This window comes from Diadema antillarum, unplaced genomic scaffold, assembly GCF_040938485.1.
Source record: "Diadema antillarum isolate AM-2024a unplaced genomic scaffold, OU_Dant_1.0 seq00000315_RagTag, whole genome shotgun sequence".
NCBI classification, from domain to species: domain Eukaryota; kingdom Metazoa; phylum Echinodermata; class Echinoidea; order Diadematoida; family Diadematidae; genus Diadema; species Diadema antillarum.
Window position 1 is genome coordinate 75,142 of NW_027271335.1, and position 144,179 is coordinate 219,320.

Genomic DNA, 144,179 nt, shown 5'->3' on the forward strand with positions numbered 1-144,179 from the left:
GGCAGTCATCACCTTAACAACCAAAGTCTCCTCCAGAATGACACATTTCCTACCAGGGACAAAGACATCTCTCTCCAGGCAGGTGGTGCGGCATCCAGCCAGGGCTGCGGCGCTGATTCGATTCCGCCCCAATCGCAGAAAACGTCATTCACGCCCATGAAAGCTGTGATGTGTATTCCTTTGACAACCACTGGATATGACTCTAACGACGCTCTGTGCCATCTATTTAACTTCGCGTTCTACGGATCTAATTCAAGACTTAATTAACTGGTTTGATTTTCCCAATGTTTCACTTCAATCCCTTCAAGAGTTTATTGTGCTGTGACCCATTAATTCTCCTTTTTTATGTTCGCAATGTCTCACGGGAATTCAACGTTCAAGGGCGGTACGCCAATTTGCGGAATGGCAGGTGAAACTTTCCTTTCTGATTTTGTTACAAGAAACTGCAATCGTCTACGTCCATCTTATGAGATCTTGGCAACTTTCTTGCTTCATGTCAATACAGATTGAATCCACAAGTGCTTGCGAATGAAATTATTGTGAGTTTACTTAGTGCTATTCATGTCATAAGGAGTCTGTGCTATGTGGCTTTTGCCTAGGTCCTGTACCACGGGTATGATGAGTCTGACATCACGTTAAGATGCAGTCAGCGGAGCATGAGGTACTCTACATTAAGGTATTTGTGCTGCAGCCGGGACCCAATGACATGATGGAACATGATGAAACCTGATTATGATCTCCCTATATCGTTCTCTTTGTGAGCAGCGGCACGGCAGGATCATCCTGCGGAAAGTTATGGCGTATCGTTGCCATGATACCATCGAGAATATACAGATAGTCGTAATCTGACCTAGGAAGAAGTATTCCTCTCAGCAGTGGGGACAGGGAGAAGAGAAATGTGTTTTTGATAGCAACATTCCTGTGGCGTTCTTTCAAACATACGGAATACAGTGGAAATATATCAAATCATGCAATCCTTAGGTACTATTGGACTTATCATTCGAACCTTGGATAGCCAATATTCTGTGAATTCTTTTACAGCCGTTTATGATACCAAGTGCTCAATCACATGATTAACATTTTGAAAAATGGCCAGTACAAGACTTGAATTTTATTTCTACTTGCTCGTTGTTTGCCACGTATTTTCAGGTAAGACTCTAAAAATGTCAGTGTTCTTAGCAACTCTTTAATTGCCCACACACAATGCCATGTGCGAACGTTTACATTGCATTTCATAGATTATAAAAGACAGACAGAAGGATAGATAGATAATATAGATAGATAGATAGATAGATAGAGAGAGAGAGAGAGAGAGAGAGAGAGAGAGTGTGTGTGTGTGTGTGTGTGTGTGTGTGTGTGCATGGTGTGTGTGGGTGAGTGTGAATGAAATCATTTTATAACTGATTTCATTCTAGATTTGTATAATGTATTTCTTGTTTCTTTTTTGTGTATATCTTATAAGTGGAGTATGAGTTATATGATCTCATATATCTTATAAGTGGAGTATGAGTTGTATGATCTCATATATTCTAGGGATATATGTTTGGCATTATGTTTGGCATACATGTCAACATTTCCTCTTGAAGAACTTATCAGTGGGATTTTATTGAGTTATGCATGTTAAAGAGAAATTATTTGCAGTATAAATTGAAAAATGGATTGTTTCTGTTTTGAATTGTATTTGTATTTTTTTTCACGTTACACCCAGATAGAGTTTTTTTTCGTGAATGATTTGAATGAAATCATCAGGTAAAACAAAAGTGTATGTGTGTGTGTATGTATGTGTGTGTGTGTGCATGTATGATCTGTGGTGTGAATGACAATGTCTGGAAAGGAAATTATGAGAAACCTGAAGGAGAAAGAGAGAAACAGGAATGTGGGAAAGGATTAGAAAAAGGTGCCGTCAATAATTATCAAACATTTCATGAAGCAGAAGTCACATCATTATTAATCACCGTATGGATGTCTCACATCAAAACACTTCTCCAGGTTACATCAACCAAGCGAATGGGTCAGAGATATGTCCACTAAACTGGCTTGAATTCAACTCACACTGCTACTACTTTGAACATGATACCGACCTGAACTTTCAGGATGCTCGAGTACAGTGCGGGCATGATGCTGATGGAGCAGACTTGGTCGTCATAGAAACTGAGGGTGAAATAAGGTATCACTTTATCCGTCTAAATAACAAAAGACATTATTTGTGACTGGTCACTCTCATAACTTTGTGATTCCACCGTTTGCACTCTTTTGAGTGCCAAGAGAGATAAAGGAAAGCGCTGCCACATAATCATCTAATGTATGGTGTACGAGTTTGTCATAAATATTCAGTGTGACGCATATGAACATTCTTATCCTTTAAGAGACGGCATATCTATATTATATATCTAGTCATTATGATACTTTTTAATGACCATTTACTATCTGGGGAATTCACTTCCTGACTGCAATCTTCTTAAGATGAGACATGTGAGCCGTACTATTGGCAACCAATATGTATTTTGTATACCGAGAGTAAACAAACAAAACGATTTAGACCAAGTGAAGACCATGTACTTTACATAAGCATTTCATTTGGTGTTGGCATATGTGAGAGAACCGTATTTTGGCTGATCGTTTTCTTTTTACTAGAAAAACAGATCTTTTTACTAGCATGATATTTGCCGCTATATACGTCAGACGCGTATAGTTTCATAAAGGACATTTTTAAAATTGGAGGGACCCCTACAATTTTGACGCCAGTGGTGTCAAAAAGAAATTGTTTATGGGTTTAATTATTAATCATGCATGGCTTGACAAAACAAAATACAGTGCAGTTTTAAGTTATCCCGTGATGTTATCCTCATATCTCCTTTGCCGCAATCATCCATCAGAAAAATAAAAATGTACCTCCAATCTCACAAAACTTCTGAACATCAGTAAGTGTGATTAACATACAAATTCGAGGAATCCCTATTCAGTTTCATCAACAGAATTATCGCCCCTCCTTTCCCCTCGGGGTATATGTGGATTGGTCTAAGTGGAAATTGGAACTTGGATGGACGCTACTATTGGATAACAGGAGACGAGCTGGTGGAAAATTTGTCTAATTGGGAACACGGCCAGCCAAATAATTACTTCGGTGAGTCCCAATCAGGGTCCTACAGGTTCAGTAATAAAGTTGTGACAACGTACATGTATCTATTTTGAGAGTTATTCATGAATACATAAAACTTGGGTTGTTGTTGTTGTTGTTGTTGTTGTTGTTGTTGTTGTTGTAGTTGTTGTTGTTGTTGTTGTTTTCACGCATTTATTCACGCGCGCGTTCCACGTGGCGTACCCATGACCATGTCCGCCCTCGCTAAAGTTTTATGTTGTATTCTTATCGTCGTTACCTAATCCATGGCGGATTTTTTTTTTCTCTCTCACCTTCTCAAATCAGCTCGGCGATGGAAAGAGTTCGTTGTGTAGAACGTACGATTGTTGGTGCTTTGATTGTTGAAACCGAAATTAGTTTTTAACTTTAATCGACAAAGGAACCCATTTTCCTCTTCATGGCCACAAATTTATCAGTACATTCATCTTTGCAGTGTTTCGAGCATACCAAAGAATGTTTGGTAAGATTAAAATCAGACCCGCAGTGGCATTCCGCACGAAACGAACCCGGCCACGCTCGTCGAGTGCAGTGTCATTGGACAAGAAGACAGCCAAAACACGTTTGAATAATTTTTCTCCTTGTTCCAAGTTTATCCACCAACAACATATGAAACTGGCACGGTGGTACCTTTCCAAAACTATAATTTCCTAAACCTACTGTAGAAATCGGAACATGCCACACTAAAACTGCATTAATTTGCAAATATTAATCCTCCCATCTTTCATGTGCGATTTTGACGATTTCGCATAGATAGCTGTACACATTTAGCTTGGTCGATGCATGCAAGCTCTGCTGTTTCCTAGTTATGACATCTGCATATCATTATCATAAATTAGATTGGAAACGATTTTGCGAGGGCATGTGCAGGAAGCGCTCTCAAACTGCTATGTTTGTCATGTTATTTCATCTTAACTATACGTGTATATAGTGGAAGACGAATGTTTTACACTATATATAAGAGGGTAAGAGTTTATCTTTCGGAAAATTTAAAAAGTTTGGAATTTCATTTGTGCTTACGATCCCTCTTAAATTCTAAAGTTGTTTGTTTTCTTTTATTGATGGAGCGCGGTTAGGACTTTCAAGGTGATAAACTAGTTTCATAATGGTTTAAATTTAGGGATTTTCTGCTGTTTATTGTTGATGCCTAGAGCTGTGATTTCATTCATCTTTATCAATTCATTTTCTATGGGTGGAATTTACCTTGCACACATAAGCTACTTATATATTGCTCGGTAGGGTAAACCACCGACAACTTTCAGGGCCATGGTGAGCAACCTTGGACAGGTGTAGTACAAGGTATGAATAAAATATGGAACTCCCATATCCAAAATGAGTTATTAAAGTGGAGGAGTGGATGTGAGCGGTAACCCTATAGGACTGCTTGAGGGGAGGTAAGGAGAGTATTTCTCTGTGTTTGTAAGTTTGTGTATAAATCTAAGATATGTGTTATGATCTTCGGGTCACCCTATACCTATTCTTTTTTGTTTCGATTATTGTTGATTGCATATTGATCACATACATTCAAGGTGAACATTTTCGTTTATAAAGATTATAGAAATCAAATGAAGATGATTGAAAAAAAAGGTGTGTCTATGTGTTTCTATATGTGTGTGTGTATGTTTATTTACATACACACAGTACTGCATGCTGTCGCCATGGGATGTAAACTAATACAGGCTGGCTGTGCATGAAAAGAAGTGAATACAACCACTGCAGGTGTTCAACAGAAGCCACATCCGGAGACGCACTATGCGATTAATCTGCGTTAATTATTAAGAGTTACTTTCCGTCCCTGCTGTAAATTCGAAACGACAAACGAATTATTATACTCTCTCCCCCCCCCCTCTCTCTCTCTCTCTCTCTCTCTCTCTCGCTCTCTCTCTCTCTCTCTCTGTGATTGTGTATTGGTTGACTGTTAAAGTAGTTTTTCGAACGAGTTTGTTATTTGATGTTTATTTATTTCTGCAATTTTATGACAAACGTAATAGACAAATACATTTTTCTTTTGTACAAATCATAGGATTTTTAAAGAAGAATGAATAAACTTGATGAATACAAATTAAACAGTTCATTTATAATAAAGAAAAATAATTTAAAAGTACAATCTAAGGGGAGTAATTGCAGAAAAAGGCTGTATCCTATAAGCTTACGCTTGAGAGCGGAAACAGCCAAGTTGACAAAATATAGATGATGTTTATCTAGGGCGAGTATTGGGGATGGACGGAGCGTGGGATCGGGGGGGGGGGGTGCGAAATGGATTGCATGTCCTGAGTTGTGAGTGTATGAAAGTGGTGAGGTCTTCAGTGTGTTTTGGAGATTTAAAAGTGATTTAATGATTATACAACGACATAAGCTTTTTCTTATCTAAATGGTATGTTCTGACCGACTTCGACTGTTTGATGTGATCCGATATAGGGGATTCCATATCTAGTCCGTAGTGACTTATTGATCAGTGATTTATGGAAATTCTTGGATTAGTAACATGAAAATTGTCAGAAATTCGTGTCGGATATTTATGTAAGCCCTACATTTCTATTATAAGAGAATATATTATTAAAAATGGGGGGTAACAAATTAGAAACAAATTTGAACATAAAAGATGCCGTTTGTAGAGTGTTTATATCACAGGGATCCGTGTTGAATTGCATGTGATTTCTGTGCTACAGAACTTGTTTGGAGTTTTGTCTTTTAACTTCTAATGTTTTCGAATGTTCGAATGTTTTCTATAATATTGCTGGAAATTCGATTCATTATGTTGAAGGAAACGAAATCAAATAAACAGACTCACAAATGAACGCTATTGATAAACAAATGATAACTAAACATAACATATGAATTAATATTCCGTCTTAGTAGTTCTCATTATCAATCATACATGTTCTACACTACCACTGATAGACGCTGTAGACTGATAGCATGCTATACATTTATCATAATGTCAAAATCATCTCCTTCTCCAGTCAGTTTAATAGGATTTGTTCACGGAGAGTATACTTCGAGTCAGGGAGTTCTTGAAGGTATATAGCAACTGTAACGGCTTCATGCAATGGCGAGTGTGTCTACCTAAAACACAATTTTTGTGGTCGCGCTATATTCATCAGAAAGTAAAAAGTGTCGTCCAGTAATGATATCATTCACTCATTAGCTGGTTTGCATTTCACTATTCAGTAAAAATACGACAAAATTCAAGATTCTATAAAACTCGTTTTTCGCATATCTACGAAACTTTTACCATTCATTTTCCCCCAATCGTGCCAATGATATAGTAACATCAATAATATTAATTTTATAAACATGATAAAGCGCAGAAGCTTTGTACATTCTTCTGCACTGTAAGAGCTCCTGAAAGTCAATTTGACAAAATGATGAGAATTGCACCATTCGCAGAGTGTCATAGAAATAATTCTGTCATGTCTATTGTGGCTGCTATGACGCATGGAATGACAATATTGACACATTTTCATCATAATAATCTGTCTAGCCAATTCTCTTGTGCTTGTTGTAGAAAACTCAAAAATTAGTGTAAGCCTATGCTGTTGCTAAACGTCAAATTGTTTGCCTTCTGAACAAGATAGACGTGGTGCAAAATTGTGTTCAAAGATGGGACATTATCTTTATCAAGTTTCATCGTTTTGTGGTACAGCATTATTTCCAGGTTATGTTTTGTCAAAGTTTTTTTTTAATGTAAGGTAAGCTTTATCAAAGTCAGAAGTCGTGAAAAGAGATGGGGTATGGAAGGACAGTACTCTTTTGTTCTTTTTTAATCAATTCTTCCAGGACAGGAAAACTGTGTAGACCTCCTGGCCGGGGATTACAAGGCCCCGGGAGTTTGGCGAGACATTTGGTGTGACACCAAGAAAGGTTTTATCTGCGAAAAGAAACAAGGTAAGATCACTGTCAGATTTCCAGCATTTACGGGGCGGTGAGACATGGCAAATGTGATGGCCATTAACATAGATAACTTTTTGTCTTTTGAAAGCTGCCCCACTAATCTTAAAGTTTCAATATTATCTAGACTTACTGTCAAAATATCGATAAATTACCATTCCGTTGACGTAGTCGTCATTCTGAATATTCCTATTAAATCGAAGAATCATTTAGATCTACAGCGAACAAGCCTGCGTCGACAGCGCTTTAAAATTGTCTGTATAATGGATTTTGCTTACAACATGCCAAAAGAAACAGTCGCTGATAAATCCAGCATTCGGCATGTTCGGTTTACGTTCTTCTTTTACTCTTTTGCACAATTTCGCTATGATAAGCAACACGTCTATAGCCAACCATGCCAACAATATCTAGAAAAAAATCTTCATTCTTTAATACCGTCGTTTTAGGAAGTTCTAACAAAATTAGAAAGGGCGAGAGAAAGAGAATAAATTTGTTGATGTTGTCAACATTGGTGGTACCAGCATTTAGTAGCTTACATGCCACAGAAATAACTTCTTTCGATCAATCTATCTACATTAAACACGGGTCACAGAGATTTTGACGCCAAGCACCCACGTCCCTCACGCCACATCCACTGTGCACACTGTAGTGAGCCTTACATCACATAGTGCGAGCAAGTTACCATCTGTGGTAGACGGAACCACTGAGCACTTTGATATCACGTCAGGTATGGCACATACACAATAAAGCCTCCTTAACATTTGCACGAGAAGGTATTCGTTATTGGTACGGTATTCAACAGCCCTTTTCTCTCTGTGTGTGTGTGAGAGAGAGAGAGAGAGAGAGAGCTGTACACATTTATTTATATGTGTGTGTGTGTTTTTGTGTGTGCGTGTTGAGATGTATGTGTGATATGTATCACAGGTATAGAAAAAGCTGCCAGCTTTACCTTATATGTTTTAAAATCGGAAAATTACACTTGCACGCATACTTCGGCATAGATAACTCGCACACAGCGCCATACAAATAATCTATTGTTAAAAATTTGCTCACTTAGCATGCTCACTTAGCAGTGCTTAGTATAATAGCAGTCCGTGTGAGTCATGTCGAATGAAAAGAAATATTTGAAAGCAACCTATGAAGATGTAGAGACTCCTCTCATTGTTATATATTCACTTATTATTCTCAGGAAAAGATCATGGTATTTCATATGAGTGCAGACAATCTTGGCCTGATATCACGCTTTTCTCCAAGTTAGCCACAGCTAGACACAAAAGCCCCAAATTTCTTGTCACTAATGTTGTTGCAAATTATCTCATCTCAAATAAGTCTTGATTATGCCTCTAACGAATCGTTAATGAGTCGCTTTACTGTAACAAGCGCTTCAGGCTGTAGTAGTCCTACATAATTATAGTTGGTTTTTTTTTTTCTGCTGTAGTTCACAACTTTAAATTTGTGGCGTGTAAAATATAGATTTCAAGAGAATGATGGGAAACACAGTCTCTAATAGTGCCGTTTCGTGAATCAATGAAATGAATAGAGAAGGTCTAAGCCCACATTGCCTTTCACTCTTGTTCTCACTGCAGATATTTCACTTGCATTGATGACGTCACATCATGCATTCAGCCATGTGTCTTCCTTTCCTGTCGTCACCCTGACGGATTTATCAAATGACGTAGGTATAGAAACTTTGGGAAGGCAACGATTTCTCACCTCTGGAATACAGATTTCTGTTGATTTATCATTCTGGACTTCTCTTACACTACCGGGAGTGTCCACCAGTAGGATAGATGAGCGAAACATATTTGACGCCTCCGCCAGAACATCTGTACTAACACTCTTTGACGTGCAGAGCAAACATTCGACTTTGTTCCCGAATGGACTCTACCAATCATTGGTGGTGTACGAAACGTCATACTTGTATAATTCGCGGTTTTTTACCCTTTTTTACAGTGATGAAGCAAGTGATAAATCTGTGAAAAGACAAAACGGTCAGTTCCATATGCCGCTGACGTCATACAGTACACTTGAATTTTCGAGAGGATACATGTCTGTCGAAGCTCTTATGACTCTGACATCCATTGTCTACAGCTGGCAGTCACCATCCTTGAGCGCTGTACCACGTGACATCATGAAGACACATTCCAGCAACATCGGAATATCTCGGAGCTCGAGATTGTCTCCGATGAAGACGTGGCGCCATACGTCAACTTTAGAGTACCTTATGTCCTCAGCACTCCAGACAATGATTCTAACCTCACAAACAGTGGTTTCTTTTTTACCCTCAACAATGGCTGTGCGAACATCTGAAACACCATCTCAGATATCGATATCCCTATCGAATATGATATTTCCCACTACTCCAAGCTGGTCACCGGTTACCCATAACACAACGGCAAGCAAAAATATGAATGTCACGCATTGGCCTCTATCGACTAGTGTCGTCAATGCGTCGTCAAATCTGTCCATGACCAATTCTCACAAACAGAACCGACTCCCAAGTTCCAAAGTGACGCCTCAAGATTTTACAGATTCGCAGGTGCAATCTTTCACATTGCTACCATCTCAGTCAGCGACCTCAGGAAGGCAAACAGTGTTGTCTCTTTCCTCGGGTTTTTCGTCATCTTTACCGGCATCGCCGACACTGTCTGCAACAAAAACAACAAATATTCTGCTGTCGTCAACGATGGCGGCACCGATGTTGTCGCCATCCTATCCACTGCCTGTGTCATCGACATGGTCTCCAACTCCAGGCATGGATTTCTCCTCTTACCACGCGGCAGCTACAGACGGTACGTTAATATAATCTACTGCCAGAGAATCCTCTTCAGTTCCCATCATTCACCGTCATTCGTGTAAACGGGGGCACACGAAGTCAGCGATGTTAGAATCAAGTTTAGTATACTCACACCATCACTTTGTACTCACACCAAATATGACCCACGGATACAAGAAGAAAGCTTAAAGTGCACGTACACGCATTTCTGTTGTCAGTTACTGGTTCAGATTCCAATCTGCATAGTAGCTTACCTGTACATAATGGCGTCAGCAGCAGAATGTAAAAGATTAAATCTTGCTCTGGTATGATTCTTTGCCTTATCAAGGTAGCAAGGGGATTACAGTGAAATTCTCTCGGGCCATTGCACGCGACACACATTAAAAAACACAAAAAGGTACTTCTCACAATGCAGTCCTTCTGCATAGCACCGTACACTTGTCAACCCACAGAGTCGCCACTTCTCCTTAAATAATGCACTTTTTTTCTGCTGAATTGATAATCTTAACTGAGTATAACTGGCAGGCCTTTCAAAGCAATACCAGCGAACAAAAACACACGTCACTACACACACACACACACACACACACACACACACATGATTTTATATTGAATATATTATAGGCAGATTGTTAACCCTCTTCCTGATATCCATGTGTCTTTCCAAACAGCGTCGACAGAAGATGAAAGGTCAGTTAACCCAGTCTATCCCGCAAAATCTGTCACCTACGATGAAGTTTGGGTAACACAAGGAGGAAATCTTCCCGAAACTAGTTTTCCCGAAACACATCAATTCGTAACATGGATCACATTAACGCAAAAATTACAGTCGTCCAGAAGAAAAGAGGGAAATCAAGACAGACTAAGTCAAACGCATCTAAGTGGATTTACAACGTTGCAACCATATATGGGTTCGCAGCCATTCACTGAGTCATATAGAAACATAAAAAGAATGATTACAGATACTCCTAGAGGAACCAACACGCCCGGCGTAACCACGGTAGATCCCCATGGTACCATGTTTACCTTTGTTGAAAAAATTATCAATTCTTCAAGAAGCGTGCCTTCAGAAACTATGGAAACGGCAGCTACTGCACCTATCTCCACTGACATTAGCCATGCATACACGACGACATCTCACATTGTTGCTACTCCTCCCGGAGAAACAATCGTCAGTAGATGGAGCACATCCTTGCATACGATACATCCTGTAACCACTCGCATTGGGGGCGCTTCCACCATGTCCACCACTCCCCGTATCACGCTTGCACCATGGCCATCGCATAGCACACTTCCCACCACCCACGTTAGCGTAGCTTCCACCCCACAGGGGGACTTTACACGTAGAGATGAGCTCTTGTCCGGTAAGATCTCTTGTAGAATTACGACAATGGGGTGTACTATCATGATGGATGGGTGATAATACTGTATTTAGCCAGTCTGCATTCCACAAAGTTGGCTGTTTCTTGTTAAACAAACACCATACAATTTACTTTGCCGCCAATGGGGTAATGAAGATGATGGCAACAATCACATGTTTAAGTTGACAATGTATTTACTCAAACAAATTGATTGATTCGTAAATTCTTTGTACACTATATCACGTTCAGTATTTGTCATTAATGACAACATTGTCCGATCTTCATTTCTATTCACATACTCTTTCTTTCTAAAGTAAATGATTGACGCGTCACTTTAATGAGCATGTGGTGTGACGCCAGTCACCCTTCGCTGGCCTCTATTCCAATCGTAAAATGTACATACGTAGTGTAGATTAGAATGAAACATCAACTTTGCAAGAGTTCGTCAGTTATTGTAGTTTTCATTTCTCAGTTTTTCAAACAGTGTATATTATCTTTCTGAAAAGAAAAGATTTCAATTAGCGTTCGTAATGTATTTCTTGGTATCATAAGAAATTACGCCTGCAACCAATGTTTGACGGTCATGGTCGCATTTCGTGAAACGTCCTAGGATTGCGGGTCTTAGATACAAGCTTTCCTTTTTTCATCATTTTAAAATCAATCAGCAACGGAAGTTTGTGAGGCTGAGATTTTGGCGGGCTTGCAGTGGGACCAAACTAAGGTCGGCTCATCGGCAAAAATCGTGTGCCCTAATAACCCATACGGTAAGTTTATCACTACGCAGTTACCTAATAACAAGCACAGTTTCCTTTTGTATTTGTTTTGTGATGATTATAATTCAACAATATGAGAGACAGATTGTCGAGAGACTTACCATCCTAGAAAACACCAACCACGACAGTTTATACTTAAGCATGAAACCCCAAAATATATCACAATATAATAAATACACACACGCACACACACACACACACATGGCACAAATTTGTATGTTTATTTGTATGTATGTATATATATATATATATACAATGCATTGCATTATTGATATACAATGCATATTTGACATTTATCTGAATTTATGTAAAGGTCATTGTTTTAAGCTATATATATCACTGTGTCGAATTACTTAATATCTGCCTTTCAGTTATTAGTTAGCATTTGTTAGGGTGCATTTGTATCTTGTTGCCTTTGTAATTTAGATTTAGGACAGATTGTGAATGATCCATTTCTGCTACTCTGTATGAACACATTGTTTTTGATTTTTTGTGTTACAGAGACAATACAGCGGATGTGTAAATCAAACAGTTTATGGGGAAACCCCGATTCCACGGCATGTCTGATACCACCAATAGGACAACAACTGGATGATGTAAGCACAACTCGTTCATCAAATTGTCATAATAACATGAATGATCCCTTGGTCTTATGTTATCAATCTGTAGCATTCTTTTTATATCTAATGCACTTATTTTCTTCAGTATTCTTTGCTGATGAATGGATTCGAAAAAAAATCATCTCGATGAATGTAATATAATGTGTTGTTTTCCGTTTTAAAGAAGATTTGGACAAGGAGTGCCATAAAATTTCGCGTAACATAAACCTACTTATCATCGCATGGGATGTTGTTTTTCATTTCGCATTTCTGGCAGCTTATTTCTGTGTCCTTTCAACCACTGATTCTGTCACGTGATCTTCCTCGCTTGGCATATCGTTTGTCACGCTCCGCTGAAAGCGACTTCCTCTCAGATGACGTCATAAACAGCGACGACCTGTTGGCTTCATACACGGAAGCGCTGAAGATACTCTCCGAGCTACCGGCCCGTGTTGAGGCGTGCGACGTAGGCTCCCAACAAGCCTACGGAAATGTAAGACTGATGTGAATACGTTTACTCTCATTTAATATGCTCTGAGCATTGAATCGTAGGATAGCTTGATTATCTGCTCTTCCTTTCACTTATGAAATCAAAGTTATGTTTAAATATTTATTTCTTAACATGGTAGAAAATTCCAAGAATATCATTAGTCAAAAATATTAATTTCAATGGTTCTGAATAACTGCTACCAAAATTGGATTTCTCAAAAGCCTGTCCTTTCATTCGCCATCACGGCTTGATTGTTAATACGCATGTCATATTCATAAAACCATTGGTTTTGATACGTAGTAATGTATGGGAATGCAACATGAATAGCGGAATCTTCAATTCGTTGCCAGGTCATTCCTTGCATTAAAAAGAAAAGAAATATATTTCATTGCAGTTATTCCTGCAGACTGTCAACGCTCTTCTCCGTCAAGCAAATGTGGCAAGATGGACTCACTTAGAACAGGTACATACATGACTGTGATTATAATGCTCGCCTATCTTTATATGCAATTTTCGAATCATGCAACAACAACTTACTCAAGTCAAGCAACCTAGACCTGTCATGTGCATTTTAAGATAAATAAAAGAGGGATTTCAATTTGTATTATGTAAATTCCAGTTTTTAAATTTACGCAGGCTATAGAGCATGAATAATTGGTGACTGCATCAAGAACTAACACATTAAGGTCACCATTTAGGCATGCAATAATCCCGCCCCCCCCCCCCCCAAAAAAAAGAAGCAAAACAAAACAAAACAAAAGCAAACAATAAAACAAACAAAAACCGCTTGTTAAATACATGTCGACCAGATATCCTGCTGGTAACATCTCAATGGAATAAACTATTTAGAAACGGCTGTACTTTTGCATTAATTTTGATCTACGATTTCATATTGTGTTGAGCTTTATCGAAATTCCTGTCATTTATAGGCTGGAGAGGAGGCAGTAAAACTGATCGAGGCGGTAGAGAACTTTGCAGCCAGGACTTCAGGCAGCCAGTGCACGCTGAGTCTGAACCCAGGACAAGCATCAGCGACATTCGAAGGAATCTTCGAAAACATTCGTAAATACTTATTGATCAACTCTATCATTTGATTTCACAGCAGTCATACACAAAATTAGAATCATATTTAAGAAGACTGTATTCATCTCTCTTCTTCAAATGTGCACTCTTGAGTTTACAGTATTGTTTGAAGAGTCCCAATTAAAGTGGCACATTGTATATAAAACACGTCACAAATATTAGGGGCTTGTGTACTACTGCGTACAAAGATGACATAGCTATTAATTTTGGTGTGTCGTAATACCACTAAGCCATTGTTAAACTGAATCTCTTGGAAAGATTGAACGTCGAGATGCATTCTTTCCTTTAGGAAGACAAATTCAGAATAGAGTAAGCCGCATTTGACCGCTAATAATATGCATTCCCACAATCCAAACAACATAATGCCGTAATATAGTTACAAATTTACATAAAAGGTTTTTCTATTTGTGACAGTGACTGCCTCACTGCCCTGTTTGTTTGTTTGTTTGTTTGCTTGTTTGTTTGTGTGCTTGTTTTTTTAAATAGTTCCTCATTAGGAACATTTAGGTCGACATCCTTCTGTAAACTCGAATGGATTTGTCTACATCGACTTCCTCGTCAGACTAAAACTGTTAAGACACTGCACTTCATGTATCACTATAAAAAAAACACAGGCATCTTAGAAGTATACTTTGAAAAAAAAAAGTTAAATCATATGCTTCAATTTTCAATATCTCTGGATGACAATATTAACCTTCTCTCAGTTTTCAGAAAAATGCAGTTCAACACCGACCAGTTCACTGGGAAGGTCTTTCTCGGGAGAGCTGCTAACATAACCTTTGAACCCGATTTCTTCGTTGAGAATGGACTCACCAATTCTACGGGTATATTATGATGCTCCATTGTCTACACCTTGATAATTGATCCGTGCAACCGTTACACAGCCTGCAGCATGTCGCACATACAACATCGAATTTCTTAAGACTTGGCAGTTGCTGTGGAAATATGTGACGTGATTATGATGCTGAAATGATAGAGATGAAAAACGAAAAGACGGAGCAAATTAAGGAGTCATACATTATATCATATCTTTGAAATCCTCGAAGTCATCATTTCTTCCTCTGAAAATGTAAAAGAAGAAGAGAATTGGGGTAAGCAAACGTAGAAATCTCCCATACCGTCTATAATATTTTATATTCGATGTTACGTCCGTTTCGTTTTCATACTGCATTTCATTTTTCATGTCATTTCTGGTCCAGTGACGCTGGTCATTGTATTCTATGCCACCATTGCGGAGCTGGTAAAAAGCTTGGAAACAGCTTATACAGACAGGTAATGGTAGTATCCAGTACAGTCAGATACTTTGAGATGATAAACCCGTTTTACTGCATGCAGTAAAACATCCAACTGTAAAAGTGCACTATGTATACAATATGGAGTACTTATATCAGGGATAAACCGCTTTTCATACATTGTGCCACTTACACTCTGGTCTTAGTGTCATAATGTACTAAAACAAACAAGAAACAAACAAACTCAATAGTGCATTTCTGTTTTTTTTTACAACTAAACTCATTTGTGCGCACGTCACCATGTTGATATTGAAAGTTATATAGTGCTTTTAATTCCGGAAACCTATGGAAGCTCTTAAGCCAAAATCTGGGCTCATTTGGGCTATTGTGATATTTACTGTCATGTTTTACTCAAAAATTAGCACGACATGCGAAATCTGTATACCGAAAAAGATATATTTTATCTATTTTATTTTTCCTAGAATATCAAATGCAGGGACAGAAGTTGTCACTACGTCTATAATCCAACAGAGAGCACGTACCCAAGGAAACGAATACCAGACTCCGTTTTGTCTAACTTTCCAAGCAAAGGTACCGATGAAATTAAGGGAATATACCAGCGTTGCATTGTGAAAGACGAAGCTGACGTATACGCATCACAGTTGATAATGATAATACATTATTTTAGTCATAATGTATTTTACAACGCATTTTCCATGCACATGTTCAAATGTTCTTTGCAATGAAATCGTCAATGGAAAAAATCATTTTTTAGAGATTCTTTTGTAGAAATTAAGGGCTTGCTGGTTGGGAAGAATTTGGGGTAGTTGATTCCACAGTTTGGGCGCAGCAGATATAAAAGCATTATCACCAAGATTGATACAACATCTTGGAAGTGGGATGGTTCAGCGTCATACCTTGTGAGGGTGTACCGGGATGGTTGACTGATAGTTGTATGAGTCCAGATAAGTAAGGAGTGATACCCCATGGATGCATTTGAAAGTAGTGGAATTCGGACAAAGTAACTATATTTTACACATTATTCATAGATCAACTATTATAAACGAGAACGGGGTTAAAAGGTTTACCTTTTCAACAACAAAAAACAACAAAATCTCCCCCTTTCTCTCCTTTATCCTTCTTCGGTAAACACAATGAGGCAACATTTTCCCATTAACTACATAATAATGCAATAATGGTTTCGTACAATACGTGTATATTGATTGTCGCGGTACCGCGTCGAGTCAAACTAACGGCTCGTTCGAATTTTTCAGAGCCCGCTCTGCTCTGGTACGAAACCATTATTGCATGATTACTAAGACATGAGAGCACTTTGGGGCGAGTAAGTCTCACAGTGTTAGTTATATGAAAGGTACTTTAACCTGAAACACAAACTAAGACAAGGAAACTCAGGGAAATTTTTGAGGTACCAAAACTTTATATTATCTTTAACATGATACATCTCTCAACAGGGATAATTGATGTACATTTAGCATTATCAAATGAATTAGGTAAAAGGGTGAGAATAACAAACAGTTAAGTTTAATTTAGCTTAATATACTAGGAGAGTATATAGGGCAGTTTGAATATTTCATACACACTGTGCGCCATCCCATCTCTCTTCCACAGGAACAAACGAACTCCAGTCGCAAATGTGCTTACATAGGAAGGGCCGACAGGTAATGTATATACATTTTAGATATCTCTCACAACACGTATACATAAACAATTATTCTAAGAACATATACGGATTATTTTTTTCTGTTTAGACATATTCATATAAACATCGAATTCAAGAGACATGAGATTTTTTATGGATATAACTTCAAGTTTTGCACTTGTGCAATATACAAACTTAGGACATAAGAAACGTCTCCCTGAAAAAAAAAAGGAAGAATGTAAACCAAAGTATAAAGCAGTAAATAAGTTTAAAACGATTTGCAAGAGACCAGTCAGAGTCATAAAGGCGCCTATAAATCCAAATGGGTCAAATCTGTCATCTCTTTCGACAACATTTTTTTAGAATTTGATATCAGTGCCATACATTTCCAGTGTTATAGTTCTAAATTGGTGGAATGAACGAAAAAGATTGATAGCAAAGATTTGATAATGAACAGCCTTTAAATGATAGGGCCATTTGTCTGTAAAGAGTAGATTCAAAGAAATATTGAATCACCGTAATAACCGACGTGACGATGAAGAGTTGATAATTCCGGTCAATAAAAATATAAGCACATGGCGCAGTATGATTGCAAGTAGAGTTATACCTGAAATATTACTAGAGGAGAAACACAGAAAGAAACTCGACAAATTCGCATCTTACTCTTCGCCATCTCTAGAATGCCATTCGCAAGTTGCTTCTGTCTATACACTTGTATTACCCCAAACCTATCCAACCGGCCTAACCGCCTCCCCCCCCCCCCCCTCCCCCACACACACACACTTTTCTATTTACCGTCTACATTTTCAACTGTGTTTGTTGCTATCATAGCGGTGAATCTCAGTTTCTCTACGACGGGTGCTGGTTGAATCGGTCGGACACGGAATCTATGACATGCTGTTGTGTTCACATGTCAGCGTTTGCACTGCTGGAACTTGAAGAGGTGAAGTCATGCATAGAACATTTTAGATGGTGGTACAAAGATGTTCATTCTCAAAATTGGTCAGTGGGGTGTTCAGTTCAGTTCAATTGATATTTATTTTCATCATTGCAACACTACAATAAAAACACAAAACATACAGCACACAACTATTTTTTCATCATCTTTACGTCCTCTATCACCCTACAAATCGGGTAGATGATTCTTACTAACGCTCTGTGTAAACGTGCACTATTTGTATTTTATAAAATGGGTTGAAGAATGTAGCCAATTGGAAGCGCTGAAATGAGTCACGTGTGCGTGCATTAATTTTTACTATCATGCACGGCCTTGCAAAAAAGCGTAAAGTCACTGACGTCACAATGTTTACACTAGCAGTGCGCACTTAATCAGTTGTTACAAGTGCGTCGCGCGCTACCATACGCGCTGTCAAACCTGTAAACAACTTCTCGTTCGGGCTGCCAGCCGGCCTTTCTTGTGCACAACAATCATGTGGCGTACGTATACGCTTATACGTACAGTACTTACATGTGCGGGATTTCCGAGTGCGACGTGCGTAAATGTTTGGGACGAACATCCTCGGACGTCTTGACCCACAAAGGTACGTGAAAAACGCTGACAGATGCTGTTAGTTTTCGAATTTTCGACCCATTTTATAAAACAAATGATGCACAGGATTATTTCGTGGCGTTAGTGGAGGCGTAGCTCACTCTCAGGTATTTACAATGTAGTGCATGTTTCACAATTGTAAATACCATCGAGTGCACTATACGCCTACACTAACGCACTCTATCCTGTGCATCATTTGTATATTATCTACTCGCGTAACATGAGGTCATGGGTTCGCGCCGATACGGAATGCATTTATACTTTTGACAAAATATTGAAATCAAGCGACGCTCCTTGTACAAGCAAGTGCTATCTATATATATATATATATATATATATATATATATATATATATATATATATTTGTCTCTCAACAGCGTGACATGTGTCACGATATGTGGCAATGGAGTGACCATAGTTGATTGCGAGAACGCAACGATAATCTACCAGTAGGGTTACAAACTTTGATGTCTTAAATCTTTTTATCCGTCAGGTGACAACGAACGGAAACATCTCACTGATTCCAACGATCCTAGTCTCTGTGGCTTGTTTCATCCTAACCTTCGATGTGTTCTTGCACTTCGCATTCAGGTTTGTACCGAACTCTCAAAGGTACGTTATTTACCCGTAAGGAATTTGCCTTGCTCTATTTCTTGATCACGTGATGCATAAATGTTTTCCTTTGAAGCAATGAGAAAGAGTAACTGAACTGTACTGTCACCCTATCAACTATTGAGCATTTGTTAAATTTTGTTCGTCGCTAACCTAAGATTTGACAATTTCCAACGCCTGCTGCGATGTCTGTATAACATCAGGAGATCAATGTTTCGATCCAACCAGAGTATGTATACCCATTATTACTTTTTTTAAACGGCTGCTCGACCGATACACTTAATTATCGCTGCTTACTTACGTCGATGAAAGGCAATTTGTCAGTCCATCTCCAACGACTTTCCTATTTCATGACAAATTGGACACATATTTTTTGAAGCATCTAGCCCTCTTTCTCAAGCTCTTTTACTCAGTCATGCCAATTCACGCTCATTGATTTTCAATCTTTTCAATCAATTGTATCACTCATATACTTAATTCAAGAAATTAATTAGACTCACTATTCCTCAGAACAAATTCATATTGATTCGTATGATGTCGTTGACGTTTTGGACCAATCTTGTTTATCACTGGTGCTGAATATGAGTTTTTACCGACGTTCATCATTATTGTTACCTCTCTCTCTCTTTTCAGGTATATTGAGGTTGGTGTAGTTTGTTCTCACGTATCACAAGACGTAGCAAGTATCATGGCTTTCATCGCAACCGTACTGGCATCCAGTAAATTCTATCCTGGGGTAAGCGCCTTGGAAATCGAGAGTCAAAACAAAAATCAGTTGTGCTCCCCGCTTTTGGACACAGTTCAAGGGGTCAAACTTTCGACTTGTTTTCGTTTTCGCTTTAAATCAGCACTACCTCTTCTAAATCTAGGTAGTCTTCTGTACTCCATTTTGCTTCTTTTATGCATTGTGAATTTCCCCGATTGTCTTCTGTCTGTATGGAAAGTATTTAATTACATCTTCATTCTCCTTTTATCAATTAGAATTAGGTCTCTCTCTACTCCTTCTTGATCTACATCTTTATTGACTTGTCTTTAGTTATTGTATTGTTACTGCAGTTTATTTGATCTTTGTTTTCTCCCTGAAGGTCCCATGTACGGTGATTGGCGGAGTGGCATACTACACCATTGTGACGCAATTTATGAAGTCCTTGGAGGGGGTCTGCTACCTTTATATCAAGGGCTCGAGTCGGGGTGGACACATGGCAGTGCGCTACTGGCTGTGGCAGTTACTCGGATGGCGTGAGTGTATAACAAACTTATCCCACAAAACATCCTACGAAGTCGTGGGTTTTGTGTTTGTTTTTGAATGGGTCTTATATGATTTATTAGGTAATCATGAAGGTTCAACGACAGGAAGAATCTACGAGAAAATCCACGTTTAAATTTACTTGAATACGAATAAAAAAAAAACAGTACACAACAGTGATTGTTTCATCACAGTCGTACCAAAGATGAGGAAATCAACGGATTTTAGTGTTTCGCATGATACCTTTTTGTTCCCCATGAACATGTAAGAGAATCGTCCGAAGATATGAATACATTTAAAAGAGACAGAGAGGAGGCGTGTCAAAGCGAACATACCTGACACTGATTGTCGAAATGACTGTCAAAATTATTTGCATATTGTTTACCGAGGGATCCACGTCTACAAGCTGTGCTTTTTAGTGGTTCACTCTTTTCCATCGCTTTATTTGCTTCTTAATGTAATTTCTGCGAAGTATGCATTGTTTGTTTTGTACTATCATACATTCATTCGAATTTACATTAAGTTCTTTACTTTTTACTTGTATACTTTGTACCATGTATCGTTTTTTGTTCGGTGGAATTAAAGAAATTGAATTGAAATTCTTTGTTTTTTAATATCGCTAAGAAGTCATAATTCCTGTAATATTAACCCAGGATGTGTTACAACCCAGCAAAGAAAAGCGATGTAAGGTAAGATTGTCTGATATTGAGAGCATGCGTAGTCTCGAAATAGTTTGGCGGCGGATATGGCAAGCTTAACGGCAAATTATTATTGGCACTGAATTAAGATCATAATATATATCAATTTCTTGCATGGCTCATGATCATGTGAAATTTAATCGAAATGTTGAGTGCACTCTTTAAGTTAACAACTTTTAATTCTACCAAGTAATGGTATATACTATACGAAATCGATCAAAACTTGATAGAAAGGATAGTAATTATCAAACACACACACACACACACACACACAGGGGTCCGACTTTCTTTCAATGGGGAGGGTGCGAGTCCTGTGGGCTGATAGGGGTTAGTGGAACCGACCCCCTTCCTCCTCTTGGGGTTTTGTTGTGTGTTTTTTTCCCCTTTCGGTCTTTTTTGTTTTGTTTTGTTTGTTCGTTTTTTCTTTTTTCGAAGAGCCAGAAGCGTGGGGGCTGCAGCAGGTTACATTGACCAACATATACAATGTGATTTTACCTTGTCTTCTTTACAGTGTTTCCCTTGCTTCCATGTGGTGTAACTTTGGCAGTTCGTCGCACTGATTTTGGTACAAACGACAGGTACAGACAACATTCCCCAAAAGTAAACACTATTGAATATAGAATTAGTTAATACAGCTGTATAAGCATATTTTTCTTAATTGTCACTTTTTATGAGAAGCAAGAGGCCAAGAGTCAATAACTTTATCGGTGTCAACAAGTAGTTGGGAACACTGCTAAGGTCGCAAACTTGTTCTTTCACTGCAGTTGAGGTGATGAGGAAAAGCATCCACGAATGTTTCGTAAATACATCGCAAATATTCTGCTGAAGAGTCAGTACCAATTGTTTTGTTCTTTATCAATCAACATTAGATGAGATCTTTCATCTCAAATGAATATTTCCTCAAATTATATGAAACATAAGGCCTGAAGAAACAGATAAAAATGATATTAAAAGAGATAATTGTAAAGCTGCTTTAATCTTTATAACAAAATATTTGATTTTATATTGCCTACTTTTCCTGTGATCTGAATAGTGACTGCTGGCTACAGCACGATGCAGAGATATCAGCAATGTGTGCATCGGCCATATTGATTGTGGTAAGTGTAAAATGCATTGAACATGTCTAAATCTGTAAAAACATAAAATTCGCATTACACTGTACTTGTGATTTCAGTGGTGGTCGCGGAGTGATCGCGGAGACGTCTCCAGTTTCCTGGAGACTAGCCTGGTCTCCGGGGAGTCGCGAGAGAACCGAACATGTTTGATTTTTTTCAGAGACTTTATCCAGTCTCCAGTTGGTCTCGCATACCTCTCCGTGATGTCTCCTTAGACGCGGTTAAGTTGTTCAGAAACTAATTTTGTCCGCGAGGTCTCCGAGACGTCGCCGCTACGACGCGGAGACATATTGGCGACCTACCGGAGACGTCCTGGAAACGTCTCCGCGACTTCCAGGCGAATAAGTTGTCACCTTGTTTGGAGACCTTTTCGACATCGCCCTGGAGTTCCATTTTGATGAGAGCGCTAGCCACTTGTATGTAGGCCTTAAGAGTAGCAAGAGTCGCGGCAGTGAGATATGCCCCTTAGTCAGTTTGTAGTAAAGAGAAATAAGATACAAAATATATTTGCGACGGATGCATTGTCAATGCTACAACTATGTCAGGGCCCCATTTCATAACAAGTTGATATGATACCAACTCTTGTCGGAATGGCAATTGTCGTGGCAATGACAAGAATCAAACTTCCATTCCAGGAAGAGTTGCTATCCTCTAACATCTTTTACGAAATGGGGCCCAGATGTTTATGTACTAATTTGAATGCTGCAATGTTACATAAACTGAATGTAGATATAACTTTTATTTCATAATTCTAGTTTTCGTTCAGTTTGAAGTTGATACCACACTAGCTATTCGTGACCTTTTTCTCTCTTCTTCCGGTAGGTCAATGTATGTATTTTCATCGGTTTGCTTCCAGCTGTGAGAAAAACGAGAAAGACAGCTCCAAGGGGATACTTTCGAAGAAAAACACAGAAAAGGCAGCTAAGGTATCATGTAAAACCTCGACATTATACAAAGTTTTGAAGTAGTACATTGCTTTCTACATTCATTAAGGAAAGATTGAACCTTGTCTAATCAACTTGACTATTGTTTTAAATTGGCCATATAACATGGAATAACGTAGGCCTACATTTGCCTGTGACAAACCTATCTTGGTGCAACCATGGCTGAAAAATCAATATTTCTTTTCATGGCCTGAATGCATTCTATCATGATTCGAACATGATTTGAAAAGTTTGCACTGACATCATTACTAAATTAAGTAATGATGTTATTTTGCGAAAAGAAACAAAAAAAAAAAAACAACAAACGAACAGCTTAGCATATTTGAAACAAGGATTAGTGAACGATCTAATTTCACCATATGTCTTTTCCCTTCACGTTATTGCAATATTCTGTGGAGTCAAACATAGCACACCCGTTTCCCATTTAGGAATGTTTCCCAATTATGGTGATAGGATAGAACACACATGTAAACGTTTGATTGCCAATACAGTTGATATATTTCTTTCATTATCTGATCAAAAAACTTCGCATGATGTTATGCACAGTCGTTTGACAGTGGCGATGACATGCATGATATACTGGAATATTCGTTGGTGTGTAACTTTGTGTTCGTCATTACTCAATGATATTCCTCAGATCAGAAATGGCTTGCAACGGGGTTTGTCTCACTGCGTTGACATTGTGTTGGACTCTTGGTTTCGTTCATCTGCACTGGAGAACACATCAAGTGTTTGCTATCATCTTCTGTACTTTGGCAGTTTTACAGGCAAGTTCCTCATTATCAAGATTTACCAGATTCTTATTCACCAGGTAAACCATATTTTCTTTAAAGAGGGTGGAGTAGAACACCTTGCTCTCTCACTAGAATGCATGTGATTTTGAAGCTTTGAGCTATCTTGATTGTAGGCCTACTTTTACCCCGAGTTTTACATGTCAGTACGAAACAAGAATAGAGAAAAAGTGTATACAGATATTAGCATATTTAGAAAAGCGTGTGAAGTGTAGTTTTTAATGAATATCGTCCAAACACGCATATTATCAAATACAGTGTACTGCTTATTTATGTGTCATATGCCACTGCATCTTAGAATTCATGTTACATTTCACTGTAATTAATTAGGAAGTTAAAATTGAGTTCTTCTCTCACGCTATTTTGCATTCACTGGTCGTAAAGAAAAATTTCATTCCGACATTTATCTTCAGAGTATCGGCTTTTTCGTTGCCCACAATGTCATCTGTGTTCACGTGAGGATGGCCCTGAAACATGCTTCGCGTAATGCCAGCTGGGTATGTCGCCCTTACAATCAATATCTTCCTCGGCTTTCAAAGACCATTAGTTCCTTTGAATAATAAACACACAATCCTGTAGAAACAAGAGAACGACTTGAATGAAAATGTTGAGTCAATTAAACGTCTATGGGCGAGTTCGAGATAATTAAAAAGAGGGACCACTAGCTATGTTATTTAACTTTGAATGGTGATGACTTTGAATATCATTTTGTAAAGCTATTTTTAGAGTTAAATTTAAGGTTATACCGTGGTTTACGCTTGCGCTTCCTGATACACGTCAGTGTACATGTCATGCTATGTTGAATATTTACAGAAAGTGCTCATGACCACAACTATAGACCTTCAAGTATTCCACTTTATCTTTCAATGGCCATGAAGTTAATACATGTATAATGACAAACATTGAATATGGTCGCGAGATCCCACTCGATTGATAAGGTCTCTAAAATGCAAACTAGACTGTCCTGTTAGAGATACATTGTATCTTAGTTTCTCTTGAACCGTGTTTTGTTTATATAACTATTAAAACTAATGGAAGGTATTTCGTCTCAATTCATGAAACAATAGCTGTGAGGGAAGATTCAGATCTGACAAAAAGGAGGGGGTATTAGAAACAGCCGATACTCTTGTATACTTTTATTACGGTTTCAATTTCAGAATAATCGTTTGGGGGAATCTATACCAACATCTACTACGGTATCTCAGCTGCCGAGAGGTCTGAACGAGACTGCTGACACCTTGCCCGTTGTCCGTGGCCGTGATCCGGGAGCTGCCTACAGGAAAAGACGGCTGACAAGGAGAAGCGAAGATGCGCTGAGCCGCATCAAGTCAGAAGTCACGGCTCACACCAGCGAGAGCTCCGCTTTCCGCTGGCGAATCGAGCACTGGCGCAGACGGACGCAAGTTAGCAGCACGGATCAGAGCCGTAGAACGCAGTCCACGTCAATCGGAACAGACTCGCGACAATACAGCAGCAAATGCAGCGCAGGTCATCCGCAAAGCGGAGAAATTGTTGACACTCTCGGCATTCCACTTGAGAATGTGTCCTGCCGTAATTCGTCACGGTCATTGTCAAAGACTCCCCGTGGCTCAGAGGCTGCGGATGATACCAGGATGAGTGTAGAAGGTTCGAGAACGGGAACGATACGGAGTTCCACTCAAAGGAGGAACATTGTCTTGCAGCATATGCAACTGGCACCCATCCAGCAACAGACTGTGACGCTAGGAGAGGGGAGAGCTGTGCAGTCTGCGAACAAGGAGGAAAGACCAGGACAGCATTCCTCAACCAGAAGTAAGGTGAACTCATTACCTCCACTGAGAACAGGAAGCCATCTCAGGTCTCCAAAGGGAAGGAGGAGGAGGAAGAAAGGAAGCAAGAACTCTTTTCGAGAAGGAACAATGGTCGCTGAACACAAGGTAATGTCAGGCAATGAGTGTTAACCTTGTATTCAATTAAACACCAACACTTCATAATGAAATCATTGCCAGCAATCGACAAAAGTCATCAAAGCAGTATTATGCATGGGCAATACAAGTGTACAAACGCACATAGACTCACAAAGGTTCTTGTTTAAAATGATATCCAGTTTCGCAATTACTTAGGTTGAATTTCGACAGAGACAAAAACAAATCTAAAGATCACGAAATAAGAGTGGATTTAAATTGGTGTTAAAGATTTTTATCATCTGACATGACTATGACCATGGTTTCAAAGTTAACTTTGCTGTTCTTTTAGCAGAATTTGAAAGACAGAACAACTGGGGACTGTGTATTTCTAGCCAGGACACACAACACACATCAAAGAGACAGTCAAACGGGCATTCTTCAGAGCGATGACGTTTCTCAGGGATCTGGGGAAAGGACAAGGCGTGTTGGAGGCTGCTGGTCAATTGACAGACGGGAATCCTGCCATTCAGGTTTGGAGAAACCAGGTGAAGACCCACGAGGGACATTCTCAACCGATGCCATAGGACCACTGCCTAGTGGTGGTCCTGGATCTCTTCCAACACACTCCACTCCAGGAGAATGTGACACTCTGGAGGAGATACACCAATCCACTATTGACATCCCACACAGGAGAGATCTTGAGAATACCGACAGCCACTCACCATATCTTTTAGGAACAGCATCTCATCACACCATGTACAGTGGAGGGGAGGTTGCCACCAGATGTGAGGAAGGGGCACATAGCGGGTCAAGGCGGACCAGACGGAAAAGGAAACGGAAACACAAGACTCTTCATCAGCTCCCAAACAAGTGATATGACGTGACATCGCTGTCATGGAGACTTTGACATTAGTTTAGCATAAATTTGTAGACAAAAGTTGGTCAACTATGGTCAGCACAGAAGAACAAGTGAATACGTGCCTGTATTTTGATATCACATCACTTACATCAAAAATATGTGGAAAATTGTGTGCATGGTTATTTAGTACAGTGGACTTCCTGTTATAACGAAGCCCTTGGGACCAGCAGTTTTCATATCGAAAGTTTGTTATAACCGAACAAACAAACAATAAAAATACATGTACAGTGTATATAGAGTGGATAACGTTGTGGCCTGAATTTTTACTTTGTTGTAACCAGAATTTCCTTATAACTGTATTCGTTATAACGGGAGTGCATAGTACATCCATAAGAAATACATGTACAGTTAATTGTGCAAAAGTCACATCTACTCTGATTCGGGTATAAGGCTTCAATTGGGTAATAACTGCATTTTACAGTCTTTGATCGAGGAATTAGTATTTGCTTCATCTGTAAAGAGAAAATTGCCACATGCACTTCATAGAATTGATTGTACAATTATGTAGTTTTCCAATTTTCTGACTTATTGTAAGGACGTTATATTTTACAGGTGTATGATTGGAAACATGATAATTATTCTGATGGAAAGCTTAACATATTGTCTTAATCTATGATTAAATAGGATTTTTGTGTGTGCTATGTTTGAATGCATGAGCAAATAGGACACATCTGAAATGAAGTAAACACAAGTTCATTGTTTCATATTCTGTAGACTATTAGACAACAGTCAGTTTATTTGAATCCGACTATAAATACAGCAGCCTGGTGATATGCTTCATTTTCTCCAGTGTCATACTTGTACAGTGTACATGGCAATTACAAACGGGAATTGATAGATGTAAGAACAGGAAAGACGCAGCACGAGCAAATACGGTGTAGGTCCATGTGAATTATTCGAGTATTGTAATTGACTTTCCTTGGACTAATGAGTCAGTACACATGAATAAAGTGTAGCTTCCTGTCCTTGGTAGTGTTCATGTTTCAGGAGAGGAAAAACAAATCCATTTGTGATCTTGCAGACTTGAATCATTCAAAATTTTAAATCACTGATGACTTCAACTAGAAAATACAGCATGTATACAGCATTGGTACATGTATAGCAATACAAATATTTGGCAAGCTGAATATTTTTAACTTTCTTCTTTGTAATTACAGTCAACCTTGCCCAAGTCAAATATATTTAGACTGAAGAAATAGCTTCGACTTGAAGAAAGTTCGACTTATGAGGGATTAAAATCAAAAGAACATAAAGAAGACATGAAAAGACCTTCGACTTCGATTATTCGATTTATGCGAGGCTGACTTAAGCTAGGTTGACAGTAATCATCTTTGTGCTTCAATCTACCATTCATAACCTGATAAACTGTCTTTCATATGAACTCATCAACCACTCTTTATTATGGGTATGTCATTCTGAGCATTTAGCATTGGTATTCATCAGATGCCAATGTCTATACTGTCTTTACTTTAAAGTGTTTTCTTTTTTATTCCTTTCATACTACAATTGTATGTCATCCATTACAGTAGCAGCATTTAAACAAACACAATCTGCATTTTTCCTCTATGCAGAGTACAATTCATCGGCTGAGAATGATAAGGGCGTTAAGTTGTCACTAAACCCATAGTGTTCGAGACAACTTAAAAGAAACCTGTACTGACATTTTCTACTTGTCTGATAATTCTAATCTACATTTTTTGATGCCTACAACTGGAAAGAGAGGATTCTAAAACCCAGGATAAGCCTGTAATGATATTTGAAAAAAATGAAAACGAGCAAGCCAAGGAACGATCCACACAATTTGGCATACGTCACAGGTGCCAACCTCCGACTTTAGCAAAACGAACTAGAAAGGTTCTACACATGTCAATTTACTGATGAAATCTCACACGAAGTACTGCAAAAACTGTTATTTAGTAAAATTGCAATATGGAGCTGAAATAAAACATGTTAAACAATATTTATTAATTTTTAAAAGGAATCTCTTCAAAAGATTTTTATCTAGATCAAATTTGTGGGGAATATTCCAGATATGCAAAATGAAATTGGTATCGTTGTCCGAACGTGCTGCCCATAGAAAACTGTGTGAAAGTAACGTTGCACTAACTATGCATTGATGATGAGCGATAATGGTTCGACATCACAGTTCAAACTATCTAACGAAGATGAGGACTGAGTGATTCTTAAAATCTAAATCCAAAAAATAGTCAACGGCAATCACGGTTTATGCCTAGTTAGAAGAAAACGGCACTCAGTACATAGAGACTCTAGACTAGAACTAGGACTAGGACTAGTGAGCAGTCAAGGACAGAGAAGATTCTACTCGCCGCTCCATCGACAGCTGTACGTGCACAGCGCTAAATAGGCACAGCGTACTAGTAAACGTTTAGTATGCAATACATAACCCTGCTGCCAGAACTTGAAGAAAGTCCAGACGAAAGTCCAGACTCCAAGGTCTAGCGTTGCCGCTAGAGGCCCTTGTGCTGCAGGCCCTGTTGTTTCTGTGCTGAATTTTGCAGGTAAGGTATCTGCTTTATGGATTTTCAATGTTTTTGTGGTCGAGATAAATATCATGGTGGTCGTATTAACACCAAGGACTAACTTAGATCTAGTTTTAGTAGGACCCATACCTCGGAAGAGTGGCCCGATCACGTAGATACAAACAGTGCCACCGCTTCGCGATCCAAGTGCTGGTGTAGGCATAGTGCTATAGTACTTCCGTATCCATGTAGATATCTCAAAATTCACCCAACCAAATTGCACCAAAATCACAAGAAGTATTTTATGACTCGTGTCCACTTGCTCACGCTAATTGGAACCAAATCGCAAGTTGAGAAGCGTAAGTGAAGTTGTCGACTTTCCTGTCGTCGCTAAAAACAATCTGCTCTGTAGTACTGTACGACTAAACAAGAGTGATCGCGGAGTAGTAGCCCTACTTGCCTGCGCACGCACAGACTGAAGTTAGCCATCTAATATCATGAGACAAATCTTTCAAGTAATTGGGAGCAAAAAATCAATTTACAAATTATTTGAGCTAAGTTGAATGAAAAATAAAGTTCGTAAATCACACAAATCGCAAAAATCATGACATTTTTTAATTTAGTTCCTGCGTAAATTCCCTGTTCGCACAGCACTAGTCGGCTAACTTCAGTTCTAGATTGTGCATATCGCGTTTACCAAGATCTCTCGCGAAGAGTGAGTTTTTTTTAGTGACAACTTGAAATTCGGTGTCAATATTGATACTTCTCGATTACCGATTTCGTTCAAATATAATACGGTATTTTGAAATATGCTTAGAAGTATATCCTGTAATTTTGGTGCGATTTGGTTCCGTGAAATTTGAGACAGCTGCATGGATAGGACAGTACACAAGTGCCGCCTGCTAGCTAAATTGGGCCTAAGCGTCGTCTGCTACTCGGCACGATTTAACGCACGCGTATGCGAGGGCTTGTAATCAGTGAAACATTTGGCACCTGTGACATCACGACATCCGGGCTTGTCAGCTCATTAGCATAATTCTCGCCCAAAAATTTCCATTTTCAACATGAAATTACGGACTAAATCGTTATGAAATTTTGATTCTGTTTGCACCGCTGGGTCTTTTAGAATTAAAAGAACAACATATAATAAAATAAAAAACCGGTACAATGCCCTTTTAACGCCCTTCTCATTCTCAACAGACGAATTGTGCCATCACATAAAAGAAGGTTGTTTAGACAATTAAAAATGTTTATTCATCAGCGAGATGTCATCGCATTGTCATTTAATGCTGTACAGTTTAGTGCCTGTAATTCACTGTATTTATACCATGTATTGTGCATGATGTCTGTACATTCTTAATGGCAAGCAGACATCTAAGACTCATGTTTCACTATATGCTGACTTCTTTTACATGCATACAACCCCCATCCTGATTCAAAGGAGCATCCCTTGATGTCTGTCATCGAAATACAACTTAGTAGCCAAATACAGTCAACCCTACCTACACTGAATCCAATGGGCTGAAGAAAATCCTTTGACTTACATAAATCTTGACATACACAATAAATTTACACATACAAAATTATCCATCTGGGATATAATTTTTTTGGCTGACTAAGCCAATTTTTTCGGCTTGTGCCAGGTCAACTGAAGCGAGGTTGACTATTATTTTCTCAGAGTGAGTTGTGTTATGAATGTCAGATATATTACAGTGTAGGCCTACTGACGATGTGTTAAGAAGCCATGAACAAGACAGCTTGGGATGACGACAGGATTCTGAAGTGAAGAGAAACAGTGTATGCCACTGAAGAGCAAACAGGACATCATAGTCAACAGCATGGTAGAGCAGAACAAGCACATGATGTTATTCATACAAGCAATGGTCTTGGTGTACACTGTATTTTAAATACATGTACATTGTTGGTAGTGCCTTGTATTAAACCCACTACGGGCCTCTGAGTTTTTAGCTTTGGCTCAGAAATGAACTGGCATCTACTAGATGCTGTGAAATAGTGAAATATTGATCAAGGGATTTCCTCCTATTCTTTCTTGTTGGGGGGGGGGGGGGGGGGGGGGGAGGTGTTAGAATAATTACTGGTTGCTGGCCACATTAGATAGGCCGGCCATTGTACTATACACAAATCATATAACAAAAACAATGGGGGGGGGGGGGGCATACAAACCACTTATAGCTAAAGATGAGTAGCTACTCTTGTGTATAATACTTTCACATCACCACTTTGTGTCAAATCCCAGATAGCATGCTATGAAGAAACATGGGAGGTCCGATTGAATTTGCTGCTCACTGGGGGTATTCGAAAACCATGATTAGCACCCGTCAGCTAACATATGCATGAGGGAATATGGGCATCAAAGCATTAGCTCATTGGTAATGTTCAACTCCAGTCGAGATTGTTTGCCTGTGCGTGTACTTACACAGATATCAGTGATAAATTAAAGCTGTACATAATTTGTTACATGGATGCTTCAAACATTTCTGCAGTAGGCCAGCCTTCACAATGCATGGTGTCTACACACTGCTGGGTCTATAAGAGCAGATAATAACCACAAAGCAGTGGATAACATTGTGATCATTATAAAACATGCATAATGACGCAATAAACAGCAACATTGGAACCACTCATAATTCTGTGTGCCATACCCATTAGATCATGAGAAACAATTTTCATATCCACGCATGTGCACATTGTGCTCTGGTCAGCCCAAAAGACTTGCAATGTCCTTCCATCTTCTACACAGTACTTGCTGACAAACTGACCATTATTCACGGATGTCCATTGTCCACTTCTTGGTCATCCAGTGGCTAAAGTTCTGTCAAACTGAGGTCAGCCAAACAAAGACTGGGAGGCTAGTATTTTCATTAGGCAAAAAGTGTAGGTACCAGTACTTCATGAACCTTCTAGTATTACTGGTGTCGGGTCACGTGTCACCTGACTTCTTGGAGGGTCCTGATTGGTCAGAGGAACAGGTGGTTTTGTGTGCTCCTTGACTCTGCAGAAATCTCTGGAAGGACTCTGCCTCCTTGAGTTCCTCTTCATCTGAGAACATTGTATGGACGAGAAAAAGATACAGTCAAGAACTCAAAATCAAATACATGATATTCTTTCACATGAATGAGAATACCTAAAAAGCATAGTGTAAATCTGACAATTCATTTTTAAGATGAAAATGTGAAAATTGGGCACTAAGTAACCAGGATTTCCATTGATCCACATGAAACTACAATCACAAATGCACTGAAAGCACTAACATAGCTTCACCAATTCTGGTTTTAGAGGAGAAGAATTTTTTTTTATTCCATAATGTAGGGCTTTGGGGCCCCTTTAAGCCCCCGAAAGGGGTACTGTGCCCATTTGAACAAATCAAGATCCTGTCACCCTGGGATGTTACCTGCCTAAATTGGTCAAAATCTGAGATGGAGTTTTCAAGCAGCTGAAAGTGTACAAATTCATGCACAACAAACAACGCAATAAGCACGTAGGACAGTGATCACAATAGCCAACTTGAGCTTTTTGGCTCATGTGAGCTAATTATGATTTTGCAACTACAAGCCCTCCCACATGAATGTAATTGTGGTTTGGGTATTACTCATCATTAACCAAATTCACTGGATACAAATATTTCTGGTTGCTTCCATGTCATGAAAAAGGAGACAAATTATCAAAGATTTGGGAGCAAGAACATGGAAGTCATGAAGTGATGGTATCATTAATCCAATTACTTTTCAAATGTGGTCACATCAACTATCTTGTTCATAGAAGACATCATATTTCAAGACCATGGAATTTTCTTGTGATACATAAAATCTTTTGTTAAAACCTAGACCTTGAGTCTTATTTAAGCCAAAAGGAACATGGAATTGAACTTTACTTGATGGGATTTATTCTGAAGAGCCATCTGGGAGTGAAGCCCATCATTTAAAGGCAATACGTCAACAGGACTCTGGGGGGAGCAGATAAATCATTATAAAGATGCAATTTTATGTGACAAATATCCTCTGTAACTATACTTGAGGTAAATGCGACTATCTCAATATACCTTGGTGGGAAACCTCTGATAGTGGTTTTGTTTTGGGGAGTTTGTGTGTGTGTGTGTGTGTGTGTGTGTGGTGTGTGTGTATTTTGTTTTGCTTTGTTTTTGTTTTTGTTTTTTTTTTTATTTTTTACAGGGGAGGAGAGATGGTTGAGAATTGAAATCGACGGGTGTGTTTGATCCCCCTCCTAAAGCCTACCATACCATTCTATACCATACCATACCTGCACCAGAGAAGCATGCGAGCGCTACTGAAGTGTACCGTGCAGTACTATATCGAGCCAAAAGTGGACAACTTCCCAACGTGCTCCAAAAGCATACCATAACTGTATCAGAAATTGGCATGAGAAGAATGCCCGTTATAGGTCTTCATCATAATGCAGAGTTGATTCTCTTTGTTTGGGATGTGTTCAGGACACCTGTATGCAGCATAAGCGCGCCAAGTGCATGATCCTGTTTGCTACAAAACATGTGACCCCCTCTGACACATGTCCAAAAATAACTTACAAGGTATACTTTCTCTAAGGAGCACTCAAGCACTCCAAATCTGCCATGGCATGACACAATCGTTTGGTTTGCTTTTAGTGCTTGAATGCCATCATCCGGACCTAACCTCAGCTCAACTGCTGTCTTCGCCTCTGTAACAACGGAGGATAATATGACAATCTCATTTTAATTTCATTCCCTTCATTCACTCAAACACATTACTATAGTAATTTAAGTTAACACATAGCAGAATAGCAGTTGATATCAATCAAGACATGCCTGTACTGTTTGACCCAATTTTTGCAATCACCTCACAAGAATAAAAACGAAGCATAATTCCAGTTGTCGAAGTAATAAGACAAGAACGAATGTCTTTGAGCATGTTTGCTGTTGTAATTTCAGCAGTGAGTTAATTTTTTTTGGTCAAATTCGTCCACAAATTTTCTGTATGAATTGCTGTATGAGATCATTAAAGCACACAGACATTTTCAAATTAAGTAAATTCTAAGAACTGGATACTTTATATTTTATCAGTTTCCTTTAGTTTTCAGGTGTTGTAACTTAAGCCAAACTCACACAGTTGCCTACATTCTTACATCCACCACAGATAAATACGATAAAGTGGACACAGCCTGGACGTAGGTATCCACAGGCTTGTGAGTAGACATAACCGTCCATAACTGATCCGTAGTAAAATACAAAACCACAGTATCAAGTCTGCGAAATTTTGGAATTTCTTGGACACAACGCCGGACACAGAGTATTATATGCTGGGGCATTAGATTCAAGACAGAGGAGCTTTTTTTTCTTCCTGTTTTCAGAGAACTCTATACTCTTTAACATGGGATTAGATAGAGTAACATATCAAACTGACCTGCCTGAAACAAAATCAGCTTTTCTTGTAGACTCAATGAAGGCAAAAGATATGTGGATGAGTGCTAAAATAATTATGGTAATAACTATAAAGAAAAAATGTTACCTTCACCATTCCCAGAGCCTCTGTTCCACTCTACTGTTGATCCCTGGGTCTTTCCCTTCTTTAGTTGCTCCAGCTTTTTCTCCTTTTGCTTGGCCTCTGCTTCAAGCTACCAATCAGAGACAGCACAGAAAAATGAAGCACCTAATGAATACAATTTTTCATCCATTGAAGGAGGTAGGGAAGTAGGGGCATTGGAAATTATCCCCCCCCCCCCAATTATCTAGTCATGAATGATCATCAGCTTAAATATATAAAAATGACTTTGTGACTAAGAACACATCAAACTTCTCTTCAAAAACACAATATTACTTCCTTAAACATGGGCTAGCAGGTGATTCTATAGATGGATTACTTCCCGACAAGAACTATCTACCTGTACCACTTATTTTCCTCTCAAGATTGTTTAGAGAGTTGCCAGAACATGTAATGATAATAAATGTAGTAATCCAACAATGCTATGCAACACAATGATGAGTAATTTAGAATATTTCATTCAAACTTGCACATGTTAATAAATATGTATAAACTTTCTTTTGTGTGTAATGTATCATCTTGCTCCATTGTTTCATACTGTTTCATGCAACAACTACAGGTGCAGAATATATCATGGGACAAGAAGCATTCACTTTCAAAGCTCCTATGCACATTAAATGCTTCATTATCGAAATCATAACACCTGAATACCCAATATATTTGCAATATGATAGAAATTGATGTAAAAGTGACTCACCTTTTCTCTTCTCAACCTTTCATATTGGGGTTTGTATTCCCTGTTTATTGAAAAAAAAAACAATGAAAGTCAAACTATCATAAGAGTATTTTCATATTCAAGTTGGGCTGAAACTTTTCAAGAAGATGGGGAAAAGACGAACACTACAAATTGTCATTTTGTGTACAATGAATAAAAAATATTGTTACTTTGTGAAATAGAAGTATATACTTTTTGTAGCAACATTTTCCAAATGCCCTTTCAGTTCATGACTGACCTAAAACAGTATGCCTTGTGTGAACTGAAATATACCTAAGAGAATAACTGATACTGAGATAAGTACAATGTTCAATCAATTCATAACCTGTGCCACGGAGTTTATGTTTTTGCCAACGTTGGTTAGTTTGTCTGTTTGTTTTTCTATATGTTTGTCTGTCTCCTAAATAAGTCATAAAAGTTTCAGGAAAAGTTGATAATGACAAAAGGAAGAGATACCTACATATTGGTAATGATCCAGATCATCATTCGATTTTTTTTTTCTTTTTTTTTTAAATCACAGTAGGGGTAAGAAAGGGCTGCTTGGGCATGGTCTGTGCTCTCAAAACAAATATTTAATCATTAAACAGTTCTGATGCGCTACAAAAGCAATTGTATTAGATATTTTGCATCTCATTCAACTCATCCAACTGTATCATTTTTTGGTGTTCATTAATGCACTATACAATATTCTTACTCTTATAATACAGACTCATCCTACAGTTTGAAGTTTTGAAAGCTTTGACAATGAATGCAGACAGACTGGTGGAATATTACATTATTACTGCAATATTCATATAAATATTGTCATAAACTCACAAATATATCCCTCCATTGCCAGAAAACACCACTCCACTCACACGGACAGAAAACCAAGAATCTTGATTGGGTTACATTATCCACTGAAAGCAAGCAGTGCCAGATTACCCAAACACAACTTCCCATGATATGATAGACATGGAATGATAATAGGAAAGAATTGTGTGTTGAAAGCATCATCTCACCTGCTGTTCAATTAGATACATTCAACATGCTGATTCTAAAAGTATAAGTACATGCTCTCTCACAATTTAAAAAAAAAACTATCTGTGTCTCTCAATAAAGGATGTAAAACAGGATTGATCTACTGTATATGCCATACATTTAGCAAGTGTAAATTTTTGTGAATCAGGACTTCCCGACGATTTTGCGAGTAGTTAAATTCACAATCGTGGAGTACTGTACTGAACGGAGAGATGTATACCTGTGCATCACATTCATATCGGGATCAGAGTTATTATTTTCATGTGTCTTTAATTTCGCGAAAAGCACTAGACTCATCAAACTTGTGAAAATACAAACCTCGCAAAATATTCGGCGTATACAGTAACTAGTGCAATACATATACTTTGTGCAATGCATAACATCATTACCCTTGACTACATACAAAAAAAAAAAAAGTTGCTGGGAGTGACTGATAATTGGCAATTCTTGTGAAATTAAAATCACCATGCAAAAGTCAATGGTACCCCCTCTTCATTGTTGTCAGAAAAGAATCTGCTCTTACATTTCATATTCTTCTACAGCTTCCTTCACAGCCTCAAAGAACTGATCCATTCCCTGTCCAGTGACAGCCGACACACCAACAGCCTAAACAGAGAAAAGAGATAGAATGACAGTGCAATTTTTCTCCATCTCTAAATTTGACTTTGATAAACAACACTGAAAACTAAACATACAGAAATGGTGAAAATTTCATTAAACTCACGACATCACCCAATATCTTGGGTCTTTCTGAAGCAATTACAGCTCCAAGGAATATTTACATGAGGCAGACAGACAACCCAAAAACATCACACATTTGCCATCACTACACAAAGGAGATATGACGTAAATGTGCCATGTATTACTTACCAATAACATACGTATAATGGTGGACAATATAATCTGATGCCAAGTAGGAATTAATATAATGTGATTCAAAATATGTTTAAAATGTTTTTAAAAAATAATCAAGGGGTAAGTCTTAAGGCCATGTTACACCTTTCCAGGCAAGCTAACCGGGCTTGTTGCGAGGAGGGATTTTCCACACGCAGGAAAATTTTCCACAGGCGGACAAGGATGTTTGCGAGTTTCGCATCTGTTTCTTACCTACTAGACACACACAACTTACCTTCTACTTGCGTGTATTCGGTGTGACCTGCGTGAGAGCTTTGAAACCGATCCGTTTTCTGTTACGACCGACTTACAGGTACTGAGATGTACCTGCTTTGGAGTTGCCTGCGAGGTGCTGCTGGTAAGGGTCTCATACTGGTGTTCTGCAAGCGAACCCCCATGACTCACTCAGAACAAGTTTTGAGCATGCTCAAGGCCTTGTCATACCACATCTGGGGAAGTTTTGCATCTTGACTTGCGGAGAAACGAATTTGCTACACGGAGCTCTCCGTAGTTGGTCCGCACCTGATAGTACCTGGCGCGTATCTCGCCTGTAGTTGCCCGGAGGTGCGCACCCAAGTCCGATTTAAGTGCAGCCAAGTTTTGAGCATGACCAAAATTTTTTCCGCGTGAGTCGCAGGAATGCCCGGAGAGGTCCACGCAGAACGCCATTAGGAGGCCCTTAGCGGTAGCACCTCGCAGGCAACTCCCACGCAGGTACTTCGCAGTCTCGCATGCAGCCAAGATAATGACATTCTGTTGAATTACAGCCATTCCTTCAGAGGAATTCCTTCACTGAGTTGTCAGCCCCCACGCGACTGGTACAAAGGTCACACAGTATACTCGCAAGTAGAATTTAGGTAGAACGCGTCCAGCAAGTAAGACACATGCACTGACTCGCTTAAATCCTTGTCCGCCCTCTGGAATGCTCGGTATGCTGGAAAATCCCTACACTCAACAAGCCCGCGTAACTTGCCCGGAAAGGTGTGACAGGGCCTGAACATAGTTACAGGTAGAAAGATCTACGTGCACACCTCTGGGCGACTACAGATGAGATACGTGCTAGGTACTGTCATGTGCGGGTCATCTGCGGGGACCTCCAGGTAGTAAAAATTGTTCTTCGCAAGTCGTACGCAAGGCTTGCCCGGAAAGGTGTGACACGACCTTTAGTCAGTCATATAATAGTTTGGCCTGATTTTGTCTATTGGCAGTTGACTTCATTTATCAACCCACTCCAAACCACACTCAAATATGTTGCCAACAAAGAGTACAATACATAACTAATGGTAGTTATGCTGCGTTTACACCATGTTCCCGGGAACCACGGCAGTCGTGTTTCAGGCCACTGTGGACAAAACGGGATGAGCGTGAAACAACACAGTGAGACAGGATAGGCAAACGTGACAGGCTGTTATTGCCCTGGATGTCGTGTCAGATTTTTGAATTGTCAAAAATTTGCCACAGAAATCCCGGTGCTAATGAGAAATATTTTATGCCATGATAAAACGGGGTGAACACAACAAAACACGACAGCACGTAATAGGCCGTAACAAAACTCTGAGGCGGTCCGTAGCGGGATGCGACAGAAAATGTTGACAGTCTAGCCTGACCAGACATCATGATAACAGCGTCTGATATCTATATGTTCACCAATGCTAGGACTGGAACGAACGAGACTAGAATGCGAAGAGGGGAAAATAGGAGAATGTCTCCATCCACCCACGACGCACTACATTTCGGGCAAATGGGGCTGCCTTAGCCGCTGGGAACACAGTGTAAATGCAGCTCGACAAGACTATGGTTTGAAACTGACAGTGATGACATTCTTACCCTTAGATTCTGGTAGAATTCATCCAGCACAAGACTCATGGATCTCGTCAGATTGGAGGCATAGGAAGTCTCCTGGTTCAGGGCATCTTGGAACGTCTCAAAGTCATTCATCCACTCCATGGCGAAGTCATGAGCAACAATGTCGATCTTGTTCATGACCACGATGAAAGGAAGTTTGTATTTATACAGGATGCTAGAGCAAAATACAATTTTGAAGTCATGATGATATTCAGCCATGACACACATATGGAACATAAAATTTTATCTTATGTAAAAGATTGCGGCTCTTGAAAAGAATCAAAGAAATATTCATCAAATAGCAGAAAACAGTATAATTTTGCATTTTGAATACCTCTGCTACTCTCATGCAAACTATGTGTGTTCCCTTTCTATTGTTCTGCACTAATTCAGTACGCTACTTATTCAAAATTATCCGATATAATGCACTATGAACACTTCATAAAATCACTTAGTGCCTTGTCCAGATTATTACGTAAACTCTCAGAGAACGCTCAAAGGTTAACTCCAATATTAACAGAAATCTTACATCGAGGATACAGCATGTATTGATGAAACGGTTATGGTTCTTATTTTCTTCTAATCTCTTTTTTACATATAAAATATTTGAATCAAGATTAACAACTTTACAAAGCAGAGGTTATGGAACTAACTTAACAATAGCACTCCCTCGGAAAGGACGGGCTTTATGTTTTCTAAACTCTTTTTTTGTTGTTGATCGGTAATTATAATTAATTGTGATGAAATATAAATTTGTAATGATGTATGTGTTTACTGTATTGTGAGTATAAATCATGCTTGCTCGCTTGTGTATATATTGAAAATTGTATCTATTTACACATGTGTACATGTACATGAATGTACGTAGGTATGTATGCAGACATTCCTGTGTACCCATATGCTAACAAGAAGAACTTCCTATATAGACAATAAATGAATCTGAATCTGAATCTGAATAGAATGTGCAAACAAAAATACAGAAAACAAAGTCAAGAAGGGTAGCATAACTTCAGCTGAATGAAAAAAAAAAAAAAATTTCTCTCAAAAGTCTACCATATCACCAAAGCCCTAAATGCAGAGCAATGAGTTACATATTCAAAAATGTAAGATCAATGCTTTGAATACAAGAGGTAGTACTGCATCTGTGTTCATTCACTCATACCTGCAGGCATACAGCATGTTGGACATGAAGGTGATGGGGTTGACGCTTCTGGCAGTGTCCATGACATAAATCACGACTGTTGGAAATGTGGAGGCCTGCAAATTAATCAAGTGTTGCAGATTAGTGGCCAAAAGTCCTCGCATGCGAATGTCAGATAGATCATGAAATACCAGTAATAATTTTGTGCTAGTGTACAGAGCTTTTAATCAGAGCGTGGTGATGACAACGGCGATGATGATGATGATGCTGACTGCACTTATGTCTCAAAATTGCTCGAGTGAAGAGCAATGGCACATTGGCCTCTAGGTCAAATACACTAGCATTTACCACAGAAAGATCTTACCATTCTCTAGATACGTGTACCATATCATCATAAAAGGTGTACTGTAAAGTGGGTATTTTTGCACAACTAATTTTTTGCTTGGCTGGGCAAGAAGAGTTTCATGTGCTTTTAATTCCATTGAATCAAGACATCAACTACTGAAACATATGACAAGCAAAAAAAATTGTGTGCTTTTATTTTCGCGCTAGTTTCTGGTTGCACAAAATGCCCAAAAATTTCAGCACTGCGAAAATTTCCACTTTTACAGTATTCAATTTCAGGGTTGTCAGTATTCAATGGGAAAGAACCAAGTTACAGAAAGACAGAAAAATAAAAACACTGTACTAACACAGTGATTTAATTGAATGTTCAGATTGAGATATTACAAGAGGGTGAAAAAGTAGGTGATCCTCCACATACATTTGCAGGCTCAATAGTACATTAACTCACTCATACGATTTATAGCAGGAAATAATATTTTTCACACAAATCCATGGTTTCCATTAGAATGCAAAGTGTAATGAATAAAAAAAAGCAACAAAAAAAATGTCAAGTGTTTACAACATTGTAACAGTTTGAAGTTTGAATTTCTCCAATTCTTGCTAAGTGTCAAATACTCACACTGTATTTTCTCACGCTTAAAACTTGGCTTTCTCCCACTTAACGTAAGTTTTACTACATGTATCAAATCACAAGGCTGAGATAGCACCAGAGAGCTTTATATCTTTAGTGCTTCCAGGGCCCTCACAAAGCACTTGGCATTTTGTGCATGTTCATGCAATGAGAGTCTCCAGATAGCCAGGAGGTCCAGGTGGGAAAATCTCCTGTTTGAAAGATGTTTGGGGATGGAGTCTCTGTAATGGTGCTGATTTTGCTGTTAAAGACCACGTAGCATGGAGATTCATAGAGTGGGAAGGCTGCTGCGGTTCAAATTAATTCTAGAATCCCTATAACAAATTGTGTACAGCCTTATCAGTGATTTCTGTCTTTGTATACAAACGGCCATAATCTGGACTGAAGTCGACCGTTATCGATGAGTGTATCATGCTTCGATGCAAATATTCGCTGACCAAAGCTAAACATGTTTTTTTTTTTTTTTACTGTATCCTAGTGGACAGCGAATGAAATGGACCATGCATGAATCCCCAAGCTACTGGGTCTTTAATAAACTTGTGATGAAATTATTCCTGACCACTCAACAAAACTCTGAGAGAGAAATGACACGATGATTGTTTTTCTTACTTTCTTAGTTTGATTTTTGCATGTATGAGTGTGAGCAATGCAAAAGGTAAGTTTTCAATTAGATGACATTTACCAGTGTCTCTGAAATGATGGTTCCTGATGCTGACCAGGTGAAGACTTCTATCTGGCCTGGAGTATCAAGGATGATGTACCTTAGGAAACACAGAGCAAATCAGTGTAGAAAACAAAGACACAACAACAAACAGTCTGGTGATTGATGGGAAATGACACATATCTGAATACTGGATCTCTTTTATGCAGATCATGAGCAGCCAGCATATTGTTTGAAAATTAATGTCACATAGATCATAAAGATTTCTTTATTGTTCTAAAAGAGTGATCAAAAGACATACACAACATTTTTCTTCTCAACGGCCAATGCACTTACTGCATAACGGGTAAATGGGCTGATTCAACATACATTGTACCAGAAATCATGCTTGTCTGAAGCAGGCTGAAGGTGACATACGTACTGTTTTTAACGGTTTAACCAGATACACTGATTACTGTTACTTTCTGTACCATTTTCCCCCCAATGAATGTTACATAAACTTGATAGAATACTTACTTCGTCTCTTTGCTTCTTTTCTCTGCAAAGGTCATAACCTGGTCAAAGCGGGTAGCAAACAGGTTCAAAGATGTCATGATTCCTCCATTGGGACCCAAACCATATTGTTTCATCACCTCCTTGTATTTAACAGTGTCTCGAATATCTGCAATATTTTTGAAGAACAAAGCAGGATTCATCGCATACTCTCTTGATACAATACGATATGAATTAATGTTTTATACACTCTTTCAATATTTCTCAGAGTGCTTATAAAATTACAGAAATGGAACATTCATAAACAAAATTCACTTAATTTCAGAATAACAAATTAAAAACATTTTGACCAACCTTCAATCAATCCATCATTTGGACACCACAAACTAAGTCCACAGAGGCAAATTGCATCATTCATATGCAGGTGTACATACACTGTACATAACACATGTGTACACAGATAATCCATGATTTTCTACACGTACAGACATAGACCTGCGCAGAGCTTAACCCTCAATGCAGCATTTTGTTGTAACTTGCACAGCAATTTCAATCCCCTCACAAAAAAAAAAAAAAAATATATATATATATATATATATATATATATATAAATACAAAACAAATATGCACAGACCACAACACAACCAATTTAGACAAATCCTTCACATAAAGTGTATGTGCAACTCCCGGAAGGCCCTTGTAATACTGCAATTATTGGTAAAGGATACAACTGTGTCACATTAACTCCTAAACACTGACACTTGGTTTCAGGCCACTTAAGCCAGTGAGTATGGTAACTGCCAGAAATCTAGACCTTTCAGCCCGAATTCACAAAGTGGTACAATTGAAACCATGGTTTAAACCATGGTTTAAAAATGCAAATTTCTTCAGTGTAAATACGATTGACAGATTGCATACTAATACGCCAACAGATGTCCAGTAGAAAGCATGCATCGATACGGGCATGTCAAAGGTAAGCCTATTTCACTCTTATTTTAGACCATGGTGTAAATTTGTACCATGGCCTAAGTTTAAACCACCTTTGTGAATTCAGGCATAAGAGGAGTGAACCTTGAAATTTATTTGACAACACTTTGTCCCACACCATTTCATCGAATACAATGGAAAAAGTAATAACTCCTTCTGTTTGACTTACAAAACAGACCGAAAATATAACATGGCCAGCACCACATTTTGAAAAGTGGGGGGCCAACTTCCGGGTTTCATGAGCTAACAAGAAAGCACAAAAAACAGGCCTTCAGCACAACTTCTGGTGCCACTTTCGGGTTCTTCAGCTGACAAGCAAAAACAAATGCCTTACCACGCTCAAAGGCTTCATTCTATTTCTTTTTTTTCCAGTGCCACTACCAGGGTTTAAAAAAAAAAAGTGAGGGTGACACCCTATGATGAATTCCTGTGTAAGAGTGCAAAAAAAGTAGAGGGAGCCTGAGGCCACCCCCCCCCCCCCCCCCCCACTGGCCCTGTTTAATAGCTCATACATTGTAGATGTGAATTCATGCAAGAATTGAAATCATTTTCATAAAAGAGCGTGAAACAATACACTGACCTTGCAAGCTGTGACCTTGGTAACACTTACGCACCTCGGGGCCTGGGCAACCCAATATCATCACAATCCTACGAGCAGGGTAATTGAGAGTGAAAGCAGCTCTGCTTTCCTCATTACAGCATTTACCTTCATAACAGATGCGTCTAGAGAATACATACATACAGTCCACTTACCAATATTTGTTGGATATCCAACTTCATGTACTGCAGGGTCAAGGTTGATTATGTACGGTGGCTGTTGGTTGGCATACAAGTATGCTGTCAACCTCTGTGAAACCAAACAGACAAAGACCTCTTTAAAAGAAGAAGAGAAAAAAAAGAAGGATCGGGAGCAGGAAAATCTGAAGCTTATCACTTAACTTAGATTACTTTTAGCAGTAAATTCTGACTCCATAAAATATTCTATATTCATACTTTGAAAATAAACCCATTGATTATTACAGAATGTGCCTTCTAAAATATAATATACCTATATAGTGATTAGCACTATATCGGTACACTTACGTTTATTGACTAAAGTACTGGTATTAAAGTTGTTGGAGCGCTAAATTTAACTTCGTAATATTGTGAATGAGCATTTGGCATGCCATAGACGTTCGTGCAGTCATTTTTCAAACGAAGGCGGCGATAAATTGGGGAGCGCTGCAAAGAAGTGGAGGAAACAACCAGAAAACAGGAGGAAACAGTGGAAGAGATGAGTCAAAATGTTTACTGATTAATCCCGTATATATTTTTATATTTTTTTTTTTTAACTGGGTCGAAGTTGCATTCAAACAGAACGATTAAAACCGTCGCAATAGCATAAGTATCAGTGGTGTCTGTCTACAGAAGCGAAAAACTGAACCAGCAAAGTTTTTCGCGGAATTAGACATACTTGTCGGTCAAATTCAACCCCTGCCCTGTACATTTAGTCACTGCATCGGCACATACAATGTACCAGTACAGAGAATTTGTTTATCTTTTGTGTTTTTGAGGGTGCCATCACACTCTGACTGAGCTTGCGATAAGCAAAACAAAAAATCTCGCAACAGAACAGCGTAAAATTTATCTCTCAATTTCTAGCGCTTTCAGCTCAGCAACCCCAATTCTTAACACAGGACTTAATTCATGCACGTTTTGGAAAAGTTACGTCAATTCTGCATTTTTTATGGCAAAATTTGGGATCTTAGATGGATTTTTGGAGGTGACGTGACTTAGGGACTTTCTTGTTAGCTGTTGTGAACAGCAGAGCCAGCATGTGAAATGATGTGATAATTTATGCATGTGTTGTGACAATATAATTTGCTGGCTTGTGATAAGCAATGAATTATATAAGCAGATACGGGAATGATAAGTGTCTGGATTCCTGAGGGTGGCTGTAAACTAAGTGGTTTTACTCTAATGCCTTTATTCTATAGCCTGCACAGAAGAAGGAGGAGGGGCAGGAGGAGGAGGAGGAGGAGGAGGAGGAGAAGCAGAAGACAAAGAAGAACATGTGTCTGTAATTAACCGCCCCAGGGAACTCAACACGTACTGGTTGCAGCGCCCCGTAGCTATAGCCAAAATGGGTACGCTAGGGTTGTTCTAACTTTTGTTAGCTCATGGCAGTAGCTGAATAGAGTATACAATTGTACGTGCCAAAGTTTGGTACACTGAACGATTTTTGTGCTATAGAGTAAAAGCCCCAATTTTCGGACACTTAAGCTTTTTTGCAATATTTATCAACTCAAATAGTACTCCACAAAATTATATCCATAATAATGTCTGTTAAATATATCAACCTAATTTTTCCCAATATTGATTTTTTTAAAGAGATCATAAAATTTCACAAAATCCCCAAATATTATGACCATGTCAATTCCCCAAAATTCGGACAGCATCTCCAAAATTCGGACACGCGCACAATGTCAATACACATACAAGGCCGCTGAAAAATCCGCGCGCGCCATACCTTGTTGGCGCAAGGTTGCATCGGGGATGTTGTGGCGCCCGTTCGAGTCCGAATTTTGGGGACTCTGCACTTGCATTCAGCCCCTGTACATTTATTCACTGCATCAGCACGTACGGAGATTTTGTTTTTCTTTTGTGTTTTTGAGGATACCATCACACTGAGCTTGCGATAAACGAAAAATCTCGCAACAGAACGGCATAATTTTTCAATTTTTAGCGCTTTTTCGGCGACCCTGATTCTTTACAATGGACCTAATTCGCGCGTGCTTTGAAAAGTTGCGGCGATTCCGCAATTTTGACTGCAAAATTTGGGATTTTAGATGGATTTTTGGAGGTGGCTTGGGCACTTTCCTGTGGTGAACGAGCGTGCTAGTATGTGAAACGATGCGATATGCTTGTGTTGTGACAGTCAACAGTCCACTTTGATGCCTTGTGATAAGTGGTAAGTGTCCGGATATTGGAGGCCGGCCGAAAATTGGGGTTCGTACTCTAGAACTAGTTCCAAAACAGATGAAGTCTCGAGTGTATCTTTTGGAAGATTGTGTGTCAATTTAATGACATTCTAAATGCATATAAGATAAAAAAATTATAAGAAATTTTGCAAAAAAAAAAAAATAAAAAATTGGTTTCTATGCCACCTTCTCTGGTGCCATATGTTGGGTAGGCCTACGTACAGTGCATCCTTGATTGGTACACACACGATTTGTATGCGCTGTACAACTCCATTCATTTGCGCGCATCAACATTATCACCCATGGCATAAGAATCATGTAGTCATTGTAGGCCCTAGTTGTAAATACCGGTACCATTATTACCAATCATGGCACAGCGCTGTCTGGGGGCAAGGCTGACACTAAGGCTAAGCTGACAGTTAATAACTATTAGGCCAAGTAAAAAAAGAAACCAGTTTCTCGTCCTCGCGCGCATCGATTTTGGCCTCCGCATCGATTTTTTTACTATTTACTATTTTCAAAATGGCGCTAAAAATACCAAGAAATTCATAATTCTCGTCCCAGCCCGCTCCCCGCCCGCATCGATTTTCAGTTACCGCATCGACTTTTTTGATATTTACTATTTTTTCGGCCGCCAAAAATAAAAATCGACAATTCACCTACCAATCGTGATGTCTCATTTCTAATTACGCCTTGCGTCCTCTACTTAGCTGTAGTACTGCTGTAGCTTCTGTAGTGCGTATGTAATAACGCATGCATTTCACACTGCGAGCTCAGCAAGAAGGAATGACTCACAAAGCAGTCGAACTGTAGTTGGATGGGCGGCCGGGCCTGGGCGGGCTGTGATGTACAGCGCACTCGGTACTTCGTGAACGCAATAGCGGCAACATTTTAGCGAACAATCGCTGATATTCCACGCATATTTCGCGCACTGTTCGTATTTTTCCCCGTTTCTCATATTTTAAGCGGATGAATTGTACTGTACAAATGCTTGCGAGGATTGTATCGAGTTTGTATACATTTTCATGTCATTGTGACTATGTGCATGACATTGTGTGTGCAGTGTCGGAAGGTACGGTGCCAGTTGAGTGCATGCAGTGGCCGTGCCGCACCGTATAGTTCTTGGCAAAGTGTCCGTGTCTGTAGCTAGCTGTCCAGGGTCCCCATCCCCTGGTCTGTCAGCTGTCTACACGCACGCATGAACACATTCGAGAGGCTCGTACACTCTGCTCTGTAACATTGCATCTGACGGCGATGTATTGTTCTATTTTGAAGAGAAAATGAATGCGCTTTTCCAGCAAATGTAGAATTATTAAATGGGTGTATCTACAAAATAAATAACTTTTCCACGGATTCTGGTTTGTCTCGTATTTCTGCGGGATACTTTTCTTTCCGATGTGAATTCACGGACACGACCGTGAGTCGTATCATCTGTAGTGTGGTATACAGTGTGTCTCTAAAAAATGTAAACCCAACTTCAACGGCAAATTTTCAGAAAACTATGAAATATTTACACATTATTTTTTCATGGTTAGATAGTCCAATAAGTCCTCCGTCCAATGATACCACGTAGTGTATGTAACTCTCATGCATGACTGAGCATGATTCACCTTAGTGAATGGGTGTGAAATCGTCACTGTCGCAAGTTCCGTGATCAGCATACTTTCTCACATTGTACCAGATGGCTCTTTTTTGTTGGAGGTTGCCTGTCGGGGAACTGCACCCGAAAAGCCTTTTGAACTTCCACGAAACTTCTTGTTTCCTGGTATCGAGTTACCAGGAATACTCTCTGCTCAATTGTCAACTGTACCATGTTTGGAAAGCATGTGACGTGTGCCTGTGTCAGGAACAACCTTTGCTGAAGTTGTTACGGGTATGTAATCATAGGCCTAACATGTGACAAAAATTTAACTTCAAATATGCCCTGAATGCATGACAATAGCAAGAAATAACTTGCCACAGTGATGATTTCACACCTATTCACTAAGTTGAATCATGCTCAGTCATGCATGAGAGTTACATAACCTACGTGGTATCATTGATTAGAGGACTTATTGAACTATCTAACCATGAAAAAAAATGTGCAAATATTTTATAGTTTTCTAAAAATTTGCTGTTGAAGTTGGGTTTTACTTTTTTTAGAGACACACTGTACAATCATTCATCATCCAAATGATGAGTGATTATCAAATGTCTTTTTTGAAGAAACATCTTTGAATGTTTAATGCTATAATGCCATATCAGTATCATTTTGACATCCATCTGCAATTGTACAAGCCAGTTTCCAGTTGAATGTGCTACAATTGTACTGTGAAGAAATGCAGATACATACCAGCTGTGTGGACACAAAAAGTCACAAACACCAATGATAAATAAAGCAGTGTTTTGAATATCATGGAATTAATTTCAGTCGTACATTATTTTGTTGAAAGACATGTTTTATACCTGTTTCATATAGCACAATACATCAGAATTGCAAGTACACTGGTATCAGAAATGCCATTACAACACTAAATACCAGTATTAAGATGGTCATTTTCCCTCGACATCTGGTAGTGGAAAGAAAAAGCAATTTTTCTGCATGCATGAAGTTTCATTTCAAGTAATGGTACATATATCTATTTGTTTGAAAATGCACAGAGTGCAGGCAAGACATACACTTGGGACCTGGTCTCTCATAACACAGCTACCAGAGTGATATTTCATTTCATAAATTGGATATATAAAATAGTATACTAGTAAAGCCCTCTCTCGTTACCTTTCTCAGAATTACCGGACGAGAAACACATATTACTTTCGTTTTGACAATCCCCGAAAAAATAGTAAAATATCAAATAGTAAGGACCTCCCTCATCGCCTTGCTCAAAAAACCCGGACGAGAAACTGCTTTCTTTTTTTACTTGGCCTTAGGGTCTATGTACTGTAAATATCTCTGTGAGCTCACTAGACTAGTCTGTTGTAATCTGGCTGCTGTTGACTGAACATCACGACCAACTTCACTTCACTGGTAATAGCGGACCAAAATGAGGACCGCGTCGTAACCATGGTAACTCGCCTGCTAATCTCCAGCTTGAAATCTATTTTACGTTACGTTAACATTAGTTTGGCAAGAGGTAATGAAGATCAAAAACTTTTTGTGAAGTTTTACTGGTCTTTGCTGCCCTGTTTACTGTGAATTTTAAGAGGTAACAGGCTGCATCTTTCAAACATGATATACACCGAAAGATCGGTCTGTATCTGTCCGTCGGGGAATGTTCCGCGGAGACTGCGTCTGGCTTCATGGATCCCCTCCGTATACAGACCGAAGTCAATGATTGCAGCTCCTGTGTGGAGCAGTCGCGCACAGATCAAACGTTACGATAAACCAAATTTCAGACAGCTTTTTTTACATTCAAACAAGTTTGACATGACATGACAAATTATGCAGCAATATTTGGGATAAATTTCTCAATTGTGCAATCGAAATACTCACATAAACTCGGTTATAACGCAGAAATTTTATCGATATCGCAACATCGCCGTTCGCAAGCCGTAAGTCGCCATTTTGAATCTTTAAGCCGATCACATGCGAGGTACGTGTATCAGTAAAACAAACGCGTAGAAACTACCTCACATGTGATTGGCTAATAGATTCATAGTTTGAACGTGACGACGCGACAGGCTGTGTTTTACGTTGGAAATTATATTAAAATGTTGGATTATTCATTAATCTGGTGACATGGGTGAGTGTAATGTATTCTTAAAAAGCTAATTTCACTATACAAGCTTAAATTTGCCGACCTAGGGCTGTGATTGTGTGAATTAGACGCAATCGAGAAGGGTGAGGTACCTCACCCAATTTTCCATAGAGACAGTGGTTAAGAACATCCACACAGCAATGGGTACTGCAACCTTCCATCTGTCTACGGAGGACAGCGTTAATGGCAAACTAGAGATTGTAATTTGTCATCACTGACAAATTAAGGTGATCCGATTTTTTTTATCAATGATTCGAGTCCTGATCGCAATAGGCATGACCATACAAGTTTCATCTGTGTTTAGAGACATTGGCCGTGTGATGTTTGCATTCTCATTTAGAAAAGGGAGTCATATCTGCCATCTTTGGTACCAAATTCTGTATACACTGAATAATGAAGATACAGCAATGAATACATATGACCTTTGACCCACATTTGCACTCCCAAGATTGCATCTGATGAAATAGTGGTTAATTTGTGAAATGATTCTCGCAACATCGTCTATACGTGTGAAAAATATGGGAAAGATAGGACAGGTATTCACTAAGATACAAGATGAAACATTTATGACCTTTGACCCTAATTTACATACCCAAGATGTTGTCCGATCTAGTAGTTGTTATTTTATGAAATAATGTACGAGACATGAACTAAACATGTGCAAAATATGGGGGTGATAGGGCGTGTTTTTCTTGAGTTATTGCAAAGAAAATTGCAGAAAGAAAGAAATATCTCAATACATAGAAGATAAGCTTTAATTTCAACCAATTTTTTATCGTCATCCGACATCGTATGAAAAAAAAAGGCAAACAAAACGATGAGCGCAAAGTCTCAGCTACAACATATTAAAATCTGGAGAAATTCACCGAAGGGTAAGTGAGCTAGTGCTCGATAAAGACAATCATGTCAATTTTCACATTAAAGAAAATTCCCTCCCATAGAGATAACACGTCATAACGAAGATACAAAAAGAAGTACATATGACCTTTGACCTCAATTTGTACAGACAAGATGGCATCTGAGTAAAAAGTGGTTATTTTGTGAAATGATCCTTGTAACATGGTCTTTGCGTGTGCAAAATATGGAAAGATAGGACATGTATTCACTAAGATACAGGGTGAAACACTTATGACCTTTCACCCTAATTTACATACCCAAGATGGTGTCCGATCAAGTAGTTGTTATTTTATGAAATAATGCACGTGACATGAACTAAACATGTGCAAAATATAGAAGTGATAGAGGCCGTTTTTCTTGAGTTATTGCAAAGAAAGTTGCAGAAAGAAACAAATATCTCAATACATCGAAGATAAGCCTGAATTTCAACCCAATTTTTTGACGTGATTCTGACATCGTATGAAAAAACAAAGGGCACACTTACGGTAGCGTAAAGTCTCAGCTACAACATATTAAAATCTGGGAGAAATTTACCGAAGCTTAAGTGAGCTAGTGCTCGATAAAGATAGTCATGTCAATTTTCATTTCCAGAAAAACTGCACTCCCATAGAGATAACACGTAAACTGGTCAAATTTGACAAGATTACTTTTAATCCATTTTTACGAGGTGATACCGTTATCCAATCAAAATATTGTAATTTTATGTTTGAAAGAACATTAAATAAGCTACATCATACTGAAATCTGGGTGAAAATTGACAAAGGACTAGTTGAGATATGCTCGAATGAACTTGAAATTTGATGACGTCATTTTGAAAATTTACTTTTTTTACTTTATTAAGAAATTTGATATCTTTTAATCATTTTGTCAGCATTGCCACCCCATGAAATGACATGTACAACTCATCAGCTTTCAAAATATGTACAGAAAATGGGGGGTCACCGTCCATCCTGACGAGTAAAATCGGATTTAAAATTGGCAGTTTTTTGGCATAGTTGTACTGTATATCGCCATTGACGCTGCGCGCGGAATGTCAACTTTGACGGGCCCGTATGACGTCATATTGAGTCGGATTGACTTGAAACTTGGTAGATATATTCCTTGACATTTCAGGCAGCCGATAAGTGTGAAAAAACGGGAAATTTATATTGCATATGAGCTGTGCGTGCGTATATGAGCGCACGCGTACGCGTCCGTCCAATTTTTTCAATTTTTTCAAAAAATGCTTGAAATGGTCTGAAACGTGTGCAAAAAAAAATTGAGCTCGATTTGAGCATACAAATATTTCAACGCGCGCGTACGTGCACGTTTTAAGATAAAATAGATGAATTTTGAGAATAAGAGTAGAATGCGCTTGACCTGAAATATATGTGACGTAAATTTCATCGAAAAACTCCATTCCATTAATGAGATATCTTTGAGAATGTGTTTTCATATAATGACGTCATAGTGACGTCACGGTCGACTGATCACCATGATTTTAGTTCGATTGCCGTCTTTGCGACACGATACATATATGGTATAAGTTTGACATTGATAGGCAAAGCACTTTCTGAGCTAACCTCTGCACAACTTTGAGGAGAAATAAAGAAAGAATCAGTACAGATACAGAAGGTGATCCGAAGGATACTCGGATCACCTAACTAGAGATTGTAATTTGTCATCACTGACAAATTAAGGTGATCCGATCTTTTTTTTAATCAATGATTCGAGTCCTGATACTGCAAAGTCTCAGCTACAACATATTAAAATCTGAGAGAAATTCACCGAAGCATAAGTAAGATAGTGCTCGATAAAGAGAGTCATGTCAATTTTCACATCTAAACTAGAGATTGTAATTTGTCATCACTGACAAATTAAGGTGATCCGATTTTTTTTTTAATCAACGATTCGAGTCCTGATAGTGCAAAGTCTCAGCTACAACATATTAAAATCTGAGAGAAATTCAACGAAGCATAAGTAAGATAGTGCTCGATAAAGAAAGTCATGTCAATTTTCACATCTAAAAAATTCCCTCCATAGAGATAATACGTTATAGCGAAGATAGAAAAAGAAGTACATACGACCTTTGACCCCACTTTGCACAGACAAGATGACATCTGAGCAAAAAGTAGTTATTTTATGAAATGATCCCTGTAACATGGTCTTTACGTGTGCAAAGTATGGAAAAGAAAAGACATGTATTCACCAAGATACAGGATGAAACATCTATGACCTTTGACCCTAATTTACATACCCAAGATGGCGTCTGATCAAGTAGTTGCTATTTTATGAAATAATGTTCGTGACATGAAATAAACATGTGCAAAATATGGTGGTGATAGGGTATGTTTTTCTTGAGTTATTGCATATAAAGTTGTAAAAAGAAAGAAATATTACAATACATCGAAGATAAGCTTTAATTTCAACCAAGTTTTTTTTACATGATCCCGACAACGTATGAAAAAACGAAGGGCACATAACAATAGCCATACGTCTCAGCTACAACATATTACAATCTTAGAGAAATTCACCGAAGCATAAGTGAGCTAGTGCTCGATAAAGATAGTCATGTCAATTTTCATTTCCATAAAAATTGCACTCCCATAGAGATTACACGTAAACTGGTCAAATTTGACAAGGTTACCGTCAATCCATTTTTTCGAGGTGATGTCGTCATCTAATCAAAATTGTGTAATTATATTTATGAAAGAACATTTCATAAGCTACAACATATTGAAATTTAGGTGAAAATTAGCAAAGGATAAGTGAGATACGCTCGAGTAAACTTAAAATTTGATGACGTCATTTTGAAAATTTACTTTTTTTACTTTATTAAGAAATTTGATATCTTTTGATCATTTTTTCAGCATCGCCAACCCATGAATTGACATGTACAACTCATCAGCTTTCAGAATATGTCAAGAAAATGGGGGGTCACCGTCCATCCTGGCGAGTAAAATCCGATTTAAAATTGGCGGTTTTTTGGCATAGTTGCACTGTGTATCCCCATTGACGCATGCGCGGAATTTTAAATTTGACGGGCCCGTATGACGTCATATTGAATCGGATCCACTTGAAACTAGGTAGAAATATTCCTTGACATTTCGGACATCCGATCCGTGTAAAAAAATTGAAAATTTCTATTTCATATTAGCTGTGCGTGCGAATATGTGCGCTCGCGCGTACGCGTCCGTCCAATTTTTTCAATTTTTCAAAAAATGCTCCAAATGGTCTGAAACGTGTGCAAAAAAATTTTGAGCTCGATTTGAGCATACAAATATTTCAACGCGCGCATACGCGCGTGTTTTGAAAAAAAAAATGAATTTTGAGAATATGAGTAGAATTCGCTTGACTTGAAATATATGTGACGTAAATTTCATTGAAATATTCCATTCCATTAATGAGATATGCATGAAAATGTGTTTTCATATAATGACGTCATAGTGACGTCATGGTCGACTCACTGATCACTATGATTTTACTTGCGCTGTCGTCTTTGCGACATGATACATATATGGTATAAGTTTGACACTGAGAGGCAATGCACTTTCTGAGCTAACCTCTGCACAACTTTTGAGGAGAAATAAAGAAAGAAACAAAGAAAGAAGAAAGATTCAGTACAGATACAGAAGGTGATCCGAGAGGATACTCGGATCACCTAAATATAAAAAGAGACCCGAGTCCTCCAGACAGACGGATCTTTCTGTCTAACAAGGCTATAGATAAAGCTATACATAGCTTCAGTGTGTAAAAGAATACTAGTCAACTAGACTGCTGTACCAATCATACATGGGCTCGCTACTCATCACGTGCCCATTTAACATCAATTCTAGATCTAGTCCTATGGCATGGCGCGCGCACACCACCGCATACACAAAACTTACAAACGAAGAAATGTATGGGACTGAGCTGAGGAGTCTACATGTGCACAGTAACGAAACGCGTCATGGCGTCAAAAATAAAGTAAGTTTACGCACCTGTACAAACGTTGTTTTACCCGAACCTGCCATCCCTAAGACAATCAAGCATGGTGGCTTGGAGTCAGTGTTGTGTAAACCAGCCGAAGCAAAGGTTTTACTTTCCTCGTTTGGAGATGTGTTTTCTGTCATGCTGTCTTCGCCATCTCTCTCGTACGCCATGCATGTCGCCATTTTGGTTCGGAGTTTGCCCACAGAGGGCGCGCGAAGCCGGGGGCGCGCATGCGCAGGGGGATATCGGCGCGCATGCCACTGACGATGATCCAACTGTTACTAGTATCTCATCTGCGAGAAAACTTTGTGATGATCGCTGGCATTGCAGTTACATAATAATTAGGTTTTCCAGGTCAAATATGCCGCAATATCAGATCAAGTGTCAATTTAGGTTTTCAAATGTCAATAGGAGAATCAAATGTCCACTGAGCAAGACCAATATCCTGTAAGGTAAATAAGATGCCCATAGCCATATAGCCATGCCAAATATCCACACAATGGAAATTCTCACGTCATCTTAGGTCAATGAGAGTATCATGTCATTCACAGGTGATTCAGATGCCACTGCTATGTAGGTATCTTATTAATTTAGATATCAGTTGACTCCAAAACACAGCAAAGATATCTTCCTCAAAAATATAATATTCTTATAAACATCATCAGGCGAAGAAAACTGCGCATTTTCATACAGAGACTTATTTATGATGACTTTATCAAAACAAATATTTCTTTTTCTTTTTCTTTTTCTTATTCTGAAGAACACTGTTTGTTATTATCAGGGAATAGGAAAGAGTGATGAAGCATTATTTAGAAAACTGATTTTTTTTTTTCAATTTGCAGTGAAATGGCATGTGAATATTTACGAACTGCAAGAAAACTGACAAAAGAATTATCATCTTTTCAATGGTTCAAGAAGAGTGATTTCCTGTTTTGTTTTGCTTGTTTGTTTTTGTGTCGTTATTTCCCAAGGAAGCAAATAATCTGAGCCGGAAACGTTCTATATTCTTATATAAACTATGAGATATATGATGAAAGTTCTACCATAAGATTCACATTTTTTTTCTGTATGTGTGCAAAGATTTTTAAAGCATTTTATATTTCTTGCCACCGTAAAGTGTGTCATTTTGATGTATGATGCATAATTTTCCAAGTCAAATAATGCTATATACCGAAGCAAGTATGATAGTAATTCAAATTTCATTAGGGAAATCAAAATTAAAATGTCCAAATAGGCCTACGTACATATAAGAAGTCCATAGTCAAGTCAAATGTCCACAAAATAGAAATTCTTTCGTCTTCTCAGGTCAATGAGAGTATCATGGCGGTCGTAGATAATTCAAAGGGGACATAGATAATTCAAATATCCGTTGACTCGAAAAAACTGTAAAAAAAATCCTGATTATTAAATGGAACATAAACCCAAAGAGCAATGTGGATTGAGTGAAAGCAGCAACATTAGTAGAACACATCAGTGAAAATATCAGGAAAATCGGACAATCAATGCAAAAGTTATGCATTTTTAAAGTTTTTATGTTGGAACCGCTGGATGAGGAGACTACTAGAGGTAATGACATATTAGTGGACAACAATATAAAGAAAATATAAAGAAAACTCCACAAAAATTCATTTTTCATGAAAATTACAAATTCCATCAACTTGATACTGACATATGTTATGGGTAAAAAATTACTCCCCCTGCTTTCTGAAAGCAACTTTGATAGGCAAGTGCTCTTTTATAATGCTGGAAAAGTGAATTTTTGTGAAATTTTCTTTATATTTTCTTCATATTGTTGTCCACTCAAACGTCATAACCTCTAGTAGTCTCCTCATCCAGCAGTTCCAACACCAAAACTTTAAAAATTCATAACTTTTGCATCGATTGTCCGATTTTCCTCAAATTTTCACTTATGTCTTCTACTTATGTTGCTGCTTTCACTCAATTCACATTACTCTTTGGGTTTGCGTTTACAAGGATATCAGATGTCGGATCCATGAGGGGGCGCAACCGTCGCACGGCCGCCCCCTGGCTTTATTGTGTGTGTGTGTGTGTGTGTGTGTGTGTGTGTGTGTGTGTTAAAAACAAAAGAAAAAATGAAATGAAACGCGAAAGTGGCACCAGAAATAATAGTTGCGCCCCTCTTTACAGAATTCCTGGATCTGCCCTTGGATTTTGTGTATGATAAACACTATATTGTGGAGACTATCACATTATCATGATACAAACACAATCTGAAATGATGATCGTGTCGACTTTCACTTTCCTGTCTGAAAATGAATATATATATTTTTTTTCAGGTAATGCAAAGGCAGGCCTGTCGGAGTCGATGGTAAAGTATCAACCGTACCAATCTTTAGCAAAAGGAAAAGAAAAAAGAATTAAAGGATGGGGGAGAAGAATAGAGAAAAGAAATGAGAAGAGGGAGGAAGAAGGAAAGAGTACAAAAAAGAAGAGAGAAGATAGGAGTGTGATGAATGATAAAGGGTGATAGATCCCCACTGAAACCATTCCACTTACAATTTCCTTCTGAGAGGCCTGAAAAGACGGTGAAACATTCTTTAGAAAACTGAAACTGGAGAAATTGACATCAAAATGAAAGGGTATACATTTATTTATGAACTGCAGCTTAATCGCAGCAAAGGTAGTACAAAATCGGCCATTTTGTACAAATTATGATTCATTTTTTCAATGAGATGATGCAAAATATTACAAGAAACAAACTGATGTAAAGGAAAATGATTTCCGTTATGTTTGAGACAATAAAAGTTAAAGGGATGGTACAGTATTGGTGGAGATGAGAATTGGGCTTTTAACTTTTTTGCGAGATACCAAGAGAACACTTATGATCGAATAGTACAGAACATACCATTTTAAGAGGAATTCAAAGTTTATTTGATAAAATCGGGTTTGGAATGACTGAAACATCCAAAAACAAAGTAAAACAAAGCGATCGTAATAAAGTGTGGGTCCCACACTTTATCAGAATCGCTCTTTTTGGGATATCTCAGCCATTTCAAAACCAATTTTCATCAAATAAACGTTGAATTCCTCATAGAATTACATGCTCTTTCATATTTCATAAGAGGTTTCTCATTATTTTACCAAAAAATGTTAGAAACCTGAAATTAGGTCTCAACCAAAACTATACCATCCCTTTAACAGTCTCAAACCAGAAAATGTCATTCTTTTCATTATGAAATAATGAATTGCACATAAGGAGATCACATCACAGTCATAAGATTCGTGAAAGTTTTGCTATTTGATTTTTGTATGCAATTTTACAAAAGTTTCAACAACAACAACAAAAAACCTTCAGGGACCATGCTCCAGTCATTCGGATACTTATGTTTTTCTGTCGCTTTATGTGTTTGAATAACGAATTCAGCGGTGGTATGTAACGGGACTGTAATAGTTATATACTCAAACATCCAAGAAGTGAAAACATTTGTGAAAATTCTTGGAAGAGGTTCATCTGATTGGTAATTCTCTAATTAAGGCGAAATTTCGTTTATTACACAACCACAGAAAACTATTTACTACCTTGCGTGAGCTTTCGCCTACTGTCTGTAGGCTTCATCAGACTGGCGTTGACTCGCCGTATATAGGTGGGGTGTCGGCAGTCTTAACAGTCCGAGAGAATGGGATGATACGCTGAAGATAAATTGTAGGTCCTATTGCCCCACTTCACGATTCATCATGTGTTCACGCCCCCGTTGCATGTGGATATCCTATCTTATCCATTGTGTGAATTTATCGCTATCCAAGTAATTTGTGTCTTCTTGTGTTAAATTTGTCTTTTGCTCTCATTGTTATATGGAAGAGCACATAAGTATATGCAGGAATGAGATATTGTCCATTTTTGCAAATTTTACTTTTGTGCCTTGGAAGAGAAAAACGGATTGTTCACTCATCATGCGTAAATTGAGTTTCCATTTTTATTGACCTTTAAGGTTGAGAACCAACTAAAACGGATCGAGTGAAAGCAACAACATTATTAGTAGAACACATCAGCGAAAGTTTGAGGAAGATCGGACAATCGACGTCAAAGTTATGAATCTTTTAAGTTTTGGTGTTGGAACCGCTGGATGAGGAGACTTCTAGATGTTATGGCGTCATATGTGGACAATAAATGGGAGTATAGGGAATACCACAAAAATTCCTTTTTCACGATTACACATTCCATCAATGATAAAATAATCATAAAATACAATACTGACATAATTATTACGGGTATATAGCAATTATTCCTCCTGCTTTCTGAAAGCGGTTAGTCAAGTGCTCTATCATGAAGCTAGAAAAATGAATTTTTGTGGAATTCCCTTTATATTTTCTTTACTACAGTGTATATAGTTGTCCACACCTGACATCATAACCTCAAGTACACGTAGTCTCTTCATCCAACGGTTTCAACATCAACACTATAAAAATTCATAGGCCCTATACTTTTACCTCGATTGTCCAATTTTCCTCAAACTTTCACTGACGTGTTCTACTTGTGTTGCTGCTTTCACTCAATCCACATTTCTCTTTTGGTTTTGGTTTCATCTAAAATTAGAAAAATATATGGTACATGAGACCTCATTATTTAGCTAAACATTCCATGAGAAGTATAATTTTGAAAAAAGTGTTTATTACTATTTTTTATCTATTTATTTCTTTATGAGTGTTGACCCTGTCTATACGACGGCAGAGCTACCAAGTCTCACGCAGAATGCGTGAGAATCAAGCATTTAGGGGCCATCTCACGATCTCAAGCATGGCACCCATTTTTCTCACACATCGGGCGAAGTCTGCAACTTGGGCCTATAATAATGAGCAGAGCTCAAAGGACATAATAGTTGCAATTGTAGGTATATTACCCTTTTGCAGGGGCTGATCCAGGAATTCTGTAAAGGGAGGCGTGACTTATATTTCTGGTGCCACTTCCGGGTTTCATTTCATTTTTTCTTTTTATTTCTTTTGTTTTTAACGAAAAATAAAGGGGGCTTGCGCCCCCCCCCCCCCCCCTGCAGATCCGCCATTGTTTTGTCTGTCAAAATAAGTAAAAAATAGTCGTATACATGCACCTGAAATTTAAAAAGCTCGCTACCTACTGTGCAATGTACAGTATGCTGGTAGGCCCTATGTATCTACACTGTATGTCATCTTCTGTATATTAATGTTCATCAATATTATTCAGGGCTCCATGGAAGACCACTATTATTGGTGAATGGACTACCCTGACAGAAGATTAGAAATACTAGTAAACTGTGCGAGGGGGAAAAAAATCCCTCCCACACCCTCGCTCGCGCGCACATTCGCGCGCCGAGATGCCAAAAGTCACGAAAATCTCACTCCATTATGTAAAAACTTTTTGGACTTGACATCCCTGCGACGGTTTTGGTCTTCTACCCAGGGTTTTCTAGTCCCAGTGCAGCACTAGAACTTTACCCAGTGTCCACGCACCAAAGGACACTAAACCTTTTTGGAGGGAACCCACTGTTGTCAGGTGACCTGGGGAAACACCAAAGAGGTTCATAGAACCTTTTTGGGAAAAACCCAGGGCGTATCACAATACGGGTCTCACCCACTGAACTCTCTGTTCAGTGGGCATCATCACCTCCCTGGAAAATCATATTGTTCAGGACCTCCCTGTTCACACTCACAGCGATCGTGCACTACATACGCGGTACTGTAGTACACCATGGAGGTTCACTTTTCTACCTCCATGAGTACACCAATACGCACACACACAAAATCCACGCACGCACACACGCGAAACGCGGCGACGCTGATCGTGCGTCCCCGCCGCACGCACACACATGTCCAAATTACTTTAGCTTTTTTAGTAATCGCGTGTCAATCGGGATGCTTCGAGTGAAGTACCAAGTTACGAGAAATGACCTCGAAAGACTTTTATTATTGTAGCTTATGTCGTCAAAGTGACATCAGAGGACGGAAACACGTGTATAGCAAGCAACACAAGAATCGTTTGACCTTTGTTCTTCAAAAATTTGGAGCTAAAGTAAGTGAACTGAGCTAGAATTTACGTTTTTATGTGATGTAGATCTAGATCTATTCATACGTAATCGCATGCCTACTACTAGTATGATACACTAGACCAACTATACTAGTATACAGATCACAGTGTAAACTCATATTGAATGCGCAAACTACACGCACGTCGCACGTGCACCACCATTACTCGCGACCCGAGACTCCTAGAGTAGATCCTCGCCTCGGCTAGCAGCTCTCTGCTAGCTCAACTCAATCATCATCAGCTAGCTACTGATTTTGACCGAAAGATCGGTCTGTATATCTGGTCCCTGGTCGTCGGGGAATGTTACGCGGAGACTGCGTCTGGCTTCACCGATCCCTACGGAGGAGAGCGATAACGTAAAAATATAAAAGACTCCTCCGGACAGACGCGAGACGGATCTTTCTGTCTAGCCGGGTGTTACTACACTAGACACTACCACGGTACCTAGCCAGATCTAGTTTACTGATCATGGGTTCTTACCCGGCCCAGTAAAGTAAGTAGGCCCTAAGCCGTGGCTATGAAATGGCTGAGTTTCTCAAGTCGAAGAGCATGCACGCACGGGATCGGGAAGGGAGCTTTTTTGGAAGTGTCAGAATTCAGCTCTAAAGTAACTAACGTTTATACACGTTCATGTATAGATTATTATATAAAGGTAAAGCCCAAACACATGAAACAAAGTTCTGGTAAATTTACGCCTGCAAAAGTTGTCAAATTTCGCTCCCAAATGTGAACGTATGCCTATCCCTACGGTAGGAAATGTGCGGAATAACGCTGTAGATAACAAGATATTCGATGGGTAACGACGAAAATGCGAAATATATTAACTAAAAAGGTTCAGTCTCAGAACTTCCCTGAATGGGGTCAGGCTAAACTCGGACTCGGGAATAACTCGGCCTCGCTTTGACGGCGGGATGAGTTGTATTTGGTTGTCCCTCTGGATTGTACAGTGTTATACTATGGGAGCAACCTGTATAAACTACATTTGTAGCGCTTCGCGTTCTGGCTACTCGCAGTAATGGTCCGAGTTGTTACAACACGCGCATCAAAAACTTCTTTTGCATGCATGCAAAACTAGTGTGCACCTATCAAGCACCTCTAAAAACAAAGACGCTTGATAAACAACAAAAACTTCAAAGACCGCGCGTCTCAGCAACTGAGGTGATGTGCGTATTGATAGGTTTGAGGACCGCGCGTGCTGTCCATTTGTTTTGTACAGGATTAGCACGCACTTTCCTGTCTGTTCATTTAGGCCTCGTTTGGTATTATACAGTAGAACATGGCGATCACGAACTGCGTGTAAATTGTCTGAAATAGGGTCGAGATTTCCCTGAGACCGAGTTAGTCTAACGTTAGAGGCTTCTGTTCTGGAATAAAACTTAAAAGTCGGTTTTCCGACTTTTATTATTTTTCTCAAAATACCCCAAAATGACTCATCATTCCAGCAAACCGTGTCAGCCAGGTACAAATTTTGTAAGTTTCTTTGTAGACTCTTTCGATATATTGCAGGCAAATATGAAATTGTGCCAGACGGGTTCTCAAGCCCTTACCAGAACTTTGTTTTCACTTTAATAGAATTCAGAGTAAATTTAGATGTTCTATAGAGGGGTTTAACAACACATGCGTGTGTCTTCACTATCCAGCCCCAAGTGTGTGTTTGTAATTCTCGCTATCGCCATCCGCCAGTGATGTAAAAAGTACCCGGATGTTGATTTAAACGTCATTTACAGTGCATTATGGGATACGAGTAGTCCGGTGGCAAGTCACTTCCGTTCATACACGCGTGATATGTGACTATACATACAACCGAATGTATTCTACGTGTACTTACTGTTTTCTCGACTTGAATTTTAGCTTTAATATGATTTGAAATTTCTCCATTCTTAAGAAATTGTTGTTAAAATATGATTATGGGTTGTTACTGCAAAGCTGCCATGTGTTGTTCACACGACAATACGACTATGGGTTGTTACTGCGAAGCTGCCGTGTGTTGTTTGCACGACAATAAATGAAAAAATTCTCCAGAAATAGGACCTTTGTGCCTTACTGGCATGCGAGACGTGACGTGGCTGCGTGGGTAAAGTTTGCGGGTGACTCAACAGCGCATCCGCAGCGCGCGTTCGCATGTGACTTACTTGATTGGAAGAAATTGCTTCAGAGTTGTACTAGACGGGATAAGTTCGAGATCACGGTTCGTTCCCGATTGTGTTCGTGGCACCTCGACAGAGAACAAATAAAAACAATAGGCATTCCATGACGATATCATGTGGGGGCTATACATGTAGCTGCAGTGTGCGAGTATCACAGGCCTGGCCACTGGCGCTGGCTCAGGTACTGACTACAGCCGCCTACTGTACTAGTATCCCTGGTGGGTGCGGCGCTATAGATAAGGTACACACATGCGCACGCTAGCGCTGTGCAAAATATACCCCGCCCCAGACGTGCCCCAGTACCGGAAGTGCAATAAATCTTGACGAAAAAGCCACATCCGGGTACTTTTAAACGTCATTGGTGTTAGCGAGAATTAATTCGAGGGATCGACAATAGCTGTAAGATATTTGCCGATGGTGGCGACCTTTTTTTTTTTTTAGCCTTTTGGTTGTGATGCCTACTTCCGGTATCGGTGCAAGCGTACAGCTGTTTGTATTGTGTGCAGCGGTGATCACTATGTACTACATGTTGCATTTCCTGTTGTGAGAAAGCAATATCATTGTGCAAACAGGTCACGCTGTTTAAAAGTAAGTAAGATATTGGATTTCAAATTTGTTCATAAAAAGTGGTTTTGTAGTACCAATTTTGTGACGATGGGCTTCCGTTGTGAAGCAGCGATGTGTTGGTCTGAGGAAAGTCATCACTCGGAGCCATCCGCTGCGGTCACCCTACGCCGCTTGTGCAGGGATTCTTCACGATCACAGGGCTGTATCACATCGTACATGGTCACGGCTTTCGATGCAAGACTGAGGAGCTCGTCTCTCCGTTTACCATTGCATGGTACGCCTCTGTCAGTCAAAAACTTACGAAGTTGGGGGACAGTCATCCTCTGCAAATCTCTGTTCTCAGAACCGTCCATAATGATGGATGAAACGACAAAACAAACTGATAGAAATCGATGAATTCTCCGTGTAGCAATTTTCAAGCAGAGTATACTCGTATATACCGGATGTACACAGCACAACCGGAAATTCGACCCGTGGTAGCCAGGACTCACGGCGACCAACATAGATGCCAAGTTAAAAAAAAAATTTATGAGTGAGATTTTCATGACTCAGCATCTCGGCGCGCGCGCATGTGCGTGAGCAAGGGAGCGAGGGAAGGGTGTGAACTGGTGCCTACTTAAATGACCATTTTTTACCTATTTTGAAAGACAAAAGGGAAACATGCCTTCAATTACAATTCTCACTTTAATTCTTTAAGCTATGCTCCCAATGCGTGAGAAAAAGTGGTGTCATGCGTGAGATCGTGAGACAGACCCTAAAGGCTTGAGTCTCACTCACATTGCGTGACACTTGGTAGCTCTGGACCAATCAAAAATAAGCATTTGATACAGCCCTCTAGCGGCTAAATACTTATATTTATTGTCGATCCAGCGAATTGGCCATGGCCAAAGGGATGTTCCTCCTAGTAAGTCCTCTCCACCACTAGAGGGCGAACTATACAATGGTGTCTGAGATTTCATTGGGCTGCCATTACCCACTTTGTAATTGCAGACTTTGCGTACCGAAGTACCATTTTTACAACACGTATTTGAACTTTTATGTGAGTATGCACTTCTGGATTTGGCTGCTCCTCGGTTGCTCGTTTGCTAGCGTGTTAGCATGAGGGGTGAGGCTACCACCGCCTTGTCGTCTTCCAGTGCCCCCTGGGCCCTGTGTGCTCACAAAACAATAGTAAAATTTTGATAGTACAGGACGTATGCATACTCCACACTCTACAATGGCGGATTCACAGGGGGGCGCACCGGGCGCGCACCCCCTCTTTGTTATTTGTTAAAACAAAAAGAAAAAGAAAAAGATGAAACCCAGAAGTAGTACCAGACATATTGTTTGCGCCCCCCTCCCCCCTTACAGAATTCATGGATCTGCCCTGCTCTAGTAGTTAAGTTACTGGGTGAAAGCTCTTTAGCCAGGGCCTGCCAAGTCGCTGGATACAGCATACACTGTACATGTACATGTATGCAGAGCCACATGCATGTAAACACGCAATGTTGTTTAGATGGTCTAATACTATAGGACTAATCATGGCGCTAGTGCAGTTTTGCACCAACCGGGTGCCTGAATTCAATTTTTATGGCATAGAATTCAATCTTTAACTCAAAATGATGATACATGAACCGGGTACCTGATTTCCAGTTTTGTGGCATATGTGTAAAATTCAATCTTCAACTCAAACTGTATGCGAACACTTTTCCACATCTCTCTCTCAGCTTGTCGTCTCTTTGGGTCCTCGAACAAAACATTGAATTTTGTATGGCTTCTTATCACCTCACAGTTTCTTCAGAATTTAGTGCTACACACATTTCAAAGACTTTCTGGGGGAAACAATAATACTGTAGGTGTGGCTTGTCTGGAATAATTTCTTCCAGTTTAAAGGACAAGTTCATCTTCATATAAGTGTGGATTTAGTGAATGCAGCAATATTATTAGAACACATTAGTGAAAGTTGGGTGAAAATCAGACAATCCGTTCAAAAGATATGAATTTTTAAATTTTCTATGCAGTCACTGCTGGATGAGAAGACTACTACAGCGTATGATGTCACATGCATATGACAAGGAAAATATTAGAATTTCACAAAATTTAATTTTTTGAAAAAAGTGCACATTTCCTCTACCTGTCACTGTTGTATGTTATTAAAGGGTAATATTGTTCCCCCTGCTGTCTGACAGAGGCAAGACAAGCATTCTTTTATCATGCGAGAAAAGTGAAAATATGTTGAATTTTCCTTATGTTTTCTCCATAGTGTTGTACACATGTGACATCACAAGCTGTGGTACGTAGTCTTCTCATCCAGCAGTGACTGAGCAGAAACTTGAAAAATTCATAACTTCTGAACGAGTTGTCCAATTTTTCCCCAAACTCTCACTGATATGTTCTACTTATATTGCTGCATTCACTCAATCCACATGTCTATGAAGGTGGACTTGTCCTTTAATTGGAATGCCTACCCCATAATATGGTAAATACAATTGTAACACACATCAAAACTGTCTGTTCACAGTGGGCGGGGTCAGACGGGCAAAAGAGCCAGAAGTTTAAGATTGCAAAGTCTTTGTGATCTTTTGCTGCCCGGTCAAACTGGTAGCCAAACTTCTCGATCTTTGGATCACAATGTTCTCTAAAAGTCATTAGTGCGCGTACATAATGTAGGCAAGGAGAAAGAAAGAGCACGCTTTCTGATTGCTAGTGATTGTGATGTAACAATGAACACCTGTGCAACACAATGGTTGTGTAATTTCTGAAGCACTGCCAGAAAATAGGTGGTTGGCGGTTCATATGAAAAAGATCACAAAGTTTTAATTTCGAGCATTCACTCTGGCAAAAGATCACAAAGTTTGGTGGTGATGGGGGAAATGCAGGTATCCCTAGTTGGGATGGGAAGTTTGGTGATAATTTTCACAGAAAGTTTGTGGTCACAATGGCGAAACAAACTTCTTGATCTTTTGCTGTTCTGACCACCCCTTTCATAAGTCAATTAAGCAGAGTACCCAATTAAGTGGTGCATACAGCTGTACCCTATTACAAAATTGTATGTGGAGACTGCATACTTGTAGCTAAGGTAAGTAAAGCCTGGCATCTGGAGGGTTTGAATGACTGTGAGTGTGCTTGTGTGCTACTGTCTATAGCCTACAGTTCTGGTATATTTTTGCTGTGTATTTAGTTGTTATGAATTATGGGTATCAACTTTAATGTGTATATTCTCAGCTTCCAAAAAGTTGTCCCTGGGTCAATCCACGTCAAATCATCCAATTTTCAGAAAAGTTGTCACCCGACCCCCTCCGATTTTCTTTAAAATCGCACCAAATGTTCTCCAAAGTGTCTGACGGAAAATCCCAAAATATTTTGCCCCAAGGTCAATTGGTTGCTAAGATACAGCCTCACATAGCAACCAATGCGCATTCCAAAATATGAGTCAAAAGAAAATTATGCATTTTTGATTGATTGTGGTAGCATGGATATCTATGCAAAAGTGTTCATTATCTGGAAATTGAGAGAACTTTATAGTCTTTGCAAGAAAAACTGACTGTGACGCGAAATTGACTTTTCGTTAACGTGCACGAGGTCACCGAAAATGGTGTTAAATGTTAATTTCCAAAATTTTAATGCATATTTAGAGGCTAATATCTTCCACATTTCATCATCTTAGGTTCTGAAATATTATGCTGTTGAAGGCTTTGACTTGCTCAGTAATTTTGAAAAAAATCAGCGGATTCGTGCTCACAGTTTTTACGGAGAGCGCCCTCAAAGTTGACAAAAATGAAAAATGTGCCAAATTCAAGGTCACGGATCACCCTTTGTCCCACCTAGGAATGGCATCAAGTTTTGTGTATTGGTAGACATTTACCTATACTTTCTTGGGTTACCAAAGAAATTTTGCTACCGAAATGTTCAATGGTAAATTTACCCCACTGAAAATGGTGGTAAACGGCCAAATTCCCATGAAATATCACAAATTGGGTTTAGAGGACATTTCAAATGTCCATGCTTTCAAGACGAAAAGCCCTAGCCCTGTGATATTTGCTGTAGGGGTAGTCTGTTATTTAAAACAAGTGCACAGCACACTTTTAGCTTCAGTGCTTGTCATTTGACTCAAATGGGCAAAATTGCTATTTAAACATTTCCTTTAAAGTAGACTTTACAGGTGACACCTGTATTGTCTGCCTCCATGGAAAAGGTTAGTGTGTACCAGTACTTTATAGATCATCACTCATTTTATGGCCATTCTAAGACTGTGGTTCTCAATTGCAAATTCAACAAATTTACAGTGTATCTTTTACAAGCACCAACTTTGTGAAGTATGCCCACAAAATACCAAAGTATTTAAAGGGTCCATGTGTTTGTTGTGTGAAAGATTTTTAGATAGAGAATGCACAGCCATAATCTACTAAACTAGCCACACACACACACACACACACACACAAAACTCTTTACATATTAGAAATTAAACTGTTTGATTTTTAAGTCAACATACATTGTAGACCCTGTACACATGTTTGACATTGAAATTTGGACATTATTATACCTCTCCTTTCACATCCAGACTTACCGGTAGTTTTCTCTTCACAATGACAGGATCATGTCCTTTCTTAGTTTCAGTTTGCTGTGTGCTGGTCAGACTTTTAATTCACACTGTTCATACTTTTCATTGTACTGAACACTCTGCAGTTTCAAGGTATTGCCACAAGTTTGGATACATAGTGCATGTGTCAGCAGCATGCTTTTACAACTAGAAGATTTCAAGTACATTTGTCTTTCTCATACTGTAATGGTACTTAGCTGCCTTTACTAGTGATAGTAGAGTACTCAATGTAGTGATGCAAACTAAAATAAAGAAATTCAGTACTTTAAATTTGCTCAGTGCTCGCACTGGATTTCAGTGACTTACAAATGTAATGCTTACAAGTAGTAACTGCTGACCACACATCACACATGATGTATTTTCATCTCGTCTAAAATGGCACACACACACACACACAACTCTATTAAGTAAGTTATACAACGTGTAGTATACAATGTACAGCAAGTATTGTGCTTGGTGTATAGTATAGAAATACTGTAAAACATGATATATTCGCGGCATGAAATTTTCGCGAATTGGAGCCGACAGCCTTTTTCGTGGCATGAAATTTTCGCGAATTGCTACTGGCGTTCAATGCATGTAGTGTAGACAAAAGCTTTCGCGTGCATTTTAATTTCGCGAATTTTGGCGCTCGCGAAATTCGCGAAATTAAAATGCACGCGAAAATTCCTCGTTTTACAGTATGCAACAAGGCTGCCTTGTTGATTTGTTTTTTCACCAATGAGGATGAAACATATATTTTCACAAGATTTTTGCAATTTGACACCAAAGTTATCATAAATGCACTCATGCCTGTCTGTTCATAATATCTTCACATGTTGTTGACTCTTTATGTGCCACGTTTGCATGCGTCACTCAGTCAATGGCGTGTCAAGTTCGCATACCAGGTATTCTGCTCAAATGCACAAATCCTCCCAACTGATCGATAAATCGCCCAATGCTACAGCGCAATGAAAGTGTTTCTCGCAATTCTATTCCTGTCACATACATTGCATACCTTGCACTTTGCATTGTATGTAGTAATTGCCTCTGAAGGGTGGTCCCTACAGGCTTTGCTAGTAAATTCTCAGTTCCTGTCAATGTTTTGTGTGCAAAAGTCATGCCTTTACATTTCCAATAATGTACAGTGTAGATTCTGGTCAGTTGAAGGAAAAAATAATAGATTCGTCTTACAATTTACCTTACAGCAGACATGGCATTTTCTCTACAACTTTGCTCGTTGCATGTTCAAGAAGATGTATGTTACATACATGTAGATTTAAAAAACAATGTTCCCCAAAGCATGACTACATTACCATCACAGAGTAATGTGACATGCAGGGAATTCACACCATGGCTCATACATGTAAAGAGATAAATTTTGGGCTCAACAGTGGTTTGCAAAATTTACAAAAATACCAGTACCACCAGCTTTTACAGTACAATCAAGTGTGACAACCATATGTGTATGCCACATCATTCACATACATTTGTATCACCCACTGGTAAATAAAGAGACTCTGCTCACACTGTTATTATTATTATTATTACTGCCCATCTCTCTGGAATACCAGTTATAATTTCTCTGAAAATCTATCATCAAAATGTTCTACAGCACTCCATATAATGACAATTGTGTGCACAACAAGTGACAGATATCCTCTGCTCATAATTCACATGTCATGTTCCTATTGTATTGATAGACAAGTGTTTCAGTAGGAGAAATTATGATGAGCATAACATGGGGTACAATGTACATTGGCATTAGAAAAACATTGTCACTTAGCTGTGTACAATTGTATTAATCAAGATGAGAGCTCGGTGATCACTGCACACGTCTCTGATCTGATTCACAGCACATGATCTTTCCTTGCACAGCTGCCAATGAACCCCTGACAAGCCTGTCAAAGATTCCTGTCACCCAAGAGGCAGAGACTTCCAACTCACTGCACGGCCAAACTTCAGTGGTTGTCAGCTATCACGGCCAAGATGTCGCGGGAAGACAAACCCAAAATGCTACGACTCTTTGAGGAGACTTTGACCAAAGACCAGCTGAATGATCTCATCCACAGCCGTAAAAAGCCTAGTAAGTGTACAGTGTAGGCTGCATTACACGCACTACAATGGTCATTTGAACTTCTATCACGAGACCAGGAAACAGTTGGCAGATTTGTAAATGAAGGGTAGATTTACAGCTTTAAAGATAGTATAAAGTTTTGGTACCTCAAAAGTTTCCTTGAATTTCCTTGTCTTAGTTTGTGTTTCAGGTGAAAGTACCTTTCATATAACTAACACTGTGAGACTTTGTACTCGCCCCAAAGTGCTCTCATCAATAGTAATCATGCAATAATGGTTTCGTACAATACGTGTATATTGATTGTCGCGGTACCTCGACAAGTCAAACTGACGGCTCGTTCGAATTTTTCAGAGCCCGCTCTGCTCTGGTACGAAACCATTATTGCATGATTACTAAGACATGAGAGCACTTTGGGGCGAGTAATTCTCACAGTGTTAGTTATATGAAAGGTACTTTAACCTGAAACACAAACTTAGACAAGGAAACTGAGGGAAACTTTTGAGGTACCAAAACTTTATATTATCTTTAAACTGAAGAGATTCTTGTATTTAAAAATATGACTCATTTGAATTAGGTGTTTCAAATATGCTGAAGTGATAGAAGATCCATCTCTTAAGAATGTCACTATTGTGGTAAAGGCTTTTGTGTCATGGAATTTGTAAATATGGCAAAGTCTTGTTTTCATTTTAAATAAGGAAAAAGTGTAAGTTGATGATCTCATTTTACAGGGATTCATTAATTTAACCCATCGACAACAAGCTGATTTTGCCACACGGGCAGGCATATATGGGAAATGTGAGTTGTGACAACTCACATTTCCCATATATAATACATGTGTACGCCTGCCCAAGCATACTCAGGACTAGTCTTCAACAGGTTTAAGTTGGCACTTTGCGACACATTTCATGACAAATCTTATGGCAGAGTGGCTTGAAATCTATGGCTCACAGTGACCTGAATATCAACAAAAATATTGAAATTACTGTTCATCCTTCAAGAACTATTTTTACTGTTCCACTTTTAAAGTGTTATGATTTTCCTTGTCAGTAATGTGTTTAAGTTGTCTTTGCTCCTGTATCTTCAATAGCAGTATTACAATTCTAGATAGAACTCACACTGTATGCAGATCATCTGCTCTCTGACCTTGTTTTATTAAAGGGACTGTACAGTACTGGTTGAGGTGGGGATTCATGTTTTGCACATTCCTTAGACCCCATTTACAGTGCGAGGCTCGGCCGTGGCTCGGCCGCAGCCGTGCCCAGCCTCGCTTCAGTGTAAACACGCAAAAGGCCAAATGCAAGGCCAAAATTGGCCTCGCTCTGGAGGTGGTCTCGAGCCCGGCCTTTTCTTGGTGTAAACGCAAACTGGGCCAAATGCGCAGCCAATTGCGCGGCCAATTTTAGTCTGGCTTCCAAACCCTCTGCCTGTATCTTTCACTATTCAGGATATTAACCCCCTCAACGTCGAAAACTAGTATAGTTTAAGGTGGTTTTGTCCTGCAAAGGATTCTTTCCTTCGTCAAAGGCCTTTGCCCGAACGGCGACTTCGTCGCCACGGAATTCATTTGGCAAAGGGTCTGAAAACCAGACAATACCAAATTGCATTTGTTTACAAGCAGAGCGCCACTACGACAAAATATTGAAAGGTTTGAATCAAAAGCGCAGCCGAGCCCGGCAGTGTAAACGGACAAAATTGCGGGGCCCGGCCTCGCAATTGAGGCTGGGCTCGGCCGCGGCTCGGCCCAGCCCCGCACTGTAAACGGGGTCTAAGTGAGATAATGAGAAACCTCTTACGAAATATGAAAGAGCATGTAATTTTAAGAAGGATTCAACGTTTATTTGATGAAAATTGGTTTTCAAATGGCTGAGATATCCAAAAAAGTGATAATAATAAAAGGCGACAAGCCACGCCTTTTATTAGGATCTCTTTGTTTCACCCCGTTTTTGGATATCTCAGCCATTTCAAAACCAATTTTCATCAAATAAACTTTTGATACCCCTTAGAATTGCATGCTCTTTGACATCTCATAGAGTGGTTTCTGAATATCTCGCAAAACGTTAAAAGCTAAATCTTCACCTTGACCAGAACTGCACACACCCTTTAATCTCCCAACGTATTTTTTTTTCCCCAACACGTACATGTATGCTTACACATACTGTGTTTATTATTATATCAAAAGAGCGTAATCAGTTTTTGATTTACAGGTGTGTGTGTGTGTTTGTGTATGCATGTGCCTATGTTTGCTGGTTTGTAAATGTGCATGTTCTTATAAGATACGCCTTATATTTAGCAAGTCTAAATTTTTGTGAATCGGGGTTACAAAGTACAAATTATTTGTATGCCTCCGCCACGAAGTGGTGCCGGAGGCATTATGTTTTCGGGTTGTCCGTCCGTCCGTCCGTCCTTCCGTCCGTCCTTCCGTCCGTAATGAATTTTTTGTGGACAAGGTAACTATCAAAACCTTTTGAGGTATCCTAATGAAACTTGGCATGTATGTGTATTAGGGGGTGAAGTTGTGCCTATCAACTTTTGGGTGCACATGCTCAAGGTCAAAGGTCAAAAGGTCAAGGTCAAATACGTAAAATCTCACTATTTCCATCATATCTATGCAATGCCTGAAGATATTTTCTTGAAACTTAGTGTATACATGTATTACCCTATTAAGATTCTCTGGTGAAAGTTTGGGTCTTGAGGTCAAAGGTCAAAGGTCAAAAGGTCAAGTAAAAATCTTAAAACTTCACCTTTTTTTCTCTGTACCTTGGAAATTGTTCCGGGTCTCTTCATGGAACATAGTGATGTACTGACTGGCAGTGATTATCTAGAGAATTTAGGGTTCATTGGGTCAAAGGTCAGGGGTCAAAGGTCAAGGGCAACACTTTAAAATTTTACTAAATATTTCCCTCATGTTTGTGCAATGCCAGCAGGATTTTTTTTTTTTTACACTAGGTGTATGCATGTTTAACCTAATAGAGATTCTCTGGAAAGTTTTTTTGTTTTCTTTTGTTTTTGCCTCAAAGGTCAAAAGGTCAAAGATCAAGTGAAAGTGCTGAACTAAGTTTTTCCTCCATATCTCGGAAGTGGCTCAAGTTATCTTGAAACGTACTACATATTTATGCATCTTCTGCCTGACAGTGATTATCTTATGAATTTTAGGGTCAAAGGCCAGATGAAAATGGTAACAATTTACTATTCAATACAGAAATTGCACTTTTTCTCCATACCTTGAATATTACTCAATGCATTTATAAACGTATGAATTGGTCAAAGTCAAGTTAAAGTCCGTAAATCCCAAATACATGCTCTCCTATTCATCCAATTAAACCTAGGTCATGGAAGGTGAGCATTCAACACATTTGTGACAAACCTGTCATTTTAACATTTGCCAATTTTGTGAAAATGTAATCACACATTGTCCACATGTACTATTTAGACCTATTAGGAGAATCATGCATTATGGCGGAGGCATACCAGTCGCCATAGCGACATTTCTAGTTCTACATGCTTTGGATCAAGAGTAGCTGTGTTTTACTATAGTGTCAATAACGGACTGTACAGTTCTGACTGAGGTGAGGATTTAGCTTTTATCGTTTTGCAAGATATTCAGAAATCACTCTATGGGTTGTAGAGAGCATGAAATTTTAAGGGGTATCAAAAGTTTACTTGATGAAAATCAGGTTTATTTGATGAAAATCAAGTTTATTTGATGAGAATCGGTTTTGAAATGGCTGAGATATATCCAAAAACAAGGTGAAACAAAGAGATCCTAGAGGCATGGCCTGTCAATGTCACATTTTATTATTATCACTTTTTTGGATATCTCAGCCATTTGAGAACCAATTTTTATGAAGTAAAGATTGAATCCTTCTTAAAATTACATGCTCTTTCATATTTCATAAGAGGTTTCTCATTATCTCACTTACCAATATTATAAACCTGAATCCCCACCTGAACCTTGTACTGTACACTAGCATCACAACTTTTCCACACCTCCAATGCAGCGTCCTTGTTTTCTTCATGTGTGCGTTCACTGGTTCCACATGCCGTGTAATTTGTCAGACCTGTTACATTGTGTGAAGTCATAGTTTTGTATAGTGTGTGTTTGTGTGCACTTACCCATGGTGGAAAACGAGGACATACATAGGTACACATGAACTTTACATTTAAACCAAGGACACACAGCGAACCGAGGACGTCCTCGGTTCGCAGACCATTCCTGCTTTTGCATATTTACAAAGGTGTAGGGGTACATGTTTGTAGGTCCTCGATTAACATTACTTTAATACTGTACACCTGTAAGTCTACTAATGAGTCCTTGGTTGACAAGATTCCTCCTGTTCCTACACACAGGTCCTTGGTTATGTGGTAAAATTCTTGTGGGTAGAACAGGTCCTCGGTTTCCATTATAGACGCATATCATGTGTGTGTGTGTGTGTGTGTGTATGTGCACTGCATGTTTGTGTGTAATAGAATTGCATAATATCCAAAGATAAGGCCATGGTGTAATGACTGGATCTGGTATCTTTATGTGGTGTCTGCATATATACAGTAACATGATGTATGTCCTTTTTTTTTCTTCAAGAAAACAATGAAGATTGTGACTGTGTTAAAGATTGTAAATGCAGACTAGCTTTTTGTGTCATATTGTAATGTCATTTGCCAACAGCAGTGTTTCATGAATAAACAGCAGTGACACATACATGTGCACACAGTTTGTAACTCTGTTTTGTAGTACAGTTGCATGCTGCATTAATGTCCAGCCATAGTACAATGTAATCCCAGTGGGAGTGAAATTTGACCAAAATTACAGTCTATAGTCTAAAGTACCATAGCTGGAGGCAGTTTCTCCAGTCCTAAGGATATCCACTCAAGCGGAGTTAGGATAATGTTGTTTTCACAAATGAGGAGATCTGTTGTAGGACATTTTCGCAAAATGTTGTTTCTGCAAATTGACACCAAAGCTATCATACAAATGTAAGTGTACTACTTCCTGAGTGCATAGCAAAATATTTTGCGTGTTTTTAAATTCGCCGTCCAACTCTGATTGGCAAAATTTGCAAAGATTTAACCCTTGGAAAATAACAGCTTGTACAGCATGTGTGAAGCTTGCATACATTGTACATTCTAGTCCGCATGCAATCAAATTAAGTTGATAATTTTGATGTACGTGTCGAATAAGTTCTTTTTTTATTAATTCTGTCCTAAGTGTACATGTACAGTGTAAGTCAAGGAAGCAGCCAAATTATGATTGTTGTGGCGTACAAGTTGTAGCTCTTCCTGGCACTCATTTGTACCAGGATGTTTGCAAGATTGTACTTTTGAGAACACAAAAGAATTTGAAGTAATTTTTTTCTTTGTCAATTTCTTCTTTTTTTTTCTTTTGTCAGGTCACTGGGAGGATGGTGTTGTGTCCTACTTCCGAGTCTACAAGATCATTCAGATGCTGCGTGAGGAAAACAAACCATGTACGCCACACCTGGTCACCGCCATTGATGTCCTGTCTGATGGCAAGTCCAAAATTCGCAACCAGTCTACCTACGATTTCTGCAAATACGTCAAGTTTCAGGTAGAGGACCATGTGGACCGAACTGATGAGGAGCTTCAGCAACAGGTGGAACGTCTCATGCCTGGGTGCCTTCCCATTGGTCCAGAGTGTGAGTCTCTGGGTATTACAGGAGACATATTATTTGATGAGGAGAAATACTTCAAGGAGCCTATTCCTAGAGATCGCATCACAAACCGAGTTATGTATGAACTCAGTCAGTTCCTACCACGTGTCCTTGAGAACCAACAGAGTATGGCAAAGTGGCTGAAGAAGATTTTGCACCTGCGAGATGACCATGTTCCTTCCGTGGACTTAATCACAAAATGGTGCAGTGTTCTCCACAAAGAAACGTCTCGCAAACGACGTTCTAGCATGTCTCAAGCTCAGCAGTACTTAGAGGAAAAATTTTCCTTTACTGATTTCAAATTTGAGGATCCTCAGAAGGAAACATCTGAAAAGACAGATGCAGATGTCAATGAACCTGCACCGCAAGATGAGCAGGATCAGCCAATGCAAGTTTCAGCTGAAGGAGATTCGAGTGCTACGGCAAAGGCAGGGGATGAGCCAATGGAAGCTGATTTTTCAGGGAATGAAAATGGCAGTGCAGAAACTGTAACTGGCATTATAGCTGAAGCACTGGACATTCTGGACGAAGGAGAGTGCCAGAAGGAACAGGATGTTAGTGGAGAAAAGCTTTCTCAGACAGCTGTAGTGGACAAAGATAGTGATTTACAGGTTGGTGATATCACCAGACAGGATGGAGATAACTCTGCTGCTGTCACCTGTGATGACTCCACACATGAGCAGAATGAGGAAGAGCTGAGTGCTACCACAAAAGACAAGTCCGGAGCAGAGCATCTTTTCCCTAAGTCTCCAAAAAGTGCAGCAAGGATGTCAACATTTGATGAATCCAAAGATTCAGGACGTGTGTCAAAAGTGAAAAGTGACAGCAAGAAAATTGCCAAAAAAGATGTGCCAAAACCAAGTTCAAAAGGAAGTAAAAAGGCAGCTCTTGGCAGAAACAGAAAGAAATCCTCAAACATTGGATGTGATGACTCGGATAATGATGAGATTTCTGACAAAGATGAGGTCACTAGTATGACCGGCAGAAAACCTGCGAATGGTGCCCTAGATAGAGCCACCTTGCATAAAAATTTAGCTAAAGCAAACAGAATCATCAAGACAGTACTGCGTGTTGTATCAAGACTAAAAAAGGAAATGCATGTGACAATGAATTATCTTGAAACTGAAGCCAGTAAGCTGTGTGATGATCTCAAACATGAACAAGAACGCCTTGAAAAGGCAAAGAGACTCATAGATAATAGCAGTGTCAGTGAAGGAGAGGAGACAGAGGAAGAAGATGCCGATGATAGTACGGAAAAAAATACAAGGGCAAGTGGGAATAAGCGTAGGTCCTCCAAGAACACCAAAATGATCACAGTACAAGTAAAACCAGGGGTTAAAGATACCCTGAGGAAGTCATTAGTGAGACTTAGACCCCTTCCCTGTCAAAGAGATGGAGATGGCAGTGATATTAGTGACTTGCATGACTCAGCATCCAGCAGTGATAGTGACATGAAGTCAAAAATGAGCAGAGCAGAGAGAAAAGTTATGGCCCACACCAAATTAGTGAAAGAAAGCTCACCACGTAAGGGTGTAAGCAGTGCCAGGTCCAGGTCCAAACCAAAAGTTACTCGTAATCGCAATGCAGTCGAATCCTCGGCATCAGCACAGTGTAGTTCAACAGCAGAGCTACAGAAACCCACAGGATTGAAGTGTGAGAGTGGTGAAAGTCCAGGAAATGATGTGAACGATTTTGATAAAGCAAAATTGTTTTCAAGTAGAGTCTGTGTTAGCCTTACCAAGCTAAACCAGAAACAAATTGAAAAGGCAGAGAGAAGAAATAATGAAATGATAGAGGTTGAGGAGAGTGAGGATGACTCTTCCAGTCGCAAGAGCAGCAGACAAAGAGCAGTGCAGAAGAGTAGGTCTAGAGCCAAGAGGTTAGAGAAGGCTCCAGAGAGTGATTCAGAGACTGAGCCATCTGAGGAGGAGGAGGAGGAGGAGGAAGACATGCCTTGGACTCCTGCAAAGTCGGCAAAATCAACCCACACAGACACAGACTCCAGTGAGGACCACAGCAAAGGAACAACAGCCAGAAAATCCTCGCGCATAACTAGGATTCCCCCTGGTAAGAACAAATCTCAAAAAAATAAAGCTGGAGAGAAGGAGACCAGAAAGGCAGCTGCTTCGAAAGGTAGTAGGTCAAGGACATCCAGAAATGCTGGCCTGTATGACAAGGACGCAGAGTCTTCTGAAGAGAACTGCAGTGATGAACAGAAAAAAACAAGATCAGCTTCTTCAAAATGTGAAGAAGTATCGAAAGGTGATAGACAGCAACGGAATAAGCAGAGCAGCAGTGAACCCCCTCCCTCCAAAGAGAAGCCCAAAAAACGGTCATTGGATGACTTTGTGAAGGCACTGAATTCACCAAAAAGAATCAAAATGGGTACTGAGAAAAAAATGCCAAGTATGAATGCAAGAGGCAGACGCTGTAAGGACATTCAGATTGTGGAGGATAGCCCTACCAATGAAGATGACTCTGACTACGAAGACAACGAGGATGATGACTTCCTTGAGAAGGCAACCGAACAGGAACTGCAAAGGCTGAAGGAAGGGGAAATTGGTAACAGAAGCCAAGGAATGCAGAAAGAAGCTGGTATTGAAGGAACTCTAGTCAATGGGGAACAAAATGCCTCAGTTAAGACTACAGATGATGTAAAGACAAACAAGCCAGAGTCAAGCAATGTCTCTCAGATGGATACAGAGGTAGATGTATGTCCTCCTTTAATTGAAAATCAAGTAGATAAAAAAAGCAGTGATAGTGTACGGGAAATAGCAAGCTCTGATTCCTGTACAGAAACCAAGGTCAACAGAGGAAAGGAAGGCATGATGGGCAGTGAACAAGTTGTAAAAGCAAACTGTGCAGAATCAGGTTTTGATCCTCCCATAGAAGTTGAGGGAGCTGAAAATCCTCTTTTAAATGAAATCCAAGAAGAAGAAAGAAATATTGTAGAGGTAGCATCAAAATCTGATTCTGACACAGGAAAGAACGTAAATGGAGAACAGGAAAACATGAGCAGTGTAGAAGTTGTAGACACAAAATATTCAGAACCAAGTCCTGATCCCCAGATGGACACTGAAGTAGATACAAGCCTTCTTTCAGTTGGAAAGCAAATTGAAGAAGACAAAACAGATGCAGACACAAGAGATGGAGAAAGAAAAGATCCAGAATCAAGTCTTGATTCCCAAATAGAAATGGAGATAGATGAAAGCCTTATTTCCAATGAAAAACAAGAATTAGTGGTCAGTAACTCCAAAGACAAATTGAAAGGGGATATGAATGATGGAAGTAATCACAGAGTAAATGGACAAATTAAGGAGGGAGAGGATGTACGTAAAATGGATGTGCTGGAAGGGGGAGATAATAATTGTGATTATCATGGATTGGAGGAGGATTCTGGGTCAATTGAGAGCAAAGGGGAAGAAGGGCAGGAGAGTGCTGAAAGTAGCTTAGGCAAGGCAACAGGCCATTCTGAAAGTGAAGAGTCACCAGTACAACAATCTCAAAACATTTCATCACACAGGAAAGCTGAAAACGGCACTTCACAACGCAAGAAAAAGGCGAAGAATGAGCGGGGCAAAAATAACAAAGTGTCGAAGCCGGCCTTCCCAGGAGACAGTATTATTGGAAAACAGGTGAGACACCGCAGCAGCTTGGGCCATCCAGACATCTTCAAGTGGTACAAGGGCAAAGTCCTGCGAAAGAGCACTGCCAGTGAGCTGCTCAAACTTGGCCAGGAACACATTCAACACTTGAATAACTTGGTTACCATCTTTGCTGTAAAATATGAAGAGTATACTGATGTTAGTCATGAGGCACTGGAGGTTGCTTGGCGAAAGGGTGACCTCAAGATTGTGCCATAGAAATCATGGAGGAGTAGTTTCTGTCTGGGGATCCCTTTCTTCCCATTATGTATGTACAAAGGAATTACACAACACTCTGGAAGATTCACCCACAGAAGATGGTAATCGCACTTTACTATTGCTGTTTAGATGTACCCCAACTCTTATTGAACTCTTTCATGCAATTGATAGACTTTTTAGTTCACTTGAGCCACAGGTTATCGCTGTAACTAATAGTTTGTTGTCTGGCATCCAGTGTCCTGTGTCTGCCATGCATTAAACTGTTGGTCAAATATCATGCATATAAATTTAATACATTTTCATCTTCTTGATATCCATAATGGAATCATCAAACCTGGCAGGTGACATCCTTTGGATAATAGGATTTCAACGTGGGCATCAAATTGGGGACCAATTTCACACTTTCTTCATCTTGAAATCACATCAAATTTTCACCAAACACCATTACTATTGCTAGGGAGATGTACTATTTGTACAAATAGGCGCCATGACCATTTGGGCACCCCTGCCCCAATGCCCTGAAATTGGCAATCCTTAAAAAAATCTTCTTCTCTAGAAGTCTTACCTGAACTACATGGTGCAAGTTAGCTATTGTGATTGCGAAGCATGCTCCTGCCATGCTGTAAAATCTTTTTTTTTTTCTTTTCTTCATGAGTATTTCCATTGACCAAATTCCCGTCTTTCCCCATTTAAGGATGACTGTCATAAGCTAAACGTTTTTTTTGACATTGTTGATATATTTTTAAAGGACAAATTCACCTTAATACACTTGTGGATTGAGTGAATGCAGCAATATCAGTAGAACACATCAGTGAAGGATTGAGAAAAATCAGACAATTCATTTGAGAAGACTACTGCATTTTATCATGTCACATGCAATAAACGATATAAGGAAAATATAAAGGGAATTCCACATGAAAGTTTTTTTGAAAAAAACAAACAAACACCTTCCCTCTACTTGTTGCTACTTGTATTTAAACTGATGTATGTTAAGGGTAGTATGATTCCCCCTTCCTTCTGAAATTCACATTTAATGCTAGAAAAGTGAAAACACGTTGAATTTTCTTTATACATGTCGTATGCATGTAACATCACATGCTGTGGTTGTCTTCTCTTTCAGAGATGGCATTGCTTAAACTTCAAAATTTTATAATTTATGAACAGATTGTCTGATTTTCTTGAACTTTCACTGATGTATTTTGCTAATAATGTCGCATTCTGTCAATCCTTATGTATAATAAAGTGAACCTTTCCTTTCATGTTACAATTACTGATAGTAGAAAAGTTTCTGCTAGACAGGTATAACATGTGGCGAGTGTCGAGTTCAAATTTTGCATGACATTGTTGTTTGTATTATTTTGTCGCGATTTTTGTGGGTATTTTTTCAACCATTGAAGTTGAATACGTGTTGGTCTTATAAAAATTAGATTCTGGGATTGTCATAAGTGACTGTTTTTATACTTGGGGATCTGGAAGTTGTCTCCAGAAGACAAGTTGACACTGAACTTCATTATGTGAAGGCATGATATACAAGTACACAGTGAGGTGACTTCAAAAGGAGGTCCCATCTTTACCCATGAGGGCTCTAGCTCAGAGTGATCCTGCTATTATGATGTCACAAAGTATGCTTGTAGGTAGCAAAATGTTTGTGTTTGCTTCGCATGAAGAGAAAATTTAATCTTTGAACAACTTCTAGTTGCATTGCTTGTAATATACAATTGTAGGTGTAAAATTTTAAAGCTGCAGTTCGGTCATGCACAACGGTATGAATGTGGCTGGCAACTTGGTGGTAGATGTGTATCAGTTCATGGGGTAAACATGTCAGATTTTATGTTCAATTCTGTACTTTGTATTCATGATTAAGTGTGTCTTTGCTTTAAACAATTGAAATACAGAAAGATTGTCATTTTGTGTCATTTTTAAGGTGTATATGAGTACAGTGTAGATATCAAGCAACGATTTGTGAAAGTGATTTATCCCTGCGTGCTATTAGATAATGGCAACTGTTGGGCATAGTAGCACTTTTATGGAATCTGTCCTAGTTATAAAGAAAGAGAAACAAAGAAAGGTTTACTGGACTACTATTCTACACAAGTTTTAATTTGCAATGTACTAACATTGTGTCATGAATTTCAAACATTGTCATCAGATAGTCTGTAGAGTTAAACAGAGAAATATGTGCACAGTGGAGTAAGCAGTCATGGTCCACATATTGCACTCTAGTGCTAAATTGTAATTTTGATCTCATTGTACATGTAGGTATAGTACTGTATGTTGTTTCCACCAAAAAAAAAAAGAAATGCACAGTAGTCCAGCAAGTTTCAATTTTATTTTGCCTTGCAACAAACGCAAGTCCAATAAATATATTATGTACAGTTTCTTTTATGTAGGTAGAAATGGATGTAAGTAATTCATACAAATCTTTTAGGTCATTTCTCGTGCTTACACTGTGAGAGGAAATTTGTAATACATGTAGTTTTTTGCACACTACAGTAGGTCTATGTTAGAAGTGTTTTCTTGAAATTTTGTCCTCTTGTGAGGTACACGTGCTGAAGAAGAGTCTTGAATATACTCAGGCAGGTGTCTACTGGAAATGCGTGTTATAGCAAAAATCAGTCCGTCTTCAACGGGTTAACAAATGGTGTCCGTACGTATAATCCAAACTGTTTTCACCATTACCAATCTGAATGGACATTGGTCTTGGGTTGTGACCAATGGTGTTTTGTATAGAATGTCTTATTGTGTCTTAAAAATCATCTTGAAGTCTTACCATGAGTGAAATTGTCATAGCTCATAACTTATGATAGAAGAGACACACATGTATGTTATGCATAAAACAAGCAGAAGAGATACTGTAGACTTCTGTATCCATTTCAGTGAGAATTTGTAAAAAGAACTTATGCACCATAGTACCATGGAAGAGAGAGAGAGAAAAAGAAGCCTATCAATATTCTGATTTATTCAACTTTTGTGCATGTAAGATGATAAAAATTATGCATGAGACAACCATGAAGCCTTATAGAGACAGGCCTGGCCTTCTCTTTACAACTCATGTACATGTATGCATCCACTGGCTCTACATGCAGGTAAGAGAATGTCAGTAGCTAATAAAAATGACTTGTAAACGGCATACTGTTCAAGAGCATATCATTCCATGAACATGGACTCACCTTTGGAATAAGAAAGTACATGTAGTAGTATACCAGTTATGGGAGGCGGTATTGTGCTTGTTAATTTTGTGCAAATCAGTAGTCTTGCACACACAAAAAAAGAAAAAAAAAGACCATTGGAAAGCACAGTGTGGCAGCCAGAAAAAGAAAAAAAAAAGAAAGTAGAGCATGCATGTACACTGTACATTTTTTTTCTTTTTCAGAAGACATTATATACCTTAATAACAAATGTGAATGATGCAGGTACACTTCAATCCAATATTGTTCACCACGGATGTAACAAAATTCTAGACTTTTAGACTTCAGTCTGTACATACTAGACATGAGCAGCATGCTATAGCACAGATTGCACTGGCTCTGACTTTTGTCTGTAATTGAAATGTTCCTTGAAAAATATACACTGTATGTGGTGCAATAGCTGTTCAGTGGCACAGATTTCAGAAAAACAGTCATCCTTATCGAAGTCAAATCCAAAGAAGCCAGAGACTTGTGTGAATTTTGACTTACACAATAGAAATGAATTATCCAGCCAGCATAGAATCATCTTCTGCTTCGCCAATTTTTTAGCTTGTATGAGGTCAACTTTTGTGAGGGTGAATATATTTGTCTGTATCAAGTACATTGTATGTTTTTAGTGTGAAAAAAGAGTAGAAGAATTAATCTGTCCTCCAAATGAGCTGAGCATTCTATTAGAGCTAATATCTTGTGCAGGCACAGAGGCTGTCTCAAAGCATAATAGTATTATGATGATAAAAAGAAAAATGACTTCAGTAGGTGATATGCCAATCCACCCAATCAGTGGATACAATTCACCTTTGTAATCGATACTTTTTTAAAAATATTCTAATGACCTGTTTATAGTAGCCACTTTTTTTTTTCTCTCTCTCTCTCTCTCTCTCTCTCATTGCAAAACAAGCTCTGAATTCTTAAATTTAACCATTCAATTAAAAAAATGATACACGCATGGGAGATTGTGACATGTTAACTATGTAACCAAGGGGAGCCTCTGCCAACTTTTTTTTTTATTCCTCAAGTGATTTGTTAGCTGTTACGAGAGAGAAAAAAAGTGAGTTCTCAGAGAGAGGAAGCCCTTTATGCATCAATGTAACTTGTTCAACAAAAAAAAGGTAATCATTGCTGTGACAAATAGAATTGCTGAGCTGCAGGGATTCACATTCTCTTTTTTATCTTGCAAGAACTGAAACAAAACAATCTGCACATTAATCTTGCTTCCGTATTTCTTGCCTTGAATGGGATTTAGTTGTTATAAAATAGATTTTTAGAAATGCCCAGCAAACTGAGCTGCATGCATCAACTCTGGTCAGTGCTTGGGGGCTATCGAGTGAATCACTTTTGAAATGCATAGTACATTGTAACACACTGTTTGACTATGTAGTACTGTGTGTTATGTTTGAACTTAGAATTGTACATATAAGAATAAGACATTCTTGTAATTTCCCTTCCAATTTATTGTTGAATATAAATTTGTATTTCTCTTTTTATGCCTCTGCCCCAATCGGTGTCAGATGCATTATTTCTGTATGTTGTAAGTATGAAAAAGGTGTGGCCAACAAAATTAATGCTGTACATTGGTGCTTAGATATTAAAAGACAATTGTTCAGCATTGTTGAACAAACCATTGGCATTGATCTTGTTCTTCATTGGACTAAGGTGTACATAAATTGTATTTGCTGTCATGATAAGATATTTGAAGAATATGACAAAGATAGTGTTACATTGGAAATTTTTGTGTTGATTAATTCTTTTGGCTCAGTCTGTTTGGATGAATTTTGCCTGACTTTAAAAGCCCACACTGCAAAAATGTCCACTTTAGCAGTACTGTAATGAAAGAGAGTAAAGGAGAAAGAGTATACATGTATGTTAGATTGAATTTTGGTTTTTGCTTGTAATTGAATAAGTTGATGAGAGTTGACTTATCTGTAAAGCAGAAGTGGCATGCATATGAGTGTGTGTGTGTGTGTGTGTGTATGTGTGTGTGTGTGTGTGTGTGTTTGCCCACACACATGTGATGGCATGTCTGGGCACTTGATGCCTTTGTATGATCAAACTCCTACTGTCCTACATGTGAAATGGCCTCAGTCACCTCTTGTGTGTCAGGCTTTTAGTGATTCCAAAGTGCAAACCCAACCACTTGCGGAAGTGATCCCTCCATATGCATTGTACATTATACATCATGACAACTGAAAACAACATGAACAGAAAAAAACAACAACAACTGACTTTGGTATTTGTGTGTGTGTGTGTGTGTATGTGCGTGTGAGTGTGATTGTGATTGTACCTTATGGTAATTGTAAGCTACATGTGGCAGAGGGTCATGTAAAGAGCATGCAAAAGCAGCATGTATTGTATCCATAGACTGCATTTGAATGATTAGTGATTTGGGGCATTCATTCGCTTATTTCTTTCAGATCCGAGCAGCGGAGAGCCTGATTGGCTGTCCTGAGGTCATAGAAGGGTCGTTTGAGAAGGGAACAAACTACTGGTGTTACCTTTGTTCCTGTGATGTGGAGAGACATGCCCATGATGGCCAGGTTACACTCAAGTTGGCCAAGTTCATAGAGCACTTGTGCAGGTACATAAACATACTGAATAGGGAGAATATACACGTAGTTATCTCTTACAACTGTACAGCTATATACCAGGGTTTACAGTTTTGTACATAGGCCCACATCAACTGCTCATGGTGCATGTATGTCTGTCTATCACATGTATACACGGACATACATGTACCATGAGCAGTTAGTGGTCTCCCCCCCCCCCCCCCCCCCCCTCCCCCTTGCATCAACTGCACATTAGTTCACTATTAATTTGGCACCGACTTTCCCCTATATTTTTTAATGACTGTCGGATCTTTCAGTCAAAAGCTGTCATTTGCTCTCAGTAATCTTTCATTTCCTGTCTATAAATCTTTGTGTCTCCTACATCTCTTTCTCTTCCTTTTCTCTGTGAGATATATTGTCTGCCCTTTTCTTTCAGCTTTGTGATCAATCTTGATCTACCCCTCAACCATTACATGCTTGTGTGTTATCGTTTCTCTCGGGAATCTCTTCGTTTTTTGTTGTGTTTTTAATCCACCGATTAGGCATGGAATTATAGTTTTTAAAATGCTACTACACATTTTTAACAAAGTGTCATGTAAATTTACAAGTTTTGTGTTTTTACTGATTTCAGTTTGCTGTTTGTTATAAGAGAACATCATGATAAGTACTTCTTGGGCAAATATGTTTGTGAATATTCCTCACTGTAAAAATAATAGGAAAGAAAAACAAACATACAAAATAACACAAGAAATTGTACCCCATCACCTGATGTTTTTCTAACACACCTTCACACAGTGAGTCCCACAGTCTGGCTGCTCCAAAGTTCTACCGACTTCATCATGTTGAACCAGGCATGGTCAAGCAGCGACTGGTCTTTTCTCTTGAGGACTATGAGAGATTCAAGACCAAATTAGTCCAGGCCCTAGACCAATATGAAGACAAAACATATGCCAAGCTTCAAGAGGTACAGAAACTCGCCTTACTGGAATTTCTCAAGCTGTACTATATTAGTTATCCTTGCAGGTATTACCGGTACATTTTCTTTTCCTATGTTACGCCTCGATATCATTCACACAATGATGTTAAATGACTTCATGTTCTGACACAAACCCTCCTCAAACTTCTTAAGAACTCTTTCATAACAAACACTATTAGTTGTATGATAGTAGCACAGTTGCACTTCAAGCCACTTTGGATATTGAACCTGTAAAATCGCAAAAAAAAGAGAAAAAAAATAATAATAGTAAATGAAAAAAAAAATAAATAAATAAATTGTATTGTAAATTAGGCCCTGCACCAAATCAACCAGCTTTAGAAGAAGCAATGCGGTTCAATGTCACCTTCTTTAATTAGTTTATTGCTCTTGTATTGGTTTGTATTTGAATAAGTGTCTAAAGTATGCCTCTCAGGAAATCAAGGTTTTTTCAGGATTGGTTTTGGTTTCTTCCCTGCAGGAAGAGTTGTGAGCAGATGCAAGTCTGCATAAACAAACAGGTAAAGCTGAACAAATGATAAGAATCAATGAAGAAGCATGAATTTATTGCTTTCGTAATGTTATAATTCACCATTGCAAGTCAGAACAGAAGGTTTATGTATTCTTGTTCTAAATGATGATGACTGCAGAGTGCGGCAAAGATTCGTAAAGTTGAAGCAGAGCGGCAAGCAGTTGTGGACAACCGTGAGGCATTCCCTGGCAGCCAAGGATGTAGAGTAGACACACATGTGGGCACAGCTTCTGTGGAACATGGAGAGGGCAGTGACAAGTTTACATTGGGCAGGTGCAGTAAAAAGTCCTCTTGTACACCTTTCTTTTTCCTTTTTTTTCTTTTTTTGCAATGACATGGAATAATTTATACCAGTTTTCAGTCACAGGGTATAAATTCCAGGTCAGTACATGTTATATACAGATAGATAGATAGATAGATAGATAGATAGATAGATAGATAGATAGATAGATAAATAGATAGATAGATAGAGATAGATAGATAGGTAGATAAATGTATAAATGTATGCAAGAAATGTGCCAACTTTTAAACTTCCAGGTGGTGAAGATATTATAGGCATGAGATGGTATTGATCCCCCTTTTAACTCCCCAAAATTCATGTGCAATGAGATAGACTTTGCTATAGCACTGCATGGTAGATTCATTCCCCTGCCCTGGCACATCATAAATGTCAATGGAAAGTGTAAGTGAATTACATTAACCACTACACATTTTTCCCATGGGATATCTGAATATATGTGAAAAGTGATTTCATTATTTTATTGTAAATACAAATTGTATAACTTCAGTGTCAAATTTCCTATGATATATACATATATATATATACACGTATATATATATATATATATATACAAGTATATCATTTCTTGATGGATTGATATACTAGTAGTAATGGTAAATGAACCATGTAATGTTTGAGAGAACACACCCATTCATGGTTTTCAAAACAAAAACAGAAAAGGAATTTGTAAGTGATTCTGCATGTACCTGTGTTTTGTTTGTGTGTATTGTTTTTTATTACCATCACTGGGTTTGTATGTGTGTGTGATAATTGAAAACAAACAAACAAAATAATTCATATTGCACTTGTATCCCATTGAACACATAATTTCTGTCATTTGTTTTGCAGTGAGGAAATCTCTATATATCTGCATGTACCTGTGTTCTGTTTGTGTTTTCTTATTGCCATTGCTGGGTTTGTATGTGATAACTGAAAACAAATAAAATAATATATTGCACTTGCATCCCATTTGAGAAATATTTTCTGAGGTTTGTTTTGCAGTGAGGAAATAAAGAAATGTAGGTTGTTTTCATGTTCATTGGCAAGCCTGTGTAGGATGCTTTGTTTAGTGTGTGTGTGTCTTTAAGCCAGTGTTTAATGGAAATGACAAAGTGTGTACAATTCTTTCTATTATGTATCATCTTTAAAAGGTCACTGAACTATGCAGCTGGACGACCCAAAGTGTTGAACAAAGTTTGCACCATTGCTGTTGTGTCATCTGGAGGCCTAGCGTCCATTGGAACTCATGTATGTAGTACTGATTCCCCCCCCCCCCCCCTCGTTATATTCACCCACATCTCACAGTAGCACATGATTTTATTTGACAGACACCATGTATCTCCGTATCGGGTGCACCTGTCCAGGTATTTTAGCAATGCATATTCTTCTCAATTTTCCTCTTTTTACCATACGATCATTTCAGTATAGCAAAAACAACCGTAATTATGCATTACATACATATACTTTCGTCACACACACACAAACGATGCAACATTCCATCTACAATTGTATAATGTGGTTGTGGTGACCTGTATTGTGTATTATAAATATGGGTGAACCATCTAGCCTGTATAACATACTTTAAATCACACATCTAAAACCTTAACCCATGGAGGATTTAACTATAGCTGATACTGCCGTGACTCTGAAAGAATCTACCATGTCAATAATGGTTGAGGCAATGATAGAATAAGGATGATAATGATGATTTATGTTCATACACCCTGTTCCTTTGCTTAGTTGAAATTTGCCATCCTTATGTGATAAGTTCTTTCACAAGTTTGTAATTCACTGGCACCACATACTTTTGATGCAGTTAAAAAAAAACAATAAAAAAAAACAACAATTAAAAAAAGACCTTAAAAGATAGAGAAATGAGTCTTCATAGCTAGCATCAGAAAGCATGCACATCTTGATGGGCAAGTTGTATTTCCCTTTTCTTCTCCCTTTTTCAGTCTCTCTTCTCTCTTCCCCTTCCTCCATACATACATTGTATCTCACACTTAACTGCTAATAGGTGGTATGATAAATGTATAGTAGTATACATAATATGACATATATACTGTATGTGCCGAATATTTCGCGAGATATTTATTTTCGCGATTTTCGCGAATCGGGTGCTATTCACGAAATTAAAGACACACAAAAATATTGACTCTGACACCGATGTGAATGTTACATATACGCATGTACATTTCTCCGTTCAGTACAGGACTCCACGCTCGTGAATTTAACCACTCGCGAAATCGTCGGGAATTCCCGATTCGCGCAAATTTAGACTTGCGAAATAATGGCGTATACAGTAGTAGACATTATGATAATAGCATAAGATGTCCTAATTTGTTCTTCCCTCAATCTGTTCTCCTCTGCCTATGGGGCTCCCTCGTGTGACAGACTGCAGCAACACGTGAGGGGAATGTCCACTCTGGGGCCACACCCCCCTGGCTACGGGAGAGCTCAGATCCTACGAGAGCTAGAGATGAGGAGGGCAAGCGGAGTGAAGTGGGTGGGATCATCGGGCCTACAGCTGAAGACTTCCAGAAAGATTGTAAGCCTTGATAATACTACATGCATGTATGTAGCTTTAATCCGTGCCATAAAATTCTGAAAGGCGCTGATCCTTCCTCCCAGATCGCTGAAATCATGGGTGTACCTGTGACTGTGGTCACTTTAAAATGCATGTTTAATAGACTTGATACAGTTATGAAACTTGTTGACTATCACAATGATTTCTTGATGTAGAACCTTAGCTCATTCAATATGGGGGGGGGGGGGGGGGGGGAAATGTGTTGTACAATGTGCTGAGGTAAAAAAGAAAAAAAAAAGAAAGATAAAAAAGGATGAATTCACTATAGAAAACAAGAGTTTACTACATGACAATTGGAAAACAAAAATCATAAAGCATTTAAAAACATGTTTCTATCCCGATATGGCATTAAGTGCATTTTACAGATAAAGATTGATCAAGTTCACTGGATTATTTGTTTATTTTGTTGTAATGAAGTCACTCTGTTACTGTCATGGTTTGCAGTGGAGCGGAGGAAAAAGCGCAAACTGAATCCAAACCGCGTTGGTGCCAACTTTGATCATATGACTCCAACCAGTGAGGAATGGCTGCCTTCCTTTGGTCGTGTGTGGAATTCTGGGAGGCGCTGGCAATCAAGGTAGATATTGTTACACACCATGTATGATCAGGAATCATACTCCTGTTGATCCTGTGAATGCAGCTTTTTTCATTGTTTCTTTTCTGTAATTTTCCTTTCTTATAGCATTCATCCCACTCCTCTGTATTCCCTGCAAATGTACCAGTACATTAAAGGGGCTTTGCAGTACTGGTTGAGGTGGGGATTCATGTTTTTTACATTCCAAAGTGAGATAATGAGAAACTTCTTATGAAATATGAAAGAGCATGTAATTTTAAGAAGGATTCAACGTTTATTTGATGAAAATTGGTTTTTAAATGGCTGAGATATCCAAAAAAGTGGTAATAATAAAAGACTACAGGCCACGCCTTTTATTAGGATCTCTTTGTTTCACCTTGTTTTTGGATATCTCAGCCATTTCAAAACCGATTTTCATCAAATAAACTTTCGATACCCCTTAGAATTGCATGCTCTTTGACATTTCATAAGTGGTTTCTGAATATCTCGCAAAACGTTAAAAGCTAAATCCTCACCTCGACCAGAACTGTACACACCCGTTAATCCCAATATAATTATTATACTGCATGTGATATGTCCTCAGCCAGTGAATTAACAGTCAAATTTACTCAGATTGTAAAAAGGCCTTGGCAATACATGTATTCAGCTTACCAGAATTGCAGAACTGCAGTTGATTTTAATTGAATTCAATTGCATTACAATCTGAAAGTTTACACCTCAATCTCAAAGTAAAATCATTCTAGAAAAAGGTAATTGTTAATCTTATGTGGTTATGTCATTAAGGAGCTGACAATTGTTGCAAGCTACAATTTGATTTCTGCTTTCTTTTCTTTCATTTGTACAGACATCAATTCAGGAAGGAAAGCATGAAAAAAGGCGAGCAAAGGAAAACCCCAGCACCACACTCACAGAGCAAACCTCCCTGAGCTCCTGCTTTGGCCCTGATGTGTCAGTTACAAACCTAATGGAGTCAAAAGGGGCCTCAGCTTTCATTCCTAGCAGAATCTTTGTCACAGGCAAAATGATAAATAGGCAGTGAAAGCAATCACATATAAGAACTACACACAACAAGCACAGTCAAGGGAGGGCTAGGGACATGAAACAAAGAAAACAAAAGGGAAGGGTTGGAGGTCATGGACAAGGAGCCCAACAAGTAAGGAAGGAGGATTACAGTGGGAGGGTGGACAGACAAAAGGCAAGGCAGGTGAGTGATGATCCCAATTAAGGATCATACAGGGCAACCTCCCTCCCTACTTATCCTAAACTTTCACAGGTTGTTCCCTATGATCCTTGGGATCATCACTCACCCATCTTGCCTTTTGTCTGTCCACCTTCCTACTTTAATCCCCCTCCTTACTTGTTGTGCTCCTTGCCCATGACACCCATCCCTTTTGTTTTCTTTGTTTTATGTCCCTAGCCCTCCCTTGACTGTGCTTGTTGTGTGTAGTCCTTATATGTGATAACTGCTTTCCCTGCCTGCTTGTCATTGCCTCTGACAAAGATTCTGCTATGATCAAAAGCTCAGGCCCCTTTTGACTCCATTTGGCCCGCCGGTACATGATAAAAACAGTTTTCAGAACTTGTTTTTTTCTACATTTAGTTACAAGCCTGGGGGCATTCTGGTAGTTTACGTAGGATCTAATGTGGAAAAAAAAAATTTAGTATACTGTGTACATTTATCTATAAAGGGCAACAAAACAACTTCCATTCATTATATTTCTCAACGAGGAAATACCCAAACGTACATGTGATGGAAATTAACTCCACTATACATGTAGGCCTACGTACTGTGTAATTGACAGAGGTGCAAAAAAAATCTGGTGAGAAGAATGTACAAATTCTATTGTTCACTTGTAGAGTGTACGCTTTTTATCGTCCATGTACTACCTACAGTTGACTGAAGGGCTTTCGTTTGAGTTTTAAACTGGTTTTTAAGTACATTTTTATGTGTATAACTTTGTTACATGACAGCTAGGTCTAGAGGTTTCCATCACTATGCATTTGAAACCTTGGTCTACTTTTGAAATACATGTATCTGCTCGTTTTGTGGGCACACAGTTATCTAAGATTGCTTTTTGTTTAAAACAGCTCACATGATATATAATATTATTCAAATTCTAGAATGTATCTGTTATTGACAATGATAGACAAATAAAGGATTAACATTTCTTCTGTTGGTTCCCAAACAATATTCACAGTCTAAATTAAAAGACAAAATAGTGATAAAATACACACCATTCCAACTCTTTTGCTTTTGAGTGTTTATATTTATTTTGAGTAACATAACAATTTCAAATGCATCCAGCAAAAACAGCAATGAACATTGAGGAAAGCCAGATTTACATACATTGTACATGTGTACTATAATTTAGAATAGGGGTATACAAGTACCAAAAATAGAATGAAAATCCACATCACTCTGCTGTATCTTCTGTACACTTTACATAGCCATATATTATGTACATGGACGGTTATCTACAAGATGTTTTGTACAAAAACATTAAATCTATGAAATAGAGATGAATACGCTTGAGGAATGTGCATGTTGTAGGCGTGACAAAACTTTCAAGGAATGTGTGAATACTAATCATGGCAAACATTAGGCAGACTGACAATTAGACAATCAAAGATTATTTTCAAATGGTCAACATTACAGAGGATATCTGAAAAGCCATTCTCTCTGAATGTCTTTTTTCTATTAGGCAGTTTCATGTTCAATATTGCAAGGTACAGCATACTTTCACAGTAATTTACAAATGATTGCCTTAAACTGCATATGAAGCAAGGGCACAGTTGAACAATTCCTAGAGTAAACCTGAAAGTATTGTTTGATGTGACCATCACTTACATCTTATGTCTTCAGGGGGTTTATGCTACTTTCACACCTTTTTTTATACTCTCCACAATACTCCAAACCAAAATGTTCCATAAATGCAAAGAAAGTGCTGTTGATGTTGATATTTTACAAGAAATAAAGACTTATTTCAGAAAACATCAGGATGGATGAGAGAAATGTCTTTACAGCAACATTCCTAATGCTCATTGTATGAAGTATTTCTGTATGTTTTCCTTATACGGTTGTGTGCATGGAAAGTTGGTTCTACATGTCCAGAGTTCATTACTTCCATGCTTGTTACACAACTCTTTAATTGCCTCTATTTTGGTACACAACATATTTAAATACTGTATCCACCACATATTTAGCAAGTCTAATTTTTTTTTTGTGAATTGAGACTTCCAGACAATTTTGCAAGTGGCTTACTGCAGTAATTCGCTATCCTAGAGTACAACAATGAATGGAAAAATGTATGGATTATGTGCATGTTAAATTCATGTCGTATTTTCATGTTTGCCAATTAAGTACTCTTCGTTTAATTGCATACTCCGCTTAATCGACTCACAAACGGAAAATCAGTTCCTGATGCATGTTATATTTACAGGATAGTTGGGTAGGCATTCTGGATAAACCAGTGGGAAATTTCCAGATTAACCTAAATCTATTTTCATAGTTTCCCACAGAAAGCCTTTAGAATTTGTGTAAATACATGTATAAATTTTGAAGAAATTGCGAGGTGCTCAAAGTTGACAGAAAGCTTGGTTGACTTTATAACGTATTAAATGTGCAGTGTATGATCAATTCGCCATGTCACTGGTACAAATGGACACATTATGTCATGTATGAAGCACATCAGTACCACACACACACAGTGACACACTAATTACTATAATAGGGCCTAACAGCTATGGCTTGCTCTCAAGAAAAACTAAGAATTTAAAACTCCATTGAGACTCTAACCTTTCTTCAGACCTTTAATTGAAAGCAAATTTGCAGTCGCCATGAAACACACACGGATGGAGCAGAATTGGTCGCAGCATTCGGCTGCATATGCATATATGAATCTCGTTTCAGACGACAAATAATTAGAAGTATGCATGTTGCTTGATGAGGACTCGGGGCTGTATGCACATTGTTTGCAAAATTACGTTGCAGACACTAAGACTGTTGTGTGACTTTAGATGAACAGTGGTCGTAAGTGACATACCGTGCTGTGTGTCTGATGCAGAGAGGTGTATGATTAGTATATGGTATCTGTGTTGTGAATGAATAAAACATGCTTTCAGGTTAACCCAGTACTGAATGTTCTGCCAGACACTACCCGATTAAGCAGAGACTTCTGTAGCACCCGACTCCAAAAATTCATGAAAAGAAAAACCCCGATAAAAATATGGTGTTTACAGTAGATTACTCACATGTTCTCTCAGAATTATCATATCATATTATCTGGTTTGATCAAATATGTGAGCAAGCAATGACCCTATAAAGAAAAAGAATTGAACAAACTGGCAACTCAATATAAACTGTATAAACTTCTTGAACTAATCACATCATCATCATCCCCCAGTTGGAGTGTACTGTAAAAGTGGTTTCTTTCGTGTACAGATACTTTTGCAGTTTCCATCTTTTTCGCCAACTTTTTCGCGTGTGTTTAAATTCGTGGTCGGCAAAACTGTTTTATTTTGCACATGAAAACCCAATCTATAATCAAATAATTGTTTTTATTTATTAAATAAAAATCAAAATTAAATGCAGGCTTACCTAAAATCTCGTCTCTCGAGTACTTTATAACATGCTTGTACCTACATTGTGCAGTATCACTGTGTGTGTGTTGATCATCAATACACTCAATGTGCGGAATCTTTGTGTGTGCATGTGCGCAATAGCACTGTAACAAGCGGCGAGCTCAAAACATTTTCGCGTGATGTTAAATTCCCGGTACAACCTCAATGCGCGAAAATAAAACCACCGCGAAAGAGACCACTTTTACAGTATGGTGTACATTAACTATACACAAACCAAGTCAACATTTGATGTGTTTTTATTGCTCGGGGAATTTTTTTTTTCTAAGTATCTATACACATGTACACATGTACATATATACATATATACATACATACATACATACACACATACATACATACATACATACATAAATACACGCATGCATACATAGGGTATCAATATGTGACAGTGCATACATACACACATACAGACCCAACACACCATGGGCTGCCCTTACTGCATACAGTATTACTTGAACTTTGAGGTATACTGGTAGATGATGGACATGGAGGGCAAAATGAATACCATAAAGACATATGCATAAAACTTACTTACACAAAAAATTTGCATGAATTAATGGTCGAAATGCAAGTGTAAATCTATATTCCACTTTTTAAACTAATGATAACCTTTTTTTAACAGCACTCTACATCAAACTCTATAAACCCTGTGAAGTAAAAACTTTGTCAAAGATATTGATGATACATTGTGATCATATCTGAAAAAAAGAAATGCAAAAATGATCAGCCATCAAATGGCGTGAAAAACCCTGACAAAATTGGAATACATGCACGTTGTACACAGAATTTTCACATATTCATAAGTTCCTTGAGGTTATGGTATAGCCAGTCCCTTTTGTTTGTGCATATAAGACTTCTTGCATTGAAAGTGATCAATTCAAAATTCAAAGGAAGAAAAAAAAAAGGAATAAAAGTTGGTAACAGTGACTAGTATTCATATTTCAGGGAAAATGTTCAGAAGAAAGTTAACAACTGATTTAAAATTATATTCTATTCACAAGAATCAAACAGAGATATAGGCCATGGGGTGAAGCTGAAAAAGAGGCTTAGAAAATGGGTTTCGTTCCAGCAACACTGGCACTACTTTCTGAATGCGGAAATGTGATGTTTTGTACATCCTAAATATACTGTAAAAAGTTCTCCTCGAAATATCCTGCAGTTTTTGCGAAAATCCATATTTTATAAACTGCGACCAGCAGCCCAATACACATATCGTAATGGGGCTGCGGATTGTAGCATTTAGGATCATGACAGGAAGTATCGCGGACAAATGTCAACCTTAAATCGAACAAAAATTCTTCAATTTGAAGACTTACAAGTAAGGTTGAAGTATTGACAACAGGGTTCGTGCAAGGTTTGGTTCTACATATAGTCATTTTCTGTTCGATTTGATGACTTAATATGACTAGGTCGAGAGGAATCTGGGAGAGCTACGCTGAATTGACGGTCAGCGCAGGCGCACACATCACTGCGCACAAATTTCGTATCCATTGACTGGATATTAGATGTCTGTGTGTGCATGCGCTGGCCGTCAATTCAGTGTAGCTCTCCCAGTTTCCTCTCGACCGAGTCACATTTAGTCATCAATTTGAACAGAAAGGAACTATTTGCAGAAGCAAACCTTGCACGAACTCTGTTATCAATACTTCAAATTTATTAATAAGTCTTCAAATTGAAGATTTTTTCCCGATTTGAAGTTGATATTTGTCCGCCATAAAATATCCGTCATGATCCTGTATGCTACAGTTCACAGCCCCATGACGCTATGCGTATGGGGCTGCTGGCCGCAGTTATGCGTATGGGGCTGCTAGCCGCAGTATAGTTCCCATATTGTTTCTAAGCTGAAATGCATATACACATTTGTAAAGCACTGCTTTTAGCCATATACCTAGAAAAAAAAGTGAAGTTTTGGTTTAATAGTTGCATTATATCTCATGTTTCAGCTTTTCCTGATGCTGGCTATGCAAAGGAGGACAAGAGCAAAGTGGTTCAAGACCATATGAGAGAGAGCACTGACTGACCGTCAGAGGTCAAGGCAAATGCCTTATATTCTGTTCAAAGACATGTTATTAATCAAATGACTAATCATTCAAGGCAAAAAAAAAGAAAAAAAATCAGTGTGTTTGTGTGTGTGTCCGCGTGCATGTGGGAGAATCTTATTGTACACACACACACACACACACACACACCCTCACATGCACACACACATACGCACACACATAGTTATGAAGATTCAATATACCCAAGTGTATTAAAATATTATTCTTCATGCCTTGGCCATTTATCACATCAGCATCATAAAAAAGATTATCATAAACATGAACACACACAATGATATAATACATGTACTGATCAGTGCATTACACATAAACAGGTGCATAAAAACGCTGACAAATTATATACACTCACACGCACACATACAAACTCATTTACTCACATGAGACATTACTATTAAACAGATCATATTGTTTATCAGTAAACATGTTTTTCTTTTCTTCTTCTTCTTCTTAAGAAGCTTTAATATACTTAGATCACATAGCAATCACGTTGTTCATGAAATATCATACATTACTTTAGCACTAGAAAATTTAATCTTCATAAAATTTCCTGAAGTTTTCATTGCTATCATTAGGTTACAACATGGTGGGACACTACCTCCTTTCATGTAAGATAGCTCAAAATGATAATCAGTCAAATTTTCTAGTTTTAATAAATTTCCTGGAACATTCCATGGTCCAAATATCCTTGAAAGGGTGTAAAAGTTTTGAAAAATGCCAATATATAAAATAAAGGCAAAATTATAGTTTACCCATTCATGAGTGAAAACTGTTGGATTCTGCATTGGAGGCAATGTGTACCTGAAAATCTTGGAGAGAATAAAACAGGTTTGGCATTAAAAATTATGATAACATTGCAATTAACATCCAATATCAGAGGATCTGTGCAAACCTGACTCAACTTATGCACAATTTTCATTTGGCTGGTGTGTATTAGTTTTAGCAAACTGATTTTGTACTCACACCTACATTGTACTGACCTTTCTACACGAACATTCTGTTTCAGTATTAATAATAGTTACATATTTTTTTTCCCCAGAGTGGGAGAAACAAATTGTAATCATAGTCATTCAGTTTTATGAAGAAAAAAAACACACTTAGGAAAACATCTTTGTTCTTAGAATAATTCAACCCTAATCAAATCATAATAGTGGGCAGAAATGTTTGCTAAAGGGCGAACAATCACATACTGAGGCAAGGAGTCAAAACATGTTGCATAAACATTGGCATTCAAAATACAGGAAGCAATCTGTATTACAAAGACATTTTATCATGCACAACTTTGGTAAGATGTCAATTCTTGAATATCAATCACATTGACCAAAGCATTGGTGCATATACAGTACATTCTGTTGTTTCTGAACTTTGCACTGAAGTTCTTTGTGTATGTGTGTGAATGTTTCAGTGTTGTATAGGCCTATATATTGCTCCATTTTATCAAGGACAACTTATAGTAACATGACAATGTTTTCATGCTTCAATATCAATCATATTAACCTATTTCCCTTGGCAAGTAATGAGCAGGTTGACTCTGTTGCAAATGATGCATTTCACAGGCAACACAGCAGAACCTGAAGAGCTTCCAGAAGAAAATCTTGATCTTGATGTGAGCGTCTTAGGGGAGGAAACAGATGCTCCTGCTGACGGACCAGGCTCCTCCTTCAGCTTTCGTTTCCTAGCGAGATTCAGGCGTTTGCTATCTATAAACCTCTTGTAGCACGTTTCATGGAATCCTATTTAATGCAATGGAGAAATGAACAGCAATGATTAGCCGTTGGATTTTGTTAGGGGGAAAAAAGGCTAAATGCTAGAGGGAGGGGTTGAACATTACACTCAATATATCATTAAATGTACGGTAGACTATCGACTGCCAATATTTGAATCTTGTAATTACCAATACACAGGCCCTAGTACTATGCCAGGTAATCATTAACACCTCATGATCATTGTCATCATCAACTACTTCAACTTGTACTTGCAGTGCAATTACTGATTTTAAATTACATCTACAGCTTTCAGCACCTGATCACATGCAATATCAATTATCATAATTATGAATACAACTGCCTTATCATCATTAATACTAATCCTTGGCCTTTCACTATCACCACCACCCACTGCTTTATAGTTTGGCACAACATAATGGTAATCATATGTTTTAGGGAGTTTAATTGTTGCAATTATGTTATTGTCATTGTTGGTCTTTTAGATCTATTTATATCAAATATTAATAAGTTAATTTAATGAGATGCTAAATGTGTGTTTTGAGGGAGGATTCGCCAATTTCGGGGTGAGAGAAACAGGATGGATTTTTAATATTAATACTCCATGGCCATGATTATGAAAATATAAATTTACATGCAGTTTAGACCTTTTTCAATCCAGTCCTGTGTGTCAAGACTTTTACAAAACAATATCACCGATCATCTACATCAACCTAACCTGGGCTGTACATAGAACAACATGTAAAATTACATCTAGAGTGTAGGCGACATTATAACGGCGCTCTGCCATGCCAAGGTGAAATTCAAGATAATTTATCTAAGTAACAGACACGCTAACGGCTAAGCTACTGCATTAGCGCCCATTATAACATACACAAGCAACGTTCATAACATAGCTATTAAACGTTGTACAATTGTACTTGTAGTCATCATGGTCATTAACATTATGAGTGAGACTGCACTGCAGTGTCGACTGCTACGACTCGACTGTACGCACGTAAACTAACCTGTAAATTAACCTACTACGTAGGTTGCAGTCAGTCCCCCTGAGCAGCTGAATCACTTCGTTCTGGTCTGCGATTTCACGGTCTCCCCCACTCAATTTGATCCACTCTTTGGCACACAAAATAGGTTTCGTCTATCTTAGGTTTGTCATAGCCGTGAAATTTTCAAACTTCATCGATGTTACATGCATAATAACGCATAATAAGTTTCGGCTGAGCAGACGACGTAGACGCGTCGACAGGCTCACAGGGGGCGGCCATTTTGACTCGTAAACAATAATTCTCGATTCGGATTGGATAACATACATCACATGATCGTTCGCGAATGAATATCGTACACGGCAAAGTGTACATATTCAGCTCCTCAGTGACAAAAAAGTTCACTGTTTCCCCCTAAATTACCAAAATACTGCAGGAGGGTTTGTGTCGAACTTTTTCCTGTAGCCTTTTTGGTTATTTGTTTACACGTAGCTGTGGAGAAATTTTAGTGCCGCAGTTGTCGGAACGAAACAAGCGAAAAAACCAGCTCACCCCATGGCCTAATATACACTGGCAGCTTATCACAGCCTGGCTAAGTCCTTGGCATGTAAAAGAAGTGTGTAAGGAAAACTGAGAAGATAATCCATGTCAGCATGTTGGACATACAATAGGTTCAATGTTTATTGTAAGGAAGCCAAGTATGTGTCCTGATAATTCCATTGTAGTATTAAAGAAGAAAGAAAGAAAAAAACAGAACAAGAAATTGTGTGTTCAGATGTAGTAAACAGACAGTAAATGCCGATGGGGAAACTTCAATATACTTGTTACATGACCAGATGATGCATGGAACCATCAGGTGACCAATCACCTGACCTCTCTAATCCTGATCTGATTATCGGCATCTAGTTCCAGCCTGGTCTGGGAAGGCTTCTGGCGATCTGATGGGAAGTTAGCATGAACTCCAGAAGAGAGATTGGCTGAGCGGGAAGACTGGCTCTTACTGTCACTGGTCAGACTCAGGGAGGGAGCTGTGGAGCATGGACATTGGTCAATGTAATGGTCAGTCATGTGTCATGGGCAACAAACTTTAGCAAGTTCCATGCTCGTGGCATTACGCAATGTGATGCCATGTCCACAACATGTGGGGGAGTCCCATTACAGCGAGGTCAGATGCAACAAAAAAATGCTTTAACAAGATAAATCACAGGATCATTACCAACATTTTTGTTTCTATTGCATTATAATTCCAGGGAACGAACAAAGGACAAAGATTTCTTTTTTTTTTAAAATAAGAATTTATATGGCTACGAGAAGGAAGAAGTTTGTCCTGAACAACACAGTGGGCAAAAAAATGTGTCATGTTAAAACCCTCAAACTACTGTTAAATAACCACTGTTACTTGTCTGTGATATGGTTTTACTTTCCTGTTGGATTCCTTGTTTACAAGGGAATCCAATTATGATATCTATAATTGTGATCCATATTATAATATCTATTCCTCTATGATAATGCTGGATATGGTATGAGCCACCTTCAATGAGGTAAGCCCTTAGGCACAAAATTCCTTCACATGTTAATCTTACAGCAATTGTTATTATCACAAGGTAATTTCAGATCCTCCTTTTTAATTGACTATTACAAGTCCAGTACTACAAGTTCACGACAGGAGTAGTGAACTTGGACCATCATGGGCTAATTTTGGGTTGGCTTTAAAATTGCAATAGATGGCTTGCTCCCAGGCATGCTACCTTTTAGACTTGAAGGATCCATGACACTGGTGGGGTCCTGGTCTGCTCCATTGATCAAGCCTGTCATTCGATGTCTCTTCAGCCAGTCATTCAGCTCCATCAGCTTGCTCTGGGTGGAGGAACCTTGGTTGGTTGCCATGGGAACACCACCTAGGCTAGATGAACCAGAATCTCTGAATGCTTGCAGCTGGTCTCTGGCAGAGGGTGGCAAAGGTCATGAACCAACACAGAATGGAGCATTAATCACTTGTCAACATCATGACATATGCATCAATTTAGAAAAAAAAAAAAAAAAAAAATGAAGTTTTCATGCAGTCTTATTTCTACCTAAAAATGTACATGATATCTTATCATAAATTCAAAGTCACCAGAGAACTAGTTGTTCAGGGATTTTATTTGGGTCTTCTTTTTTTTTTCTTTTTCTTTTTTGGTGGGTCCTACATGGAATCATACAGAACTGGGGTTGTGTTTGAAGATGAGTTCTTATGAATCAACACAGAAGATGCTGGAGATTCTCATTGTTGAGCCAACCATTTCATCCTACACTACATCATCACACCTGCACATTTTAAAGTGACAAGAATGAGCATTCCAAATAAACCACAAATTGAAAAGAATTGTATTAATTGAAATTTGTAAAGAATTCAAAAAGAATTGTAAGAAATGAATTTGTAATCCTACCTTGCAGAGACGTAACCACCAAAACTGGGCTGCTCCTGTCCCCCAGTAACTGGGAAGCCAGGGTTGACACTGGACCCCCTTGATCGCTGGTCTACACGGTAAAAAACAAACAAACAAGCAAACAAATGATAACAATGTTTTGAACACTGATCCATCTCTATAACTGGTATTCAGAACACTTGTATTTCAAGAAAACCATGAATGATTTAAAAAGGAAAACAAAATGTTCTCTTTTGACATGGTGAACACAGATATATTCAGACATGACTGGTATTCAACAGAACAGCTAAATATGATTTACTGTTTTCACTATTTCAAGTGTAAGTCTATCAAGGTTTCTGTTCTTACCTCCAAAGTATCTCCTCCATTTCCGACTCATGGCCTGCTCTGCAGACTCCGCCCCGTAGCCTGGATTGACCAGATCAAATGCACCTCCTCCTCCTGTCCACGGCCTAGAGGGTGTGTTGCCCTGCCTAGAGACTGCTGCATATTCATAAGGTGCTGGGTGGGGCCTGACATCTCCATAGTGAGCACTCCTCACATTGGGCACTGAGTATGTCTGAGGGGGAGGAGCTTGTGGGTAGGGGTGATTTGAATATTTGTGAGGAGGAGCTGAGTAAGGGATGTGAGATCTGTGTGTTGTCTCTTGTGGTGGCGCTTGATACGCGTGGCCATTTTGGATGTGTGATGGTGCTGGGGGTGACTGTGAATAGGGGCCTTGGAGGGGGGCTGTCAAACCAAAACAAGATAGATGGAGACACTGTTGGAGCATCTTTACACAAAATTCCATTTCTGTGCACAAATTTATCTCACTACATAAGAGTAGAGTGAATGTACCAAAAGATCACAAAATCAATGTCCACAATTGAAAATGTATAGGTTGTCCTCTTGCCATAAAAGAGGGTAAAATCTCCTAGATGAAATGATTCCCTGCGAGTTCTGGGGCCCGTTTCATAAAACTTATCATCAGTGACAAGTCGTCATAGATGTGACAAGCTACTGAAATCCTTGCATCTGATTGGCTGAGAGCAAATTTGTCATAGAAATGTGGCAGTTGTCACTGATGACAAGTTTTATGAAACGGGCCCGAGGTGTTCAAATGAGGAAAGAAGCTAGCTGAAAAGTTTTTTTAACCTTAGAAAATCATATCAATAGTCTCTGTAGAGTCTCCTCTATTCCATCACAATCATGAACACAAAAGAGTGAACTAAAGAACTTGTCACAACATCCTACACAAGGCTAACAGGCTCTCATGAACAGGCTCATGAACAGGCTCCTGTCGTTTGTAGCTGGGTACTTAATGACTCTGGGGGGTGTTTCATAAAGCTGTTCGTAAAGTTACCATTGACTTATGAGCAACTGGTGATCAGTTCTTGCGTGCTGAATTATGGAAATTATGATAAGTATAGCACATCAGAACTGATCACCAGTCACTCGTAAGTTGTTCGTAACTCTACGAACAGCTTTATGAAACAGGGCCCTGGTCACAGAAATAAATGACCAATCAAAAGTTTAAACTGTGGAAACTAGCTGAAAAAAAGATACTGTTTCAAATGATTTCATAAAAAGGGGGGGATGTTTTGAAGCATGGTTTGTAAAATACTGCTAGAAAAAAGAATACATCAATCATAGTAAGACCATGTACAGGATACCTGTGGCTGTAGGTAATACATCCCTCTGCTGCAAGACACCCAGGACGTTCTGAAGTTGAGCATTGATGTTATTCAGGGACTTGACCACATGGGCGGGGTCATCACTCTGCCCACGCCCAGGTCGTTCCCTTCTCTTGGAAAGCAACTTGTGTGCTTTTGGATCTGGATTGTGTTAGGCAAGAAGCACTGGCTTGAAGACCATGACTGCAAATAAACTGCACTGCATACTGCACATCACCATTTCCCAAATCAATAAAATACAAGTCAATATCTTGAATAGTACTCTACACAATATAATACAATAGAAAACTTCTATAACATTTGCATAAAGAGTAATTGTTCCTTTACAGCCTATGATTTTTTAGATATATCAAATTGAATTACAAGTCACACATATTTTTCTTTCCACCTCAGTTTCTATTGCCTGCACATGAAGTACTTTTTAACTAATGACACAATAGTCTTATCTTCTCCGATCAACTTGTGAATACTCTAACAGGTGGCTAATTTAGTCTCTTGACGATAATGTATATCCATAGCTTCAGATCTACATCAATCTCTAAAACATTTGATATACAAAAAAAGAAGAAAAACACGCCTTTGGTTCAATCAGCACAGGATGAGACAAAGGGAGACTGAAACCACTATCTCAGGATTCTACTATTGTGGTATTACATGTATCATGTGAAAAATGTCACAAGAGAAGTCATAAAGTATGAACTGTTGTAATGAAGACAGACAGAGGAATTGAATCAGACAAGCCACCTGGTTTGATGAGGTCCTCCCCACTGGCACTGCTACTCCTTCCATCACTGCTTCCAGATGATTCATCGAGGAAAATCCCTGCAGTGTGAGTAGACTCTGGGTGGGGGTCTATCTCACTGTCCCCAAACGTGCTCTATTCCACAGACAAAGGCAAACACAGAAAGAGATGGACCTCTAAACAGCCATGCTGACGTTTCCCCACTTGACATTCCTCAGATGTAATCATATCAAATCTCATAAAAAGTTACAGTCTTTTACAATGCAGGATATTTAAATTTGAATAGGGTGGGGGTAGGGAAAGTGACTGTCTTAAGAACTGAAGTCTGGAGAGTTTTCAAATGTCCATTCATTTTACATTTCTTTTACAACATCAACCATGATCATTCAATTTGTTCTTACTACCTAAGAGTTGCCCCCCCCCCCCCCCCTGCCTTCTTCACTATCATGCTTTGACTCAGAGAATGAGAGGCCTTTTCTCCTCTCTAAATTAGAGATTGGCTTGTTTTGATTCCTTATACAATACAGGTGACTCTTGTAGTAACGAAGTCTTTGAGACCAGGAGTGTTCTGTCGCTATGTCGAAAATCTGTTACAGCCGAACATATTAGTTTTAAAAGATATATAGATGATAATTTTGAGACCTGAATTTCATTTCGTTGTCACAAGAATATTGTTTTAACCATATTCCTTATAATGGAGGCGCACGGTACAATTGCATGTTGTTATGATTAACACCATTGATATGAAATTGACAAGGAATTAATAGGGGAAAACTTCAATACAGGTGGAAACACTAAGAAATTATTAATGTATATGCACAATCACCTGTCCACACAACATGACATTGATGCTGGAATTATGTTAATATTGCAACGTGGCTACATTAATTATACTATAAGAGAATACATCAATGACTGGACATGCTGTCAATTCGACAGCCAATATGAAGTGAACGATGACCCTCACTGACCACATCTCCTACCTTGTCATTAAGTGACTCCTCTAAGCGTTTGAGTTTATACTCCTTCTCCCTCACCAGGCGACGCCCTGTGGTAAAGTTCACCATTGCTTTATCCAGCTCCAGAGCCTCCTGTGTGATACAAACATACAAACAGTGGTCACATTATCCATTATCTCTCACAATCTAAAAACAGCTGATCATTTGACAAGTGAACCTCAAAGAAAAGAAAATACATAATCCACTCATTTCATTGATGTACTAATGATAGGGTCCATGAAGCAATATTTTTTTCTGCAGACATTGCATGACTTGGCTCACTCTCCACTGCTATCACACGGCCTCCTGGAGATATGAATTCATTGAAACAAATAACATTTGCTGGTATATACTATTTGAACAGGACACTCCGAAATCATGAGCCAGTATAGACAAACAGCTAGGCTAGCATACCTGAGTGGTAAAGGATAATACCCTCCCATCTCTGCATAATACTCACTGACTGCACTGTCATTCCTTACCCGTTCTAACCCAAGTCTGACATCCTCATAAAGCATTGATGTTCCCCCACTGACTGGGTCTGGTTCCTCATCATAAGACTGCCTCAGGTCCCGCCTCCATTCTACCTTGGCATCTTCCAGAGCCACTTGCTGCTGGTGGAGCTGCCTCTTTTGTCTCTTGAGGAACTCCTTGGCCCGTCGGATGGCACCATTCTCCTCTGCTAGGCGCAGACGCAGATCACTGGTTTAGATTGAGGGAAGACAGGGGTCAGTCTGCTGCCAAATCTACTGTGCTGTATCAGCCTCAGGGGCCATATTCCACTTCTTGTAGGTTTCATTTTTGTAAAGCCCTTTGAAATTGAGACCCTAAGTTTCTACACAGTTTGATTTCAGGACAGAGGATGTTTTACTCACTTTGAAGGTAAACTTAGATACACTCCAATAGCTCTGATACTGTAGCAACCTTCTGTTGTAACTTAACCCTAAAAAGACTGGGCTATTTTGGTAGCTCGAAAGACTTGGGGGGGGGGGGCCTAAAGGGCCCCCCCCCTTAAGATCTCGGCCGTGGATCGCGCGATCGCCGCGGAAATTTGCACAATGGTAGTGTGCGATGTAATCTACAAGATCGTATATTCAAATTTTCCAAAATAGTCTTCTTTTATTTTATATTGATTAATTATGCTAATTTATGCGAGAAATCAGACTTTTTTATCTAAATCAGTAAATAAAGCTCCAAAAGTGCTCATTTTTGGTCTAGATATTCTATGTAGCATTCTTAGCAAATGTACTTGAAAAAAAATTCGGTATCAAAATCAATTTCTTATTTATTTTATTGTTTTATGAATTTCTTATATATTTCTTTGTTTTTTTCGACCTTTTGTTTCTGTTGTTTTTTTCAGCAAAATTTGTGGCAGACCCTTTTTGAAGCATAATACTACTAAAACAAATTGATTTTAGCCATTGAGAGTAAAATAAGCATATTTATATGAACCATGTGATAAAACTCAATTTGTATTGACTTTGTACACAAAATCACATTTTTGAGCCATTTTCGGTCTCACGTGCATGTACAAAAAGTTATGTAACTTCAGAACCGTACCCCCGGGCGTCACAAATTTGGTGTCAAAATGTGCGGGAAACTCGAAAGAAGAAAGTCATAGAGCATCGCGGCGAGAGCATTGCGTGTTGCTGAGTAATTGCGCGAAATGTCGAGGGGGGGGGCCCAGTCTTTTTAGGGGTCATCAACAAGAAAACAGCATCCTATCCTGTGTTGAATATTTTAAATAGTTCCCCCACCCCCATCCCCTACTTTTCCTTTTCTAACAGCACTCTGGTTTTCACAACATTGTTAACTTTGCATTCAAACATGGGCACTTAATTGTGTTGAAATAAACCAGTCATTCAGCATACCATTCATTCATTATATTCTCAACAGGTTTTGAGGGATAACAGGTTTTTGAAAACTTTCAGTAAAAAGAAAGTCCATCCACTAACACTATTCAGGCATGAATCATATATTGCTCAATAATGGCCTGGCAATAACGGAGGATTTATTCATCTTGACTCTATTTACATGTCAAAGAGAAGCAACCAACAATGCACAAAGACACAAGCAGGCACAATGACACGCAAGAGCAATATGTATGTATGAATACAAAACAAAACTATAGAGAGAGATAGGTATCACAACTTACTTGTGATAAGTCTGCTGGCGTGCAGCTGTCTCATCAAATTCTGATGTGTCAGATTCTGGAAAGGCATCAGGCCATGCACGCCTCCCTGTGTGCCTTGATGGAGGACGTTCATAAATCAGCTACAGATAGGAGAAGACATATTAGAAGGACTTGGTATAAGTGTCATGTGTTTGCTGCAGCTGACCACATTCAAAGATACTATAGTGGTGACAGCACATTGCTTGTACAGTGCACTCCTGTTATAACAAACATGGTTATAACAAAGTTCCAGTTACAAAGAAATAAAAATCAAGGTTGCAAAATCATTGCTTCTACTTTTTTTATTGTTCATTTGTTAAGTTATAGCAAAATATTGGCATAACAAAAGAAAACTGCCTGTCCCGAGGACTTTGATATAACAGGAGTCCACTGTATGCTCCTGTCATTGATATGAACATCAGTTTTCTCTTTATTAACTTCTTAGTTGTGTGTCGTCGTAAATAGATAATGAAATCTATGAGTGAAAAGATCAAAAGTACAGTGACAATTTCTGGTAGAGTACGTGAAAGGAGTGCGGAAATGTCTCGGAGACAGGGATATATAGAAACTCCTGCAATACTAAAACTTAAGGATATTTCAGTCTAAAATAAATTTTTCAAAAATTGTAAACTATTTCCTTTTTATACGGCAGCAGTAGAGTGCAATAGACAAGAGTAAGCAACACGAGGTGCATAAAAAAAAAACAGCAAGCTGCTTGTCGAGGGAACAGATTACAATGTGGCATTCACATGGCAATTTCCATTTTTCACATTTACCTTTATTTGTGACCAAAGTTGAAACTGGTGAGTGTGTGTAAACATACAAAAACTTAAACTCTGTGGTTTGACACAAGGTCACCAAGGTTTGTTGTTTCATAGCATAGCTTCTAGCACCACTGCTATAGAATTAGAAACATGTGGCAAGATTTCATGTGGTCAGACGATAGCATGCATACACACCTTGTCCCTGTCAATGTCGTACGAGGCTCGGTTGTACCCTGCATGCCTCTGAGCTCCACTCTTACTCCTTCCTCTCCTAACCTTGTTACTACCAAGGTCATGGTAATCTTCCTCATCTTCATCAGTTTCTGACAGGTCAAGAAGTGATGGACATAGAACATTTCAGGTGTTAGTCTTTATCTGCAGAGTTTGTGGAAGGGAAGGATGGACTTTAAAGGATTTTGGAAAAAAAAAGCTTGGTTGCCTTGAAAAAGACTACCTATCAACACAGCTGGCAACATCCTGTTCCAGGACACAATACTCAGCAGAAGAGAAAAATAATTTAAAGAGGTGATATTCTGTACAATAAAGAGATACCTTTTTATCTGGCAAAGCAAGCAGGTCTTCGATCAGACGTTTGACACAATGCTCTTTTGCAATAATTTGCAGACAAGAGTGGAAGTTTGCAAAACTTCAGAGGGCTGGCCTTTATGGAGAGGAAGTCATAGTAATTTTGTCAGATATATAGTTTGTCATTTCAAGACATTCTTCTTTCTCAGTAAAATAATGAGTAATCTTTGTGGGGGTTTTTTTCTTTGCCGAACAATATGTGTACAATGTATTGTCGCACACACGCACTGCTAAAATGTATCATAAATATATTGGAAAATTGAGCAAAGAAAATGGGATTCGGGTTTATGTCAGGTTTAACCCTAATCCCACCGGGTTTTTTTTAGTTCCGATTGGAATCCCAGTTTCTTTGCTCAATTTTCCAATAATAAATTATATTCATTTCTGGTCAGTTTTCTTCTATTTACATTTGTTATAAATACATTGTATATTGGTATACATGTACAGCATAAATGAATTCTCTGTTTTCCTGATCAAGGCAACATCTGCTGAAGTCACATCAATCTGCCATCAGCTTAGTGGCCTTTGCTTGCAGATATAAGAAGTTGATGGAGATCACTAGCACTACATGTACATGTATATCTACATAATATAGTATCAATATCAGAGTAACAATAATTCAAGCTTCAAAATAAACTTGAGTCTGGTAACATGAACAAATATCATCACTGCTGATGATAGAAACACTTATGCATGCATTCATTCTCTTTCTTTGGTTCTCATTTTTGTTTGCACTTTTCAATACTTCAAAAAATTATGAAAATGGAACTAGTGTACAGTAGGACCTGATTTCATGATAATTCAGTTTTAAGTAGCCTAATATGACTGGAAAAAAGCAAGATTACAGCAATGTGAATTGACTGAATCAGATTCCAGCTTCATAGTGCTCAGTTATAAACTCTTTGTGTGCCATATTCACACGCCCAACTCAGTCAATGGCTTACCAACTTTTCATATTTTGTTCAAATGCACATCCATCCACAAACTGAGTAATAAATTGCAATATACCATTGCCACACTACATTGTAAGCATCATAGCCCTGAAATTCACATCATAGTGTAGCTTCCAGTTTTCTCTGCAACTTGCCATACTGCATTTCCAGCATAAACACTTCTATATACGACTTTGAAAGACAGATTGTTTCCAAAAGCACTGTGTTGCAGTCTCAGAATAATGTGGCACATAGTGGGTTTACATTGTGGCACATAGAGAATAATAATGTGAGGCAGTAAATCTAAAGACAAAGCACATTCCCATCAGCCAGCTCATAATTGTCTGATGAAATTAAACATATTTTCAATGCTCAAATTTTTCAATATTTTATTTGAACAGTTGCAACAGCAGACTCAGACTTTATGAAAAGCTGTAGACCTATCCTCAACAAAGCAGTTCATTATTGCCATATTTGCCTGGAGGCAGAGGCCATTAGACAGAATGTATTTGTTATCACATTGCTATGGCAATACCACACAGCAGCTATTACTTTAGTATGTCAGGTTTATAAATCATAAAAGAGTACTGTATGTGTCAGTCACAAGCACTTTTTTCACCTCCTTTTGAAGTGGAGGAGCATATACAGAGTATGAGATTTGTTACATCAGTTGGTAATACTTGACCTTACCTCTTGGAAGTGGAGCATCCCACTGCCCTGGTGTTCTTGGCAAGTCTCTGGGATGTACCATTGGTCTGACATTCTTTGTAGGGGAGGGTGTCATTGGATCAAGTTCGTTGAGTTCCATCACATCCACACCTGGTGTGTCCAAGACATCTCGTTGCCGCCTCCGCCTCGAGTCGCGAGGAGTCACATGGTTGTCAGGGTAACCATTTGGAAGGTTAGTTTCCTCACTGGTAGGAATTTGTCTGTGCATTTTAGAATAGAGAGAAGAGAAACCACAATATGTGGCAATAAGTGACATGAGATTGCGATACAGTTGTTACTGTAAGACACAATATTTTTGCGGCATGAAATTTTCCCGAATTGAAGCCAACGGCCTTTTTCGAGGCATGAAATTTTTGCGAGTTGCCTCTAACATTCAAAGCGTTTAGTCTGGACAAGAACTCATATGTGCATTTTAATTTCGCGAATCTTGGCTTTCACGAATTTCGCAAAATTAAAATGCAAGCGAACATTCCTCGTTTTACAGTAATCTTTTATCTTTGACATAGTTGACCTTTCATCTTTTGCTCCAGTAATATCTGGGGTGTTCGCAATGCCAGTACTGAATGTACCAGTAATCCGAGCCTCAAAACTAAAGTTCACCTTCAAAATCTACCACTGATGATACAAACTTACGTATCTACTATAATGAATTAGTCCAACTGACCTGACGTCAATTTCTAGAAACAACTCACAAAGCATTATCAAATCACATTTATTCTGGTGTCTGATGGTGAAATCAATCAGGGATGGCCTTGTTTCTGCACTTTGTATTTCAGCTGATAATTGCCAAACTGTAATGGTGCTTCTTCTTCTACTTCCATATGAGTACAAGATCTCGTTCGTAATCTTAAGATACATCCAGAAGCTGGGTGAGGCAGTTGACAAGGGCACACTTTGGATCAGAGAGGTCAGTCATGCCATTAGGGCATGAAGTGTTGGGCAGGTAAAGATGACAAAATGGCGCTATAGAACCACATCTCACAATGTAAAGACTCCTGATTGCTCCCTTATACCCCTTTCCTACAATGTACCTGGAAAGCTCATGTAAGCTCCTCACTCTGCCCTCCATCTCATCCTTCTCCTTCTCTAGATCCTGGAGTCTCCGACGTTCTCTTTTGATGGCTTCCACCAGCTCCTGCCTCTCCTTCTCCATTCCCTCCATCAGGGAGACATCTCCACTCTTAGCCTTCAGCTCCAGCACCTCCTATCAGGTCACCATTAACCAGAAATTCCAATAAGATATCATGCTTTTTACAGATTTTTGTCAGTTGTCTCTCTTTGTAGCACATCTTCATCTCTCTGCTTTAATATTGAAAATCTCTTGCTTTCAAGATATTTTGTTGCTTTGAATAAAAACAGAAAAATTAGAGATGTGATTTACTGTAAAAGTGGTTTCTTTTGCGTACAGAAACTTTCGTGGTTTCCATCGGTGCGGACTTTTTCGCGTGTGTTTAAATTCGCGGTCGGTAATGATAGCGTTGTACAAGCGACAAGTTCAAAACATTTTTGCGTGATGTTAAATTTGCGGTTCAAACTCTAAGCGCGAAAAGTGTGAAAATAAAACCACCGCGGAAGAAACCACTTTTACAGTAGAACAAATTCAAGGAAACACACACACAATGAATGATAGAAGTTTAGAGAGAAAAATAAATTGGCGACTCTGTGTGATGTAGGAGTTGAGCAGCTCTCCATTTGTTTTTTTAAACAAAATTTGACTACCCTTAATTTTTTTTTTTCAAATATATGGGCACAGACAGAACTTATCTGCTGAGGAGGACATGCAAAGAATGTGACATTCTTTTACATACCAAGAACAGGAAAATTTCTCTTGGGTGAAAAATGATAATTGGTGGATTCTTTTTTTTTTTTTTTTTTTTGTCCAAACTACATTGAGAGCTGCTCAACATGTATGTCACAGAGAGTTGCCAACTTGACTTATTCTACACATTTACAGTTCATAGCTTTATTGTGTCTGATATTTTGTCAAAATTCTTACTGGCCTACTTCTCAGATTTTCTGTTTTTATTCAAAGCAACATTATGTCAGAGTGGAATTTCCCTTTAAAGCAGACTAATAACGGTACGATCAGAGTTGTTTGATATTCGATATTGACCACATTTTCCTGTAGATGCAGAAAGGCAAAATTCCCATATACAGTCAAACTCGGATACCTCGAAGTCGTCGGGACTGAAGAAATTGGTTCGAGGTACGCGTATGTCGAATTTTCTTCGACTTATCCGATTTTTGTCGATGTTCAACATGGTATCTGTTACAGTGCCTACCGATTGTTTGTATGCTTGTCAATTGGATTTGAATCGACTTTAATATGAATGAATTGAATGAAAATCGATGTTCTTCTTTCATCAGTGTTTTCTGGTGAACAATTAAATGACTTATCACCATAAAAACAAAAAGAAAATACCGGTACGTAATCGAGTGCAAGACAGGGTTGCAGAACATGCGTGCTGAATGTACATTGTCGCGTTGGCGTAGGTACCCCCTCAATCACTATTCGTTTTTCCTCCTTTTCTCTCTCTAAGTCATCATCTCTTACACAATATCCAACACAAGAATCAGTCTTAGCTTTGCAAACTATTAAAATTTCGCACAACTATGGGTGTACATGTAGCTCATCAAGACTGTTTAGAGCTACAGGGAGCGACGGCAATGTCGCACCGCTACGCACCGGTCTTCCATGTGTCTACCAGCAGCACTCACAGTCAGCAGACGATACCGTTAATCATTTCCAAATGTAAAAGCAACAACCAGTTTAATATTTATTTTATTATCATACGGAGCAGAATATTACTGTTATTCATTTCTAAATTTCCAAGCAAACATCCGACATTCGTTTTACTACCATACGGAGCCCAATATTACTGCTGTCCACTTCCAAAAGTGAAATGAATTATCTGACAATAATTTTATCATCGAATGGAGCTGAATGTTACTGTTATTAATTTCGAAATGTATAATAGCAAATATCCGACATTTATTTTAGCATCGTATGGAGCAGAATGTTACTGCTATTCACTTCCAAATGTAAAAGTAATCATGACTGTGATATTTATTTTGGAATCTTCCGGAGCCGAATGTTCTTGCTATTTACTTTCGAAAGTAAAAGCAAACGTCCGACATTTATTTGATCATCGTACGGAGTTGAATGTTATTGTTATTCATTTCCGAACATAAAAGGGATCATTCGACATTCATTTTAGCCTATTCCGGAGCTCAATGTTATCGCAATGTACTTTCGAACGTAAAAGCAAACATCCGGCATTCATATTATCACCGTACGGAGTTGAATATTATTATTTATTTCCGAACGTCAAAGCAAACATTCGACTTGAAATTTATTTTAGCATCTTCCGGAGCCGAATGTTATTGCTATTTACTTTCGAATATAAAAGCAAACATCATACGGAGTTGAATACTATTGTTATTCATTTCCGAACGTCTAAGGGATCGTTCGACATTTATTTTAGTATCTTTCGGAGCCGAATGTTATCCTTGTTTATTTCCAAACGCAAAATCAAATATCTGACATTAATTTAAGCACCGTACAGAGCTGAATCTTACCGTTATTCATTTCCAAAAGTATAAGCAAACATCCGACATTTATTTTAGTATCGTATGGAGTCAAATATTACTGTTATTCATTTCCAAAATCAAAAGCAATCATCCGACATTCATTGTAGCAACTTTCGGGGCCGATTGTTACTGCTGTTCATCTCCAAAAGTAAAGGCAAACATCCGACTTTTTTTGGTGGCCCGACGTGCGTTTTGGTGGCCTCGGGCCACTGTAAGTGTCGAGCCCTGAATAAGTGCAGCACAGTACATTAAGGATGGGCTACTTGAGTAGTGAGTAATATCGCAAGATCAGATTCCGGCTATGGCTTCTGAGGACAGTGCTATTGCTGTAATCATAAACATTTACCGAAGAGGATTGTTCGCATTAAAAAAAAAAGCGAAACAATCTTAGGGGGCCTTGACGATTGTGCTAGAAAAGAAAAGAAAAAAAAAGTACCGAAAACTCAAAAAAGATTCAAGTCAAAACAGGGGTAAAATACATGATGATTTCTTTCTTTTTCTTTTTTTGTCTGAAAATCGTATTATTCCGTTACTTCGAAATTTATCAGAATAAACTGTTGTTAAATCATATCTATACTATTCTCTATTATACTAGGCCTATACTTCTAGATCATATACACACTATGCTTCATAATCGCATTGCTGGAAAAAAAAAATATTCAGAGCTTGCGTTCTCGGGGAGAATTAATGAAACAAACTTTGTGAAAGGAAAAAAGTAAAAAAAAAAACACTAGCGGGAGATTGATGTTTGGACAGTGGACCTTGATTAATGACAAAGATATAACTGTCAACATCTAAGCAGGTGCGCCACGACGGTTAAGAAATGTACGCGCACGGCATGACTACCACGATCGCAAATCAAAACAGAGTGGTCAAAGAAAGATGATGGGCAGAGCGTAGTGCTATTGTAAGCACTCCATTTGCACGGCTGCTATATGCATACCGTGTACGTGTGTAGGTACAGTAGGTGTTGGGGATTTTCCTTGTCAGCTGTGTACCGGGTATTTCTTTGAGCGCACGATCGTTCTGGGGCTCAGAATATTTACAATCGAGTGTGAAAAGATTTGTGACATGTCTTCGCTGTCCACGCGCGCTTCATCGGAAATGCTGAGTGATGTTTGCAATTTCAATTCGAGCAACATGCTGGGAAAAACAATAAGTTAATCAAGATCGGGACATGAGATTTCCCTTCGAGGTAACCGAACTTCGAGTTAGTTTTTTTCGAGCTACGCGAATTTTAACACACGAAAACTCCATAGGAACAATCGGGACTTTCATTTTGCCTTCGAGATAAGCGATATTCGGCTTATCCGAGTTCGAGGTATCCGAGGTTGACTGTATTCTTGATCAACCTGAAATTGAAATTAATTCTCTACTTTTCCCATGTACACAGCAACAAGTTGTATTTGTATCTGTAATAACAGGGGAATCCTTTTGGGATGGTAATGTGCAAAGAGTTGAACTTCTAATATCTGAATTATCATGAAATCAGGTCCTACCATTAAAGAGTTCTTTCTCCTAATAACCACTATAGACTACTTCGCATCATGCAGCAAAATTAGTCAATACAAAACAGAAATGGACATCACACACACTCAAAAAGATAGGGTGTATAAAATGCTACCAATGCTCATGATTTATATGTCATTCCATTTGATCTAACTCTGATTTTCAAAACAATATTTTACATAAGCTGCTGACATCATTCCACGCAATAGATTCAAGCAGATCTTCTCTCAAATTCTATATAGATTCTAGACTCAATGAAAATCTGTGAAACTCAATGAAGCCCCTAAAAATCCTAAACATCATAGGTTCATTTATTGCTGCTGTTTAAAGGCCAAACTGATTCCTTTCAGTTTCTAGATAACTTCCATATCCTACATCCCCACTCCCAAACAGCAACAAAAATAAATAACAAATAACTGAACAAAACTCTTCTAACATCACATGCTAACGGTATATTTTGCATGGCAAAAGAAAAATAGTATATCAAAACTGGAGATTAGATCTTGCCTCCTGGTCCTGGCGAAGCTTTTCTTTCTCCTCCTCCACTTTCTTCCTCCTCCTTGCCAGCTTCTCCTCCTCCTTCTCCATCTCTTTGGCCTGCTTCTCCAAGGTCTTCCTCCTCTCCTTCAAGGCATCACTCACCTGGTGGTTTGAGGGGATGATATCATTGGGGTGGTTATCAGTAGGGAGCTGCCAATAGGTGTGTTTTATGATGGTATCCTTGCATCAAAAATAACTACTGACTATATGGGAAACTATTCCAGTATTAGTAAACCAAAAGCTCATGTACACATTGCTTATCATCAATGATACAACTTGTAGTCCTAATTAGAGGTCATCCCTTTAGTGTGTAGCTTGTGTGATAAACATTCATTTCTCCTTTATTCACATGAATGTAACTATGTGCTGACTGGGACAATAATCATCCCAATTTCATCACTGATGTTTAATAGCTACAGTTTGTTGCCATACTTATTCTCAGGTAGAACAAGAAAATATCTTAAAATACATTGTTCTATTTTCTTGAGAGTATGAGGTTCATAACAAATCATTCAGAAAGATTAAAACATGGAGACACATCAGAATCTAGTCAGAAAATTCAGAATCAACACAAAAGAAACTAAATTCTGTGAAGATGATGAATAAAGTTTGCAGGCTGTATCAAGAGGTAACCCTGGCTGGACCATCATCACCACTTTGAGTCACAGTCATGAGATATACTCACATCTTTTAGTGCTTGTTCCTCTTCCTCATGGCTGGAATAAAACTCCTCCTTCTTCTGCTCAAACTCATCCTTTAAAACTTTCAAAGCTGACTTGTGAATTTTAACCAGTCTCTCCTTCTCTTCCTCCAGCTTCTTCTCCAAGGATTTTCTCTCATCTTGCTCCTGTACAACATAAAAAGGGATAATGTAAATGTAACAGAAAAAATACCTTAAAGGTCCTGTTTACCTTTGGGAGCAGTGAGTTTAAAAATGTTCAAGATATCACATTTGCTGCATATGTGTAGGTCAGTTGTATCATACAACATCCTAACTATACAAAATGTTTGCAATAAAGCCTAGAATATAAGGAGATATCACTATTTTTCTCAGTAATCCATAACTGTAGACGGTTTAGTGTGGAAATATTTTTATCATAACTATTGTTCACATTTTGTATATTTAACAACACTTAACATTCATTAAACTGATTCAGGCTTTTACATTGGTTGTTTATGTCTCTAACTCACATTTTAGAATTCTTTTGAAGCACTAATGGTGGGTTTTTGTTTCATCTGCAAATGGTAAATTATGCCTTTACCCAAGGGATTCACACATTCAGCTTGCTGGAAGAAGTATGTGCCTCAAGTCAGCATGGTTGTGACATTGTCATACCAATCTTGACGAAAATTGATCAGCTACTTCTAGAATTGATATTCTCCATATGTCCCAAAGTGATTTCAACAATATCACTAGTTCAATTGTTCGAAAAAGCAGGTAATATAAATATAAAATCAAAGAAATTTGAACCTATGACACACATATTACTACATCTAAAAATTTATATGAATTGATCAGAATCCCTGTTCATACAGCAGCTCACATCCACTTGCACTCCACAATAACTGAAGATTTCCCAGTAGCAGCTGGGCAACAACAATCAGCTGCTAGTATTTAATGTTTTGCTAAGTGCAATCTTAGCAAATTTGCCAAACAACATTCTCTATGAAACATGATCTAGATGAAATGGAAAACCTTTACATTACCGTACACGTGCAGACTAATGATTAACCAAATATACAGAAATGGACTTACAGCCTCTTTGGATTCTCTGGTCATATCTCTGACTTTCTTTTCATGCTCCTTCTTCATCTTCTCAAGCTCCTTCTGTTGCTCCTCCTTCACAGCCTGCTTTCGTTCCTGGAGAATGTTCTCCATCTGGGTGAAAACAACATGATCTCTCATTGTCTCAAATTCATCATCACATGACCGACACTTTCATCCAACTTTTACAGAGAACCCACAAGTCATATCCAGTAGAACTATGTCTCCACATGATGTATATGAACTTTATTAGAGACACAATCTGTGTCAGGTCATGCTGACATGGGGAACTTTAGAAACCATAGGCACACTTATACTCATTCGTATAAAAAAATAATAAATATATAAATGATGAATAAAGTAAAAAAAAAAATCTCAGGCTGTTACTTTTGTCATGAAAATACTATATATCAACTGGAAAGAATACTGAGCCAGTACACAGCCCTTTCAAATTCACCTGTATCCTCATGTCAAAACAGGTGAAATACATTGCTGGACATAAGAGTAATATCTAGCAAACACATAAAGAATTATGACACTTAAAAGAAAGCAATAAACTAAGAGAATTACTTCCTATTTTGCAATAAGAAGATAACTATAAAATGTACATAGAATTTACACTAGGATGTCTGCAGGATAGCAATGGTGGCATTCAAATGACCATTCCTTTCTGAAAATTTTGCCTAACTTTACTCCAGGCTTAACAGACTTGTTTCTGTGACTTTTTCTCTGCCACTACCCCCACCCCTTCCTTTCCAAGGTTAGATGAAGACACAAAGAGAGATGTAACGTGAGTGATCTTTGCTCACCCCTGACTCCATGTCCCTGATGGCTGCCTGGTTCTCTCGGCTCAGTCGAAGCTTTTCTTCCTCCCGCCTTCTCTCCTCATCCTGTGCATCCCTCAGGTCTGACAAGATGTCATCCATGTCCTGTTAGGGGTGAAGGGTTAAGGGTCATACTATCAGGACACATAGTTTCTGAATCACATGTTGTCTATTCACTGGGAAAACAAAAATACAAAAACATGCATAACGTTCAAAGGAACTGAATGCAGGCCCTAAGAATTGTATGCATCTCTCTCTTTTTTTTTTTTTCTGGTTTGTTCAGCTTCTTCCTTTTTGTTTTTCTTTCTCTTTTGGGGGTACATTGGTGTATGGTTAGAGCTGCTTGTTCTTTTTCATCATATTTAATTCTTGATCGTTCAGTGTTAGCAAAACCATGCAATCAATTTGTCATCTCATAATGCTGTGTACTTTAGCAACATCCCCAACTGATTTACCCGTTTGTGTTTCTGTATTGCTTCAGCTTTCTTCTTTTCAAGCTCCTCCTCATGAGTTCTCTTCAGTTCATCCAGAGCACCCTGCTGCTCAGACTTAAGACTTGCTCTCAGAGATTCAATATCCTGAGGAGAACAAAATAAATTTAACAAACAAATGTTTGTCACATTGATGTGCGCCTCAAGCTTGAAAGTTCAAATTCACAAAGGCAAAACAGATGAAGCAATGACTAAAAACCTCAAGTTCAGCGCATATCATAGACAAAAATGTTCAAATTTATAAGGCAGTTCAAATTTACTCCATGGAACCCTTAGTCCACAGTTTGCATTCTTAGAGTCTCAGACAGACGTAAACTATGGCTTGATCATTCTGGGACTGAATTCAGTAAATCTCTGTGAATTCTAGCAAAGGTAAGTAAGGGAGGGCAACATGCTTTGTCTCCTTCTGTGGCATATACATTGTATCTCATCTAGGCTAACACCTTCTGCTGCAGGTGCTATCTTGGTTGTATTTCTCCAAATGCTACAACATCAAAGCCAACAGTACTCTTCTGATATAAGTCATGTCATGCCTTGTCTAGTCCTGTATCCATGTTGCATTGTAAAGAACTGTATAGACTAATACCAGGGAGGTAAGACCTCCTTGCTTATACTAAGCATGGTAATGTGCACTGTCCTGCATCATAAATTAGCTACAGACAAGACATTTACACAGCAAAGTCTCCACCTTTTCTTGTTCCTTTTTCAGGTCTGCCATCTTTTCTTCTTGGAAGGCTGTCACTTCTTTCTTGATCTTCTCTAAGGCCTTCTTCTTCTCTTCCTCAAGTTTCTCCTCCTCCTTTTCCCTCAGGTCTTTGACCTCATTGCGTAAAGCCTTCAGGGCCGTCTCCATGTCATTCCTTTTCATAGAGAGTAATAAGTACAGTTCATTGAAAATCTGGAGTAAGATTTATCAAAAAATTCACAAGGGGTATGGAAATGTAATAAGATTAATACATATACCAGGTACAAAAACCAAGTTAATAGCTAAATAGATAGAATTGTGAAGTCCCTGATTTCCCCTTCCCTTTGTTGAAAATTCATGAAATAACTGAATTCCACGAGAGACCTGACAGCATGGTAGGCCAATCACTTTCTGTATCAACCTCCGTGAACTATCATGCATCTCTACCTGACTCTCATCACTGCATCCTAAATTGATGACAGAAATATGTACTGCAAACTACATGTACAAATCATCACACCATTCCAGTGCCTACTGTAGTCCGCATATTTTGTCACTGGTACATGTGAGCTTTTTGTACAATAAAATGATATCATCTCACATTTCTCAATAGTTCCCTGAAACAGGCTCACTTAAACAAAAATGATAATCTACATACAAGTTCTGACGTTACGAGTACCTGATTTTCTCCTCCTCACTCTGCTGCTCCTTCTTGATCTTCTCCTTCAGTTTCCTGATGGCATCAGACCTTCCCTCCATCAAGAGTGCCTCTTCCTCCTCTGTCTCCTCTTTCACTCTCTTCCTCATCTCACTGATTGAAAAGTCAGGAGACAAGGAATATCAGAACAGTACAACAGAAAACAAATCTAGAATTATATTGCAACTGATTGACAAATTGCCCTATATCGACGTAATTTGTCAATCAGTTGCAATGAAAAACATCTCGACGGAAGAATTTAATGAATTTGAATTGAATTACATTGTCCTATAGAAAAACTAAAGCTGTACAACAAGTAATACAATAGATAGCTGCGATTGAACCTATTTTCTAAATACATGCATCATTAATGCATCATCAATGATTACATAATTTATGGATTATTTGTACTGGTAGTAGATCTCTACCCTATGTTTGTTTCCTTTGTAAACTGTCAATGTTCAGTCATGTTACATTCTGTAAAGCGCTTGGAAACTTTTTGTAGTCTACATGTGATATATAAATTCTTCACGTTATGATTATTATTATGCAATACATATACGTAAAGTATTACTATTATGCAACACATGTGTAAAGTAGTTTTTTGAAATTGACAGAAATTCTGGAAAGATTTTGAACCAAAAACTTTAAAATTTGTAATGATATAACAGAACAAATCCTTGATTTCTGACTTTGCATATGTCAAGGAATAACAAGAAGAAAGAACTCACATCACACAACTTATGAATGCAAACAGACACACTTTTGAGAAGGTAGTTGTTCAAAGAATATACACATACAAACAGTTCAAATGCTGCAATATGATCACATAACAATGGTACGTTTTGCCAGCCCGGAATTCAAATATATGCACAGCACACACCACAAACCACTTCCGAAGAACTCCAAACGTTGGTGACTATTTCAATATGAGTTAAAGGGCTTACAGAGTACTCCTGAACCTACCCTTGACAGAGGCAATACTTTAGAGCACTTCAGGAGTACTTGTTGAGCACTGTAAACACCCTGTATAAATGGGACATTAACCCATTGAGGACGGTTTGATTTTGCTACAACACGCAATTCCCATAGACACCTGCCCGAGTATACTCGGGACTCATCCTCAACGGGTTAAACAACAATGACTGCACCATAAACTTATTGAAGTAGAAGTCTTGAACAGCAATCCCTCACCTAAGACTCTTCTCCTTCTCCTTGTCGAGTTTCTCCTCCTCCTTCTCCTCCTCCTTCTTCACCTGCTCCTTCAGCTGCCTCAGGTTGTCCTCTTTGTCCTCCAGGAGCTCCAGCTTGGCATCTTCCAGCTCCTTCTCCAGCCGTTCCCTCATCACCTTCACTGCTTGCTCCTGGTCCTTGTGCAGCTCAGCCTCCTGGTCCTTCAATTCTTTGTGTAGCTCCTCCCTCCTGGGGAAATCAGCCAATCAGAATAGATTTAAAGACAGCCACCTTCCATCACTAACCACATGGCATGGCAGTCTCAAGACACAGTCAGCTGACACGATTCTAAACAAACTTCCTTTGGCTGCTGTAGTCTGAAATGTGACAACTGATAGCTACTACTAATTTCACAACACTTGCATCTCTTAAGAATGTCTCTTCTTCGAAGAGCTTACTGTAAACATGGAAATTTTTGCAGTGTTGAAATTCTGCGCATTTTGCGCAACCAGAAACTAGTGTGAAAATAAAGGCACAAATGAAAAATATTTTCGCTCGCTATATATTCCAGTAGTTCATGTCCTGATTCTGCGGAATTAAAGACATGCCAAACTCATATTATCTGGCCGAGCGCGAAAAATAACTAACACATAAATATCCACTTTTACAGTATACTGAAATGGAGACAGGATCACACAGTCATTTGTAAAAACAAAAAACAAAAACAAAAAACATTAGTACACATACAGTATATGCCTTTCTTATGTTTAAGCATGAAATGACACACTTTTTTTCCCCCTTGATATTTATTGATTTCATTCAAATCATTTATGAATTAACACACACACACAAATCAATACAAGATTATTTTGGTTCATCTACTGTATACGCTATATATTTCGCGGGGGTTTTATTTTCGCGAATTTCGCGAGTCGCGAGCTATTCGCGAAATTAACAACACGCGAAAATATTACCTTCCAAAATGAATCCCTTGCCTTGATGATACGAACATTTCAGTACTACACTATAGTATACCATGTCACGGCTTACCGAACAGACCATACTGGCTAAGCTTATTTACGCACGTCCACGTCTACTTACGAACACTGTAGAGAGCCAATCCATTATCGCAAGGGGACCACTCGTCAGAAATCTAGTGCGATGGACTTAACCACTTCAAAAATGTTGAATTCTAACTTACTAGTTAGCAGAGTTTGGCAAGTCTTTTTCATGCAGTGTATAACTAGTATCATTCTTATTTGCTAGTAAGTTGAAAATTCACGCTTTCTTTGCCACTTCATATTTTCTCTGGTCCCACAATCGCGAATTTAACCACTCGCGAAAATGTGTGACAGCGGCAATTCGCGAAAATTTATGTACGCGAAAATTATAGCGTATACAGTATGCAATCCACTAGGGTGCGTTCGAACGCTCTAAAGCGAACCAAAGCGTACTGAACTAAAGCGTACCGTACCGAACTGTGCCAAATTTGAAGCGTTTGAGCGCTCTGTCGAGAAAGCGTACCTCACGAGTTTGTTTACAGCAAGAATGTCATTGACCTTGCGCTTGACCTACTTACAGTTGTCCCGAACAAAGAGAATGATGTCTTTGCATTGTGACGTATGCGTATGATACACGCATGCTTTATAACGAACTTTTGGTACGCTTTAGTACGCTTTTGGAGCACATCGGGAAGTGGTCCACTTTTGGCTCGGTACAGTACGGTACAGTACACTTTAGGAGCGTTCGAGCGCTCCTCTGGCGCGGGTACGGTACGGTACGCTTCGCTTTAGGAGAGCGCTCGAACGCACCCCTAGAGGAAAGGCTGTACATTGAGAAAGGTACACTGGCTGAGTGAGTGAAGTGAAGATGAGTCTGATACCTTGCACTAAGCTTTGCTTCCATCTCAGCAGACATCTTTGCCTCCTCTTCCTCCATCTCTCGTTGAAGCTTTGCTGTGTCAATCTTAGGTACAGCAGCTGGTGCTGATGACAATCCTATGACAGGGACAGTACTGCTTAGCTGTGAGTAGGACATCAGGAAACAAACACTGAGTTTACCTGTGTACACTTAGAATGATGGGGCTAATGTACATAGTCGCTGCAAGTTACAGTGATCACTCCTTTTTATTAGTTTGACCATTTCTATGAATTTAGATTTGCAAAGTGATTCCACAAGTATTAAATCATTACTAAACTGGTATACTTTGGATAACTTTCATACTTGTAATTTCAGAGTTACCTACAAAGAAAGCGACATTCATTTTGCAAAATATACTGCCTCTACACCTCCCAGTGCACTGGAATGGTTCAAGACGCAAACACTGAATGACTTTATGCCATACAACTGTATGTGACCATGCATCAAAAAACAACAAAAAGGCACGCAAACTAATTTCATGGGCTGATTCAAAATAGATGAAATGGGTCTACCTAGTCATTCTTGCATTTATACACATTTTCTGATAGAGAAAATTTTCTTCCATGCAATTTTAATATTGCATGCACCCTAAACTTCAGAGTCTCTTTTCTCAGTAAACACCTTTCCAGAGTGGGTACCTTCTTTCCATTATTTAGATGGTTAATAATAAAGTCCATGTGTATTGAGCTCAACATCATTTTACAGCTTAAAAGTCAGCCTTTTTTAAAAATCTGCCTTTACCTAAAAAGTCATGACTGGTAACTTTTTGTTGGTTTTGCGATGTTGAAGGGTCACATATGAGTCCGATACATAAGTTACGTCTTTTGATATGGTAAAACCAGCCCATTGAATTTGGCAAGGACACTCAACACCAGTGCCATTATGCATGATGTCATATTCTAGAAGGCTAGATCATACCTTCCCTGCACTGGGACCAAGGTTGGAGTCTAATAATTCCAGAGGGCGCCCTTGCATACTGTCTATAGATGAATCCAGGGTTACAGCTGGCTTGGAGGTGGGACCTTTATCTTCTTTCTTGGAGCTCTTCAGAAACTGCACAGAAGACACAGAGCAGAGCATAATACCAGAGAAACAAACAGAAATACATCATGAAACAAAATTTTTACAAGCAAGCAAAAGTCTTTCACAAGGAACTCTTAGCTGCAGGATAGATTAACATAACTGTGATACACATTGGTAAAATTCTACACTAGTATCTAGATAGTGTGGCAAAATAACTGCCAGCTGTAAGCACTGAGTGTGGTCATTCATCATTCACAAAGAAAATAACACTAATCAAAATTTAGGGGAAAAAATGATAAGAATTAGGCTGAATGTTGTACGTCATCATCCTGCTCTATGACACTGTCTATCTACACATTTCTCTGTTCACAACAAATGTGACCCTGCATCACAAACCCGCCAAAAAATCACCAGACATGTATTCTTAGTTGAAGGCGGACCCTATGCTTAAGAGTAGTTTATAACTCGAATTCAAATGGACTCTCCTAACCTCTCTAAATAATGAAAAGATATGTACACGCTCTAGAAAAATGCTTACTGAGAAAAGAGCCTCCGAAGTTCAGGGGATATTCAAGGGCTTTTAACCTCACCAAGCTCTGCTCTGTCCAATGAATGGGACAAAAGACAGGAAGTAAAACTGCCTCACAATAACAATGAAGGGATGATCAGATTAAGCTGTAATTGACCATACTCTATGAACACATTCAATTCTTAACTAATACAGACTTTCAAAGCAGTAGCATTAACCTTTCAAAAGTTATTAGGGTGGAAAGTGAGGAGTGTGTAAAGGTTTTTTTATAAAGGGCCTCTATTAACATACCAAATTACACTGTTCTACAAAAAGTGTTCTAGAAAAAGTGCAAAAAAACCCCACAATTTCCCATATGTTTTATGATTCCATATTTTTAATACTGTAGAAGAATTGCTCTTTCAGAAAATATACAAATCTAAAGATTAATTAGGTTGACCCATTCCACCTATTTTGAGTCCTCACGCAAAATCTTGGCATGTGATTTTTGTTGGTTTTATGATGCACAGTCACAAATAGGGCAGTGAGTTGGCTCAGTCGGTAGCGCATCTGCCTTCGATCCAAGTGACTCGGGTTCGATACCCAAGTCTCACTGAGCAATGTTGACTGTGATCATACCGTCCCCTCTAGCAAAAGGCAAAACACTCTGTCTCTCTGATAGGACATACAATGGAGGTCCCACGTGTGAGAGAGTCACAACTCATGCTAGTTAAAGATCCCGCTTCATTCATTCATCGCAAAGAGCATGGTGTTTAACCGGTGAAGTGGTCCCACCTCACATCCAACTGGACCCCATGGAAGACCAGCTTAGTGTAGCTGAATATGGGCTATACAGCCATCATCTCAGATGGAAAATGAACAAACAAACAAATAGTCTGCTACCAGTCCTATCAAAACATCTTTTCAGCTCAAGTACAGTCACACAACCACACTGACCAACTCTGAAGTGCAAAGGACCAGCCTGCAAAGGCTTGTATGAATAGACAAACAATGTGTAGATAGGTAGGTCTGCAGTACATACCCTGGACTTTGGGAGCTCTGGACTGGTAGCAGGCAAGAGGCTGTCTGCATCCATCAGACCGAGCCGTTTAGACAGGCTTGCATCTATGCCAAAGTCCTGTCAGGTCAGGGAGAAGAGTGGTAAAGGGGAAAGGGGGAATAGAACAGCACGAAAATGAGAAGGAAGGAAAAATAAGTGCAAACATCAAGAAAGGAAGACAGAGAAATTGAGAGAATTGAAAGGAACAAACAAATGTAGAGAAAAGAGAAAGTAAAAGTGATCAGGGCAGAGATGAGAGGTCAGACAAGAAAAAGAGATCTATTGAGCATCACAGTCTCACAATAATGTAACAACCACAAATACTGTAAGAAATACTTATTACTTGGAGAACGTTACACATAATAGCAAAATATTTCTACCATTCGAGTGTCTTGTTTAGTTCAAATATTAATTCTGGTACATGTATTTTGTCAAAAACTTTCTACCACACACAAGACAAAAAAGAAAGAAAAAAATTATGAATGTTCCACTTATTCCAACATAAAAGGATCAGCTTCATATATTAACCTGAAAATCAGTGAGGCTCAAACCCTTATTGCCATGAGGTATAGATATCCACACTTACATGTTTGTTATTGCAATTAATTGGAGGGAACAAAATCCCAGGATGGGTCAATGTGTACACTGTCTTTCAATGTGTGCATTTTACTGAACATTGGACCGATGGTCTTAAACCAAACCACATTCTCACCACGTTGACATCATCATCGTCACTATCATCATCGGAGGCATGGAGATGTTTGAGGGCAGGCTCACTAGCTTCAGATTCCTGACAATACACACAAAATAAAACAGGTCTGTACTGTAGTAATTATCCATGTATGTACATGACTTTGTCATGTAATACGAGTACCAGGGGAACCTAATGCAATACAACACGCAGTGTGGAGCGCAAAGTGCAGGTTGTGAAAAAGATTTCCCTGAAAACAATGTGGATCTGACGTGTGTGATTATAACATCATTTCATGGGTAGGATTATGCTGGTGGAATCTCTTCATAAATGTTTTGTAGTTGAATTCAGCATGTGTGCATCTGAAAGTATAATGGTTGTAAGACATAAATACAAGATACCACAACCGCATTTCAATCTGCATACAGAATTACAGCTGTTATGTTTAAATGTCTGCATAAATAATTAGGGAAAAATATTGAGTGATGCCACGTTGATATACATGTGACCTTCTTTCAGAAGAAGGGTTAGGACTGCTGCTCACAGCTATTGAGATATATTGGTATGGGTTTGGGTCTTTTACATCTGAAACGGTTAGGCCCTACAAGCTTGCAGTGTGCAAATTATCTGCAGTTTGTCACAAACATGTGCAGAATCAACACTAAAATGTCACACCAACCTCGTATCCAAGAGTGCCGATATCCTGCAGGTCCAGGTCCAAGTTGAGCCTTGGGGTTGGCTCCTGGGTAGAATCCAAATTAGAGATAGGTGAATTACATAGACATTTATACAATCACATTATACTGCCATGTATTTCAGGGCCACCTCTTATCAAATGACCCAAACATCTGAACAACATATCAAGACTGTGTAAGATAACAATCAAAGCATGATCTTTCAAGGGAAGCAAGTGGCAACTGACTCAAATGAGTACTTTTACCTATGTATCGTAGATCCATTTCTTTCCTACAATTTAATTTGATATTACAACTATTTTCACAAACATAAAAGTACTAAATTACCAACTGTGCATATTACATCAATAAGGACAAAACATTCATGACACGGGAAAGCAAATAACACTGTTCAGGTATTGTTTGTTAGGTCCTACACTGCATGATCACAGAACAAGTGACTTTTGATTTTCTCTACGGTCACACCTTCCCTCCATCAAACTCACATCTTCTGAGAAGTCTGGCATCATCTGAATATTTTCCTCCCGGGTACCTGTCATAGACAGAGGCTTAGCATCAAGAGTTCCTTTCTTCAGAAAGCTTGTCTCTTTCTTCTGTAGGAAAAAAAGAAGAGAAAATCCAAATTATAGCTCTCACAGATGATCTTGGTGAAATCAAAAGAGAAGCTACAAATATTCCATATCCAATTATTTTTTCTTATATGTCTGCAAATGGCTAATGTATTTATCATAAAAAAGGGACTGATACATCTGTAGTAAGTGTTACACTTTGATTAAAATTACATGGTATTAAAAATATGAATAATTATATTGTCAACAAAAGAGGTTATTGGTGGGGTTTTTTTCTCGAGCACAGAATTCTGATTAAAACTCACACTCACATAAACAAGGAAGGTATGATTTACATTATATTATATCTCTGTCTTAGAAGATTCCATAGTTAATTTTTGTTCACACTTGTAAGGCATGTAATATGGAAAACAGTTTACATAAAGGGGACTGTCTTTGACTCACATTCCCTAGTCAATATTAGCTTATTGCAAATGGAGCATAATCAGCATATACATTGTACATGTGGCCACAGTCAAGGCTAACATTCTAAATGTGTCTTTAACTTTCACTTTTACAATCTATGACATGAGAGACCAATCAGAAATCTAGTTTGAAAGATAGTAATACATGCTCATGGTTATGGCATGTCGTGTCACATAAAATCAGGACAAATTGAAATAGTTGTTATATCAATGTCTTAATGGAATCTTACAATCCTTCTCAGATTAGATGCAGGAATTTCGGTTAAAGCAAGGATATCTACTTCATGCTGTAACGTTTGCCAAAATGTTATGTATCCTACATGCACTGCATTGTTACTGCACTTACTAAGTCCTCACTAAACTTATTACATGTACCAATATGGTGAGGGGGTTTCGTGAAATAAACATAGTTAGACCTACACATAGCCAGACAGTACATTTATGAGGTTTTCAGCAAAGTGTAGCACAATTAAAGTATTACAATCACTCCTCCAGACTCACCCCAGTGGTAGACCCAAGGGTACTACCTGGCCCTGGGTCTTGAAGAGAGCCCAGAGTACTCAAGTGACCTGTCCCTTTAAGGCTGCCAAGGGATGAGCCTAGGTTGCTCTCTCCTTTCAGTGGTCCAAGAGACTGTCAGGGTAAAACATGGGAGACTTGAAAAATGAAACACAGGTAACAGTAACAGATACATGCACACTAAGCTGTATCCACACACACACACATATATATATAAATGGATACATAAACAAATAAACTAACATGCCACAATCTTCTGAAGGCATTGAATGTAATACTTGGTACATTACTGCTTCCATTTTATGGCTGTCCAGCAATGTTGACAAGCAATGTAGCGTAGTTATAGGTTTTCTTCATGTATACGTGAAAATATTGCCAAAGACAGAAAGATAATGTCCAACTAGTCCAACTACCATAACATATCCTGACTAACCATGCAATTATTTACTCAAATAATTCAGCTTTCTCTGAAGTACTGAGACCACAACAGGCAAGAAGGTGAAGTCATGAAAAATGATATAACAAAAAAGAATCCATTTAAAGTGCATTTTATCAAAAACTCCATCCAAATGTCCACATACTGAAGCTAGACCCTGGTTCTTCTTTCCCCCGTCTTGCTTCTCCTTGGATTTCTTGTCTTTCTTCTTCTTTCCCTCCTTCTTTCCACCTCCTCCTCCTCCTCCTCCTCCCAAAGCCTTGTTCTTCTCCCTCTGCTCCTGTACCATCTTCCGGTAGAACTCATCACACGGGTGGTCCCAAGTACTCTCCCCACTGGTGAAGTTGAAGTAGTAGATATCACCCCCTGAAGTGTCCTGACTGTAATGTCGACAGAAACAAAGAGATACACATGGACAGCATGCAGACAAATAAGAATAAATCTATAAAACAATTATCAGAATCATGACTCAGTGAAGTTTTGAAATGCAGAATCAAATTCATTATGTTTGCAAGCACTTCAAAGTTTCTTGGTGTATCATTTGATTCATCAGTGAGGAAAAGGAGCACATAACAAAACCAGAAATATTCACTGCATGAAATTTTTGTGAATTGGAGCAAATGGTCTTTATGCAGAATGTAATTTTTGCAAATTGCTATTGGCATTCAGTGCATAGTGTAGACAAGAAATTTCCATGCATTTTAATTTCACATATCTTGGCTCCCTGCAAAATTTGCTAAAATTTCACGCTAGCAAAAATTTCTGGTTTTACAGTATGCATCACTTTGATGTAAGCCTATCTATTCACATCCCCCTTGCATATCTACATTAATCTTTCACACTGCACGGCAGTCCAGAGAATCTCTTTTCAATTTGGGTCTGTTCGTTTGATGAACACTGGCACTGGTCTTCACCATCCTATAGAGTACATGGTAACAGCTAACAAAAAGGTTACAAACAGTTAGCCTTTTTTTTCAGGCCCTCTCACTGTAATACACACAGTGCAACTACAAGTAAAGCACACATCTAGATTATTGGATCCAGCCAGAGCCAAGCTCCAAGCTACAGACAAGCCTAAGCCAGATGTCTCACACTCACATGCTGAAGCACCAGCACACTTTGCTCACATCATCCAGTGCTGACAAAAGTGAGGGCCATGCACAAGAGTAGAGGAAGTATGTCATTGTCTGCCATATTAGGGGAATGCACAAGCACAATGCTTATCATACAATGCCTACTAGCACATAATTCTTTGTCCCCGAGCCTAAATAGATTTGTGGAATCAGGAAGACTATCTATTTGAGTATCAGCACTGTAAAGTTTGGATGGGAAACCCTCATCACCTTGAGGCTTTCTCAAAGTATCAGAGACAGTAATATATTTGATGTGACTGCATAGAGCATGAAAATAAGGTTCCTATTCTGCACTTGATATAGTCGGGTAGTTTAACATCAAATTTTTTAGATTACTGTTTCACATTTTCTATTTAGGCCTATATAAACCACTAATTGATTCAACCACCTCCATGTTTTAAATGCTTTGTTGATCACGGAATTAAAGATTGGGCTCAAGTTTTCTAGTTCAATGAAAAACATTACAAGAAATCTGCAACCTCTTTTTTGTTACTATGCTTCCTTAGATACATAAATGCAGTTTTATTTTTGCCAAATGAAACTTTTGCAAATTGCCACTGGCATTCAATCCATTTCTTACAATCTGTGCATTTTGCTTTAGCAAATGTTGACTCCTTGCAAAATTTAAGAAAGTTTCATGCCTTCAAAATTTTCTACAAAATAAAATTCAGCATTTATACCATGAAAATAAACAATTCGAGAGGGCTCCTACTCTAATATCAATAAGTAGGTGCTGAGGGATCATCTCTCCACATTTGGTGCTTTTATCTGCCGGGTAACAGTAATTTCACTAAGCGACCTGACTAATAATCTTGGAACATGTATGAAGCAATATGGTTACCATGGTTTCCAGTCAGCTGGGAGTGGTGCACTGATCCCTTCTCTGGCAATCCACATCAACTCAGGCTCAGTCTCTGGGTCAATGCCAATCACTGCTGTAGCATACTCATGTATTTCTGTCAAGAAATAATTTTCTCCATTAAGTAACTGTATTTATTTCTGCATTCTGCATTCTGATTTTCTTCAAATGTGCACACTTAGCTATTCATTTTTCACCCGCATAGAGTCAGCAGATATTCCGAAAACAGACAAATTTGCTCCTGAAATCAACTCTTTCTCATCTCATATACATCATAGCTCTTTATTCTTCTTTTCCCCTATTTTTCAAGGGTGTAATAAATTCGTTGTACAACAAGTAGATGATTAAATTATCTACTCATAAATTTTATGCACATTAATTCTCTCTTTCACATTGTCATAGAAAGTAAATGCACATGCTGAACCTTTGTTGACTTTGGGGCTTTTAAGCCCAATGTTTATTGGTAATTCTATACTTCAAATTGGGCAAATTATTTCTAAATAGGGCATCATTTTCTTTTCATAAATAACAACAACAATACTTCAACATATTAAAACATTCAATGTCATAATCAATAGTAATAATAATCTGCACCTATATGGAATAATAATTTCTTTTTATTATTGAAAGTGTATTTTCCATAGTCCAATTTGTCATAAACTATTTTGTGGTAACAATTCATTATAGCTGTATCAAGTTTATTATTTTTGGTCACCAGTGTCATAGTAATTGATAGGGCCTACATCTTACCTGCTTCAGTAGGCTGATAATTTTCATCATAATCCTCTTCGAGGATTAGCTGATCTCCCATCATCATGCTTACACTCTATGGACCTTATTCATCTGATCTGAATTCACAACAAGAAGAAATAGAGGAAACCATGAATTTCATCACAGCAGTGTACAAATCTGATCTGTGACAAGTGCAAAGCAACAGGGTACATGTCCACAGGTAAGGAAAGCTGCCACTACCATTAGTACTTCAAATATCAAATTTGTTAAAGTTTGACTTATTTACTGGCACATCAACATAGAACAATCATGCCATCTGATGAATTTTAATCTCAATGTGCCCACATAATGTAGGTGTGTTGACCTGGTTTTCCTGAACTCTTTTCAGTCCATCATTGCCTGACTCAGAAAAAGAAAGGTCAGTTTTGTCTTGTCTTCATGCAATAGGAAGATAGCTTTATCAGTTACACAGTCTGGCACTAAAAATAACACCTATAAAGGGTGTGTACAGTTCTGGTCAAACGCGAGGATTTAGCTTTTAACGTGCGAGATATTCAGAAACCACTCTATGAGATGTCAAAGAGCATGCAATTCTAAAGGGTATCAATAGTTTATTTGATGAAAATCGGTTTTGAAATGGCTGAGATATCCAAAAACAAGGTGAGACAAAGAGATTCTAATAAAAGGCGTGGCATGTATTCTTTTATTATCATCACTTTTTTTGATATCTCAGCCATTCGAAAACCAATTTTCATCAAATGAACATTGAATCCTTCTTAATTTACATGCTCTTTCATATTTCATAAGAGGTTTCTCATTATCTCACAAAACATGAATCCTCACCTCAACCAGTACCGTACAGTCCCTTTAATACATGAAATACAAATGGACCACTGCAATGTATCTGGTGCAATATATTCCATTTGGCCTTCATGGTCTGGCGCCATATTCTACGAGGTTGAAGGCCAAATGGAACATGGCACAACACCTTGAACATTTCTTGTACTTGTACCAGAATTATGAGATATCATGTAACGGGTATGGTCATGTACAATGTACTACATACAGTATGTCCAAAAAAAAAAGAAAAAAAATTACAATCGGATTTTTGCATTGATAACTTCCAATGATTAACTGTCCAACTGCTATTTCAGAGTCTAAAAATATAAAATCTTACTTGTATTTTGCAGAAAACCCCATTGAATTTGGTTAAGTGGTCACACAGAAATGTGAATCATTGTAAAGCATGTTGTGGATGCGATTCTTCCAAGTTTAGCACTTGGATGCTCTTGGACTGCATATCAATGTGTGAACACAATGGACAGAACTTGGAGGGAAGAGACTCCAGACATGCTCTAGCTACAAAAATCCTCATTTCTCTTTGACCACTGAAGCAAATCGGAATGGGGTTTCTGCAAGACATGGGTATTAAGTTATAGTTTCATACTCTGATATTGTATTAGGATTGATTCACTATCTTTAAAGTTATCATTGCGGAGGGGTCTGGTGTAATTCTTCTTCTTTTTTTTTTTTTTGGGGGGGGGGGGGGGGGGGGGGGCATACGGTACAGTATGATACATGACTGACAATGAGTTGTACCAGTTCTAATGCTACAGTTAACTACTCTACAGTCTACATGGATATCTACAGAAAAGTTAACTAGACAGCATTCTATACACAGCCATGTCGCTATACAGACATTGCCGCATGAATTGCTGATGTGACAGTGTGACATTTGTACTGATTATTTTGACCAAAGGTGTCGGCCTACAGTAAATCAGTGAAAATGGAATCAACCCTGAATTTAGTGTTTCATACTGGGGGGAGGGGGGGGGGGGAATCAGCTGCTTGGTTCCTCAATGTATTAGATCTCCATGCCTACATGTAAATTCTTGTGTACGCACACACAAACACACACACACACACACACACACACACACACAAAAGCTTAGACCTATGGTTGGGTGTCCTATACATCGACACCCTAAGGTTTTTCTATGAATAGAATCTTAAAATATCTCATTATTTGCCAGAAATTTTACTCACATGACGGATGTTTATAAAGAAAATACTCTGAATTCAAGAGCGTGTATTTTGTGTGTTTGAGATACGCGCTCGCTCTATAGAGGTAAGATATTAACTGCTTTGAACGCGTGGGATGTTATTTTCCTGCACTCAGTTGTGCTGTACTTTGAAACCGACACCCCTCTATTGCCAATACGTGTGAAGTGCATGATGCTTTTCCAAAATCCATGGTATCATTGTCTTTACTGTTGCTATTGTTTATTATCAGGTTTTTTAGTAATATCTGGATATTTTCAAATCCCCAGTGAAGAATAGAAAAAGCACTGCACATACCGTAGTCTCATGCTTGCATGTTCGTTCTTTATGAATAATGCTATGGAAAGAGGGGTGTCGATTTCAATGAACAGTACCTGGTATTCATGTGGACACCTACCGAGTGTTATTCCTGCTAATTTGTCTCACATTTAGGTAGGGGGCCCAATTCTCCTTGCTTGGCTTAGTGAAACAAACAACGTGATGACAAATGACTGATGTCAATGATACAATGTATTTTTGTTATGGCCAATTGGCAATCAACCAATGACTGTTATCAAATTTTACCACGATTAGAACTAACATTAGAGGTGATAAGCACAATCAGGGTGTGCAATTATGGTTTTCTCACTTTAAACTGTTGTAACTGATTTTCTCTCATTTACTGTTAATTACTAGAGGTTAATTACCAAAAAGTCTCCCAAAACCCATGTAACGCATCAAAGAAACTGTTTTACGACTTACATAAAATCAAGATTTGAGGTCTGAATTTTAAGAGTACCCCTATGTGTTTGGTATCAAATTAATGGGTTAATTTTTTTCCTAGCATTCCTTGAATGCAATCAAAAATAGTAAGTCTTTTTGCTGGAGAAAGTTATGGGGTCTAAAGTATTTTCATGGTACCCAGGAGTATAATGCTGGCTACATATGTAATTTACATGACCTTCTGGCCTTTTAACCCATACTGTGCAGCTACACATGGAGAAACAACTTATATTTCTACTTTTTCTGAAAGTACTGAAGACACACTACAATTTGGTGTGCTGTTTGCAAATAAAAGTTCAGCCAGTTTTGAGTTTGGAGCCATCTTCAAATGCTGAGGAAAATAAGTGCGGCCATTTTTTAGTATTTTCAGTGAGGCACCGTACATCCTTATTTGACAACATGAAAAAATCTGTTCCTTTTATCTAATATCCTTTGCATTTCAGCCATGGATTGTACATACAGTAAGTAGGAGTCTATTGTGTGAAAATTTTAGCAAGTTTGAACAATGAGAACTTATATTTTTATACACACAAATTGCTGAGGAAAAATAAGACTGATCAGTGCCCACTTTCTCCTGCATCAAGGTCATATGATGAGTGTGTAGTGTTCTTATTTCAATGCTTATTCACTCTTTAAATATGTCATAAGCAAAAACACATCATTTGGGCTTAATATCCAATTTTTCTATTGTCACAGCTTGGATATCAACTCAAGTCAACATAAATCTCATATAATTACTCGATCTGTGTTTACACACGAGAATGGATCCAAACATTATGCGCATACAGTGTATATAAATACTTAAGGTCAACCTTTCAATAAGAATTTTTGATGAAAAATATCACATCTTCCCACATACCAGCTCTAATTTTACGAAGCTTTTAAATGGCTAACATACATGTATGTCTGTTATCTATTCCTGAAAGTTTCACCTCTGAACTCTTTGCCAAAAGTGAAATATTATCAAATATATGAAAGTGGTTTTAAATGAATTAAAAGTTATGCCTTCAAAATCGAGCATCCATTTTGATTACTGGTACTTAAAATATGGCATTAATTCATATTTAATGATATGTCATGTTCTGTACTAGTGGTGAATAAAAGAGGTAGATTTCTAGTTATCAGGAGTATGTGAAAGGAATTTCAGAAGAAAAATACAGTTTTCCTTTTTTTAATGAAATTTTGCAATATAGTCATTTTAATGTAATTTGACACCCCTAATTAAAATGCTAATTTATGCACTATAAATTAAAAATTTTCACACTTTTTGTACATGAAATGAATATTTGTATACATGATATGAAGTTAGAAAATAGAACTGAAATGAAAATTTGTATACTCAGCTATAAAAAAGCAGTTAAAAAAAAAACATTTTCACCAAGTTTTTTTCATTTTTCCCATGTTACGCGTTTGCATACCCTGATTGTGCTATTGACCTAGACCCTACGTCAAAAATCTAAATTTATGAATAGAATCTTTTTAAAATCTATTTATACTGCTTTATTGTCCTACAGTATAGTTAGGCCAGGGCATAGGCAGTGCAGTGCATGCGGTGATACCTGCATGGCCATGGGTAGGTTGAAAATAACCGCCCAAGCGCCTTAAAGGGATAGAGTAAAATATCCCGTTTGCGGCAGTTTAAGCATTTTTAAGGGTTTTTCCAACTTGTAAACAAATCAGGCAAATTATTTTCAACCATTTCATATATCATAGACAAGATTATTCATTAACGTAATTGTTTTCATAAAAGAAATTTACCATTGACCAACGCTGTTTTCATGATTTACCAGGGCAAAACCCGGCACAATTTTCGCCGATAAGGGCGATATGTGACGTAGTATTTCTGCTTGCGGCACGATGTACAATCCCTATGCAATACGCGCGTGCTCCGCGATCTTTAGCTGAATGCCTTCACATGTCTCGCAAACATTGCGTAAGCCCCAATTCCCATTGCAAAAGCACGTGAAAATAGCAGGCGCACATGCATTGGCAGCAAACAAGATTACAATTCTGGCGGTATTGTTGATGTCTTTCTCGTGTTTTTCTGAGTTTTTTCGATGGTAACATCCACTTTCCGAACAAAAATGGCGGCCCACATCGGCTCGCGAAAGTTCTATTTTATGTGAGGATATGTTTTCAAAATCCATGAGCATCGGGAAAACAACAAAAAATCAAGTTTCTTGGACCATTATTTCTTAATTGTTATGTTAAGAAGTACCGAAAATTTTATTTTGGATGCGATATGTTGTCATTTAGGTGAGAAAATTTCACTTTCGTCAGAGATCGTGCCCAGTTTATCGGTTGGTTTTTGTTGATTGCTAGTGTGTTAGTATATGTTAGTGTGCATGTAATAACAGTGCAATGCTGTGTTGATAGCGGTATATTACCGTGTATGTTGTACCTGCCGCGAACGGCTGCTCGGCCGCTTACTGCCGCAGTTATTCTAGTACAGTATTGGTGGGGATGAGAATTGGGCTTTTAACTTTTTGCGAGATACCAAGAAAACACTTATGATATAGTACAGGGCATACCATTTTAAGAGGAATTTAAAGTTTATTTGATGAAAATCGGTTTGGAATGATTGAAACATCCAAAAACAAAGTAAAACAAAGCGATCGTAATAAAGTGTGGGTCCCACACTTGACTAGAATCGCTCTGTTTTGGATATCTCAGCCATTTAAAAACCAATTTTCATCAAATAAACTTTGAATTCCTCATGGAATTACATGCTCTTTCATAATTCATAAGAGGTTTCTCATTATTTCACCAAAAAATGTTAGAAACCTGAAATTAGGTCTCAACCAAAACTATACGATCCCTTCTTTAACACTCTTAAAGCTTTATGTTTATTTTTTAGCTGTTGCCGAAACGCCATTGAAAGGTTGTTGTTGTTTTAAAGAAAGAAAGAAGAGAAAAAGAAGGCACAAGCTACCTCTAATATTTTTCAAACCCAAGCTAGCTCACTGCCATGAATGTTACAGCTAGCAATAGTAGCATGATATAGAGTCTAACATTAGTAACAATAGCATTTAGCACCGGGTAGCAGCTAGCAGTGAGCTCGAACGCAGTGTAGCATCGTTCTACTGTTATGTTCCATAAATTAAATCTAGTCCCACACACGCTAATGCGCGTCATTACAAATCGGATCGATAGATGACACTCGAACGAACGCAATTACAACTTCACTTTAAAAACAGCTTAACAGAAAAATGATACTCTTAGCATCTCCTGATAACTTACCCAATCAAACCTTAATAAAAAGGAGCAAATTTTCCGCGAGAATTTCCACGGCGAGCTGTCTTGCTACGTTCATGGACATGGATCGCTGAATACGCTTGTTTACTTCTCCATCTTATTTGAAATGCCAACCTCTGCTCCGCGGTTACAGTGTAAGGCGCGATCGAGGCTAGTTTGTAGGTCAGTGGTAGCACCGGCTAGGCTGTCATAAAACAGAGGGCCAGCATAATACTGCGTTCACAGCTAAAAACAGAGGTCGAGTTCCACTCTCTCTACAAACTAAGTAGACCATGCTTATTTTCGTCGAAAGCGGGAGAGTTGGAGTCTCTGTTGACCCGTGCAACCAACCACAAACACTGACGCCCCCCCCCCCCTTCCCCGAAGGCCATACCAGGGAATTTAAAAGTTCTGTTTGAATTTCCACATTCTTCTTCATATGTTTTGTCTATCCTTCACAGGCTGATAGGTAGGCTACTGTCTAAAAGAGGAGACGATACTTTTACTTCTTTCTATATTGGTCGTAATGTGCTGCAAACAAAATTTACATGTCATTTTTAATTTCCTTGATAGCAGTTCTTTGTTCTTGTGCGTAGTATGGATTCTGTAATGGAAATGACTGGTAAAAAATCCTCATGTGGGGCCTACGATAAAAATTTCAAGTATCAGATATTTAAAGTACATGCACATATACACAGGTACACACCCACACACATATACACATACAATCACACGCACACATCAAGAGATTTAAACACATGGTGATATATGCGATCATGCTGCAAAAGTAAGAAAGAAAAAAAAGAAAGATTGAATCCTATAATAAAGGAAGCATTGGTAACATTGTCCAGTGACTCGATCCCAGCTCTCATTCGATGAAAAAGGATTGTATTTGCAATGAAAGAATGCATAACTGTCTTCTTCTCTGTCATTTTATTTGTGAACACACATTTCATCTTTTGTCAAGTATATACCTGTATGTCATATATTATGTATCAGATAATCATAGGCCTACTTGAAGGACAGTTTTCCACATAATTATGTAATTGATGCTATTTAATACAGGGAACTATAGCTGCTATCCCTAGAATTCAGGATCACTAAATTTCCTCTTCCCAAGTATCTAGGAGGCATTATTCTCTTTCTTCTATTTCATCCTATTTTCTCTTTCTCTCTCTCCCTTCCTCGATCGTCATTTTCTTTCTGTGTCCATATATATCTGAGATCTTTATTACATACAGTCGGCCACTAGAAACAGTTCATCCGAGTGATAAACCATTTTAATGAACCTATGTATAGTGTCCACCTGTCAACAGCCACTTTTTTTTTTTTTTTTCATCTTCCAGCAGTGGCCCCTCCGCACAGGTTTGACTGTATATTATTATATTATATACTGTATATAAAGGCCTACATGTGTGTGTATATGTATATATATATATATACATACATACATGTATATTTGCCCTTATGAATGCCCTTATCTTCTCGCACTCCCCCACTCCTTTCTTTCTCTCTCTCTCTCTCTCTCTCTCTCTCTCTCTCTCTCTATATATATATATATATATGTTGATAAGGTAGTCCACGTGTTGGCAAGATAAAAAGATAAGTAACAAAGCTGCAACAAAGTTCATGCTGTATTCATGAACTGTGAAGAAATAAACCGTTGGTGAATACAGCATGAACTTTGTTGCAGCTTTGTTACTTATCTTTATATATATATATATATATATATATATATATATATATACACAATACAAATGGGTCTAGGCCAATTACCCCCTGGGGAATTACCCAGCCCGGCCTTCCCCGGACCCTAACAAAAATCCCAATCCTGAACCTAATCCTAATTAACCTTGACCTAAACTCTAACCTTAACCTTATAATCTTTCCTCTAACCTACTACAGTATAACCAGTATTCGGCCGGGGGGGGGGGGGGGGGGGGGGGGGGGTGGGGGTGGGTAATTGCCCTGATACGATTGTATATATATATATATATATATATATGAAGAGTTTGTTCGCAAAAACCGATAAGTCCATATTTGCCAAATGGAGATATTTGCGATTAAAGGTCAAGAAAAATAAAGTAAATAATAACATAATTTTTGCTTCTTTTGACCATAACTTTAAAAAATGTAGTAACCAATACATCATTTAAAAGGTATTATTTTGTACTTTACGACAGAGATGGTACTTCAAAATTTTCAAAAAATGGACTTATCGGTTTTTGCGAACAAACTCTTCATAAATATATATGAACCATTGCAACCTGATGTATCACTGACAACCAAAGACAGCACAGTCTCAAATAAACTATACATCCATCATCCATGTACAATGGCTTACAACTCTTTGATTCTGAGCATTTCATTACTTTTACAAATTGCAATACATTTCAAATTTTTTCTTCTTACTAAAACAAAGAAATATATATATATATATATATATATATATATATATATATATATATACTTGGTGATTCTATCCTTCTATGAAGAGTGCTCGATATCCTCAAAGGAAGAGCTTTAGACAGAAGTATTGGAACAAGTTCACTCAGTTGACAGCAGGTTCATCCGTATTTTATTGCTACTCGGAGTTTCATGCCATCTTCATTTAGGGGCAATATGCCCCTGAATGATGATATTGCCTGATGATTGCCCCTAAATGAAGGTGGCATGAAACTCCGAGTAGCAATAAAATACGGATGAACCTGCTGTCAACCGAGTGAACTTGTTCCAATACTTATAATATATATATATATTCACAATAGAAAGCATACAAAATGCAAAACTCACCGTAATATTTTCCTTTAAAAATAATGCCAATTAGCAGATTCAAAAAAAAAAGGTTGGATAGACAAATATAAATGCCATTATTGGGTACCCAAGAAAGAGGCAATTATGGCAGTATAATACTCATTTAACTTTACTGTATTTCCAATATCTAAAATCTACTAGGATAGAGTCACTGATAAGAGTCCATGTCTCTGAAATTTAAATCATCGAGATAGGGTCAGTCTCACTACAGCTGCATCGCATCAGAAATAGAGACTTTTACTGGCATCACATGACTTGCATTTGCTAATTCAAATAATGTGACCAAACAGAAGCTGACGTGTGAGAGAAAAGTATGAATAATTGCTTCACACATCATACAATATGTAACACAATTAACGTACTGTGCTACATCAATCATAAGATACACTGATTACGCCCTATGCATTGCTCTTAAAGAAATATAAAGCCATCTTATACAAACTGGTAACTAGTCTCTTGTGGTTCTGTAGCTTTATACAAAATGGTACTATTGGGGTGCAAATTATGTCATAAAATTAACTATATCAACATCGTTGTGGCCTCCTCAATTACCACTCTAATACACAAAGGTGTATGCCCAATGATACATACTATGCTACACTAATTCTAAATCAAAGTAATTTGTTGAGTTGAAGGATTGAGGTGATGTGAATGCAAAATAGCAATATAGTAATCAAAATACTGAGAGCCATAAGACACACAAAGCTCTTACATGCTGTTGAACAGACAAACAATACATGTACCGGTATTACTAAAGAGGATTGGATGACCAGACAACAGAGTTTTACAGAGGAGTCAAAAAAGGCCTGAGCTTTCCATCCCAGCAGAATCTTTGTCAGAGGCAAAATGACTAATTCGAAAGCTCAAGCCCCTTTTGACTCCATTTTAGTCCATTGGCTCACCACTACTGGATAAGCAGTTTTCATCAGCTTCTTTTGCTGCATTAGAGTCTTAGATAGTAATATTGCAGTATACATTTAATATCTCTTCATTCAAGGTATACATGCATTTATATAATGCAAAGGGATAGTTAGATGTACTAGCAGGCTCACTTGGGATTCATTAATAAGGCAATATTGAATACAAACAATGGCATTGTACCATAGACTTCTGAAAATACTAATGGAAAGAAAAAAGCAGTGAGACTAAATACAATATCCTGGAAAGATCAACATACATGTATAATCTTTAGTTACACATGATGTGTTGTAAAATCTCCTGAATGAATTACTAGACGTCAATATTTTTCAACAATGACAGGAAGACTTAATACTAAATGCAAACAGTCAATACAAATGTTTGAAACTATATTCAGGTGTATTAATCAGTCACTCGAAGCATCCATGTGACAGGTGTAGGGAACAGTGATTATAACAGACACACTGTTCTAGTTCACAAAATGTACATCACTGGGGTAAAATGTTTTCTGGAAATTGCAGATAATGAAAGACATACGAGATATACTTGCATTAGAATTTTTTTTTAATGCAGTCTCATAAGACAGATTTTCTTTAACAGTGCTTTGAATTTACACATTAAATAAGTGCATGAATGCACAAATTCATTGTTGTCTTTTCACACCAAGTACACACTCCTCTGACTTTTCAATGACTAATCTTAAAGTCACAAAAAGTGAAAATGTGTGGAATTCTCTTCATATTTTTTTAATGAATTTGTATCATTGAGAGATCAATAACTTTTGCAGCCTTCACATCCATCAATGGTAGCATATGGATTTACCAAGAACTTCATAAATTGTGAAAAGACTGTATAATTTTCCTCAAACTTCACTGATATGTTTTTTTAATATTCCTGCATTAATTGACTCCACATATACACCTGGGGCAGAGTCCCCATAGGCATTAAGATGCAGGTTTACTGCATTGTGTCCATTCCAGTATAGAAAGGGAGAGTCAGCCACCATTCATTCCAGTTGATGCATTATGGATCAAAAACTTTTGACAGGAAGACATTAGAGAAGACATCAGGTCACTTTGGTGGCAGCTATGAGTGAAGTATGATTTTCATAAATCCCCCTTACAATGAACCAACTGGCTGATTTGAGTGTCTGTCTAGAGGCAATAGACATATCTGCACAATTTCAATGGATTATGTTATGTATGGCACATACAAGTGTTCAATTATGGAATGTTAAATGGTATCCTGCAGACAGCCTTCAGATACTCTACATGCCACATATATTAACAAGACTAATTTCTTGCAAATCAGGATTTCCTGACAATATCACGAGTGGTTAAATTCACAATCATAGAGTACAGCAATGGACGGACAAACTTTACTTGTACCCCTAGCATTCATGTCAGGACCAGAATAAACATTTTTGCATGTTG

General features: G+C 38.4%; 4 protein-coding genes across 4 annotated transcripts; 2 read left to right on the forward strand and 2 right to left on the reverse strand.

Annotated features, from left to right (window-relative positions):
* Positions 1 to 31,492: 31,492 nt before the first annotated feature.
* LOC139730467 (GPN-loop GTPase 1-like) lies at positions 31,493 to 55,220 on the reverse strand. The gene is made up of 10 exons (XM_071641308.1): positions 55,078 to 55,220; positions 44,278 to 44,371; positions 42,562 to 42,706; positions 42,067 to 42,145; positions 40,430 to 40,524; positions 39,250 to 39,442; positions 37,052 to 37,134; positions 35,491 to 35,530; positions 34,761 to 34,866; positions 31,493 to 32,301 (listed from the first exon to the last, which is right to left on the reverse strand). The coding sequence occupies exons 1-10, from the start codon at positions 55,207 to 55,209 to the stop codon at positions 32,183 to 32,185; spliced, it is 1,086 nt and encodes a 361-aa protein (XP_071497409.1). The 5' UTR covers positions 55,210 to 55,220; the 3' UTR covers positions 31,493 to 32,182.
* Positions 55,221 to 60,941: 5,721 nt separating this feature from the next.
* Positions 60,942 to 84,706, forward strand: LOC139730468 (uncharacterized). The gene is made up of 3 exons (XM_071641309.1): positions 60,942 to 61,073; positions 70,239 to 70,446; positions 75,822 to 84,706. Exons 2-3 carry the CDS (start codon positions 70,350 to 70,352, stop codon positions 79,964 to 79,966), a joined length of 4,242 nt encoding a protein of 1,413 aa, XP_071497410.1. The 5' UTR covers positions 60,942 to 61,073; positions 70,239 to 70,349; the 3' UTR covers positions 79,967 to 84,706.
* Positions 82,975 to 87,746, forward strand: LOC139730469 (centrosomal AT-AC splicing factor-like). The gene is made up of 5 exons (XM_071641310.1): positions 82,975 to 83,052; positions 85,566 to 85,729; positions 86,493 to 86,661; positions 87,321 to 87,475; positions 87,740 to 87,746. The coding sequence occupies exons 1-5, from the start codon at positions 82,975 to 82,977 to the stop codon at positions 87,744 to 87,746; spliced, it is 573 nt and encodes a 190-aa protein (XP_071497411.1).
* Positions 87,747 to 100,699: 12,953 nt separating this feature from the next.
* LOC139730470 (uncharacterized) lies at positions 100,700 to 139,130 on the reverse strand. The gene is made up of 32 exons (XM_071641311.1): positions 139,021 to 139,130; positions 132,976 to 133,073; positions 132,208 to 132,322; positions 130,379 to 130,613; positions 129,780 to 129,911; positions 128,731 to 128,838; positions 128,230 to 128,292; positions 127,572 to 127,649; positions 126,842 to 126,937; positions 125,187 to 125,321; positions 124,231 to 124,370; positions 123,645 to 123,656; positions 122,370 to 122,594; positions 121,158 to 121,289; positions 120,482 to 120,653; positions 119,758 to 119,880; positions 119,288 to 119,407; positions 118,470 to 118,592; positions 117,399 to 117,560; positions 116,681 to 116,815; positions 112,105 to 112,277; positions 111,035 to 111,273; positions 109,023 to 109,150; positions 108,046 to 108,164; positions 106,373 to 106,592; positions 105,876 to 105,983; positions 104,895 to 105,027; positions 104,130 to 104,291; positions 102,826 to 103,206; positions 102,478 to 102,568; positions 101,822 to 101,990; positions 100,700 to 101,044 (listed from the first exon to the last, which is right to left on the reverse strand). The coding sequence occupies exons 2-32, from the start codon at positions 133,040 to 133,042 to the stop codon at positions 100,913 to 100,915; spliced, it is 4,428 nt and encodes a 1,475-aa protein (XP_071497412.1). The 5' UTR covers positions 133,043 to 133,073; positions 139,021 to 139,130; the 3' UTR covers positions 100,700 to 100,912.
* Positions 139,131 to 144,179: the final 5,049 nt, after the last annotated feature.

Bases quoted from the DNA above. Each gene is read 5' to 3' on its own strand.
- LOC139730467 (XM_071641308.1), bottom strand. From the start codon at position 55,209: ATGACAGAAAACACATCTCCAAACGAGGAAAGTAAAACCTTTGCTTCG. The intron at 40,525-42,066 runs GTAAATGTCATC...ATTAATTTGCAG, and splicing joins CCATCATTTCAGAGACACTG to GCCTCCACATTTCCAACAGT. The intron at 39,443-40,429 runs GTATGAGTGAAT...ATTTTGCTCTAG, and splicing joins AACATGCTGTATGCCTGCAG to CATCCTGTATAAATACAAAC.
- LOC139730468 (XM_071641309.1), top strand. From the start codon at position 70,350: ATGTCGCGGGAAGACAAACCCAAAATGCTACGACTCTTTGAGGAGACT. The intron at 70,447-75,821 runs GTAAGTGTACAG...TTCTTTTGTCAG, and splicing joins CCACAGCCGTAAAAAGCCTA to GTCACTGGGAGGATGGTGTT.
- LOC139730469 (XM_071641310.1), top strand. From the start codon at position 82,975: ATGAAGCCTTATAGAGACAGGCCTGGCCTTCTCTTTACAACTCATGTA. The intron at 83,053-85,565 runs GTAAGAGAATGT...TATTTCTTTCAG, and splicing joins TCCACTGGCTCTACATGCAG to ATCCGAGCAGCGGAGAGCCT. The intron at 85,730-86,492 runs GTACATAAACAT...ACCTTCACACAG, and splicing joins TTCATAGAGCACTTGTGCAG to TGAGTCCCACAGTCTGGCTG.
- LOC139730470 (XM_071641311.1), bottom strand. From the start codon at position 133,042: ATGATGATGGGAGATCAGCTAATCCTCGAAGAGGATTATGATGAAAAT. The intron at 102,569-102,825 runs GTAAGAACAGAA...TTTACCGTGTAG, and splicing joins ATGGAGGAGATACTTTGGAG to ACCAGCGATCAAGGGGGTCC. The intron at 101,991-102,477 runs GTAGGATTACAA...ACCCTCTGCCAG, and splicing joins GGTGGTTACGTCTCTGCAAG to AGACCAGCTGCAAGCATTCA.